Here is a 143,573-nt window from a genome sequence, read left to right on the forward strand (position 1 = left end):
CCCAAGCAGGAGGTGATCCTGGAGTTCATGGATCAAGTCCCACCTCTGGCTTCCTGCATGGAGCCTGCTTCTCCCTCTGCCTGTGGCTCTCTCTGTGTCTCTCATGAATAAATAAATCTTAAAAAAAAAAAAAAAAAAAGAATCCTCTATCCAGCATCCTGAATCTGTCTTTCAAAAGTGAGGGAGAAATCAAGACATCCCCAGATATATGAAGGTTGGGGGAATTCATTACCACTAGACCTGACCCACAGGAAATGCTCAAGGGAGTCCTTTAGGGTGAAATTACTAGTTACTATACAGTGAATCATGGGGATCCCTGGGTGGCGCAGAGGTTTAGCACCTGCCTTTGGCCCGGGGCGCGATCCTGGAGACCCGGGATCGAATCCCACGTCGGGCTCCCGGTGCATGGAGCCTGCTTCTCCCTCTGCCTGTGTCTCTGCCTCCCTCTCTCTGTGTGACTGTCATAAATAAATTAAAAAATATATATATACAGTGAATCAAAACCATATGGAGAACTAAAGATCTCAATAACAGTAAATACATGGGCAAATATCAAAGCTAGTATTATTGGAAATTTGAAACTCCAAATCTTATTTTATACATAATTTAAGAGACTGGGAATGCCTGAGTGGCTTAGTAGTTGAGATCTGCCTTTGGCTCAGGGGGTAATCCTGAGGTCCTGGGATCAAGTTCCACATGGGGCTCCCTGCAGGGAGCCTGCTTCTCCCTCTGCTTGTGTCTCTGCCTCTCTCTGTGTCTTTCATGAATAAATAAATAAAAATTTTTAAAAAAAGAAAGAAATATACATTAATATCAGAGATTATAAATAAAAAGTAAAATTATGTGTAATTCCATCACTTGGAGATAATAAGTTTTGTATATTTGTCTGCATTTTCTCATAGTTTTATTTCTGTTGAAATGTTTTGTTTTTTTTTAAAAGATTTTATTTATTTATTCATGAGAGACACAGAGAGAGGCAGAGACACAGGCAGAGGGAGAAGCAGGCTCCATGCAGGGAGCCCGACGTGGGACTCAGTCCCAGGTCTCCAGGATCACACCCTGGGCTGAAGGCGGCACTAAACTGCTAAGCCACCCGGGCTGCCCATGTTAAAATGTCTTGAGTATAAATAGACTTGTTCCTCATATATAATCACATCCTGAATTTTTTCACCTAATGTTAAATGAAAAGAATGTTTACACCTCACTATAATGTCTTCTTGAAGGCCACTTAGCGTGTTCATCTCATGTTCCCGAAGCACGGCCCCACCACCAAGGTGCACAGTCCCTGAGCGGTCAGCCAGCAGGTAAGTGTGAAGGCCCCGCTGCTGAAATACACTTTTCACACCGTTCTCACACAAACTCTTTCCAGTGCTGTTTTAGTGTTGAATGCTATTGTTGGGATTTTTTCTTGTGTGACCTATGGAAGTGTGCATCCTGTTTGCTGGATGCTGGTGCATGGCGCTCTTGCTGCATGTGCCCTGGAGCCCCGCTCCTCTCTAGTTGCAGCTCTTTCCTGCCTCTCACTCTTCTTTCTCCTGGTTGTTTTCTTCTGTCCCATCATGGCCTCCTGTCTCCTGACCACCCTCCAGGGCTAGACCCCTCCGACCCTTGCCCTCTTTGCACACCACTCCTCTGCTGCAGGTTCCTTCACACACCAAGTCTTTAGCCCTTGGCACGCACACACACACACAGACACACACGTGCACACACACACCCCTTAATGGCTCTGAGGTGGGAAGGCATCTTACAGTGTAAGGCATGGCATGGTTTTGCTGAAGGCAATCTCTCTTGGTGGCATATACAATGATGCATAGCAATCTGTTATCCATGAAACACTGCTATAAATGTTCTGACCCTGGTGAGGATGATGCTCAACTGTGCACCCTATTTTAACATCTCTCCCCACATCCACCCAGCCACTTACCTGAAATCTGTGCTCCACCATCCACCTCTGGCTCCTCCACTCATTATAGCCTATGGGAGCCAGCTTCCTCCTGTCCCCACCACCCTGCTGCCCTGCCTCTTGCCTTCACATCCCTCACCTGGACCCCTGCAGTGGGTTCCCAACAACACTCCATCCACTCCTGTTATCTTTAACCTGTTCTCCACCCTTTCTCTACAGTGGTTGTTTTGAAATGGAGAAATGTGCTTCACAGCCATTCTGTGGCTCCCCATTGCCCTCAAAGTATGTCAGAACTCCTAGAGCTGCACCTGGACCTCCAGAATCAGCCAGCCCCCTAGGTGCATCTGCTACCGGAGATGTCCTTCCTTAGCTTGCCTGCCCACTCACACATCCATAATTTCAGGGCTCTGTCCCAGCATCAATTCTGGCTGCTACCTCTTCCCATTGCCCTCAGGGAGCCCTGAGCATCCCCACACCTGTACCTCCAACACATTGACTACACTATGCTACATTTCCTCCTCTATACCTTCATTGTGTCTGCATGTCCTCTCCCCTACCGGGGCTGTGAGTTGCTGCTCATCTCTAAAGCCCAGCACCTCCCAAACCAGGACCTGGAGCAGGATGGGCTACCAAATGTTTGTCAAACAACTGAGCCAGAGTAAGCACTCCTTCTCTGGGAGCCCTTCCTGCTCTGTGGGAAGGAAGGCTCTCACAGGCTTTAACGCTGTCAGTATTTCAAGAAATATATGTGCTGTTTTTTTTTTTTTTTTTTTTTTTTTTTTAGTCTAATGGAGAAAAGAGAACAGAAACTCCACAGAGTGCAAAGAGAAAACAAAACCATTCTGGAAAGGACCACAAACCCAGAAACAACATCACACAGAGCCCAGAGGTGGCAGGAGCCTGGGACAGGCTGACAGATACCTGCACACTGGTGCAGCATGTCCTGGGAGACTGTAGACATGCACAGTGACAAGATGCCTGTGGTTTCTTGTTCATTTTAAATCCACAGTTATTTGAAATTTCCATTTGCCTCATTAGATTTATCATATATTTGGATTCATTGACGGGTTTAGGGCATTTTATTCTATTGTCTGTAAACATTTGCCAAATTAGGGTCATACTCTAATAATAGAAGACACTGAACAATGACTCAATGGATGAATTCATCCATTTCCTCACACACAAAAAATTATAAGGAGATGAAAATGAACTCAGCTGATTGATTTTAGGTTGAGGAAGAGAGATTTGGTGAAAAATAATAACAAGATAGTATCAATAAAATAGCACTAAGAAATCACGTGACAATCCTGAATTAGCTATAGCACACTGTGTCCAGAGAGGCAAAGAAAGTTAATAATTTGAAAAAGTTTCCCAGATAATTTAAAAGCTAAACTCTCTCTCATAATCTTATTCTTTTTTTTTTTAAGATTTTATTTATTTATCTATGAGAGACACAGAGAGAGAGAGAGAGAGAGAGAGAGAGAGAGCCAGAGGCACAGGCTGAGGGAGAAGCAGGCTCCATGCAAGAAGCCCGATGTGGGACTCGATCCCGGGACTCCAGGATCAGGCCCCGGGCCGAAGGCAGGCGCTAAACTGCTGAGCCACCCAGGGATCCCCTCAAATCTTTATTTTTAATTACAAAACGAATATTTGTTTATTGCAAAAAATAAAACGTCAAACAGTAGAGTGTGTAAGTAAAATGTGGGATTTCTCTTGGATTGAATTCCTTAGAAGCAATCACTGTTAACTTGCTGATGAGCATTGGCTTTTGTTCATTAAATACATATTTGTTTATTTAAATAAAAATTGGATCAAACTCTATTCAGTTTTCTGCAAATGGCTCATTTTATTCTATTATGTACAATGGAAAAATAATTTCATGTCAGTACACGAAGATATTTTCCATTTCTGCTTGGCAATTATAAAGTAATTTCTGTACAGATATGCCCTAATTCATTATTTCTGTGTTAGTTCTGTAACTTATGTGCCTAAAAGTAAAATGTTTCCATCAAAAGGTACACACATCTAATCTTTCAAGACTATCAAACTGACCTCCAAAATGCTCTAGCCACTTGCACCTACGTTGCAGTGGCTTCAAGTGCCTAATTCCTCATTGTCTCATCAACGCTCAGGATTTTATATATTTTAGAATTTCCTTCGATTCAACTTCTACGAATTAACCCTCTGTTCATTTTTTACTGGGTTGTCCCTTCTAGTTGTTACTATATAGTGACTATTTATTTATTTGTTTTTATCTATTTATTCATGAGAGATACACAGACAGAGAGGCAGAGACACAGGCAGAGGGAGAAGCAGGCTCCATGCAGGGAGCCTGACGTGGGACTCCAGATTCACATCCTGGGCCTGTGGAGGCCTAGAAAATTAAGGCCATTCCACTTTAAGTTCAGCGTTAGCACACGTCCAGCCATCCCAGGCCCCTGCGAAGAAGAGCTGAAATTTACATTACTTCAGTTGCAGGAAGAAAACAGCTTACAGCTTAAGGCCCTAGGAAGCCCCATATTAGAATAAGGACAGAGCTCAGTGCCCTTGAAAGCCCCATATCAAAATGTAAACAGAACTTGAGAAATTCCTCCGCCCCTTCTGGAGGTCCCCGAGACCAGCCCTTAAAACTAAGGAGCCTCGGTGTCCAGGAAAGACGAATGGATAAAGAAGCTGTGGTCTATGTATACAGTGGAATATTCCTCAGCCATTAGAAACGACAAATACCCACCATTTGCTTCAACGTGGATGGAACTGGAGGGTATTATGCTGAGTGAAGTAAGTCAATCGGAGAAGGACAAACATCATATGGTCTCATTCATCTGGGGAATATAAAAATTAGTGAAAGGGAATAAAGGGGAAAGGAGAAAAAATAGGTGGGAAATATCAGAAAGGGAGACAGAACATGAGAGACTCCTAACTCTGGGAAACGAACTAGGGGTGGTGGAGGGGGAGGTGGGCAGGGGGTGGGGGTGACTGGGTGACCGGCACTGAGGTGGGCACTTGATGGGATGAGCACTGGGTGTTACTCTATATGTTGGCAAATTGAACACCAATAAAAAATAAATTTATTAAAAAAAAAAAAAACTAAGCTGAAACCCACCTCGGGGTCCAAGTACCTGCTCCGCTGTGTCAGGTATACTTGGACCCAAGATCGAGCTTGTAAATAAACTCTCGTGTGTTTGCATCAGTGTTGACTCCTTGGTGGTTTCTCAGATTCGCAATCTCAGGCACAACAGGCCAAAGGCAGATGCTCAACCACTGAGCCACCTAGGGATCCCCGTGACTGTTTATATTATCAATATTTACTTCTTTCTATTGTCAATGTCACAAATAGTTTTTGCTACATTATTATCATTTCATGTAAATTTATTTTACCATAGCCAAATCAGCCACTATTTTCCTTTATAGGATCTGATTCTAGTGCCATACGTAGAAAGGACTCTCTCAGCTAAGATTGGAAAAATACTGTCCTATATTTTCTCCTAATACTTTTACAGTTTTCTTGATTCACTTAAATCTTTAATTAACATACAATTTAATAAATATAGAATTTTTGTATGTTGTATAAGTCAGAGATCAAAATTCGTTTTTTCCAAATTTATTGCAAGTTAAGAAAATCAGTTAAAATATTCACAATGTTCACACTCTTTCTATTTCACAGCTGCAGTGTGGAGGCTTCTGCTTCCCTCTGGTAAACAGCGAATTCCTGCCTCCTCCCTGCAGGAGGGAAAGAGGCAGGGACCCCTGCAGGAAGGCAGGGCTCGCCCCAGGCTCTGCATCCCAAGCCCTTTCTACCGCCCTTTTACTGGCGCCGCTGCCTCTGCTGCCTCCTGCAGTTAGTCTCCACAGGCTCATTTGTTCATAGACATCTGTGCCATTTTATTTCAGGTTTGTGCCCTCCAGCAGAATACTATAATTTCTCTTTTAACCCTAGTCCCAGAGGCTTTTCTTTTCAGTTTTATCCATTTATGTGTATTGATATTAGTCTCCTGTTTGCTCTAGTTTCGGCTTTTGTCTTTGCTTTGTTTCTTTTTCCTCCATTATATTGTTTTCTTTAGCAAATGTTGAGAAAATGCTTGGAACCTATGTTTCAAATCCATCCTTCATTTATTTACATTGACTCTCCTGAAATTCCTCTTTTACATAACAGGAAACAGATAAGGCCCTGGGGCAAAGGGAGATGTTGAGATAAAGTAAAACAAAGTGGGGGAAAACAGAAGGTCCTAGAAATAGGGTTTTCTGCAGCACAGCCCATAGACTGCACTTTGTTTTACTTGATCTCAACATCTCCCTTTGCCCCTGTGTCAGTTTGATGTCCCAGCTGAGGCCCGTGGGAAAGGGTGCCCCTCAGGGTCTGAGGAAGACGGGACACTAGGGAAGCAGGCCCCCTGGTGAGGCGGTCCCTGCCCTCCTGCCCTCCAAGGAGAGAGAAGCACGTTAGCTCAAGGAAACAACGCATTGCCTCTGGATCCCAGGTCAGAAAGAATTATGGTCTGAGTGTCTCAAATCAAAGATTGCTCTGTCGCAGGCAGCTTGCACACCCCCGGTGAAGTTCCCAGAGCCTTCAGCTTCCAGGAGGAAGAGAGTGACAGGCACAGAGGCCAAGGGAAGGAGGCCAGTCAGAAACCCCTTCCCTGCTCTTGGGCCTGATGGCTTTGAGGTGGAAGAACTTTCTCTGGGGGTGCGTTTGTTTTTCCCTGCTGAGCCCCTGCCTCCCAGCCTCAGCAATATCAGGGAATTAGCATGGAGGTGGGCTGGGGCTAAGGGGACACTTTATGGGAGGGGTTTTCCTTCAGAAAGAAAACCAGAATTAAGCTACTTGAAAACTGCAGTGTTAGGGAGAAGCAAGCTGTTTCATAGGACCAGAGGTCGGACACGGTCCCCAGATCCCCAGACCCGCAGTAGCTCCCCTTCCCCTGCTGTGTGGGCACCAGCACCCCTCCCCGAAGCCTGCCGGTCCACCGGGCCTGCAACTTGTGCTCATCTGGGACAGGCGGGGATACACCACAGTTTACCTTTAAAATTCCAGAAATATGGAATACCTGAGGGGCTCTGTCAGTGAAGCGTCTGCTCAAGTCTTGGTCTCAGGGCCCTGGAATCAAGTTCTGCATCGTGCTCCCTGCTCAGTGGGGAGTCTACTTCTCCCTCTCCCTACTCCTCCCCACTCCATTCTCTCTCTGTGTCTCTCCTCTCTCTCAAATAAATAAGATCTTTAAAAAATAAATAAAAATAAGATTCCAGAAATATGCCTCTCATTGACTTGGCAGAGAAAACTACTCTTCTCCCCGAGAGCCTGGCTCCTTCTCTTCAATCAGTGTCTCCTAAAGCAACACTTCCTTTCTTAATTTGCTGAATGGCTGCACTGCCAGCAATCCTGGATGCCTCAGCTTTTTTTTTTTTTTCTAGTTTAAATATTAACTTGCAATATATCAAAAATATTTTGAAGGAAGGATTTCAACTTTCATCCTCGTTTATCCCTAACTCCAAAGAGAAATTACTTAGCTAACTTGGTACCCGTTTTTACCCAGAGAATAAGATTTCTATAGAATCATCCCATAAAGCTCATTAGCCAAGAAACAGACTCTTAACTACAGAGAACATGCTGGTGAGTACCAGAGGAGATGGGGAAATAGGGATGGGGATGATGGAGGGCACCTGTCCTGATGAGCACCGGATACTGCATGCAAGTGTTAAATCTCTACATTGTGCATCTGAAACTAATATTACACTGTAATATTACACTGTTAACTAACTGGAATTAAAACCTTAAAAAACATTGTAAATCATTAGCCGATCTGAAATCTACAAGAACCTCAGTTAACTGAAAGTATATATCCCTCCAATCCAGTGCCCCAGCCTCAAATAACCACACACATGAGAAGGAAACACAAATGAGACTCAGCCAGGGAGCATTAGTCAAACGTTGATACAAGTTATGCAGAGGGGTGTGCAGCAAGCTTGCTCAGCCCAGTGAACCTCCCAGAAGAGGACTTGAACCACCTCCCAGAACTCAGGTCAGGAATAAAGGAGTAAAAATGACTATAGAAGTGCCTGACATTAACTTGGCAAGTAGTGAAATATTTCTTTCTTTCCTTCCTTACCATATGTATCTTCCACACAGAATAAAAACGTTAAATAAAAAAAAAACAAACAGTAACTTGAAAAATTATTACACCCCCCCCCCATGGTCAAGGCAGCATTATTCACAGTAGCCAATAAATGGAAACAGCCTGAGTGTCCATAAATAGGTGAATGGATGAATAAAATGTGAAAAACAAAGAAAAGAAAAGGTAGTATATACACACACACACATCCACAAATACATACACACACAGACATCCATACACACATCCACACACACATACGTATGCATGGACATACACACCCACATATACACACACATACATCCGTTAAACACATTCACACATATATATACACTCACAGACATCCATACACACATGCACACACATACATACACATGCATCCATACATACATGCTTCCATACACACACAGATGCACACATATACAACAGAATATTACTCAGCCACAAAAAAGAATGAAATCTTAACCATTTACAAGAACATGGATGGACGTCGGGGGCATTATGCTAAATGAGGTAAGTGAGACAGAAAAACAAACACCATCCAATCCTTCTCAGGCGTCAAATCTAAAAATAAAACAAACAAAAACAAGCTAATAGATACAGATAACAGACTGGCAGTTGCCAGGGTGACGGTGGTGGTCAATAGACAAAGGGCTCAAAAGGTGAAAAAAACCCAAAAACGTAAAGACAGCATTTAACATTTGTGGAAACCCTAAGTTCTGTTCATAGGAAATCATTCAAGGTAACATGAGATAGGCAAATAGTACCTTAAGTCATTGACTCATCTCAAGGATTTTATTTCAGTGTGTATGTATGTGAGTGTGCCTGTGTATGGATGTGTGTGTCTGTGTATGGATGTGTCTGTAGCTATGTGTGGATGTGTGTGTGTGTGTGTGTGTGTGTTGTAGAAATGCATATGGAAAGAAATGGGATGATGAAAAGTAGGTGTCTTGTTAAGTTTATTCAATTTTTATATGACAGTATCAAACCAGAGATAGGGGAACATTTTTACTTAGATAGTTGGAATCAGAATTTAATTATTGAAATATTTCTGCATCATCATTCAACAAGTGTTCCTTGAGAACCTGCAACATCAGGCATTCAGTAGAGCTCCCAATAGGGACTTATCATTTTTGGTTTGTGGTTAGAGCCAGAAGAGAATCCAATAGGTTCTTTTGAAAGGTATTAACCATTTACAATATTGGAAAAAAACCTTAATGTGGTTTATTTCAAACCATAGAAATATCTGTTACTGTGTTTATTGATATGGCTTTCAGCTTACCACTTGACCTAGTAGGTAGGTTTGGATAATATTTTGTGATCATCTTGGCCATCCTTTGATGGGTTCTTTGCCTGATTATATCTTAACTATATAATGAAAATAAACAAAACCGTAAGAATTCCACTCCTAGCATTTTAGACAATTTGTATACTGTAGCCCCACATACACCATGAAAGTCAGGTAACTGGACTATCTCAAGTGAAGAGGTGGCCTAATTCTCCCCTTTCTAAGTCCAGATGGTCCTATAACAGAGAAAGAAACCCCATTCCACCTCTTCTCTGAATGCCCTACCATCCAGATTTCTCCACAGATGATTTCCAGCACAGCTTTCATAGAAGGATGAGGGAAGCAAATGAAAAGAACCTGAGGTCGGTGGCATTCTGAAGACCCTGTACCACCCAAATCAGTGAGCCAATGGGTCTCAAAGTGCAATTGTAGAAGCACTGGTGTAAAAGTACTTCAGCACATTTTAGAAGGATATTCAACAACAAAATTAAAAGAATAAATGATCATCTATTATTTAAATAGACATTTCTTTTAAAAAGAAGCACAAATGAAAAAAAAAAAAAAGAAGCACTTTGTGGCCATCAAGCCCATGAAAAGATGTTCAGTATTATTACGGAAATGCACGTCAAAACCATAATGAGACCTCATTTCATACTCACTAGTTGACCAGAATCAAAAGACAGAACATAACCAGTGTTGGTGAGGGGTATGGGGAGCTTGAACTCCCCTCGTCTGCTGGCAGGTGTGTAAGTGCTCAATGGAGGAGCCAGGTCTGGCTGTTCAAAAATGTTAAGCATAAAGATACCATATAACCTATTAAGTCCACTGCTTAGTAAATACCCAAGAGAACTGAAAACACATGCCCACACAAAACTTGTACAAGGATATTCATAGCAACATTATTTATAATAGCCAAAAAGTAGAAACAACCCAAATGTCCATCAACTGACAGATAAGCAAGATGTGATATAACCATCCAAAGGAATATTATGTAATCATAATAAGAATAAAGCTCTGATACATACTTCTTTGTGTGGGTAGTCCTCGAGGACATTAGACTCTGTGAAAAAAACCAGATACAAAAGGCTGTGTATTGTATGATTTCATTTATATGAAATGTCCAGAATGCAAAAACCCACAGAGATGCAACGTGGATTATCAGTTCCAGGGGCTGTGGGAAGGGAATTAGGGAGGAGGAGCTAAGGAATACTGTTGGGTTTTTTTTGGCAGGGAAGGGTCTTCTAAAATTGGATTTGGTATGATCGTACAGCCCTGAATATACCAAAGCCACCTGAGTATATACCTTAAAAGGATAAACTTTATGGTATAACATCATGTCTTGATAAAGCTGCTATGTTAAAAAAAAAAGATTATATGATTGATTCTAAATGAAATTGAATTGTCAGTAAACTGAAATATACCATTTGTATGAAATTGAAATGCACCATTTCCTTTGCATTCTATAAATTGATATTTTACTGCCCTTGCCTAAGGAAAGTGTTTGTTTCCAATATGTAGTTTTGATCCCGTAGGAACTGAAACTATTTAGCAAGGCATATCCAAGCCTGAACCCAAAAAGTGAAGGGGGAGGGAAGGACTCAAGACACAAACTGGAAAACAAAGTCAAGTCTGAGAAGTGTGGCAGGGAAAATGACAAGGTGACCATGGGCTCCTCGAAGCCACACGCCCTGGTCCTCTGGGGTGCCAGCTTCTGAGGCCAGCCAGGCCCTCCCCACTGTCATCACACTCCACGTGCATGTGACAGCAGTCAAAACCATGCATGTTTACACAATATGCCTGACCTGATGATGCAGCAAAACTATTGTTTGTACTTCTTAAGTTGGTAATTGGAAACCAGTTACACAGAGGAGTAACATTGGGAGCTATAGGGTTTTGAATTAAATTTTTTTCTCTAGCCACTAATACTTGATTACCTTATTTAGTGCCGTTGGGTATTTGTTAATGATTCTCAGGTGGATTTGTATGTTACCTTAAAAACCTGTGATTGTAACTTGAACAAATATCTAAATAAAACAGATAAACACTCCTCCATGTGGAGAAACTACACCAGACTCCAGAGCACACAACCCTGAGACATAAAAGGAATCTGGGGTCTTGGTTGGACCAATTGAGTGTTAACAAAACTATCTCAGAAAATTCTTACTTTCTCTGTCACACCCAAAAGACCTCCCTTGTGCTGCTCTACAGCAATGAACATCTATTGTATAGGTAATGCCTCAAGAAAAAAATGATCAAAAGACTCATGCATACCTCCATTCATTTATTCAAAAATTAAATCTAAAACTGAATTTGGGGGCAACCCCGGGTGGCTCAGCGGTTTAGTGCCGCTGTTGGCTCAGGGCGTGATCCTGCAGACCCAGGATCGAGTCCCACGTCGGGCTCCCTGCATGGAGCCTGCTTCTCCCTCTGCCTATGTCTCTGCCTCTCTCTCTCTCTCTCTGTGTGTGTGTCTCTCATAAATAAATAAATAAAATCTAAAAAAACAAAATTCCCAACTTATAAAAAAAAATAATAAAACAGAATTTGGTAAAGATTGCACGACTCTGAAAATAACAAAACCACTCAAATATACACTTTAAAACGGTGATTTTTATTGTATAAAATTATGACTCAATGAAGCTACTATTATAAAAAAGATTATATGATTAAGTTGAGACAAAGTGCATGTGCCAGGCACTGGGTAGGCCCAGGATTCAAGATGAAGAGGACAGACATGACCCCTGCCTCACGGAGCTGGACTCCTTAGAATGTTGCAGAACCTAATCACTCCTCACTAGATTTAACTCATACTGTAGATGTAGGCTGAATTCTTTATTTAAAAACAAAAAAAAAAAAAAAAAAGAAAGAAAAAGAAAAAAGGAGTTAATTTCATTCCTTTATGCACAAACCCTTGAGAATATATTTGAGCTTCACTAGTTGAGTCTGCTTTCAGGTTTCTGTGTCCAAACAGTGTCATTCCAGGTCCTTCCCTGCAGCTTGCAGGCAGGACTTTTCTGACAGTGGTGTTTCAAACCATAGCTCTAGAGTCAGATGGACCAGGACATGCATTTTGCCTCCTCAACCGATTAGCTGAGTGGCATTGAGCAGATGACTCACCGTGTCCAAACCCCTCATCCACAGAGCAAGGCAGAGCCAGAACCTGGCTCGCAGCGGCCCATCAGGCCTTCTGTGTGCCATTGGTGTGATGTTCCTGTCCTGGAACCTCACATTGGGCACAGAGCTGTGTCGAGTCTAGCACTCAATTTGGTAGAAAAGTGGCATCTTGGCAGTGACAGCGTACTTGCCTTACAAGCCCTCATACCTGCATCTCCTTTTTAACTGTGGCAATTTAGAGGTCAATTAGTAGCCCTCCCTGACTGTATGGTCACTGTTTTTCATGTCTCGCTCCTCATCTCAATGACTACATTATTCTCAGAGTTGTATCTTATTAACCTACTCTCTTCAGCTGAAAAACCCCCCTTTGTGAAAGTTAAACAATCTATCACAGAGCTGGAGACTTTGCTATTTGGTCATAAAAACATTATTCCATTTTTCTACCTGCCACTTCCCAGGGAACCGACAGGTTCTAAAGGCTACCAAACCTGGTTGAGCCTTTACTTCACATGCTCAAGAAACAGCTCTCTGCCAGAAATGGCACAGGTCTCCCCATTACAGGGTGACTTTGGCCCTTACCTCTCTGAACTTTGCTCAGAGTCTTTAGTTGATGAATGGGTCTTATTTCACACATGACTCTTAGGGAGCTTTGATTTTATTTCATTTTTTAAAATATTTTATTTATTTATTCATGAGAGACACAGACTGAGAGAGAAAGGCAGAGATGCAGGCAGAGGGAGAAGCAGGCTCCACGCAGGGAGCCCGATGTGGGACTTGATCCCAGGACTCCAGGATCACACCCTGGACCAAAGGCAGGCACTAGACCACTGAGCCACCCAGGGATCTCCGGGAGCTTTTATTTTAAAGGCAACTTGAAAAAACAAGGTACCAGGTGTGTTTTTAGGTGAATAGATGTGTTTGTCCCATCACACTGTGCATCAAATTAGTTTAAATGTATAGGACATTGGAATACTTTAAAATCACTGTGACTGTAATGAATGAGGACAGCGATGGATGGGGTAGGATGGCGAGGGTGATGGGGAGGATGAGCAGGAGAAGAGGTGCTCATCTGTGCAGCAGGCAGAATCGAGGAGACACTCCCCTGGGGGACATCAGGGTCTGACTGTACTTGGGATCCTCATTCCCTCTCGATCCCTAGACCCCTCCTCTGTGTCACCCAGCCTCCAGAGACAGCTCCACAATGCAGTGGCCACTCTCTCTTTTGTCAAAGACAGTGAGACATGGGACTGCCAGAAATTTCAAAGTCTATTTTAGGACCAGAGTAAATTTTATAGAATTCATAAAATCTACTCATAAGTAGATTAGGGGTAACCACAAGCAGTACTAACCTTCCAAACAGTGGCTGAAACAGAAAGAACCCTAGGAGCTGTTAGGCTCGGAGTTCTGGACCTCATGATGACCTTCTGATGTCCTTAGCCTGATCAATCTCCTGTCAGGCCAGAGACTTGCACAGAAATGAAGTCCTGGACCAGCTATGGCCCCCTGAAACCCTTAGCGGAAAACCAATGGATGTGTGCAGAAGTGGTGGTCATTACTGGTGCTCCCTGGAACTGTGGCTCTAGCTCCTGAGCCAAGATGCCCACATGGGCAAGAGGCTCAAACCATGGGGCACTTCCAAATTGTCCAAGGACCTTCCTGTTAAGATCTTCTCTCTCTCTTCAAGTGTGATGATGCTGTTTATTTTCCCACACATCAGACCCACCTCCCCAGCAGAATGACTCCTGAGCACAGACAGTAGTTCCTGGTAAAGTTCCTGTCAAGTCCTATGGGCATGAGTTACCTTGATTCCCACTGACATGCATATGTGATGTGCACCCAATCATGTGCCCTAACTTTGACCAACTGAATAAAATAACAAATGAACCAATAGTATTCCATGATCGAAACGTGTTCAAACAACCATACTGCATACACTCAGCTGTTAGAGTGTCACAATGAACAAGTAATCAATTTCCCTGTGCTCAAGTGAGCACAGGTCCCAGAAGCAATCAGTCAGCAGTACTCTGAAGATTCTGAAATGATCATTTACCCTAAACTATTTCCCCCAGACCTTGCATTAACCGCACTTAGAGTCACTAGTGGACAAGACAACAGAAGTCATTGTTGTCCTTATATCCACCTTTTAGCTGTGGCTTTGTGGTGATTGGCACTGTGATCCTGAGCAGGCAAGTTACCCTTGCAAGGGTCTCACTTTCCATGAGAGCAGGTATCATGAGGCTGTACATTTATGAGCCAACATAAAATGTCAATTTAAGTTAACATTTATTTATCAAATATTATTTATCTATATGGAGATTAATTCAAATGATACTTATTAACCAAGAAGTTTTTGTTTTCTCCTCAGGAAAACAAAACTGGATTCTTGCATTATCACATGGAGCCTTCCTGGGGCCCTGGCATCTGGGCAGGTAGCACTCCAAACTACCACTGCCTAGCTCTGCTGGAGACACTGACAGCTCATCAGAGCTTACAAAGAGCCAGCTGACCAATGTCTAACCAGCTGTTTGGTGTAGATGCTTAGGAAGCCTGCAGCAAACCCAGCACGACACAGGAAAATGTTACCAGTAGGAGAGAATGGAGGTCTTGGTTCTTGGATTCCCCATGAAAGATTTGCATGACAATAGACATTGAAAAAAAAACCGGCCAGAAGGAAGGTAACAAGCTCAAAGCAGTTCATTAAGGACAGAACACTCAGGGTATGAGATCAGGCAGGCCCAGAGGTGGGGAATGCAGGGGGGTGTCTTTTCTTTTTCCATTTGCAGAGGTTATGGGTCATAGAAGGGGGGTGTCTCCGGCTAGGTTGTTTCCACCTCCTCCTACCAGTTGTGAGGTGAGTATTTGGCCCTACAAGCTTCTTGCTGAACTGTCAAGGCCGTCTGTCTGGGGGAGAATGGGTCAAAACCACAGTGCAAACATATGATAATGAAGCTGTAGGTCACCCTAGGTCAGAGGTGGAAGAGTAGAGCACTTGTTCTGCACCTGTGGCTCTCTGGCTACAGCCCTGGGGTGTTGGAAGCTCTAAGGCCAGAATGTGAAAAACCACAGAGTCAGGATGTTGTGTCATTTAAGATCTTCTAATATATCATCTACTTATCACCTTCTTTGCCTCTAGCAAATGTCTAACTAACTGCCTACTCTATCAAAAGCATAATGAGTGGAGACTTGAAGTTTGGTTAATTCCAAATTTGTACAATTGTCATGTCTGGGTGGCTCAGTGGTTGAGCAGCTGCTCTCAGCTCAGGGCGTCCTGGGGTCCTGGGATAGGGTCCCCGCATCGGGCTCCCTGCAGGGAGCCTGCTTCACCCTCTGCCTGTGTCTCTGCCTCTCTCTGTGTGTCTCTCGTGAATAAATAAATAAAATCTTCAAAAATATTGTCATGCAAAGTGACAAGAGAGATGTTTGCAAATCATTGGTGTTCTAATAAATTTATATCCTTTCAAAGCCTCAGTATTTTTCCAATTTCAGCCAATAAGAGTATACCAATTCTTAAATTACTCTCCTGTGGTAACAATGTCACACTTTTCAATCCAATGAATAAGACTATTGTTCTCTCTTTATTTCAGAGAATTTAAATTCTTGAGAAACTACTTGAGATATTTAATATTCTGGTCATACTGAAAATCCATGCCTTGAGTTCCTGACTGTATTCCATGGGCAGTTTAAGAAAGGAATCATAAAACAGAAACAAAAACAGCAAGACAGATTTATGCATATGAAATTTCACAAAATTTAGACTTGCATACAAATATCAATGTACAGCTGTTCCCCAGTATTTGGCTGACTTCAGACTAGTTAAGACACCAGAAAAAATCTTGGGTTAGGGGTTTAGAAACCCTTGAATGAAAATTTATTACTATCCAATATAACTTGTGACTTGATTGGTGACCTCAGTAACCTGTTCTCTTTCTATACATGACTCTTCATCTTCCCATTTTGAAGGCAGTGAGACTTACTCCTGTAGAAAAGCAGACTATTTGAGGGTAAGCCATCTTTCCCACTGCCCCATGTCACTCTGCTGGCCCTTGCAAACAGTCTCTGGCTGTTCCTTGGCCTTTACTATACCCTGAGACACCTGAGCAGTGACGCCTGACTGGTGCATTTAGGTCACGGGTATAGGTATGAGGGATAAAGTGGAGGGAAGATTGTGCCCAACACAAGCACATACCCTCCCTGGTTGTATATCTTTTTAAATTGCTGCTACCTAAAATAATGCAACTATCCCTGCATGTTCTGAGTCCAATGAGCACCATGGGTATTGGATACCATTTTACTTCACATCCTTGATTAGAACTGTGAAGATGAATAGGGTGGTTAGAAAGTCCACAGGTGGTGATCTGATGAAATGTGAAAGGCAGGGAAAACAAATTCAAATCCTGATTAAACTGTTATTCCAGAAAGAAAAAAGTACTGTTCCTTCTGTGGTAGGATTCCAATGTAGTCAAAGTGCCATGAAGTAGCTGACTAGGCCAAGGTACTCCAGGGCCCGTGAGGGCTCAGGATTACATGCCTGGCTATGAAGCAGTCGAGCATTAGGTGAGGGAAAGCCATGCCACCTTCTTACTAACACCGTGGAAGGAGAAGGAAGAGGAGAAGGAGGAGGAAGAAAAGGAGGGGAAGGGGAGGAGAGGAGGAGAGGAAGAAAAGGAATGAGAAGGGGAGGAGGAGGAAGAAGGAGGTAGAGAAGGAAGAGGGGGAAGAGGAAGAGGGAAGGAGAAGAAGAAGAAGGAGAAAAGGGGAGGAAGAAGGAGGAGAAGGAGGATGAGGAGGAAGGGGAAAGAGGAGAAGGAGGGGAAAAAGAAGAGGAGGAAGAAGGAGGAGAAGGAGGAATAATGGGAGAAGGGGGATGTATAATCCCTTGTATAGCTGACAAGTTCACCATCTGGCCAGATGCTCCTTGAGTTAGACCTTCCATCATTGTGTTTCCCCTCCTACACTTTCTAACTTGGTAAAGCCAGCTGATATGGCTTATAAATACTTCCAGCAACAATGTTTGAAATGAGAAATGATAGTAACTAGAACATTCTGAGACTCATAGTCATTTTACAATAGCAAGTACCCTGCCTGTGCCTCCTGGAGAATGTCCTGCAAGCTCAAAATTCAGAGTGAGCCAGTACCCTAGTGCCAAGTGCATCCAATCTCTGAGACTCAGAGCCCATTCTCCACGGTGAGGCTGATGCCCCACAACACAGGAAGCTGTGAGGGGAATAACATGCTACATGGGGAGGTACTTTGGAAATGGAGAAGCCTCCTATAGAAATTGGTTACTACTTAAAGATCTTGAGGACTTTGAAAAGACATGGTCCATGGTTCAGATTCTTCAGATAGTCAGATGTCTCAGCAATCCCCTGATTGAAAGTGGAGAGGACACTGGAGCTGCCCTCAAGAGCAGGAAAGAACAAGGTGGGGGAAAAAGGATAAACTGTACTTTCAAGGGTATGTGTGTACTCTATGAAGTCTCTTTGCAGCAAAGCTTTTAATACAAGAAGACAGTGGGAGAGCCTGGCTGTGCAGAATGGAATAAGATGTGTGCACTTCAACACATCGGGGAAACAGCAAAGTGATTTAGTTACTAAGGGCTTGTAACCCAAACTGAATTCACTATTTTGTCTTTTTAGAAATGAGTTTGATAGAGAGAAATTTTTAGATTGTATCTGTGATTTTGTTATTCATCTCAAATATGTAACTGGGACATATATATTAATAAAACATGTTCGGGATGCCTGGGTGGCTCAGCAGTTGGGTGCCTGCCTTTGGCCCAGGGCGTGATCCTGGAGTCCCAGGATCGAGTCCCACATCAGGCTCCCTGCATGAAGCCTGCTTTTCCCTCTGCCTGTGCTTCTGCCTCTTTCTCTCTGTGTCTCTCATGAATCAATAAAATCTTTCCAAAAAAATGTTCAATAAAGACTCTAAACTTGAAAAGTCACCTGGCCAGCCTTATCACAACAGAAAAACTCCAGACCGATCTGAGTTTGTTTGGCAGCTTGGTCACTACTTTTTAGCTGTTACATAGAGTGGAATAGCCCAGAAAGTAAACAAGAACTGTCATGGCTCAGAGACTTCAAATGACACGGGAGCAAAGTGTCCAATTTTGAGATGGATCTGGGAAATGGCCAAGATAAATTTCTATGCTGCTACTTTCTGTTCCTCAGACTTGCTTTCAAGACTACTACTACTCCCACTACTAATAATTGCCATTAAAAATGTAATGCAATGGAATGTAATGCCATATATATATATATATATTATAATTACAGTATGTTCAGCGAGATCCTAGCACTTTAAATTATCTCATTGAATCTTTATATGTATCCCTACAAAGTGTGAGCTGTTATCATCCCCATTTTACAAATGAAGAAATCGATGCACAGAGAGGTTGAGAAACGTACCCAAGATCTGAACCACCACATGGCTATCCTCCAGCAAGAAGTGGGTAAATTACTGGCTATGGTGTTGAAAAGAAGAGATGAGATGGTCCTTGGAGGGGTAGTCTACGTACTTTGAGTTGGTTTCAAGGAGGAAGGGTGGGTTTTCTCGGATCCACCCATATTTTCTTACTCTTGTAATAAAGGCATACCTTTCAGTTGGTGACTTGGTTAGGTAGGGTGGAGGGCAGAACAGCCCCAAAGATATTGAATTCCTGATCTAGTTAGTGTTACCTCAAATGGCAAAAAGACTGCAGAGGTGATTCAGGTAAGGTTGTTAAATAAAGCAAATATTCTGGGTTATTTGGGTAGGTGCAATGTGATCACAAGGATTATCATAAGTGAGACCAGGTCAGAGTCAGAGAGATTTAAAGATAGAAAAAGAAGCCATACAAAAAAAGAAAAAGAAAAAGAAGTCATGCAGGCAGCCTCTACAAGCTAGTAAAGCTGAGGAATTGAGTTCTTCCTTAGAGCCTCTAGAAGGAAAACAGCCCTGCCAACACCTTGACACTAGTCTGATAAGACTCATTTCAGGGACTAATTGAAGATTAGGAAACAAAATTAGAACTCTGCCAAATGTTTGAATACCCAAGTGTGGTTTGATTGAGGAAATTCTATTTTCCTCTCCTTACATTCTCCCACAGTACTTACCTTCAAGAACACAGATATGGAAAAATGAACAGGTAGTTACGATCGTGTTTCTCCGAGGAAAATACAGTGTTGGGATCCCTGGGTGGTGCGGCGGTTTGGCGCCTGCCTTTGGCCCAGGGCGCGATCCTGGAGACCCGGGATCGAATCCCACATCGGGCTCCCAGTGCATGGAGCCTGCTTCTCCCTCTGCCTATGTCTCTGCCTCTCTCTCTTTCTCTCTCTGTGACTATCATAAATAAATAAAAATTTTTTAAAAAAGGAAAATACAATGTTATAAAAAGTATAGGAGGGACACATAAGCCCAGCTTGGGGACCTCAAAGACTCCTTAACTGAAATGGCCATTGTATTGCTCTGAGTTTCCCCAAGAAACTGAACCAGTAGGAGAGAGGAGTGTGTGTGTTCACATATGCGATTTGTTATAAGGAATTGGTTCATGCAGTTACAGAGGCTGAGAAGTCCTGAGATTGGGAGTCGGCAAGCTGGAGACCTGAGAGGGTCAATGGTGTGAGTCCCAGTCTGAGTCTGATTCCCAAGGCAGATGATCAATGAATGTCTCCACTCAAACAGTTAGGTGGAGAGCAAATTCTCTCTTACTCTACCTTTTTGTCCTATTCTGGCCTTTAATGAATTAGATGAGGCCCACGTTAGGGTGGGCAATCTGCTTTACTCAGCCTACTGATTCAAATCTTAATTTTATAGAAAACACCTCACAAACCCAGGATCACATTTGACCAAAGATATGGGCATTCTATGCTCCAGTCAAATTGACATATAATCTTTTTTTTTTTTTTTTTAATTCATGAAAGACACACACAGAGGCAGCAACATAGGCAGAGGAAGAAGCAGGCTCCATGCAGGAAGTCCGATGTGGGACTCTATCCTGGGACTCCAGGATCATACCCTGAGCCAAAGGCAGACGCTCAACCACTGGGCCACCCAGGCATCCCAATGACACATAATCGTAACCAACACAGCCACTCAGGTGTGACTTGAAGGATTAGTTTGTATGGCATCATAACCCAGCCTGGTCTAATGAATATGACACAACACACTTTTTAGTTGTTGAAAAGAAAAAAGGAGGTCCCGACAGGGAAAGATCTCTAATGTATACCAGCGAACCAGGGAATTCTCAGAATAATTACATGTCATATCATCCCTTTTTTTTTTGTAGAAAAGCGATATTTGTACATTCAAAGTACAGAAAGTATGACAATAATTGACAGTATACAGCAATAATTGACAGTGATTATTTCTGGGAAGAGGTGAAGAGAAGGGAAAGATATAGAAATTTCAACATGTTACCAGTGTATGTGTATGCACAGAAAAGGACAAGGCAGATTACTCACAAAAGTGCTAAGAATTTTTGAGTTAAAGGGATGTTTTATAGGAAGTTTTATGCTGTTTTCATTTCTCTGCAATTTTTTTGGTGTTTTCTCTGCATTTTCTTTCTTTCTTAGGCTTTTATAACGATTGTATCTACCTTTAAAAGGTAATATATGTACATGGTCAGAAATTCTAGAGGCACAACAAGATATCTAGGGAAAATCCTCTCTCACAGTTCCTCACAGCTCCCAGTGCTCTGCACTGTAGCCAGGTTTCTAATTTGTCCTTCCAGGGATAAAGGATCTTCTTACTTATTCTTTGGTTAGTTTCCTATTTTACCCAAATGGATGCATATGAGAAACACTTTCCTAGGCCTTGCTTTGCCCCCCTTAGTATTTGTTGGAGATTGTTCCATATCCATACACAAAACTGCCTTGTTCATTATATATTTTGAAGTTTAAGTAATCTCTCTACCCAACATGGGCTTTAACTCATGACCTTGAGATCCGGAGTTCCATGCTCTTCTGACTGAGCCAGTCAGGCACCCATGCCTTGTTCTTATAAGCAGTTGCAGGGTATTCCACTATGTGAGTACATTGTGACTTCTTTAATGGGTTTCCTACCTGTCAGATTATTAAATCGTTCCTAACCTTCTGTTTTGACAGACAGCTCTATAATGGCTATCCTTACGAAGCAGATCATTCTACACATGTGAAAAATGTATCTCTAGGAGGTGTTTCCCAGAAGTGGAAGCATTAGAGCAGAGTGTACATATTTAGTTTTGGAAGACATTCGACTTGCTCACCACAGACAGTAGACCAACGTCACTTGAAAAAATCAATATGTGAGGGAGTCTGTTCCCTCACGCTCCAAGCAACAAAGCGTCACCAATATTTTGATCGTTGTCGTGTGAAAAGTGGCATCCTACTATGATTTTAATTCTTATTATTATGAAGCTAAGATTTCTTTCATTCATCTAGAATCCATCTGCATTTCTTTCCCTGTGAACTGTATTTTCAGCCATTTGCCTATTTCATTTCTTGAGCCTCCGGTCTTTTTATAGTGCGTTTGCATATAAAGGAAACTAACATCTTACGACAGGTTTCCAATTTATCTTCTGACTTCATGTGTGGTTCGTCCAATTACGTTAATCGTTACGAGGAGGAAAGGCTGTTCACGCCCCGTCCACGGTCCACGCTCGTCCGCGGCGGGTGGGAGCTCCTCGTGGTCCGCCCACCCTGCGGGTCGCGCTCCCCGGCGCCTGCTCCCTCCTCGCGCCCACGTGGGCTCCCCTGCAGGCGGCCGAAGATGTCCGTCCGTCCCAGGCAGGCCCAGGCGCACGTCGGCGGCCCCGTGGGGCAAGGCTCTCGGGCAGGACGCTCCCTCGGGAACTGCGTCCCACACGCGGCGAAGTTTCCTGTCCAGCTCCCGCTTCCGACTCCTTCGCTGGCCTGTCTCCAGCCTCGCGGCCGCCACACGGACCCGTCCCCACCCCTTCCCGAGGCCCAACCCCGACCTCGACCGCACCCCGGCCCCGGCTCCCACCCGCACCCCCGCCCGCCAACGCTCCACCGTCTCCGCGGGTTGCCTCCTTCGGGAACTTCGGGAACTTCGCTCCAATGGGTGAAGAACAAACCGCGGACGTGACGCCCCTGGAAGCCCGGCAAGGAGGGCCTCGCCCCGGGCCCCGAAAAGGCAACGAGCGGGGGCTCTGCCCCGACAGGCCTGGGGCCTCCAGGCGGCGCAAGGGGCGCAGGGACCGCAGAGGGCGCAGGGGCCGCGGGAGCAGCAGAGGCCGCAGGGGCCGCAGGAGTCGCAGAGGCCGCAGGGGGCGCAGGGGCCGCGGGAGCCGCAGAGGCCGCAGGGGGCGGAGCCGCAGAGGCGCAGGGGGCGCAGGGGCCGCAGGAGCAGCAGAGGCCGCAGAGGGCGCAGGGGGCGCAGGGGCCGCAGGAGCAGCAGAGGCCGCAGGGGGCGCAGGGGGCGGAGCCGCAGAGGCGCAGGGGGCGCAGGGGCCGCAGGAGCAGCAGAGGCCGCAGGGGGCGCAGGGGCCGCAGGAGCAGCAGAGGCCGCAGGGGGCGGAGCCGCAGAGGCGCAGGGGGCGCAGGGGCCGCAGGGGCCGCAGGAGCAGCAGAGGCCGCAGGGGGCGCAGGGGGCGGAGCCGCAGAGGCGCAGGGGGCGCAGGGGCCGCAGGGGCCGCAGGAGCAGCAGAGGCCGCAGGGGGCGCAGGGGCCGCAGGAGCAGCAGGGGCCGCAGGGGGCGCAGGGGCCGCAGGAGCAGCAGAGGCCGCAGGGGGCGCAGGGGCCGCAGGAGCAGCAGGGGCCGCAGGGGGCGCAGGGGCCGCAGGAGCAGCAGAGGCCGCAGGGGGCGCAGGGGCCGCAGGAGCAGCAGAGGCCGCAGGGGGAGCAGGGGCCGCAAAGGCCGCACAGCGTCTGCGGTCTTGGGGCCCCGGCACTGGTGGGCACCGCGTCCTCGCGGCCCGCGGGCGCCCCGGCACGACTCGCTCTCCGCTCCTGGACTCGGCCACAGCCCCGTCCCCCCGGGGTTCCGCCGCAGGACAGCGCGCCCGGGCTTAGCCCCGAACTCCGGCCACCTGGGGGCCGACGGGGCGCCTCGGAACCAACGGCTCGACGCCGGATTCCAGCGCTAGAGGGGACGCGAGTGCGGAGGACTTCCGGGGCGGGGTCCGGCTGGAGCGGAAGAGGCCTGGGGCTGCGCGGGGCCGGGCGGGGAGCGGGAAGGACGCCGTGGGTGCAGGGGCTCGGCCATGAACTTGGAGCGGCTGCGGAAGCGCGTCCGGCAGTACCTGGACCAGGTGGGCCGCCCGACCGGGAAGGGGGAGCCCGGGGGCTGGGGAGGCCAGTCGGCTCTGAGCCCTGGTCCGCGGGGGTGGCTGTCGTCGCGGTCTCGGCGGCGCCGGGTCCGACCCGGCCTGGGCCTTGGGCCCGGAGTAAAGCGCTCCACGGGAGGGGCGCAGCCCCCCAGCCCCGCAGGCCTCCAGCTCTTCAGCCCTGCGGGTTCCCAGCCCCCGCGACTCCTCACCCCAGCCCCTCAGCCCTCCAGCACCGCAGTCCCCCAGCCCCGAAACCCATCACCCCAACCCCGCATCACCGCAAGCCCCCAGCCCCCCAGGCCCGCAGCCCCCCAGGCCCCACAGCACTGCAGCCCCCAGCACCCCAGCCTCGCACCCCACAGCTCCCCAGCATCCCAGCCCCCCCCCCCCCCCCCCGCCTTGTGGATGAGGGACCGTCAGCCTCGCACGTGCTGTGTACTGCGAGAAGTTTAGTTGTAATCTTATTTGGCAGGACTTAAGTGAATAAAAATACAAATAAGTGTGTTTTGTGGGGTCAGCATTTTTAAAAATTCATGTTAACAATATCTGCATTCCCTGCACTGCCCGTGAATGAACAGCAGTGTTTAAGAAGTTGATTCCAGCACTTAGGTTTTGTCAAGTTTATGCCCTCCAAATAAGTTGGAAACCAAGAAGGGGAGGGAAAAGCATATTTGATATGGAATGTTTGGAGTGAATCTGAGATTATGCCGCCAGATGCCTGCCGTACATTGGAGGCTCTATTTTGGCAAGTCAGTTAAATGGAGCAAATGCCGCTGAGCACTTTCCCTTGGGCCCTGCAGACTGAATAGGAAGGAGCCTGCCTGGTTTCCACCCCTGGGGGCACTTACAGCGAGCAGAGCAGAGGCGTGACCATTCTGGAAGCATTCCTCTTCCCAGATTGACTGGCTACACAGTACCTAGTTGGCATTCAAGAACTGAGAACCGCTGCTAACGAGATACTGCAAAATAATTGTTTAAGTTTTCTAGTGTTTTAGGTACCTACTGATCTATTTTTCCAATGTATTACACTTCTACAAAGAAAAGAAATCCTACCTTCTTGAGCTATGATTATCAAAGATCTTACAGTAATGTTCTTATTGTACCACTGAACCAAAACTCACCTAGCTGCATGTAAAATGGAGATATGATTGGTAGACCCCTGGTACATGTAAACCATTTTTGTATTAAGATGTCAATTTATTATATAGCAGTCTAATATTAGATATCTGTTGAAAACTATTGAAATAACAGCAGTTACTTTTATTTTTTTAATATAGCAACAGTATCAAAGTGCTCTATTTTGGGCAGATAAAGTAGCTTCACTTTCTCATGGTAAGTGACAACTTTAAATTTTTTTTCCTGATTTCTGTATTTTAAAAGGCTTTATAGTTTTCCTTGTACCTCTGACCAATTAAGTGATTTTTTTCTTCCAGAGGAACCCCAGGACATTTATTGGTTGGCTCAGTGTCTTTACCTAACAGCACAGTATCATAGAGCAGCTCATGCACTTCGGTCACGAAAACTGGACAAAGTAAGTGTGTGGACTTTAAAGCTTCCCAAAGCTTTTCAAAGTTGTCAATAGATTCAATGTCAAAATTATTTTAAAGGCTTCAGTTTTTCTGATTGAATGAGAAATTTTCTCATTCCTAATCTCCCTTTTGTCCCTCCAGCCGAGTCACTTAGTTTTTAAAATTCTGTTTTCTAAATAACCCTGAAATGATGGATATTCCTTTCCGTTTCATTACTCCTCGTACTTGTCAGGTCTTTCGTCTGTTTTGTCTTAGCCTCTTGTCTCTCTAGTAACATCTTTCCCACTTCTACTTTCCCTCTCTTTTTAACTATCCTTTAAACTATCACAAGGGTGATCTTCCCAAAACAGAAACACAGTCCTGATTATAGCACTCACCATATCACTAAGTGATTTTCCATCATCTACAGGGTCAAATCAGATGCATTAATAGTCCTCTGTGATTTCTCTCCAGTCTGTGTTGAACCGGGTCATGCTGACTACTTGCAGTCCTTTAGACCTACCCACTTTTTTCTCCGTTTAATTGGCTAGTATTGCTCATGCCCTTCTTTCAGAGTTTATGTAGTTTATGTCTTCCTGCCAGAACCTCCTCGAGGGCAGATCCTTACTCCTTTTTGAATCCTAGGTGCTAGTGAGGAGTAGGTTCACCATGAGTATAGTATTAAAAAGACTGGATTTGGGTTTTCTGCAAAAGTAAAAGGACAAATTAGGAAGGTTGCTTTCTTCATTTTATGCTTATAGCTTTCTTTTAGAATGGGAGCATGTATTATCTTGATCTCTTTTTTAATAATTTCTTTCCTAGCTATATGAAGCATGTCGCTACCTTGCAGCTAGATGCCATGTAAGTGTGCCCTCAGTTTCAATTTTCTTTGGTAAGAGTTTAATTATGTGAATGTTATGCATTCCTTACATATGTGTAAGGATTCTGGTGATCGGGCTTGGCAGATTAGTAAAATACTTCATGAGGAAATGTTCTTTTCTTTAGTATTATTTGCTATAAAATATCCTCAGTTTACTAGAATCTGACATGCAAGAAGAAAATTGTTTTAGAATTTTAAAATTTAAATTCTACATTTTAAATTTAGGTAATGAGTTGGCATGATATATTATTAACTTTTGAAATATACACATAGTATCCATGTGTATATCTAGTGTTAGAAGTCATGGGTGATAAACAGTATTTCTGGTTTTTACACAGTATGCTGCAAAAGAGCATCAACAAGCTCTTGATATTCTTGATATGGAGGAGCCAATCAACAAAAGGTTGTTTGAGAAATGCTTAAAGGATGAAAGTGGCTTGAAAGACCCCTCTAGTGACTGGGAAATGTCACAGTCCTCAGTAAGTCACACTGTAGTAATAAGCATGCTTCAGTAACTTTGGTGAGAATTACCCACAGGACATGGCAAACAAAAACCACCTTCTTTTCTTTGAGTATCACCATGTTAAAACAGTTTGCTTTCCAACTTATTTGTCGCTGAAACACAAAAACATACTGAGGCATTTCTGAGTCCTTAGTTGGAAGCTGTAGTTATGTCCTCATATGCCTGAATCTGGAATAGGCTGACTTGGTATCTTTTTTCTCATACTTGATGCCTTAAGCTACTTGGGCAAGTGGACTAACCCTTCCCCTTCTTTTTTTTTTTTTTTTTAAAGATTTTATTTATTTATTCATGAGAGACCCAGAGAGAGACAGAGGGGCAGAGACAAAGGCAGAGGGAGAAGTAGGCTCCATGCAGGGAGCCTGATGTGGGACTCGAACCTGGGTTTCCAGGATCAGGCCCTGGGCTGAAGGCAGCGCTAAACCGCTGAGCCACCTGGGCTGCCCTAACCCTTCCCCTTCTTACTGTGTTGCAATGGCCTACCCGCAGCCTGCAGAAAACCTTGATTACCTTAGTTTGCTTCCTTCCAGGGAGTGGTCAGGTGTTACTATTTATGTTATATTGTATATTTTAGTTTGTAGACTTCATATCTGCCCGCAAATTCCTTGTTGACAGAGGTTATATAATGTAGCCTAATCAATAACGTTCACAGTCAGATTACTAATCTGGACTGTTATTCTTGTTTTCTTTCTTTCTTTTTTTTTCTTTCATTTTTTTTAACAGCCTTCTTGAGATAATCTATTTATGTGCTAAGAAGCACATTCATTTTTCTGTTAAGAAAGGTATTTTTGAGGGAGCTTGGTTATTACCATTATTATTTTTGGACTGCTTATCTGTTAATTTATCTAAGAAATGCATGGTTTGTTTGTAATGTGTTATTTATGAAATCACTTTTTTAAAAAAATTTTAACAAGTCGTAGGGTACTGAATAGGTCTAAGATTTGCTTGTTATATCCTCTGATATTTTTAGGTTTGGATTTTCTGATGAATCTTCTTTGCCCTTTACCAGTTTTAGCTGCTTATCTTTGGATCATCTATAAGTCTAGTTACATATTTCTTGAGGGTCACAGTCTGGAATATGGATTACCCTACCCTCTTGTTAATGGTAGTGCAGTGGCGACTGTGCCTACACCTTGATGTGTGCTTACACCTTCTGGTTCTCACAAGACCTTGTAAGTAACGTGAGGGAAGGAAACCTGTCTGGAGTCACTAGTAAGCCTCAGAGCTGGGATTGGAACTCAGGTCTGCCCAGTACTACAAGCCCATGACCATTGTGCTGTGTTGCTACATTAAGTTTCTTTCACTGAGATCTGCCTATCAAACTGAGTTTGATTTAATATTTGTATGCTCTTTGCTATCTCAATCATTACCCTCTCTGAGACAGGATAGGAACAAAGTAGCAGTGACATGTACTCTAGTTATAAAGATTGTTGAAGTGAGGAGAGCTTAAGATAGATAGATTAGTTTTACTTTGTTTTCCTGTTTTACTTTATACTAACAGTTGGGATGGAACAAATCCTTTTAAAGGTAAAGAAAAGTCTCAGCCTTCAGGTAATATATAATTCTTGATCAAAAATTAAGTTTAGAAGTATTGATTTAGTATGTGACTCCTCATTTTTCCAACAGATAAAGAGTTCTATTTGTCTCCTACGGGGGAAGATCTACGATGCCCTGGATAACCGAGCCCTAGCTACTTATAGCTACAAAGAAGCTTTGAAGCTCGATGCCTACTGTTTTGAAGCATTTGATCTTTTAACATCACATCACATGTTGACAGCCCAAGAAGGTTTGGAAACTCAAGTGTTTTTATGTTTAGCACAATTAATAGTGTTTGGATTTTTTTTTTTCCTCTGAAGTCTGTAGAATCGAGCAGACAATGTTGCAGGTTTAAATAGACCTCTTAACTTCCTTAGCATCTTCAAATGTGAAGCACATTACAAAGGACAGTTTTTTACAGTGTCCCCTTGCTGTCAGAGTCTTTAGGGGTTTTGATGTATAAGACCATCTTTTTGAGAAGTGACTTAAGGTAGTGTCAGCCGAGTTCTCAGCTTCTGATTCAGAGGTGCCCAACCCGGCTGCACCTCAAAGCCCTGAAGAACTTTAAAAACATCAGTGTGCAGGTCCCGACTCCAGGCAAGTGGAATGGAATCTCTGTTCTTGGGGCCCTGGGTCAGATGTTTTAAAGTTCTCAGATGACCCTGAGGTACAGGTAGGGCTGAGAACCATAGACCTAGTATGTGAGCAGTAATACGAAGGGAACATAACGCAAGAAATGGAGAGAAGGTGGAGATGTTGTATTAATGGGACTCAAGCACATTTTAGCCTAGGGCAGTGGTTTTGCCCTCTAGGGACATTCTTGATTTTTACAAATTGAGAATGGTAGTGGGAGGTTTGCTACTGGCATCTAGTGGGTAGAGGTGAGATCCCGCTAACCATTCTGTGGTGCTTAGGACAGCCAACATGACAGAATTGTTCACTCAGAGTGAGGCTGGGAAACCAGCCTGCTGGTCCTTGTATCTGGTGATGTGCAGCATCGCTTAAAAGGCTTCATGGCTCAGCCCTCCAGGTAGTTCTCACCACCTGGGTCTGGAACCACTGTCCTAGTTTTTCTAGTACATTTTGATCTTGTTATTTTCTCTTCTGAGTTTGATTTACTTAGACCAAGAACTATAGAAGAATATTTTTCATTGCTGATGTTTTTTTCCCCCATAAATATTGTGAGGATTTTTTTTTTTTTTAACATTTTTAAGAAAAAGAACTTCTTGAGTCACTACCTCTTAGCAAGCTCTGTACTGAAGAACAGGAATTGCTACGCTTTCTGTTTGAGAACAAATTAAAAAAGGTAAGTGAAAACACTGTATTTGCTTTATGTAAATGTTTTACTAAATTTGGCCTCTGTTCTTTTACTAGCTAAATTTTTAAAAGTTAATTTTTATTACTTTAGCACATTTGCAAGAATAGATTTAGATTGCTTAAATGATGATTCCTAAAAAAGCTTCCAAAAACGTGTCTTTCTCCTACGGACACATTCCTACCCTGGAATTCCGTGATAAAATTGAGAGGAGAGTTCAGCTAATTGAGAAGAGGACAAATGACCAGGAAGTTAAGAGCTTCTGAATCTCACACTTGCCCAGTGCACAGCCTTGAGCCCTCGAGCCAGATTGAGGCTGCCATTTGATTTGTGTCACTCATTGAGTTCATGTCTACCTTTCTCTGTTGCAGTATAATAAACCTAGTGAAACTGTCCTCCCCGAGTCTGTAGATGGTTTGCAAGAGAACCTGGATGTGGTAGTGTCTTTAGCTGAAAGACATTATTATAACTGTGATTTTAAAATGTGCTACAAGCTTACTTCTGTGTAAGTATATCCACTCGTTTCTGTGTAGGAACATAAGAGTTCTGTCCCGTTTTACCTAAGGAGTGTGTGGGACTGCTTTCTGAGTAATCTTGAAATGGGTGATAATTTAAGTTGCTTTTACCTTTTATAGGTTACTAGGGGGGGGTAATTGTTTCTTAAAAGAACAAATTACAGGTTTATGCATGCTTGTAGTTTTATTCTATTACTTTAGGAATAGACATGTCCCTCATCTCAGTCTTCTATAATTTGCAAGTTTGAAAATACCGTTCTGGCACATAGTCTTATAAAATCCATTCTTTGTTAAAGTAGGGACTTAGTAAAATCCTCTAGATACTGGGTATTCAGTCAGTCTCACTAACTAGCCAAGCCATCCCCTCATGCCAGTTTTCCAGTGCACCTGATTCAGACTTGTCTCTTAGCTACATTATATATGCTATTTTTACTATATGTGCTGTAGAAGTGAGCACACATATGCTATTTTGAATGAATCTTGAGGATTGCTTTAAATCCTTGATTTCACAAAAATTTTAAGTGACAAATACTTATCATCTGTTTAATATTTCGTATTGTTTTTAATCCTAAATAATTGGATTGTTCATTTTATGTTATAGTTTTAATGATTTAAAGTAAATATATGTGATAGTGTGTATTTTTATTCCTAACAAATAAACCAGAAATTTCTCTTTCACTTGTGAGATAATTAATCATTACCTTAACTGAATCAAGGTGAAGTAAGAAAGTAAAAAAGTATTGTACCCCACAGTATTTTACATAATGACTGTTTAGACATTGCTAATTTTAATGAGTTTTCTGTTACATACTGTTTCTGGCACAGTAAGTCTGTTGTTTTGACTTTCAGAGTAATGGAGAAAGATCCTTTCCATGCAAACTGTTTACCTGTACATATAGGTACACTTGTGGAGCTGAATAAAGCAAATGGTAAAAAATTTTTTTAAATGAAAATAATTATTGGGGTGCCTGGGTGGCTCAGTTGAGCATCTGACTCTTGATCTCAGCTCAGGTCTTGATCTCAGGGTCTTGAGTTCAGGCCCTGTGTTTGGCATCACGCAGGGTGTGGAGCCTACTTAAAACAAAATAATAATTGTTAAGACAAAAAATTTCTGTAACTCTTGAAATTTTGTCTCAAATCCTGGATATTTGAGATTGCAGGTGACAACATAATGGAGTTCTCCAATAAAAGTAGTAGGGTAAGAAAGGCTTATTAGGGCACCTGGGTGACTCACTGGTTGAACATCTGCCTTTGGCTCAGGTCTGTCTCGGGCTCTCTGCAGGAAGCCTGCTTCTCCAACTCTGTTTCTCTGCCCCTCTCTCTGTGTCTCTCATGAATAGATAAATAAAATCTTAAAAAAAAAATAAGAAAGGCTTATCAGAGTGACTGAGGATCAATTCTATTATGCAGCAGAATACTGTTTCTTTAATCTGTGCCTCCTTTTCTCAAATGTAGTTTGTGGTTTAGGTTATATAAGCTTTATAGTGTTGGGGCCAGTTTTTCCTTTTTTTTTGTAAATCTCTAAGAAAATTGATAAGATAGCAGGCAGTAACTGTTTAGAAACTGGAGGGGGACAGACTTTTTTTTGCTTGTGCTTTCCATATTTTAACATTTCAGAAACTTAGTTATATTTGGATGATATTTGCCCTTAAGTCTTTTAAGCTGAATAGTGGACTCTGTCAGGATTTTAAAAAGCCAGACACTCCCATTCCAGACCCCTGCTGCTCAAACCGTGGTTTGTGAACCAGCAGCATGACATTTCCCGGAGGTTTGTTATGGATGCAGTCACTGGCTATCTTAGTCTAATGCGTCCGAGTCTGCATGTGGGAAACATCAATGGCATGTTATGACTTACACATTCCTCAAGAAGAAATCATTGTGCTGATTTGATAAACTTGAAAGTTTGGTTACTCAGATTGATTGTGGATGATATGGATGCTCCATAAGGCCATAGGGTTAGAGACCTCAGTTTTTAAGATAGGTCAAAAGCTGTGAAACTACTTTTTAAGTACCATGACGTGCTCTCTCATGTGCCACTCCAGAAGCACTCAGCACCCACTTACTGGGTAAGGAATGGGAGTGAATGAAAAATCTGTAACAGCTGCCTTGTGCAGTTGGTATATCTCCTTACGTAGAAAGAAGGAAAAGTATAAAATTTTTGCTGTGAGAACAAAATCTGTGTGATTGTGAAGAGTTGTAACTGGAGGAAAGTCGTATCTTAAAATTCATTGGATCTATTTTTTTTCTTTTTCTCTAATGTAGAACTTTTCTATCTTTCTCATAAGTTGGTGGATCTATATCCTAGTAATCCTGTAAGTAAGTGTAAAACTTTTTTTATTATGGTATTTTTTATGTAATAGCTTATATTTAAGTTCAAGCAAATAATGTTTTATTTCAAGGTGTTGGAGGAGAACCTCCTAGTGCTACGATAATTAGAAGCAGCATTAGCTTTTTCAGTCCATGAGCTTTTTTATTTTTCTAAGTATCTTCAAACAAGAGCTTAAGACAAAAATCCTTTTTTCTGGTTATAGTAATTATATACACTTATTTTAAAATACTTGACATACAGAAAAAGAAAATATTGAAAGTGAAAGTCATACTCTCACCTCTTACTGAGTAATGCTAATGCGTTTTCACACTGCACATGTAAGATACCTTATTGAACAATGCAGTGATTGAAATCAGTGTCTCCACTGCTGTGGGTCACAACCACCCAGACATTGAAACTGGAATCAGGAACTAGGTCTTTAGAGACAGAAGTCAGGGATCAAGGCCTAAGGCTCTCATAAGAATCCATCCTCGGCCAGCATGAAAGTAATCTAGAAAGAGGCAAAACCAGTGCAAGAGAAGTCAGCTAATGAGGTTGATCCTGGTTAGTTCCTGCTTGGAGCCAGGGTCGAGCCAGGGAAGACATGACGCAGGCTGGCATTTGAACTCTGGGAGCCAGATCTTCTGTTGAACCCTACACAGACGTCATTGAAGGCACTTTGAGGAAGAATCTTTTCTTTTTTTATCTAGGACTTTTTTTTCATCTAGGACTTTTAATAGCCTGTCTCAGAGAAGTTTCTAACTTGAACTAGAGTAGCTTGAGCTAGAACATGTATGTGATGGAACATCTAGTCCATGCTCTGGCCTAATCTGTTAGAGATTTCCATTTCCAACGTAAGCATCTTTGGTTACAGTAAATTTTGAACTTTGTAGGTATCTTGGTTTGCGGTGGGATGCTACTATCTCATGGTTGGTCATAAAAACGAGCATGCCAGAAGATATCTCAGGTACGAATCTGTTGTCTTCCTCCCCCTGTAAGAAGCCCCTATAGGCTTCCTATAAAGTGATTTCTTGTTCATCCTTTTAATATAGTAATTAGTTAAGTAATTTAAAAGCAATATGAAAGAATGATTTGTTTAGCAGATTCAGTTCAGTTGTATCAATTATGTACCTTTTTATAGGATGTCATGAGGGGAGATTCAAGTCAGTGGTCATTGATCTTGTTCTCAAGGAACTTACAATACATTTAAATCATTATTTATAAACTTGAAGAAATATGAAACAATAATGTAATTTGAAACTTGTTTTTCATTTACAAAGATAATAAATATTATAACCTTTTACTTTTAGGACTTCTTTTGTTAACAGTTGTGAAATTATATGAAACCCTGTGAGATTAGGATCACTAAATGTGACTATAGAACAGAATTCTTGGGGGTGCCTGGGTTGCTCAGCGGTTGAGCATCTGCCTTTGGCTCAGGACGTGATCTCGGAGTTCCGGGGGGATTGAGTCCTGCATCAGTCTCCTGTATGGAGCCTGCTTCTCCTCCCTCTGCCTATGTCTCTGCCTCTCTCTGTGTCTCTCATGAATAAATAAAACCTTTAAAAAAAAAAAAAAAAAGAACAGAATTCTTGCCCTAGTGAACTGGTTTATATGAGGGTCTGTTGTGGTCTTACCTTCAGGAACTCCATGCAGCCAAGTGAAGCTAACCAGTATTATTCAATTATTCAAGTACAGAAAAATGGGAAAGTGTATGGACCTTGGACCCAGATTTGAATTCTAATGCAAGTCTTGCCACTTACTAGTTAGTTTCTCTGACCCTGTTTTCTTTAAAATGGAAATGATACAATACTTGTATCCCCGGCTTATTAGGAAAACTGGTAGGTGACACGTAAAGAAGGACCTTGCACAAGGAAGAAAATAGGGAGGAGTTCTCTGATCAGTTGAGTTTTGCATTTTAGAAGAACTTACTGTGTTTTTCGTGGAGTAGGAAGGTATGCTTCTCTGATTTAGTGGTGGACTCTCCATGAAACAAGGAATATTTGAGTAATAGAAAATAAAATGCTGGGAAATGAGAATCTCATCCTTTGTGTTTTCCATGTTTTGTGGTATGTGTCACCAGTATGTCTGCTGACTGAAGACTACTTAATAACTGTTTGAGACCATGCAATCCAGTCTGCAGAATCAGAGTGACTCTCTTACCACCATCCATGGGATGTCACTTAATGTTCCCAGGCTCAGTATCCTTATCTTTAAAATATAAATAATTGTGGGGATCCCTGGGTGGCTCAGTGGTTTAGCGCCTGCCTTTGGCCCAGGGCGCGATCCTGGAGTCCTGGGATCGAGTCCCACGTCGGGCTCCTAACATGGAGCCCGCTTCTCCCTCCTCTTGTGTCTCTGCCTCTTTCTCTGTCTCTGTCTCTCTCTCTCTATGTCTATCATAAATAAATAAGTCTTAAAAAATAAAATAAAATGAAATATAAATAATTACAAGTTATTAGGAGTAGGTGATGCATATAAGGCACCTAACATGGTGCCTCATTAAATGGTTGCTGCTACCACCATTAGTGAAACAAAGCTCCTAGATTAAGTAATATTTCGGTACCAGATGCCATTGGGTTCAACTATTTTAGCTAAAAAATAGTGGATCTCGGGCAGCCCCGGTGGCCCAGCAGTTTGGCGCCGCCTTCGGCCCAGAGTGTGATCCTGGAGACCCGGGGTCGAGTCCCATGTTGGGCTCCCTGCATGAAGCCTGCTTCTTTCCCTCTCCCTCTGCCTGTGTCTCTGCCTCTCTCTCTCTCTCTGTGTCTGCAATGAATAAATAAATAAAATATTAATAAATAAATAAATAAAAAATAGCGGATCTCTTAAAATTTTGCTTGTACTATTAAGCACTTTTATTTCAAATGAATTAACACAGTTGTTATGTGTTTAGTATGTTGAGAGCTCATTTATTTATTTAATTCTAATATCTTCGAAGCCATCAGCTTATATAAGGTTAACAATTTAAGAATGAATATATTACTAGAATGGCATCTCTCGTTTCAGCAAAGCAACAACACTTGAGAAGACTTACGGGCCTGCGTGGGTAGCATATGGACACTCATTTGCAGTTGAGAGTGAGCACGACCAAGCCATGGCTGCTTACTTTACAGCAGCACAGCTGATGAAAGGGTATGACAGAGCAGGTGGTAAAATCCATGAAGGATTGCTTTTGCTCACAGAATGAGAATTCCACTATTACTGCCACTCCCATTTAGTTACTGAATCAAATTATCTTACTTGTGTCTTGTTAGTAGCTTATGATTTAAAACAACTATTGGAAGTTGAGGGAAAGAGAGTCTGCTGTAGTGATTTTGCCTAGCAGTTCACCATAACCAATACAGAAGGGAAATAGGAAATAAAGCTGAGGGAAGAGGTGAGGATACAAGCTCCTTCTCACATGCTCATGCAAGAATGAAAGTATTCATGAGCAAATTGTTAATTTATAGTCTATTTAATTCCAAAAGGTATTTGCTCTGGGCTTAGTGGACTATATTTGCCAGTGTTCCAGATTTCTATTGATATATCAATATTAAGTATATTGATATTCCGTGATATAAGTGTGCCCTAAGAGTATCTTACTTTGGGGAGTGGAGTATTGCTGTTACTCCTATCAACTCTCTTTGGACTCCCCTCACCCGAGGCCTACCATATTCTTTTGTGTGGACTGCCTCCATCTCTGGAGAGGCAGTAGGAGTACAGCAGTTCAGAGGGCTGGTCTAGAGTCACCACCTGGTGATCTTGGCAAACTATGTACCCTCCTGAAAATAAGTGTAATCACAGTACTTATTTCTGGGAGTCATTGAGACAATAACAAAGACTTTGAACAACACCTGACATGCAGAACACACTCAGTAAAAGTTAGCTGCCTTCATTTGTTTGCTTGTATTATTCAGGAAGGGGATCATCTATTCATTTGCACTAAATGTCCTTTTGTTAGGTTTAACCCTTTTCAGGCTATCAGACTTATTTTGGCACCCAGTTCTGGATCTAATATTCATGATCCCCAGATTTTTTTCAATTCTGTTAGATTTGATGTATATGACTTTTATATCTAACTTGTCATCCCTGCACATATTGTAAAGGAAATAGCTCCCTAGTTGCGGTAGTCTCTTTAGCCTGCCTTAACAAAGTGCCAAAGACTGGGTAACTTAAAGAATGAAAACTTACGGGGATCCCTGGGTGGCGCAGCGGTTTGGCGCCTGCCTTTGGCCCAGGGCGCGATCCTGGAGACCCGGGATCGAGTCCCACGTCGGGCTCCTGGTGCATGGAGCCTGCTTCTCCCTCTGCCTGTGTCTCTGCCTCTCTCTCTCTCTGTGACTATCATAAATAAAAAAAATTAAAAAAAAAAAAAAAAGAATGAAAACTTACTTTCTCACAGCTCCAGAGACTGGGAAACGCTGGTCAGGGTGCTGTCCTGTTTGGTCTTCGTGAAGGCTCTTCCTGACTTGCAAATAGCCACTTTCTCACTGTCCTCATGCGGCGGGACAGAGCTTTGGCATTTTTTCTTTCACAGGGGCACCAGCCCTATTGTGTTAGGTCCCCATCCTTACGACATCATTTAACCTTTATTATTTCCTCACAGGCCTTCTCCAAATGTAGTCACATTGGGGTAGGGCTTAACATGAATTTGGTTGAGGTGGGGGATGTATAAATTGAGTCCTAATACCAGTGTACTAGAAACAGTCTTCCAGAGGTACCTGGATGGTTCAGTCCGTTAAGCATCTGCCTTCCATTTAGGTCATGATCTCCGGGTCCTGGGATCAAGTCCCACGTCAGGCTCCCTGCCCAGCGGGGAATCTGCTTCTCCCTTGGCCTGCCCCTCCCCTCCAATCAATCTATATCTATATCTATATATCTATATCTATATCTATTCTATATCTATCTTAAAAAAAATAACCCTCCAGGTTAAAATTGTTCAGCCCCTTATCGATTTACCTACATGGTCCTCAATAGTTAGCCCAAGATTCTCCTGTTTATCCACCAAGACATGTGACTTTTTCCAGTGCTTTGCTAAAGCTTGGCTCCCATATCTATGTAGACAGACCCTAACGAATGACAGATCTAATCTGTCAATCTGATAAATTGGCAGGAAAAAAAAAATCTCCATAATTTGCCGTGGGTTGTTTCTTAGGAGCACAGGCTAGAGTATGCTTGCTTTTTTTCCTGGATGCTCACAAACCCACAAGAGTTAGTTGTTTGTTAGTTCCTACCTAAAAATCAAAACCAGTGATACTTTCCCAGTTTAACAAACTTTATCCAAGTAAATTTTCAAATCAGCTCATCAAGATAAGCATTATTCTTTTTAGTTCTTCCTCATCAGAAAAACTTTGCATTCTCTTAACTTGCCCTGTGTTCAGATAAATGTTTGAAATTGTGTAAATATCTTAAGTTTCCTGTATGATTCCTTCTTTGAGCCACTGGTTATGTAGAATATGTTTAATTTCCACATATTTGTGAATTTCCCAAATTTCCTACTCAGGATTTTTCATTTAATTCCATTGTGGTTGGAGAACATACTGCATGTATTTCAATCCTTTCAAAGTTCTTGAGGCTTGTTTCATGATCTAACATGGTCTACCTAGAATGTTCTAGGTGCACTTAAGAATTCTGCTTTTTTCCAGTACAGTATTATCACTGTAATCTCTTGGGTCTGATTGCGTTTCCTTTTTTTATCCTCCATCCATTATTCTACCAGTTATGACAGATGGAGTATTGAAGCCTCCCAACTGTTACTGTTAAACTGCCTCTTTTCCCCTCCAATTCTGGCAGTTTTTGCTACATGTATTTTGGATCTCTATTGTTGAATTCTCGATGGATTGAGCCTTTTATTATGGAAGGTCATCCTTCATTGTCTCTGGTAACAGATTTTGTCTTTCAGTCTATTTTGTCCAATATTAGTATAATCACCTCAGTTCTCTTTGTTACTGTTTGCTTGGTCGGTCATTTCCCATCCTTTTACTTTTAACTTGTTTGTGTCTTGTTGTGAATCTGAAGTATGTCTCATAGATAAAATGTAGTTGGATTGTGGTTTTATTATCCATTCTGTGAATGTCTTGCCTTTTGATGGAATTTTATTCATTTATGTTTTATAAAATTACTGATAAGTTTAGAATTTATGTTTGCCATTTTGCTCTGTTTATGTCTTATGTCTCTTTTGTTCTTTCTTGTTACTGCCTTTTGTTTAGATATTTTGTAACATACATTTTAATTCCATGGTTTTTCCTTATAGTATGTTTTTTGAGCTCTTTTTTGTGGTTTTCTTGAAGATTATAGTTAACATCTTAAACCAGTCTAATTTGGATTAATACCAAAAATGGGACTTTCCAACACCAACAACCAGTTCTCTGATTCGCTGGACATGAGCTAAGTCCTATAAGTCAATTCAGTTATTTTTTATTTTTTATTTAAAATTTTTATTTAAATTCAATTAACATATAATTATTATTAATTTCAGAGATAGAAGTCAGTGATTCATACATCTTAAATAACACCCTGTTCTCATTGTATCATGTGCCCTCCTTAATGTCCATCACCCAGTGACCTCATCCCCCCACACTTCTCCTTCCAGCAACCCTCACTTTGTTTCCTATGGTTAAGAATGTTTATGGTTTGTCTCCGTCTCTGATTTTTTCTTTTTTCTTTTTCCATCTCTTCCCCTATGATCCTGTTTCTTAAATTCCATATATGAGATCATATAATTGTCTTTCTCTAATTGACTTATTTCACTCAGCATAATATCCTCTAACTCCATCCATATTGTTACAAGTGGCCAGATTTCATCCTTTCTGATGGCTGAGTAATATTCCGTTGTATATACAGACCATCTTCTTTATCCATTCATCTGTCGATGGACATCTGGGCTCCTCCCACAGATTGTTGCTCTAAACACTGGGGTGCAGATGCCCCTTTGGATTACTACTTTTGTATCTTTAGGGTAAATACCCAGTAGTGAATTGCTGGGTTGTAGGGTAGCTCTATTGTCAACTTCTTTTTTTTTTTTATTGTCAACTTCTTGAGGAACCTCCACACTTGTCCAGAGTGGCTGGTTCCTACCAACAGTGCATGAGGGTTCCCCTTTCTCTGCATCTTCACCAACCTCTGTCGTTTCCTGACTTGTTCATTTTAGCCATTCTGACAGGTATCAATGGTGGTTTTAATTTGTATTTCTCTGTAGCCGACTGTTGGCTCAGTTTAGTTCTGACATTAGCTGGACTTAGTGTAGACCTCACAGGTTAAGTGCTTGGCCCCACAGGACTGCCCCTCCCCACTTCAGATCCAGTGATAAGTCCCAGGCCACTTTTACTTCTGACTGTCTATGAATCAGAGGTTCCCGTTACCCTCTCCTGAGATTTGATGATTTGCTGGAATGACCTACCAAACTCAGGAAGGCATTTTACTTACATTTTCTGGCTTATTATAAAGGATACATTCAGGAATAGCCAGATGGAAGAGACACACACACGAGGCATGTGTGGCACACACGAGGTATGTGTGGAGGTGCGCGTGGTTTCTACTCCTCTTCAGGCATGCCACCCTTTCAGCACTGCTTTGTGCTCACCAATCCAGAAACTCTAGGGCTCATTGTTTGAAAGTTTTTTTGGAGTTCAGTTTCCAACCCTTCCCTTCCTGGGAGGTCAGTGGGTGGGAACAAAGGTTGCAACCCTCTCATCACGTAGTCCTTCTGGTGACCAGCTCCATCTCCAGGCTATTGCAGGGTCCTACCCTAAATCACCTGAATTAGCATAAACAGATATGATCAAAAGCGGTCATGAATCACAAAGAGACTCCACTCCCACCACTCAGGAAATTGTGAGGGTTTTAGGTGCTCTGTATGAAGAACACGGGAAGACCAAATATATTTCTCATTTTACCACAGCAACTTAATTCCAGTAATACATAAAAACTTCACCCCTATGCATCTCTGTTTCCTCCTCCCTCCTTTGTGCTGTTGTCTTATGCATTACATTTACACATTGTAAATCCCTTAACACGTATCTAATTGTTATGTTATCTATTAAATCAGACAAAAATACATTTGTATTCTTATGTCGGGGCACTTGGATGACTCAGCAGTTGGGTGTCTGCCTGCGGCTGGGTGTGATCCTGGGATCCCAGGATCGAGTCCCACATTGGGCTTCCTGCAGGGAGCCTGCTTCTCCCTCTGCCTGTGTCTCTTCCTTTGTCTCTGTCTCTCATGAATAAATAAATAAAATATTTTAAAAAATGCATTTATATTGTTTTATGTTTACCTATATGGTTACTTTTAGTAAGCTGTTTTTTTTTTTTTTTTAAATGTGAGATTTGAGTTACTGTCTAGTGTCCTTTTCATTTCAGCCCGAGGGAATGATTCTCTTCAGTGTTTCTTATAAGGTAAATCTGCAACAGGATTTCTCAGCTTTTTGTTGCCCTGAGAAATTTTTGATTTCACCTTCATTTTCAGGAATGGTTTTGTTGGATATAAAATCTTGGTTGGCACTCTTTCTTTCAGCGCTTTGAATGTCATCCATCTGCCTTCCTGGTCTCCAGGTATTGGATTAGAAGTCAGGTGTGAATCTTAATAGGAATCTCTTGTGTGTTATTGGTTGCAGTTTCTTTTCTTTCTTTCTTTTTTTTTCTTTTTTTTAATTTTATTTATTCATGAGAGAAACAGAGAGAGAGGCAGAGACACAGGCAGAGGGAGAAGCAGGCTCCATGCAGGAAGCCCGACGTGGGACTCGATCCCAGGTCTCCAGGATCAGGCCCTGGGCCGAAGGCAGCGCTAAACCGCTGGGCCACCCAGGCATCCCCCCTGGTTGCAGTTTCTTATTGCTTTAAAGGTTGAGGGGTGCTTTATCAGTAGTCTGTCTATGGTGTGTCCAGGTGTGGATCTCTGAGTATTCTATTTGGAGTTTTTTTTTTTTTTGTTTGTTTGTTTTTTTGAGCTCAGATACTATTTGGTTTATATTCTTCCTGCCCCTTCTGTCTCCCTTTGCCTTCTGGGGCTCTCATCATGCAGACTCTGGTGTGTGTGGTGGCATCCCATAGGTGTCTAAAGCTCTGTTCATTTTTGTTCACTCTTTTATCTTTCTGTTCCTTAGACTGGGTAATATCAGTTGACCTGTCGTCAGGTTCACTGATTCTTCAGCCTGTTCAAGCTGCTGGCAAACCCTTCTAGTGAATTTTTATTATTTTACTTTTCAACTCAGAATTTTCTATTTCTATTTTCATATTTAAAATAGCTTAAAGTGTCTAGAACATCCAACATCTGCCCTTTGTCACAGACAATTTCTCTTGACTGATTCCCTCCTTCACCCCTAGCCCCTAGATTGCTAATTGTTCCTTGTGTCTTTGCACACTTCAGCGGTTTTTCTAGAATAAACACCCCTCAGATCATTGGTGCCTTTGGTTAACTTCCAAGTTTTAAAAAGTTTCCTTTTGATAATTTAGCAGTGTTGTTGCTTTTTATTGAGTAGTTTGGCCATTTCAGATGGATTTTCTCTAAATGACCCTTTCTGTAAGTGATTGAGTCTTTATCTGAGTCATGGTTCTTGATTAAAACCAAAGCACATACTAACCAGTTGGTTACTATTTATAGACATTCTTAGATCTGTCTTCAAAGAAATACTATTATGTTTGTTTTGATGTAATTACTGGTCTGACAAGAGATGAAGATTCAGTTAAGAAGTGGTTAGTACTTTTTGCCTAGAACTCTCAGAGGATGTGAAAATGGGGTATATACGATATACTTCTGAACTGATAGTAATTGAGATGATAGGAATCCACACAAGGGAGGATCTAACCTAACATTTAGGTTAGAAAGTCAGAAGCATTTCACAAAGGGAAGTGGAACTTGAATACATCACGGTGTTGAATCAAAAGAAGAGAGGAGAGAGATTGTCCAAGCTAAGGGTGTGACATTAGCATCCTGGAAGAAAACAGGAAGCACACATCTGCCCTTCTGCTTCAGACAGTTCCAGTTTTGTTTTGTTTTGTTTTGTTTTGTTTTGTTTTTACTGTAGAATGATGAAAAATAAAGACAAATAGGTTGCTGATAGATTCTAGAAGTGGCAGCTGATCAGTCTAAAAATTATTAGACTGATTAAATATCAGTAAATGAAGTGTTAGAAAAAAAGGAAGTACCTTGTTTTTGGCTGTGTTATCTTGCAGACAGGATTTAAAGTTGGTAAATTTCTGCTGAATTGCCAAGTTTTAGGTGTTGAATATGTGAAATTTTCCAATATTTTTAGGTGTCATTTGCCAATGCTGTACATCGGATTAGAATATGGATTGACCAATAACTCAAAATTGGCTGAAAGATTCTTTGGCCAAGCACTAAGCATTGCCCCAGAAGACCCATTTGTGATGCACGAGGTTGGTGTGGTTGCATTTCAGAATGGAGAGTAAGTACTGAAAGGCCGGGAGCCCTTCCATTTTCCTTCTATAAATGAAGTTAAATCTCAGTCACTAGAGGTTTTACTCTCCTCAGTGATCTTTCATTAGATTTTTGTTTTTAAATATACCATTTTAGGAGAAGGAGGTGGGCAGTTAAAAAAAAAAAAAGAAAATACAAAGTGTTATCTTAGATTTGTTTAAAAATACTCAACAGGATTTGGTTTCCATGGACATGCGCTGCCACAAGCTAATAGTTCCAGGAGCAGGAAAATTGTTGCTGAAGGTGAAGGGTGGCCTTAGGGTTGCTTGGAGGCATGGCAGACCCCTTTGTCATCTTGTTGATTTGGGAGCTGGAGTCTTACATTGGAGAAGGATTTCCCACAATTGTGAAACAAAAATGCTCGTTTAGTTGCTAGTTAATCCAAAAATTAATCAGAATGGCTCAGTCTCAGAGTTTCCTGGTCATCTGAGGCAGTCCTGCATCCTTGAATATTTATAGAATAAGTAATTCAGCGTTATATTCTAAAGAGAAAAATATTTGAGTGCTTCGCACTAAATTATACATAAATTTAAAAACAATAAATCAGTACTACTGTAATGTTTTTTTATGGCACCTGTGTGTATTCTAAAAATTGGATTATCTGGTATATTTAAGAGCAAGTTTGAAGCTGTTTTAAAATAATATACAGGGCAGCCCGGGTGGCTCAGCGGTTTAGTGCCGCCTTTGGCCCAGGGCGTGATCCTGGAATCCCAGGATCGAGTCCCACATCAGGCTCCCTGCATGGAGCCTGCTTCTCCCTCTGCCTGTGTCTCTGCCTTTCTCTCTCTCTTTCTTTGTCTCCCATGAATAAAATAAATCTTAAAAAAAATAATATACATCATCATATATAATGATTTAATATGTAGTCCATTGATTTGTAAGCCAGAGTCAGCTCTCCTAGCACTTACACATTTGTAGACAGACGTATGTTCCTAGCTGAGGTCAGAGATGACATTCTGCCTTCCTATTTCTGCACCCATACTGTAAATGAGCATTTTTTTGTGCAGTCTATTATTTTGTGCTACATTTTCCACATTTGTATGCTTCCTGTTGATGATGTTACTATTATAAATGATCCCCAAGCCTGGTGTTGACGTGCTGTTTGTGGCCCTAATCATAGGAAGGCTGTGATGAGCCTGTAGAGAAAGTACCTGTGCCAGATGCGCTTCTTGGCTGGCCATGTTCAGTGTTAGCATGTGGAAAGCAGGTTATATGTTGGACAGTTGACCACAGGTTTGTAGGAACCTGACCCTATATTTCTGCCAGGAGCCATAGTTCAGTATTTGCTAGAACACTGTTTACAGTGACTTTATGGAATATAATTACCAGGAATCATGAGAATTAACTCTCTCTCTTAAAATCTTGATCTCTTACAATATTAATGCCATAAAACTATCTGACCTTTAAATTTGAATTTTAATAAACTGTTTATAGAAATTTACTTCATTTTCCTTTCATTTTTTAACCTCATTTTTTCTTACAATGTTTATACTTGCTAATTTGGAATAATCTGTAAACTTTCCCTTCTATTTTAGATGGAAAACGGCAGAAAAATGGTTTCTTGATGCTTTGGAAAAAATTAAAGCAATTGGAAATGAGGTATGCTATGTAATACCTGTAACTCAAGTATGTTTGCTGTTGAATGAGAATGTTAATATGGACAATCTGTTTTGCCTGGAAGACAATGGGCTAAAATTTATACTGGCAAATGGCTTGTTAATATTTGGATTTCAGGCACTTATTTTGCTACATGGTATAAAATGAGTGTGTTTCTAATTGAAAGGGTAGGTGTGGGCTCTTTGCTTTGTTAGAGGCTGTAGTTTTGATTTATGGGAATAATCAAAATGTATCTCATGGTTATTTGATATAGGGAATATGTGGTAGTGAACAGTGGTAGACACTGTACCATCTAACATAAGATGTCCTTCTCTGGACCTGAGGAGCCTCCTCTTTGATTAATGAGTAAATATATAGACCATGTATCACTTTGTTCAGACCTATCATGGCTTTTCCTTACCTTGTACTTAATACATATTTAGACCTCTCAGTGTTTGAAATATTTAACTAGGTCTTCCCATATGAGATGTATGCTCATAAATTAACTTTCCAGCTAGTTTGGATGTATATACATGGGTATTTTAAAATAATAATGATGTTAGATATTATCAATTTCTGTAGGTAAAGGATTTGCATATTGGTACTCTTCTGATTCTTGATTCTTTTTATTTACATCTATTTTATTTTATTCTGATTGCCACTTCCCATTTTCACTCTGTTCCTTTTCTTACTTATAGATCACATCTTCCTTGGCTGTCGGTTCCTTTTTACTGACACAGACACAGCTCTCTCTGGACCTGTGCCAGTTGACAGTCCACTTGCCCCTTTAAACACAGCTTTATCTATTTTGGTCTTTTATTTGTCCTGTGAATTTAAAACACCCTGTTTCTGTGTGTTGGTATGTGTATGCATGTAAAACAGGTTCTTGAACAGCTCAGTCTTGGGCAGCCTGGATAATGTCTTTTGTTAATATGGGATTGTCACATATCACCTTGCCAATTTTTAGAGTTGGATACCTTAAAACCTTGCTACTTTAACTAGACCAACTGCATCAGCTTCACCTGGGAGTTGGTTAGAAGTGCACAATCCCAGTTCCACTGAGTCACAGTCTGCAGTTTTAGCAGGATCCTGAGATGATATGCACAAAAGTTCAAGCCCCACTGTCACAAACCACACTTAGAGTTGGAACTGTGTTTTTTGATGATCTGAGGACACTGGATTCTTAAGAGAAATTTACAGTAATGGCTTTAAGTACAAATGCACAATACTATTAAACTGATAAAATGCCTATTAGAAAGTTACTTGAAAAGAGGGAGATATTGTTTGTCCTCAATTATTAACTACAGCAAATGTCAAAATAGCCACAGGGAAGCAATGGTTCGTAAGGATCAGAAAGAGTTTGTTTTTTGTTCCCATGGGCTGTACCTCCTAGAGTCAGGCTAGGGAGCTGGAGCGTGTGGCTGGAGTCCAAGCTGTTTCTGGCTAGCTTGGACTGACTGAGGTGTGTTGATTGTGTCCTAAGCTCTGAGTGAGATGTTGGGAGGCAATAGGAAACTAGTGAGATAATTCCTGCCTTTAGACCTGTTGGGGATTACAGATAAGTAAATTGCAATAATTATACAGTGCACAAAAAGGGCTGTGATTGAGCAAATAAAAGTGCCCATACAGAGGGGCCAGTAACCCAGACTTGAGGATGGACCAAGAAGGCCCCTTGGATATGGCATCTTAAACCTCCTAAAACAGGAGCAGACATCAGCCAGGCACAAGTGAAGAGAAAAGGTCATAGAAGGGATAGAGAATGGCATGTACTGAGTTGGAGTGAAGCCAGTACAGCTTGGAGTTTAAGTTCATAGAGAATATCGAGGAATGGAGCAGAAGGTTAAGTGTGGATCATTAAGGGCCTGGTATCTTATCCTGAGGTGGTGGAGTGCAGATAAGACTTGTCACATGGGGATTGGCGTCACACTGAGGTGTCCTAGGGGTTAAGGATGATGTGGACGCCAGGCATAAGAAAGCAGGCACTCAGAAGGGCTGGAGGTTGGGGAACAGGGATAGTAGGACAAGGGATAAAAGGTTAGGGGGTGACACACTGGATTTGCAGTGTTTGTGAGCTTTGTAAGTAGGAGTATTTAGTGGGCAGCTGGAAAGCTCTGGGCTAGAAATACAGAGGTTGAACTACTTTAGCATAGAGGGGCTCATTAACAAAGTGGTGTTAATAAAATAATAGCATCCTCAGGAAGTCTCTTTAAATAGGAAAGAAAGAGAATCCAAGAAATACTCTGCTTTGTGCTGTGTAGGCTCCGGGAAAGAGGGCAGCCTGCACAGGTGCGGGTGATGATCAGGTGGGTCTGGCTGAAAAATGCATCTGTGAGTCATGGCTTTGATGATGCTTTGTTTTAGGTAACAGTGGACAAATGGGAGCCTTTGTTGAACAACTTGGGGCATGTCTGCAGGAAGCTTAAGTAAGTAAAGTAGAACATTTTCAGAAATATTCTTTTTTACTAAGTTTATTTAATTTTGGGCAGCCTTGTCCATATCTTTTTTGTTTGTTTGTTTTTAGGATTTAAAATTTTTAAGTAATCTCTACACCCAATGTGGGGCTTGAGCTATGACCCCAAGATCAGGAGTTACATGGTACACTGACTGAGCCAGCCAGCCGCCCTTTAACTTATTTTTATTTTGAGATCTTCCAACTGTGTACTTTGCTGCTCAGATATAGCAAGCATCAAAATAATTATCTATAGTGGCTTTTGTTATTTCTTTATTTTTATATTCTGGTGGTACATTTATTCTAGGAATTTGAAGAATTATAATAACTTTTCTTTTATCAAAAAAATTGGTGTTCAAAGTTAATTTGGAAGAATTAGGATAGTAGGGTTTAGTTAAAACCCTACTTTTTTTCTCTAGATACCAGTTCTATGGTATGATAAGCAGCAGCATTTGAAAAATAACTCTTTGGTTAAATAAGTTTGAGGAACTCTAGGCTACTCAAAATAGAATAGGCTTTTCTGTTTCAATATATCTTGGAGTCTTTACTATTTATTAGGAGCTGCAGCATTTCCCAAAGTTTAGTGAACTTTTTTTTCACAAAAGATTTACAGGCAGGTATTCCAGGGAACTTTGGGAAATGCTGTCCCAAGTAACTTGTTTGGACCTTAAAGCAAAAATGTTTGGTTGCTTTTAACCACCTGTGGCGTGGGAGGTTTGTCTCGCCACAACGGAGGGCTTGCAGTATAGTGGGGTTCTGGCTCATCTTGGGTCCCTGCTGGAGTGGCCTTGGCTGGCTGGCTGACTGGTGGGTGTCCAAGTACGCAGTGCTGGATGTGAAGAACCATTACCAGTCTAAACTGTTACTCTGATGTCCCAAAGTCTTTCTGATGTTCTTACATGGATGACCTAACAACTGAATGCTTTCACTGTACCTACTAATTGTTTTTTCTTCCTTCCCGATCTCCCTGCTCCCAACTCAGTCTTTCATCTTCTCTTACAGAAAGTACACTGAGGCCTTGGATTATCACCGTCAGGCACTGGTGTTAATTCCCCAGAATGCGTCCACCTATTCTGCCATTGGGTATATCCATAGTCTGATGGGCAATTTTGAAAATGCTGTTGACTATTTCCACACAGTATGTCTAGTTAACATTTACCGCCTTTTAAAAATTTTTTAATTTTTTTACCGCCTTTTTTTTTTAAGATGTTTTCTAGGCAATATTGGGAGTGTTTGTTTTTTCTAGGCAGTGTTTATTTTGCCATCTTAAAGTTCTTCAGACGACCTTGTGCTTTCTTCTTTCCTTTCAGAGAAAAGCATGTGTGTGTTGTGCAATACTCATCCAACTGCAGATAAATGTGAGACTTGTCCTAAGTGTGCAGTGAGGCAGACATGTGTCTGTGCTATTTGTTGACCTAAGCAGGAGAAAAGAAATTTAGGATTTAGAATTAATTCCCTTAGTTACTTTGTTCAGTGAACGAAACAGTCTGTGTTCATCACAAGGAAAGAATTTCTCCTAAATTCACATGCTGTATCTCACCAAATATAAGACACCATTAATAAGCAAGTTGCTCCCCCCTCCCCCCACACACACATTCAGACAGACACAAATAAACCTTTCAACTTTTTTTTTTTTTAAACCTTTCAACTTTATGTAATTCTAATCTCTCAGTTTTTAGGTACTTAGAAAAAGTGCTCTTTTTGAACAAATGAGGACATAGATTTTCATCAGGAATCACTCTAGTATCTACATAAAAAAGAAAATATATGTGAAACAGATACTTATAGCACTCTATTCTTCACATTCAGAATTTGGTTCTTTTAAATCACTTTTGCACCAGGTGGTCAATGTCTCTGCTTTCCTGGTGCCAGTATACACACCCTGTTCTTTACTTGTGTTTCTCCCAAACAAAGACATTGGCTCTGCAAAGCTTATTCTGCCAGAAAATGTCAACAACAGGTTTTTAGACAAGAATGGCAGTTCCTGTATTTTTGAGTGTTCATATGGTTTGTGGTCTAGTCTATATCTTCATGGTTGCCACATCTAGGCTGCCCAAACAGGCCACCATCATCATGGCTGTGGCCAGCTGACAGCAGTAGTAAGAAACCACCAGATATTTAAGGCATCGAAGTTCAGAAATGTTAGAATTGGGGGGGGGGGGTGTTGTGTGTGTGTCTTAGAATCAATGAAATAATGGTATTTGAAAAGAAAGATAAAAATATGAGAAAACACATAGGGTTGGTTAAAGATTTTCAGGTGAGATCAAGTCCTAAAAGTGCCACTATGATAATGAGAATACTGAGCTAGTAAGAAGTGTGGACTAGCAGCTTTTCTGGTTTGTGTGATCTTTCAAATGTGTACGTTTGAAGATTGTATAATTTACCTCTGTTCTGTGATATAATTAATCCAGAAGGTTTAGAAGGCTCTATATTGAGATATGATTTTGAAAATCTTTTTTGGAGGAGTGTGATTTCAAACATAAAAGAGAATGGTGTAAAGACCCTCCACATGGCCTTCATCCAATTTTAGAAGACATCAATCAACTTGTGGCTACTCTTGTAGCCCTCCTCCCCTACTCCCCCTAATTCCTTGGAGTGTTTTGAATTGAGTCCTGCAGGAATATTTTTAAATGAAAGAGGAGATACATTTTCTTGTAATAACCATGCTGCATCTTTTCTGGCAGGCCCTTGGTCTTAGACGAGATGATACATTTTCTGTTACAATGCTTGGTCATTGCATTGAGATGTACATTGGTGATTCTGAAGCTTACATTGGTAAGATTATAATTATTCTAATTGACATTTTATTCAATTCTTTAGATTGTTGTATATCTCTGTTTAGTTTTCTCAAATCTCATGTAAGGTTCTCAGTTTATCTTTCTAACTATTTAACTATATTAATATCAAGAAACTCCATTTATATTGTTGGAATAATGCTGTAGGAATTAATGACTCATTAAGTATTTGTACAGTTTAAAATTGAATACTCGGGGGATCCCTGGGTGGCGCAGCGGTTTGGCGCCTGCCTTTGGCTCAGGGCGCGATCCTGGAGACCCGGGATCGAATCCCACATTGGCTCCCGGTGCATGGAGCCTGCTTCTCCCTCTGCCTGTGTCTCTGCCTCTCTCTCTCTCTCTGTGACTATCATAAATAAATAAAAAATTAAAAAAATAAAATAAAATTGAATACTCAGTATATGCAAAATACTATTACAGAGTACATGTAGAGTGCTGTTGTGATATAGGAGAAAAAAAATCTTGGAGACTTTTATTTTCGAATAATTTCTAATATATGAAAAGGCTCTGGCCTTAATACTTTGTAAAATGAGGCTTATAGCATATTAACTTTTAAACTTCAGTGGAATATTAAGTTGGCTTACGTTCACATTATAGTGCAATGTAATTTAAATAATTTTTTGGTAATAAGCAAGTCTTAAGATAAATCTGGATAGAATGCTGCACTTGGGCACTCACTTGGTTACAAATTTTGTAAGGTAACAAGGGTATGGTGAGGTTAAACCTTGAGACAATGTAAAACCATGAGAAAAAAATGTTAATTTAATTAGGCTTCAATAAAATGAACTTCTGTTCATTAAAAAGGCAGGTCATAGACTGGGAGAATTTATAATTTGTAGACTGTCAAAGAACTTGTGTTTAGAATACAAAAAATCCTATAGCACAATAAGAAAAAGTTAAATAAGAAATGGGTTCATATTATACTACATATTAACTAGAATTTGAATAAAAATTTGAAAAGGAAAAAAAAAGATCCAAAATGAGCAAAATATTTGAACAGGAGCTTCACCAAAGAGGATATCCACTGAAGCAAATGAATATGCTCAATATCGTTACATAATCATGGAAATGAAATTATAAAACCATTCTGAGATGTCACTGCATACCTGCCAAACTGGCTATAGATAGAAAATACTAATAATGACTAATGTTGGTAGTGATACGGAGCAGCTGGTACTCCTGTGTATTATTGGTTGTCGGTGGACTACATACAGGTAGAGCTACTTTGGAACACTGTTTAACATGTCTGCTAAAGTTAAATAGGCCAATTAAATCCATTATGTGTTGCTGCCTGATGAATCACTCCAACCGACAAGGATGTATTAGTTCTCACAGCTCTCTAGGTTGATTGGTGGTTCATTTGTTGGTCTCATTCATAAATGCAGCTGTGGTCAGCGGGCACTTGATGGGCTGACAGTCTAAGATGGCCTCATGCATAGATGGGGACCTCAGCTGACACTGAGAGCTGGGCCTCGTACAGGTCTTCTATGTCAGGCTTCTTCATAGTGTGGAGATCTCAGGGTTCTAAGGACAAGAATGAAAGCCTCAAGACCTTTTGAAAGCTGGAAGTGTCACAAAATCACTTCCATCACATTTTGTTCAGTGTAGGTCACGTGATTGAGTGCAATGTCATCACGGGTGGGGCTAGGAGGTGTGGTTCATTGGGGTGTTAGGGTGGCAACCTGCTACGCTGCTCTTAGGATGTAGTAATTCTCCCAGGTGTGTGCCCAGTGGTATAGGGGCCTCAGGAAGCCAATGCTCACACACAGGATTGTTTCCAGCATCTATGTTCGTAATCACACCTAACTGGAAATAACTGAATGTCTACACGTATGTAGCAGAGGAGAAAGGAATGCTAGCAAGCTTACCCAGTAGAGTACTACACACTTAAAAAGACCATTAAGTCATGTTGTAACATAGGTGAATCTCCTACATTTTGACAAAAAGAATATACGCCAATTATTTATTATTTATTTATTTTTTTAAATTTTATTTATTCATGAGAGACAGAGAGAGACACAGGCAGAGGGAGAAGCAGGCTCCATGCAGGGAGCCCGATGTGGGACTCGATCCCGGGTCTCCAGGATCAGGTCCTGGGCTGAAGGCAGCGCTAAACTGCTGAGCCACCTGGGCTGCCCTGAGCTGTGCAGTACACAGTTTTACTAAGTGGTGGAGGGAGTGCTGTGTAAACATGGAAATGATGGATAAATGATGGAGTGTCTTACTTTATTTTCCTTGTGGTGTTTCTTTTTAGGAGCAGACATTAAAGACAAATTAAAATGTTATGACTTTGATGTGCATACAATGAAGACACTAAAAAACATTATTTCACCTCCGTGGGATTTCAGGGAATTTGAAGTAGAAAAACAGACTGCAGAAGAGACAGGGCTTGTGCCCCTGGAAACCTCACGGAAAACCCCAGATCCCAGACCTTCTTTGGAAGAAACCTTCGAAATTGAAATGAATGAAAGTGACATGATGCTGGAGACCTCAATGTCAGACCACAGCACATGACTGCAGACAGGTCTCAGTTCCATTTTGTCCAGGGGGAGGTCACGGTTTCCTCATATCCTTGTCCCATCTTCAGAAATCCCCACTTGTTAACACAAATGCAGACGGCACTTCTCCACTGAAGAGTGGAGACATGCCAAGAGGCTGGACCATACACCTTTGGAGCAGATATTTTCTCGTCCCAAAAAGCAGTTTTGTGTAGAGGAATAAAGAGGTAAATTGTGTATTATGTCTTTTTTTTCATTTTTCAACAGTGTTTCTTTTGGACTGATTTTAGGTTTTTGAAAAAGCTACAAAAGGTTTCTCCCTGTTCACGTCTTATGTGACCGAAGAATCTTGTCATAAAAAAGAAATGAATGTTGGGGATCCCTGGGTGGATCAGTGGTTTGGCGCCTGCCTTTGGCTCAGGGCTTGATCCCAGGTTCCTAGGGTCCTGCATTGGCTCCCTGCGTGGAGCCTGCTTCTCCCTCTGCCTCTCTCTCTGTGTCTCTCATGAATAAATAAAATCTTTAAAAACAAAAAACCAAATGCATGCCTATACTCCACAAGTAAAGCCACTCCAGGCTTAACTTGGATTTCACTTTTTGTCCATTAATGTCCTCTCAGCTGTGACCATATCCCAGGCTGCTCTGGTCTTTCATGACCTAGATGGATTGCAGAGGACTGGTTAGTTATTTTGTAGAATGTCTCTTGATTTGAGTTTGTTTGATGTATTTGTCATATTGGACTAGGGTTCTTGGTTTTGGGAAAAAAGTACCACAGATGTGGACAAGGTACCTTTCTTACCACATGTCAGGGGTCACAATATCAACATGACTTATCACACATGTTGTTAATATTGATTACTTGGTTGCAGTGGTGTCTACCATTGGTTTTTCCACTATAAAGTTACAGTTTTTCCCTGTCTGTAATGCATGGTTTAGAAGCAAATTATGAAGTAGTTTTTGTTTTTAGGACCAAGAGGTTTAAGCTCCACCCTCTGGAGGGGAGATATTTATACATATTATTTTGGAATTCTTGTGTAATGCAAATTTGTGTCTCCTATTTATTCAACCATCTGTGTGGACTCATGAATATATATTTTTACATTTTAGGTTATGATCCTATACAATATTATTTTAGGGCTTCAGTTGTTTCGGCATTGCCCATTGGGAACTCCTTCAGGTTGGCTCCTATCTCCTTGTGATATACCCCCATCCATTTTTCTTTTTTTGTTTTTCTTCTGGTAAAATATACATAACATGAACTATGGACTTCAGTTAATAATAATGCATCACTAATGATACAAATACACCAGTGCAAGGTGTGGATACAGGTGTGGGTGGGGAGTACTTGGGAATTGTGCCTTTTGTAATCCTAAACTTCTCTAAGAAATAAAGCATGTGAGTATGTGTTTACAGATGGACAATGATAGCCATCTTAACCATTTTTTTTTCAAAGATTTTATTTATTTATTCATGAGAGACACACACAGAGAGAGAGAGAGGCAGAGATACAGGCAGAGGGAGAAGCAGGCTCCATGCAGGGAGCCTGACGCGGGACTCGATCCCGGGTCTCCAGGATCAAATCCCGGGCCGAAGGCGGCGCAAACCGTTGCCCCACCGGGGCTGCCCTGTCTTAACCATTTTTAAGTGTACAATTCAGTGGCATTTATTTCCAGTTTTTTTCATCATCGCACATTTTGTACCTGGTAAGCATTAACTCCATACTCATCCCTCCTGCTAGTCCCAGATAACCTCTAATCTACATTATGTCTGAATTTGCTTATCTAGACCATTTCATATAAGTGGAATCAGACAATATCTGTCCTTTTGTGTCAACCTTACCTAGCGTTTTTTTTTTTTTTTTTTTTTTTAGATTTTATTTCTTTATTCGAGATAGAGTGTGATTAGAGACAGCATAAGCACAGTGGAGGGGCAGAAGGAGAGGGAGAAGCAGACTCTCCACTGAGCAGGGAGCCTGACATGGGGCTCATCGCAGGACCCTGAGATCATGATGAGAGCCGAAGGCAGACACTTCACTGATCCACCAGGGGCCCCTATGTAGCATATTTTTAAGGTTCATTCCTGTTGTAGCTTTTACCAGAATTTTATTCCTTTTTATGGCTGAGTAATATTCCACAACATCAATCACGTATATCGGATTCATCTGTGGATGGACATTTGGGTTGTTTCCACATTTTGGCTATTGAGAATAACATTGCTGAAAACAGGAGTGTATAAATACCTGAGTCCCTATTTTCAGTTCCTTTGGTATATGCCTAGGAGTGGTATTGTTGGCTCCTGCGCGAAGTTGTACTTAATTTTTTGAGGAACTGACAGACTTCCTACAGTAACTGCCCGTTTTACATTCGCACCACCAGTGCATGATGATCCACTTTCTCTGCATCCTTACCAGAGCTTTTTACTCCTTTGTTATTATAATCATTCTAGTGGGTTGGAAGTAGTAGCTCTTTTGGTTTGATTCCTATTTCCCTGATAACTAGTGATGTTGAACATCTTACCCTGTACATTTGCCATTTGTATGTCGTCTTTGGAGAAATGTGTTCATATCTTGTGACCACTTTTAAATTGGGCTGTTTATCTTTTTGTTGTTGAGCTGTTGGAGTCCTTTACCAATTCTGGATATTCTCAGGGATGCCTGGGTGGCTCGGTGATTGAACGTTTGCCTTTGGCTCAGGGTGTGATCCCAGGGCCTGGCATAAAGCCCCACATCAGGCTCCCTGCTTCTCCCTCTGCCTGTCTCAGCCTCTGTGAGTCTCACGAATAAATAAATAAATCTTTAAAAAAAATTGATATTCTCAGATATGTGGATTTGCACATATCTTCTATTATTTGCATTCTTCTCATTCTCTTGATAGTGTCCTTTGATGCACAAATTTTTAATTTTATGAAGTTTATTTTGTTTACTATGCTTTTGGTATTATATTTACAAAAGTGTTGCCAAATCCAAAGTTACACAGATTTTCACTATTTTCCTCTAAGATTTCTTTTTTAATTTTTCTTTTTTTTCTTTTAATTTTTATTTATTTAGGATAGTCACACACAGAGAGAGAGAGGCAGAGACACAGGCAGAGGGAGAAGCAGGCTCCAGGCACCAGGAGCCCGACGTGGAATTCGATCCCGGGTCTCCAGGATCGCGCCCTGGGCCAAAGGCAGGCGCTAAACCACTGCGCCATCCAGGGATCCCCCCCCCCTTTTTTTTTTTAAGATTTTATTTATTTATTCATGAGAGACAGAGAGAGAGAGGCAGAGACACAGGCAGAGGGAGAAGCAGGCTCCATGCTGGGAGCCTGATGTGGGCCTCGATCCCTGGACTCCAGGATCATGCCCTGGGCTGTAGGCAGGCGCTAAACAGCTGAGCCACCCAGGGATCCCCCCTTCCCCCCTATCTGAATATTGCTATTGTTACATTCATTGTTTTTATTCATTGTTCCCATTGATTTATAATTATTGTTTTAATCATTTGCCTTTTAAATTATACAAGAAAAAAAAGAGTTACAAACCAAGAGTACACTAATACTGGCTTTTATATTTGCCTATATAGTTATCATTACCATTGTTCTTTATTTATTGATAGGATTCCATATTAGTGTTTAGCATTCTTTCATTTCAGGCTGAACAGCTCCCTTTGGTATTTTTTGAAGGGCACTTGGACCCTTCAGTGACAAACTCCCTTAACTTCTATTTATGGGGGATGTCTTAAATTTCTCCTTCCTTCTTAAAGAATATTTTTGCCAGATAAGAAATTTTTGGTTGACAGTATTTCTTATTCAGAGCTTTATGTCATCTAATAAAGAGGATTATATGCTTCATTTGTTGAAATCCTCGCAGGTCCTCATCCTGATATTGGAAGGTACAGTATCCTACTTTTTGACGGTTCCTGAGACATTTATTCAGAGTATGATTAATGTATTGTACAGAAATGAATTTTCTGGGGGTGTCTGGGTGGCTTAGTTGGTTGGTTATGCCTCCAACTCTTGATCTCAGCTCAGGTCTTGATCTCAGGGTCATGAGTTCAAGCCCCATATACTGGGAATTGAGCCCACTTAAGAAAAAATAATTTTCCTGACATCTGAAATGCTGTCTTAAACACCAAAACTTTATCTTCACCAAAAGTATTCCATATATTCCATATATATCTACCTTAAGGTAAGGCAAAAAAAAAAAAAAAAAAAAAAGGCTGTCATCCCTTGAGGTTACTGAGTGCTAACTCCAGGAGGTCTTTGTAAGGCTCTCTACATTTGAGGAATCTGAATGCACCTCTCATGCTTCCAGGGCCCAGCATCTGGACTGTTCTGTTTCAGCTCTCTCCACAGTGACTGTCAGCTTAATGTAGTAATGCATTTGGATCCTGAGTTCCCTACTGTTTTTTAGACTCAAATAGTGAGGTTTGAGTTTTCATTTTTCTATTCAATGGCTTTTCTCTATCTCCTCTGCCAGTATCACATGTGCCTATTTTTATGCCTTCTGTCTTTAGCTGGGGCTAGAAAATCAAGTGACTAAACTTAAAATAGTTTTCAAATAGGTAAAATGAAGGTATTAATACTGTTTTTACATTTTTTTGCCTTCCAGACCAAAATATTGCTTCACGTAATTTCTTCATTGATCATGTGGTGTGATTTTTTTTTTCTTTCAGGTTTCTGAAAAAGCAGACTCCTGATAAAGGAGCCATTTCCATATTGACAGTGAGTGCTTTAAGAAATAAAAGGCAAAATCCAAGCTGTTTTTCAGATCAGCAGTTAATACCAATGTTTAGGCTTCAGAGTATCAAAGAAAGGTAATGTGTAGTTGTACTGTCAAGTATTTTTCTATTACTACCTAATTTTTACTCTTATAGTTTCCTAAAAAGGCATCCTTTTTGACAACTTCAAAGTGACCATACTGTCATTTTCAGAGGAATATGGGAATGTTATGGTCACTGCTGCTTTAAACCACTGCCATTACCAATTAGATGTGTTTCCAAGTAAGATACAGCCTTTCCTGTAGCCAGCATTTACCCCAGGACCACATTCATGTGTGGCAAAGCACAGTTACCTACTTTACTCTGACATTTGGAGATTATTTTGCTTTTTTTTTTTTTGTCTATAGTGTATGTAAAACAAACGTAAAAACATTTTAACAGGCTTGGTGATATCTAGGAAGCTAGATTTTGTGATGTAATTTTTTATATAAAATCTTAAGCTATTTTACAAGTATATTTCATTTACTAGATCTTGAAATTTGTAAGATTTTTTGTTTACCATTTCTTAGAATCTTGTTAATAACAAGTAAAGAGGGGCACCTGGGTGGCTCTGTCAGTTGGGCATCTGCTTTCGGCTTGGGTCATGATCTCAGGGTCCTGGGATCAAGTTCCGTGTTGGGCTCCCTGCTCAGTGGGGAGTCTGCTCCCCACCCCAGCCCCGGCTCTTACGTGTACTCTTCTCTCTCAAAGAAATAAATAAAATCTTAAAAAAATAGCAGAAACTAAAGAGTCAGAGGGGTCTTTAAAAATGAACAGTGGTGGCTGTTAGCTGGGGAAAAAACATTTGGGTATTTTGCTGGCTAGGTTACAAGAAATACACATCTAGCAAACATGGGAGTGCCTGTAGATGTCAGATGCAGGCCTGGGCTGGGCATACAGAGTTGAATAGAAACCTAGTTCCTGCGTAAGTGGAGTCCCACTTCTCAGTTGGTAGGGAGTCTTCAGCACTGAAACTGTAGAAACTAGTAAGTGGAGATGTGCTCAAGGTTCTGAGGATCTCCAGTGAAGCACCTTGACTGGGATGGTGTTGGGTTGGGGTGAGAAGGTTCAGGAAGGTGGACAGGTCATTATAAGCCAAGGCCACAGTACAAACCATGGCTTCATTGAGGGGGCAAAGTATGGACACAGGAATGTCACAAAGCACTGCGCATGACTGGACCCAATGAGAAGCTGAGGACAGGAGTTCTGTTCTCCATTTGTCAATTTTGGTTTTTGGCTGAGTGATAAAAGAGTGCTGCATTAAGAACAGATGTGAGGTCTAGAATAATTAAAGAGCTGAAATTTTGTACTCTTATAATGAGTTTCCTAAAAAGGCATCCTTTTTGACAACTTCTAAGTGACCATACTGTCATTTCCAGAGGAATATGGGAATGTTATGGTCACTGCTGCTTTAAACCACATGAAGCATGTCCCTAATTTCCCGCGGGCTGGCTAACTGGGCCGATACTTAAGAGGACTGTCAACCAGGAAATAAGAGTGTGTATTTGGGAGCAAAGAATTGCAGTTTCAGGAGCAAAGATCCAGGCGGGGTGGAAGGAAGGGAGGTGCAGTTACAGGAGTTAGGAAAATTTTCTGGGCAGCCCGGGTGGCTCAGCGGTTTAGTGCCACCTTCAGGCCCAGGGCCTGATCCTGGAGACCAGGGATCAAGTCCCATGTTGGGCTCCCTGCATGGAGCTTGTGTCTCCCTCTGCCTGTGTCTGCCCCTCTCTCTGTCTCTCTCATGAATAAACAAATACAGTCTTTAAAAAAAATAAAAAAGAATTTTCTATGCGTGTTAATATATATTGACTGACTACTAATAGTATCTTTAGAAAGTTCACAACTACCAGACTTGTCATCAGGTTGTTCTGCAGACTTCTCAAACACTTGCTTAAAACTGCCATTTTGCCCAGTCCAAAGGCAGAGAAGGTGGTTTCTTTCCAATAGCTGTTCAAACTCGACTTTAAAATCGCTCCAGGGCAGCCCTGGTGGCCCAGCGGTTTAGCGCCACCTTCAGCCCAGGGCGTGATCCTGAAGTCCCGGGATCAAGTCCCACGTCGGGCTCCCTGCATGGAGCCTGCTTCTCCCTCTGCCTGTGTGTCTCTCATGAATAAATAAAATTCTTTAAAAAGGGGAAAAAATAAAATCGATCCAGTAGGGATGCCTGGGTGGCACAGCGGTTTAGTGCCTGCCTTTGGCCCAGGGCATGATCCTGGAGACCAGGGATCGAGTCCCACATCGGGATTCCTGCACAGAGCCTGCTTCTCCCTCTGTGTCTTTGCCTCTCTCTGTCTCTCATGAATAAATAAGTAAATCTTAAAAAAATAAAATCGCTCCAGTCACATCAATCTTTCATTCGTTTAGTCTGAATAAAGTTTAAAAATCAGAGAGTAAAGACCTGCAGATAGGTTGAGAGCGGTATTCTAAAAGATAGTCCAAGTAGGCTCTGTATTTAAAAACTATGGAAACATTCGTGTTTGAATGAACGGTTTCCACATTCTTCACCATTAGCCGCTTCTGCACCTACTTCCTATTCTTACTGCACATTGAAATATTCTATCTGGCAACGATACTTTCCTTTTTACCACCAGAGTTTGTTTTGAGAGCGCGCACAGGCGTGGGGCGGGAAGAGGCAGCATCTGAAGCAGATCCCACACGGGGCTCCAACCTTACACCAGGAGATCGTGAGCTCCCCAAAATCCAGTCCCAAGACTGATTAGCTGAGCCACCGAGGCGCCCCCCATCCCAACTTTTTTGATCAACATCCCTATTCTCTGTATGGAGCTAATTGGAGACAAAAAAAATAAAAAAAAATAACGGCGGGGAGGTACCCGGGCAGCTGACCCGGTGAAGCGGCTGCCTTCAGCTCAAATGAGGACGTCGGGGTCCTGCTGGGCGGGGGGGCGGGGCGGCGGGGGGCGGGGCGCTGCTCCTCCCTCTCCCCCCGCCCCCCCTTGCTTGCGCTAGCGCGCGCGCTCTGACCAGTAAAATCTCAGAAACCAATGGAAGTCGCGGATCCCCTGTGAGCGACCTTATCGCACGTCTCCAGGAGGACCCCTAGGAGCTGCGGACAACCCGCCGCCCTGCGGCGCACCCAGGGTCGCAGCCGTTGGAGGGCTGAGCACTCCGGGCCGCAGTCGTTCCGTCGGGCGTCCCTGCTGGCACCCGCAGGGCCTGGGAGAAAGGCAGCGTCATGGCAGGAGACGCGAGCAGCCGCGGCACCGCTGTGTCGTGCGCCGAGGAGAGCGCGCGCGCGCCGGGCCCGAGGTGGTCCAGCCCGGTGCCGGGCCGTGCTGCTCGCCGACCGCGGACCTCCCCGGCAAGCACCTGCTGGTCCTCAGGCCACAGCCCAGCGCTCCTCGGGAATCGGTAAGTGGCCGTGAATGCTCTACGAGGCGCGCTCCTAGTTTCCCGCGGGCCGGCTAGCGGGCCGGCTAACCGGGCCGGCTAACCGGGCGAAGCCTCGGGACCCCTCGCCGCCGCCGGGGGCAGGGGCAGGCGGTGCCGGACGCGGACGGTCACGGGCCGGGGGGAGGGGCGGCGGAGACCCAGTTCTCGCGACGTTTGGCGCCGGGCGGGAGGCGCCGGTGGCTTCGCGGCGGGTGCGAGATGCGCTCAGAGAAGGAGGGGGTCGGAGGCCCTGGCGCGGCAGTTCCTGGGCGGGGCCCGGGCGGGAGGGAGAAGCGGTCCGCTGTGGAAGTCCAGTTCCGCCGGGAGTCGCCGTGGCGAGGAGGAGAGGCACGCCCAGGCTTGTCCTTCGGCGGTGGGGTCGGTACGGGCAAACCTCGCGAGGAGAAGACGGTTCTGAGCAAGGTGGGGAAGGGGCGGGGAGTGCAAACCTCGCGAGAGGAGGAGGTCGTCAACCGCTGAGACGAGGGCGGGGGGGGGGCGTGCTTGCAAATGTCGCGAGAAGAGGGATGGTCTGGAACGGGGTGGGGGCGGAGCCGACGGGGCGTGTTCCGGAAGCAGGTGGGCGGGGCCGGGCAGGCCAGCCTTGCGGGATGCGGGGTGGTCCTGAGCAAACCAAGGGTGGGCTCAGGGTTCGGGGTGCGGCAAAGGGATGGGGGCCGCCGGCGGTGTGGCCAAGGGGGCGCGGCTGGGGCGGGGCCGGGGCCCCTCGGCACCGCGGCCAGCGGCCAGACCGTGGCCGTTTCCGCTCGGCCGGACGCGGCCTTTCCCCGCGTGCGTGCGGAGGAAGGACAGCGCCTGGAGCCCGTGTGATCCCGGTGGGGGCTGACGCGCGGAGACGCCGGGCCCCGGGCCGGGGCGGTGCCGGGGCGGTGCCGGGGCGGGGCGGTCGGGCGGGGCTGCCCCGCCGGGGGTGAGGGCCGCAGGCTCGCTCGCGCCCTGCGTGCAGGGAAGTTTTCTTTCTCCTCTCGGACGCCGGCAGCGCGGGTCCCGCCTGCAGCCGTCGGGTTCCCCCGGGAAGGGCCTGTTTTATGCGCGCCCCTTTGTGGCCGCACTGAGCCTTCCAGGCGAACGCGTGGGTTTCTTGGCCTTCCCAAGACCGCGTGTTAGATCTGCCTGGGGCGTCAGGTGATGGAAGCGCGGGAAGGACCAGCGCACCGGCACCCTTTCCGCAGGTGGTCATCCGGCGGCTTCCTCCCAGCCTCACCAAGGAGCAGCTGGAAGAGCAGCTGCACCCACTGCCCGCGCACGATTACTTCGAGCTCTTCGCCGCCGACTGCAGGTGAAGATCCGGGAGCGTCGGTCCCTTGGTGGGAAGTTGTTTTCCCCCGCACGTGCCCAGAATCCGTGCAGGGCTCGCTTGGGGTGATGTCCGAGTAGGCAGGTCATTCAGTTCCTCTAAAGCAGGTTGGAACGTTGCCTCTGCTGGCACCACCGTGGCCTAAGAAGAAAAACAAACACCGAAGGTAGAAACGTATTCCAGCCCCTGGAAACCCTGCGCTCCTCCCACCGCTGCCACCCTACCCCCACCCCACACCTACCAGGTTATTCCTTTTTTTATTCCCTTTTACAGCTTGGTGGAAGGGTGACTCTGAGGACGCTTTAACACTTTCAGATCTCCTTCTATTCGCGAAGAGAAAACCCAGCCAGATTGTGTGATTTTCACTGTGTTTACGACACCTTTTATAATCATTGTTATCCTTTTTATCTCTAGTGTGTGAGTTTGCATTTGTGATAGCCATATAAGGCCTCCTGAGTAAATACCTTTACGTAAAAACTTAAGTCAGCCTATTCAAAGAAAAATATCACTAACAGTGAAATACAAATTTGATCTTAAAAAATAATAGGTGATTTTCAAATGACTAAAGTTGAAGAAAACTGGTACAGTTAAAGGACAGGCCCTGGACTCAGAGTGATTCGGTTGGAATCCCAGTCCCACCTTTTAACTTGCTGCACCTTTTGCACATACTGAATTTCTATGAGCCTCAGTGTTCTCATCTCTGAAATGGATTGAAAGTTCCTCCTAGGAAGGATGTTGGTAGTTGTGAAATACTAACTACCAAATTACCAATAGGAGAAAGGCTTAGTTCTTCTGTAGTCCCCATACCATGTGCTGTAGTTAATAGTCCCTCTAAAGTACATAAATGTGTTCTCTAAGTCAGTGAAGAAGCTCTTACAGGATAGAACTTTTCATTATGAATAAATCATGACTAGGTGGTGTTGGGTCTTGATGTGTGCTAAGGACTAACCTTTGAATAAGCTTTCCTTTGACTTTTCAACCTTGGAAGACCAGTATTTTAACTCTGGTTCTGTGTAGTAGAGATACTGACCTTACATGTCTTTTCCAAGTTATTAAAAAGATTTCCAGTAATGTTTATTTTTCCTTTTTTGCTAAAAAATACCCGGATTGGAATATAAATAATAGTGAAAGGGAATATAAGGGAAGGGAGAAGAAATGTGTGGGAAATATCAGAAAGGGAGACAGAACATAAAGACTCCTAACTCTGGGAAACGAACTAGGGGTGGTGGAAGGGGAGGAGGGCGGGGGCGGGGGGTGGGGGTGAATGGGTGACGGGCACTGAGGGGGGCACTTGACGAGATGAGCACTGGGTGTTACTCTGTATGTTGGTAAATTGAACACCAATAAAAAATAAATTTATTATAAAAAAAAAGAATACTCAGATTGTTGTATTTAGCTGAGAAGTGATTCTTTGGCATATAGGTTTTATCTGAAATAGTTTCTTGTGCCCAGAAAAGAAAAAAAAAAAGCAAAATTAAAGAAGTCTTGCAGTTTTTACAATTTTCATTGTTATCTTTTATTTCAGTCTTTATCCTCATCTCTACTCAAGAGCATACATTAATTTTAGAAATCCTGAGGACATCCTTCTTTTTAGAGATCGTTTTGATGGCTATATCTTCATTGACAGCAAAGGTTGTATCATTGGCTTTTTAGACTCTTTATTATCATCTCAAAGCATGTTAATAAAGTTTTGCTGGAATGTTTGTGAATTATAAGTTTTCAGATACCAACCTTTTTTTTTTTTATTTTATTTGACAGAGTGAGTGTGCGTACACACATACACAAGCAGGGGGAGAGGCAGAGACAGAGGGAGAAGCAGGCTTCCTGCTGAGCAGGGAGCCCAGTGTTGGACTTGATCCCAGGACCCTGAGATCATGACCTTAGCCGAAGGCAGACACTTAACTGATTGAATCACCTCAGATGGTGCCCTCTCAGATACCAATCTAAAACAAGTTCATAAATTTCGATTGTGTTACTGTGCTTGTATGCTTATGTTGAAAATTAAAATTATACCTAAACCAAAGAACTCTAGCAATTCTTTGTAACAGTGACAACCTAATTATCATTGGAATGATGTTTTTCACATAAATGAGTTTTCTAGATAAGTGATCTTCACTTATGTACCCAAACTAAATCACTTTCCTCATGTTCAATAGAAATTTTCTAGGATATGTTATTCATGTACATCTATGTCCTTTTAAACAGTACTCTTGGGGCACCTGGGTGGCTCACTCAGTTAAGCATCTGATCTTGATTTCATAATCTCAGGTCATGATTTCAGGGTTGTGGGATCGAGTCCCATGTCTGTACTGGGGTTCTGTACTGGGTGTGGAGCCTGCTTAAGATTCTTTCCCTCTCCTTCTGTCCCTCCCCACCTCCATCCCCCCCCCCAAGAAAAAAGAAAAACCTAAATCATTATTTTCCAAAATGAATATAGTGGAATTTTAGAATGGCTTTTGCAATTTCTTTTCTGCTAAAGGCCTAGAATATCCTGCAGTGGTAGAATTTGCCCCATTCCAGAAGATAGCCAAAAAGAAGCTAAAGAAAAAAGATGCCAAAACTGGAAGCATTGAAGACGGTGAGTCCCTTTATAAAGACTGGCTTGTGAAACTGCCAAATTAAATATAGTGATCAAATATAATTTCTCTCTCATGTGGGGAGGAACGCGTTTCTTTTTTTCTTTTTTAATTTATAGATCCAGAATATAAGAAGTTTTTGGAAACTTACTGTGTGGAGGAAGAGAAACCTAATGCAAATCCTGAAACTCTTCTGGGAGACATAGAGGCAAAGACAAGAGAACTTATTGGTCTGTTTATTCTTCTCTTCTTCTCTTTACCTTATTGAGATATATATTTATTTCCTTTCCAATTACTTTAAAATTCACACTCATGACAGGTTTACCAGGGATTTAGAGTTTTTTCCAGTTGTAACAAAAATATGGCAACCTGGGAAAATATTTCTGAGCATCAGTTGAAGGAGAGTGCCAGAGCTTTCAGTTACAGAGCTTCCAAAAGAGCAGTGGAGAAGACGTGTGAGTGGCACATGGCCATGGCTTCATACGTGTTGGATTGTGGATGCCCTGAGCAGACATTAGGCTTCCAATGGGAAGGCTTTGCTCCAGCCCAGGGTGGACTGCTTGCACTAGCTGGCAGAGTCCATGTATGCTCTGGCCAGTTGGGTGTGGGAAGAAAGGGACAGAAGGAATCCAGACTTCAAGGAGTATGACTGGAATAGATCAGTGGATGGAAGCAGCATCATTGATGTGGGACAGACTGGGGGAGAAACATTACTGGGAGGAATGCAAGATCTCACTATAGAGCCCGTTAAGTTTAAGAGCTAAAAAAAAAAATTAGAAATTCTAGGACTCTCCACCCTTCTTCCTTTTCCACTTTGCTGTAAATGCCCTTGTATAGAATAGCCACAGAGAAGAACCAGAGTCTTCTACTTATGGGCAGTTTTGAGGCAGTCCTTGGTGGCCAGACACACACACCATCCAGCTCCCATCCCCAGCCCAGCTCCTGGTACACAGTAGGTTTCATAGCATTTTACAGAATGAGTAAGTGTGATTCACAATCTACTAGTCCAAGATGAGGCTAGGGAGCTTTGATCCTGTTTCTGCCTATCCAAGTTTGGATCTTAAGCAATTCAAGGCAGTTTGCCTTTTTCTTTTCTTAGATTTTGGCCTTTAGTGGATTCTTATGATCTAATCTGAGGAGTGAGGGTTAAATGGAAATAGGAATCCCCTCGGAAGTTGCAGGTTAGTGCGGTGTCCTAGCAGGGGCCACAGAGCAGACAGATCTGGGCTCAGTGTCCTGTTCCCTCCCAGGTGGTTGTGACAGTGCCCAGTAGCTCTCTAAGTGCTAACAGTTAGACTGTTGGTTAAATTAGTGTTCTGTTACACAGCCATGCAACAACCTTCTGTTGAACAAATGATACACTTCTGTGGTTTGTAAAGCACTTTCATAAAGTGCTTATGTATTTATGTGTTTACCCTTCACATTGATCTTTTGGGGTAACAAGGCAGGTATTTTCTTCGGAGAAGGGGGAAGGCGGGTGGGGTCTTGGCATCAGCCCCTCCACCCACCCAGTCTTGGTCCTGCTCTTTGCTGATAAATCCAGAACTCCCACGGCGCAGAGCAAGAGTCCTCCTCAATTTAAAGCAGGCTGCCTATTACAGAGGCTGTGCTCATCCTGGGTCAGAGCTCATGGTTAACACAGGAGCCACCCAGGGAGGGAATGGGCTCTTCTTGTCTTGACCCCTGTACCTGGGATGAAATGTGGGCATTTTCACAGCCCTATATCTGGGGCAGAGCTTTCCTGGCAGAAGCCATTTGATACATTGTGTTGAGGTGTTCAGGAGTTCTTAATTCCCTGCCCAAAGTCTCTCTTACAGAATTCCTGATTAGTTCCTGATCTAAGAATTTGAGAAATGTCATGGCCAGTCTCCAAGTTGTTTCTAGGGAATTTTCCTTCCCCCATTTAATCTTAGGTCTTGAAAGAGCTGTAGAATAGACCCAGTCTTCCACCTTCCACCTGTATCCTCAGCTACTGCTATAGGGAACACATTTCTCAGAACCAGTCCCTCTGAGAGGCTATGCCTTGAAGCCCACCATATTTGGGTGCCCCATTCCAGGTTAGGTCAGACACATCTGGGGCCTGAAAGCTGATGATGGAGTTTGAGTTTACAGAGAGGTTCATTCCTGGGTGGTTAGTGCTGCTTAGATGAAGTGCCATGTGAGATCACTGTCTAAACTTTCACATCTGGTTTATTTTGGTTTATGGAGCATATATGATAAGAATCCACATTGCTTAAAATCATTGTCAAGAGAGTAGAAAAGGAAGAAATTTCCAGAATATGTTCTGAATCAAAGTGAATCTATAATGTTATGTAATGTTTAAAATATCTGCAAACATGTGAAGATACTTATAACAATTGGAAAGTTTTTTTTTAATTTATTTTTATTTTTATTTATTTTTTTCGATTGGAAAGTTTAATGCGTTGTACTCATTTTTCTTTTTTTGCTTGTATAGTCTCTTTGTGTTTTTGTTTTTGTGTTTGTGTGTTTTTTTTTTTTTGTATAGTCTCTTTGTAAGTAATATGAAGAGTCCTTGAGAATCAGGAATTTGTTGCTTACTGTTTATAGAGTTGTCAGTACCTCCAAATAACTTGACTTTATAGTGATGGAATAGGAACTCCCTATTACTAATAGGGGATATTAGTATTCCCTATTATTATCCCTATTATTATTAGGGATAATAGTATTCCCCTATTCCTAATAGGGGAATACTCTCTATTCCTAATAGGAACTCCGAGATATAATATATGCTCATCTAAATTTTATGTATATATGTATGTAGTTATTCATTCATTTATTTATTAGATTTAATTTTTAAGCAATCTCTACACCCAACATGGGGCTCGAATTTACAAGCTGGAGATGAGGAGTTACATGCTCTTCTAACTGAGCCATGCTAATTTATTTAAACATTAAATTGAAAACAAGTATTTAAAATGAAGGAAAAATAAATCTTATTTTAGAGTTAAATCTTGCATAACAATTTTTGTGTTTTAGCTAGAAGAACTACACCTCTTTTGGAATATATTAGAAATAGAAAATTAGAGAAGCAGGTAGGTCTGCCCTCTTACCTGATGAGTATCCTTCCTGTCTCTGCCGCGTCCACACAGATCATTTATACACATGCTTTCCCACGTCTCTAGAGGATTCGAGAAGAGAAGCGAGAAGAGCGAAGGAGGAGGGAACTGGAGAAGAAGCGTTTACGGGAAGAAGAAAAGAGGAAGAAGAGAGAAGAGGAGAGTTGTAAGAGGAAAGAGGCAGACAGAGAGAAGAGAGCTGCTGAGAGACAAGTAAGGATTAAGGTAATTTTAAGGAGATAGCTCATTTCTTTTTTCTAAAGCCAGTTCTGCTACAGTTATGCCTTTTAGGTATTTAGCTCTTCCAGCTTGTTTTTTTTTTTTTTAATATTTTATTTATTTATTCATGAGAGACACACAGAGAGAGGCAGAGACACAGGCAGAGGGAGAAGCAGGCTCCTTGCAAGGAGCCTGATGCGGGACTCAATCCCAGGACTCTGGGGTCATGCCCTGAACCAAAGGCAGATGCTCAACCACTGAGCCACCCAGGCATCCTGCTCTTCCGACTTATAAGGATATTTCCAGTTAGCCCTTTTGTTATTATGGTACTGTTTCTCTGGAGTACAACATTGGTTCTCAAACTGTGTTCCCTGTGCCCTGGGGGTTCCTTGGCCATACTGTAGGGGAGGGGGCCCGGCCTCCTGGGTGTGAATGATAGCACTTCACCCAGAGGAACCCCACACTTACTTGTCATGGATTGGGTTTCTGCTTACATTTTCCTTTAGAGAAAAGACTCCCTCACTAAAATGTACACATTTGGAAACCACTGGCTTGGTGTGTACACTGGCTTTTCTAGACAAAGGCTCACTCCTGGAACTGGTTTTTATTGTTTCTTTTACAGTAGTAGCAGTGGTTTCTACACCTCTTGCCCAGTTTCTCCTTTGACGGATATGTTCATTTAGAAGGGTGGGTTAGTGCATAGAAGTTGTTCTTCCCCTGTGTAAAATATGTTGTTCCAGTGTGAGTCAGTCCTTCTTTGTTAGTATTCTGCTCAGATGACCTTATTAAACCTAGATTTCGACCTGATGTGCATCTTCCCTCATTCCATAAACCATAAAGGGTTTGAACTGCTCTTAGGGATTCTTTGAAATTGTATCATAAAAAGAAAGAAAATAAAAGATCAGGACTTTGGGGGAAGATAGAGTAGAAAGGGAGAAGATGGGGAAGAGGTCAGAGTTGCCATAGATTAGTTTCTTTTTTTAAATATATGTATATTACATATATTTTTAACTTCAATTAATTAACATATAACAACATATTACTAGTGCTGATCCATACCACGTGCCCTCCTTCATGTCCATCACCCAGTTACCCCGTCCCCCGACTCTCCTCCCATCCAGCTACCCTCAGTTTGTTTCCTGTGATTAAGAGCCTCTCATGGTTTGTCTTACGCTCTGATTCTGTCTTGTTTTATTTTTCCTTCCCTTCCCCCATGATCCTTTGTTTTGTTTCTTAAATTCCACAGATGAGTGAGATCATACAATAATTGTCTCTCTGATTGATTTATTTCACTCAGCATAATATCCTGGAGTTCTATCCACATCATTGCAAATGGCAAGATTTGATTCTTTTTGATGGCTGAGTAATAGTCCATTATATATGTAGACTACATCCATCATAGATTAGTTTCTGATATGCTTGATCAGAAACATAGTTTCATTATACGTGAGGAGAAAACATGTCATTTCTTCAAGGGAGGCAAAGCTTTTTCTAGGCCTTTGCTTCTAAGTCACTTTCTCCTGAAGGTGGTCATATGGGACTCACTAGCTGGAGGGAACAATTTCTTAACAAAATTCCTACGAAAACACACAAGAATGTGACTGGGTTTTCTGCAGTAACAGCCTCACAGCTCACTGTTTCACGTAACTGGATCTGTTGTTGGTATTTCTTGGCCATTGTATGCTGCTCACTATTGCCATCTGGTGACCCAACAATGGAGGCTCCACCATGGCGCTTGCTTCCGCAGTCCCTTATGATGGGGAAGGGAATGTTTAACACAGCAGATTGTACCCTGGTTCTTAAATCACATGGAAGAGACACAGCTCTTCTGCCCACATGGCATTGGCCATAGCAAGCCACCTGGTGGCACCTAATCTCAGATCGGGAGGCATATTCAAGAAGCGAGCCAGGAAGAGAACCAGAAATATCTGATGAACACACTAATGAATAATTTCTGAAGACTATTTCTGGAAATGCTTCTCTTTAAGTTTAAAGACATTGCCGAACATTCTTGATAAGAGGTCACATCCCTTGACCACATCCCTTGCTGTGAAGACAAATCCTAGATGTGCAAGATGTCCCACAAAAAGTATTTCATAATCTGATGATAACTGATGAGATTGAGGAACCCAACCAAGACTATCAAATAAAGGATGATCCATTCCCCATTGGCAAGAACATGGCAAAACCAGGGTATTCCTCAGGGAAATAACTCTGAGGGGGTGTTTTCTGTTTGTCCATGTGGTTTAGGACCCACAGAACTCTCCCAAGAAAATTATAGCAGCTCAACTTCCTATAACTTGTCATTTCCAGTATAATAAAAATGTTAATATAGGGAAATCTTTAACATTAATTGTGGTTGGGGGACACCTGGGTGGCTCAGCGGTTGAGTGTCTGCCTTTGGCTCAGGGTGTGATCCTGGAGTCCTGGGATCGAGTCCCACATTGGGCTCCCTACATGGAGCCTGCTTCTCCCTCTGCCTATGTCCCTGCCTCTCTCTCTCTGTGTCTTTCATGAATAAATGAATAGATCTTTAAAACAAAACAAAAAAACATTAATTGTGGTTGGAATTCAGCTCTGTCATGTCCAGGCATAGAGTAGTATTTGCATTTAATGCAGATTTTATGGTCACAGATGGAAGCATTTTCTGACCTTCTCTTTGACCTTTCTAAACACATAATGACTAATCTAGTGCCTAATCTTTACACTCTCAAAAGCACTTTTTTCAGTAGCTTTGAGAGTTTTTCAGGAATAATGTTTGAAACTTGTAGCTTATAATTTCAATTATAATTTTAAGACAGAAAATTTTGGAGTATAGCATTTTACTTCTATATTTTATATTATGAAATTAGAGTCCAAAAAAATAAGCCAAAGGAATAAAAAATTAAGTCAGTTAAAATAAACATACACTCCTTCATATAGAAAAAAAAATAAGTCAAAACATAGAGGAAGAGAAAAGGGTATTCTTTTTTTTTTAATATTTTATTTATTTATGAGAGAGAGAGAGAGGGAGGGGCTCCATGCAGGGAGCCCGACGTGGGACCCGATCCCGGGTCCCCAGGATCACGCCCTGGGCCAAAGGCAGACGCTCAACCGCTGAGCCATCCAGGTGTCCCGAGAAAAGGTTATTCTTATCCAAGTCTGGTAAATAAAATCTTAGTGGCAGACCCCAATGACATGAGTAATCAACAGCCTCTGTCTGTGGAGTGTCTGGTATCCTGACATGACAGCACTCACCTGAGCCCAAAGTTTGCCCTTAGTAATCATCTGGGGTCATTGTAGGAATGTCTGATTTACAAATAATTTGGAAAAGTAGGTTTTTTTTTTTTTACCTGAAAAATAAAATTAATGAAGAAATACTAAAAGAGTTTGTATTCATATCACAAAAATACAAATGCAGAGAGAGATCTTCAGGTCTATTTTTTAAAATAAACTGATTCAAGCTGTTTTTATTTTCCTCTGAGGATTCTTTTTTTTTTATTATTAGTTTTTAGCATATAGATCCTTTACCTCTTTGGTTAGGTTTATTCCTAGGTATCTTATGCTTTTGGGTGCAATTGTAAATGGGATTGACTCCTTAATTTCTCTTTCTTCAGTCTCATTGTTAGTGTATAGGAATGCCACTGATTTCTGGACATTGATTTTGTATCCTGCCACATTGCTGAATTGCTGTATGAGTTCTAGCAATCTTGGGGTGGAGTCTTTTGGGTTTTTTATGTACAGTATTATGTCATCTGTGAAGAGGGAGAGTTTGAATTCTTCTTTGTGAATTTGAATGCCTTTTATTTCTTTTTGTTGTCTGATTGATGAGGCTAGGATTTCTAGTACTATGTTGAATAGAAGTGAGAGTGGACAACCCTATTTTGTTCCTGATCTTAGGGGAAAAGCTTCCAGTATTTCCCCATTGAGAATGATATTTGCTGTGGGCTTTTCATAGATGGCTTTTAATGTGCTGAGGAATGTTCCCTCTATCCAGTGCTGGATAATTTCTGAAGAGTTTTGATCAGGAATGGATGCTGTATTTTGTCAAATGCTTTCTCTGCATCTAATGAGAGGATCATATATGGTTTTTGTTTTTTCTCTTGTTGATGTGATCTATCACATTGATTTTTTTTTTTTTTTTACGAGTGTTGAACCAACCTTGCATCCCGGGAATAAATCCCATTTATCATGGTCATGGTGAATAATCTTCTTAATTGGAGAATATTGGATCCTATTGGCTAGTATCTTGTTGGATCCTATTGGCTAGTATCTTGTTGAGAATTTTTGTATCTGTGTTCATCAGGGATATTGGTCTATAATTCTCCTTTTTGGTGGGGTCTTTGTCTGGTATTGGAATCAAGGTGATGCTGGCCTCATAGAACGAGTTTGGAAGTATTCCAAGTATACAGTTCCAAGTATTCGGAGCAGCTTTAGTAGAATAGGTATTGTTTCTTCTTTAAACATTTGATAGAATTCCCCCTGGGAAGCCATCTGGCCCTGGATTTTTGTGTCTTGGGATGTTTTTGATGACTGCTTCAATTTTCTCCCTGGTTTTTGGCCTGTTCAGGTTTTCTATTTCTTCCTGTTCCAGTTTTGGTAGTTTGTGGTTTTCCAGAAATGCGTCCATTTCTTCTAGATCACCTAATTTATTGGCATACAGATGCTCATAATACGTTTTTAAAAATCATTTGTATTTCGTTGTATTGGTTGTGATCTCTCTTCTTTCGTTCATGATTTTTATTAATTTGAGTCTTTTTCTTTTTAATAAGGCTGGCTAATGGTTTATTTATCTTATTAATTCTTTCAAAGAACCAACTCCTGGTTTTGTTGATCTGTTCTACAGTTCTTCTGGTCTCTATTTCATTGAGTTCTGCTCGAGTCTTTATTATCTCTCCTTTTCTGCTTAGTGTAGGTTTTATTTGCTGTTCTTTCTCCAATTCCTTTAGGTACGAGGTTAGCTTGTGTATTTTGAGTTTTTTCCAATTTTTTGAGGGATGCTTGTATTGCGATGTATTTCCATCTTAGGATTGCTTTGGCTGTATCCTGAAGATTCTGAATGCTTGTATCTTCATTTTCATTAGTTTCCATGAATCTTTTTAATTCTTTTCTAATTTCCTGTTTGGCCCATTCATCTTTTAGTAGGATGCTCTTTAACCTCCATATGTTTGAGTTTCTTCCAAATTTCGTCTTGTGATTGAATTCTACTTTCAAAGCATTGTGGTCTGAAAATATGCAGGGGACAATCCCAGTCTTTTGGTATCGGTTGAGACCTGATTTGTGACCCAGCATGTGGTCTATTCTGGAGAAAGTTCCATGTGAGAAAAATGGAACTCCACTTGAGAAAAATGTATTCAGTTGCGTTTGGATGGGAAAGTTCTGTAAATACCTGTGAAATCTATCTGGCCCAGTGTATCATTTAAAGCCCTTGTTTCTTTTGTGATATTGTGCTTATAAAATCTGTCATTTGCAGAAAGTGCCATGTTGAAGTCTCCTACTATTAGGGTATTATGTAAGTATGCCTTTACTTATCTTTTTAATTGATTGATACACTTGCCAGCTCCCACATTAGGGGCATAAATATTCATGATTGTTAGGTCTTCTTGTTGGATAGACCCTTTAAGTATGATATGGTGTCCTTCTTCATCTCTTACTACAGTCTTTGGGATAAACTTTAATTTATCTGATATGAGGGTGCTACCCCAGCTTTCTTTTGAGGACCATTAGAATGGTAGGTAAATGGTTCTCCACCCTTTCACTTTCAGGCTGTAGGTGTCCTTAGGTCTAAAATGAGTCTCTTGGGGCAGCCTGGGTGGCTCAGCGGTTTAGCCCCACCTTCAGCCCAGGACGTGATCCTGGAGACCCGGGATCGAGTCCCATGTCGGGCTCCCTGCATGGAACCTGCTTCTCCCTCTGCCTGTGTCTCTGCGTCTCTCTTTCCCCCTCTCTCTCATGAATAAATAAATAAAATCTTTAAAAAAAATAAAATAAGTCTCTTGTAGACAGCAAATAGATGGGTCTTGCTTTTTTATCCAGTCCAAAACCTGTGTCTTTTGATGGGATCATTTAGCCCACTCATGTTCCAAGTAACTATTGAAAGATATGAGTTTAGTGTCATTGTAATACCTATTCAGTCCCTGTTTTCATGGATTATTTCTTTGGGCTTTGTTATTCTTTTACAAGATCCCCCTTAATATTTCTTGCAGAACTGGTTTGGAGGTCATATATTCTTTCATTTCTGCCTATCTTGGAAGCTCTTTATCTCTCCTTCTATTCTGAATGAGAGCCTTGTTGGATAAAATATTCTTGGCTGCATGTTCTTCTCATTTAGTACCCTGAATATATCCTGCCAGCCCTTTCTGGCCTGCCAGGTCTCTGTGGAGAGGTCTGCTGTTAATCTGATATTTCTTCCCATATAAGTTAAAAAATCTCTTGTCTTGAGCTGCTTTAAAGATTTTCTCTTTATCTTGGGAATAGCAAATTTGACTATTAAATGTCGAGGTGTTGAACAGTGTTTATTGATTGTGGGGGGGCATCCTCTCTATCTCTTGAATCTGAATGCCTGTTTTCCTCCCCAAATTAGGGAAGTTCTCAGCTATGATTTGTGCAGATATACTTTCTGGCCCTTTGTCCCTCTTGGCATTTTCTGGAACCCCAATTATATGTAGATTCTTCCTTCTGAGGCTGTCATTTATTTCCCTTAACCTTTACTCATGGTCTCTTCATTGTTTTTCTCTTTTTCACTCAGCTTCCTTCCTTGCTGTCAACTTGTCTTCTATGTCACTCACTCTTTCCTCCACCTCATTAACCCGTGTCATTAGGATCTCCAGTTTGGATTGCATCTCAGTTAATTGATTTATAACTTCGGCCTGATTAGATCTAAATTCTGCAGTCATGAATTCTCTAGAGTCCTTTATACAATTTTCTGGAGCCACCAGTAGCTTTAAAATTGTGCTTCTGAATTGGCTTTCTGACATCAAATTGTAATCCATATTCTGTAACTCGATGGAAGAGAGTACTGTTTCTGCTTCTTTATTTTGTGGTGAATTTTCCTTCTAGTCATTTTGCTCAGTGCAGAGTGCCTGTATGAGCAGGCTGAGTCAAGAATATCAACCACAGCAATGCCGGGGTGGCTTGGCAGTTAAGTGCCTGCTTTTGGCCCAGGACGTAATCCTGGGGTCCGGGGATTGAGTCCCACATTGGGCTCCCTGCATGGAGCCTGCTTCTCTCTCTCTGCCTGTCTCTGCCTCTCTCTGTGTCTCATGAATGAATGGATAAAAATCTTTTTTTTTTTTTTTTTTTGAGTAGTTAAGATCCTTTTATTGGGGTGGACACAGAGTACGCACTAGTCCATGATAAAATGACTTAAGAGGGATCCCTGGGTGGCGCAGCGGTTTGGCGCCTGCCTTTGGCCCAGGGCGCGATCCTGGAGACCCAGGATCGAATCCCACATCAGGCTCCCAGTGCATGGAGCCTGCTTCTCCCTCTGCCTATGTCTCTGCGTCTCTCTCTCTCTGTGACTATCATAAATAAATAAAAATTAAAAAAAAAATAAAATGACTTAAGAGAAAGATCCGGAAATGCCGACTTCTCCCCCTGGCACACATTCAGAGCAAAGCCTGGGCACAGAATAGGTCCCAGCCAAATCTTTAAGGCCCGGACTGGAGAGCAGGAGCAGGGAGAAAGGCTCCCACCCATGCTGCTGGGCCACAGCAGGGCCCTGGCTCTAGACCCTTGCAGACACGCTCTGTTTTTCCGGAGGAGAACTGGAGGGGGTGGGGGAGTAAAAGGGAGTTCTGGGTAGTGGGGTTTGTGAATAACAATGTTTTTTAAAAAGCATCTACCAACATCACACTACTGGATCTGACATCCCCTTTAACCATCGCTTGGTACATTTTACAGCATAAATAAAAACTCAAGGAAAATAAATACATCGGCTCCTATGAGGTTGGAAGTGGTATGGATGGTCAGGTGTGGGTGGGCTGGTAGGGGCAGGGCAGGGGGCGCTTACACAAGGCGGGCAGGCGAGGAGCAGACAAGACAGGAGGCGCCTGTGGGGGAGTGAGAGTCTTAAGTGTCTTCATGCATGTCCGGGCTATCAGTCGGTGCAACCTTGCGGAGGGGTGCAGAGCTCTCACCCTCAAGGTCCACTTGCTCCTGGTCTCTCTTCTTTGCGGCATTCTTTTTGTCCCATTGCTTATGTAGGTAGAGCAAAAGGATGTTTGTCTTTTCTGTCACAATGATCTGTTCAGATGGGTACTCCCAGGTGGGCAGGTAGACTGAAGGACGCCGGTTCGAAGCTTTGCACACAGAGTCAGCATGAAATCGACTAAAATTGCTTTTGTTGTAGACAGGCAGTCCTTTCAAAAAATCTGCCATTTTCTGTTTCCTCCGTTGCTGCCTCAGCCACCGCCTCAGCCGCCGCCGCCACCACCACAGCCGCCTTCTTAGCCGCCGCCGCACAGTAACCAGATACCATTCTTTAAACAAAAGAATATCAACCACGACCTAAGTAAATTTCACCCTAGATGATTCTGACAAGGTCAGAGACCAGAAAAATGAAAGCAAAGATCCGAAAAAAATAAAACAAAAGGACCACTAGAGTGAAAAATTTTAAAACAAAGTAGTAAAAAATAAAAGGCCAAAAATCCCAAAGAAGAAAAAGAATAAAAAGAAAGAGAAAAAACTAAAGTGGAAAAAGAAAAAACAAGAGAAGAAAGAAAAAAAAGGAGGGGATTGGGAGATGGTGGTGGTGAAGAAGTTGTAGTGGAGAGAGAATGTAGTCCACCTAAGGTGTCCTAGAGGGTGATCCTCTTGGTTCTGAGTGTATTAAGTTCTGTATGTTAGAGGATGCTCAGTCCCAAATTTATATAAACCAGCGATACTTGTAGAAAGCCCCAACATTGACCACCAAAACATAAACTAGATAAAAGAAGGGGGCAGAATGAGAATGAAGAGAGAATATACTCTCACAGAATGAACCAGCATGGTATTCCACTTGGTTCTGGGTGCATGCTGGTCATGTTTTAGAAGGTATTAACTTCCACCATTGTAGAACAAACTGAGGCAGAGAAAAAACAAAAAAGCCCATATCTCATATATCTCCCAAAATTAAATTGAGTATGTTGAAGGGAATTCAGAAGTGGAAAGTAGAAAATATATCTAGGACCTGTAATTGTAGAAATATGAAAGTCAGAAAGGAAGAAACCTAAAAATGAAGAGGTGGTAGAATATTGTAGTTAAGGTGGGAAAAGAGAAAAAATATTGGAAATTCTTAGTCTGATATAAAAACGAGTTGTACTGGAAAAAGGGGGGGGGGAGGGTACCCTCTAGTTCTATATACTGTAAATCCCTCAGCTTCCCCTGGAGCTTTCCAGTGCTGCTTGGTCAAGAGCTTGCTCTTCCCCTGTCCTTACAAGCTGCTCTTCTGGTGGAGGGGCTGCTGTGCTGATTCTCAGGTGTGTGCACCTGGGGGAGCTGCTCTGCCCCCTGCTGATGCTGGGCTCAGTGGGAGCTGTTTATCCCGTGAGGCCCCCGTTCCCTGGCCTGCCCCCCCCCCCCCAGGCACAAGGTGACACAAGGAGGAACAACACCACTGGCGGGGGCCAGGTCTCCAGCTCTGGAGTCAACTCCCTCAATAACCACCTGCAGCTCCCAGTCTGCACTGGTCCAGGTGCTCCTGGGGCAGAGTTGGCGCTGTAGTGCACAGCTTGGGGGCACCCAGTTGCAGGAGAGTCCTCACTGTCCTGTGCCCTCCCCACCTGCCTCTGCCAGTCCCAGGGGGAGTGCAGGATTGGGGGCTGTGTCTCCTGTGCCCTGGAATCTGGGCCCTGTGCTGCTGGAATCGGGTTCCCGGGGCGTGGCTCCCAAAGGCACCAAGGCACAAGACCCCTCAGCCTGGAGCCCCACCCGACCCACCAGCTTCTCCCGAGGTCCTGCTGGGTGCGTGCTCCAGCCCTTTACTGAGATCGGCTGTGGTGTGTGGTGAGCTCTCCCCCAGGCATTCCTCCTCTCCTAGTGAAGCCAGGAATCTTTTTTTTTTTTTTAATAATAAATGTATTTTTTATTGGCATTCAATTTGCCAGCATACAGAATAACACCCAGTGCTCATCCCGTCAAGTGCCCCCCTCAGTGCCCGTTACCCATTCACCCCCACCCCCCGCCCTCCTCCCCTTCCACCACCCCTAGTTCGTTTCCCAGAGTTAGGAGTCTTTATGTTCTGTGTCCCTTTCTGATATTTCCCACACATTTCTTCTCCCTTCCCTTATATTCCCTTTCACTATTATTCATATTCACCAAACGAATGAGAACATATAATGTTTGTCCTTCTCCGACTGACTTACTTCACTCAGCATAATACCCTCCAGTTCCATCCACGTTGAAGCAAATGGTGGGTATTTTTCGTTTCTAATGGCTGAGGAATATTCCATTGTATGCATAGACCACGTCTTCTTTATCCATTCATCTTTCGATGGACACCGAGGCTCCTTCCACAGTTTGGCTATTGGGGACATGGCTGCTAGAAACATCGGGGTGCAGGTGTCTTGGCGTTTCATTGCATCTGTATCTTTGGGGTAAATCCCCAATAGTTGAAGCCAGGAATCTGAAGGCTTCACCGCACTCTTGTGCTTCTGCCCCATTTCCCTGCTAAGCGCCTTTCAGTCTGGGAAGAATCCGGCACGGGTTTTTCAAGTTCCTGCTCCTCTAGGGCTGGGCTTTCCTGTCTTGGAGGCTCTTGCCGAGGGCCTTAGCCTGGCTCCTCTCAGGGTCCCTCCCCTGCTTGATTCCTTTTGTTATTTTTTTTCTGCCTTCTTACCTTGTTAGAAGCAAAAACCCTTTTCTCTGCAGCATTCTAGCTGCTCTGTCTTTAAATCTCAGGTTGAATTCATAGGGGTTCAGGATGATTTGAAAGTTACCTCGTTAACTTGGTGGGGCCAGGTGAGGTGAGGACCCTGCTCCTCTGCCATGTGGCCCGCCCCCCTCCTCTGAGGATTCTTAAGTTGGAGTAGGAAGTTACAAATAAAATTCCTGAATATACAGATTATAGGCAATAGATTATATTAACGAAGTTGTGTTATCTTTTTTCACAAAGCTTATTAAAAACAAATGCCGGCTGGAGGGAAGCATAGAAGATCTGCAACTGCTTTGACCTCCTATGCTGGGCTCCTCTTCCTCCTCTTCTTTCTCCCTTCCCCATTCGCCTTCTTCTCTCCTCCCTCTCTCTCCTCCTCCCTTTGCCAATCTGATTTACATCAGGCCTCTGCTTGCTTCTCTCCACAGGGAGCTTTCTCCCAAGACTTATGGCTTCTCAGAAGTGTTTCCTCATTATCTGGTCTCCATTCATGTCTTACCTCCACGGAGAGGCCCTTGAACTCCTTGAGAAGCCATCCCCTCTCACACCACACCTCTCTGTCCTTCTTTCTGTTTATTAGATGTTTGTAGCATTTCATGACTCCAAAGGTTATCTGGTCCACTTTTTCTGTGTATACCTTTCTTCCCCTCCCTCCAGGGCCACCATTCTACTGCTGTAGAATGTCCTGTGAATTCCTATAATGGTCACTTTTCTCTTACTCACAACTGTATTCCTAGCACCAAATATAGGGTCTTTTTCTCCGGTTCCCAGCACATAGCTCATAAAATCCTTGTAATCTCTGGGGTGATGAGTGTCTTCTATATGCCAGTGAGATGACAGGTGACTGAAGCCCTGGGTAGCTTCAGGCATCTGAAATGGGGACAGTTTTGTCCAATCTGACATTAATTCCAGCTAGCTAGTGTCAAACTGAATGGAATTGTAGGACACCCAGTCTGTGTTGGAGGGTTGGAGAAGTGGTATTGGAAAAGACACCACACATTTGGTTTCAGAAACAAGTAAAACAATTCATAGGTATACAAGATTATTTGTTGGAGAGATGGGTGGAAACAAACTATTATACCTATGGTTTGCTTTTATTACCAGCGTATATTACCATTTTAATTAAAATATATGTCAGTAGGGATGCCTGGGTGGCTCAGTCAGTTAAGCCTCTACTTTCAGCTCAGGTTACGATCAGGGTTCTGGGATTGAGCCCCACATCGGGCTCCCTGCTCAGTGGGGAGTCTGCTTCTCGCTCTCCCCTGCCTCTCTCCCTGCTTGTGTTCTCTTTCTCTTTCTCTCTCTCAAATAAATAAAACTTTTTTTAAAAAAGTCAATAGATATCTGAAAGGAAATGTTTACATTCACAGATCCCACAGGCAGATTAAGAGCATATAAGGTGACATAGTACACACCTGTGATGAGAAGCAGCTTTTCGTCCTTGGCTTTAACATTTTACCTGTTTCATTCTTTTTTTTTTATTTTTTATTTATTTATTTATGATGAGAGAGAGAGAGAAAGAGAGAGAGAGAGAGAGAGGCAGAGACATAGGCAGAGGGAGAAGCAGGCTCCATGCACCGGGAGCCCGACGTGGGATTCGATCCCGGGTCTCCAGGATCGCGCCCTGGGCCAAAGGCAGGCGCTAAACCGCTGCGCCACCCAGGGATCCCTACCTGTTTCATTCTTAAATGAACTTATGTAGTTGAAATTTATCTGTGTATGATTTTGGTATAGTACAATTTAAAATATGTTCACTTTTATAAGTTAGAAAAAAATTCTCAGAAGTATACCTTCTACTTTTGTTTTATGAACTGATTTACCTGTGGCACTTGAATGTCAAAGATCAAACTACTCAGGAAATTGGGGGTGGGGAGTTCCAAATTCAAAGACAGCAACCTGCTCAGGCTGATTGGAGAAAGAGTAAGAAGTGTTTTCAGAAAGTTTATTCTAAAAGCCATCAATATAAAGCAGCAGTTTATTTTTACATATTATAAAAGCAGTGCATATTCATTTTAGAAGAAACTAGAACTTGTTGACCAAAGGAAGAAAGATCGGGACGCCTGGGTGGCTCAGCGGTTGAGCATCTGCCTTTGGCTCAGGGCGTGATCCCGGGGTCCTGGGATCAAGTCCCACATTGGGCTGCCTGCAGGGAGCCTGCTTCTCCCTCTGCCTGTGTCTCTGCCTTTTACTGTGTCTCTCATGAATAAATAAAATGTTTTTTTTTTTTAAATAAAATCTTAAAAAAAAAAAAGATCATTTCAGTTCCACCACCTCACAGTAATCACTATTAACACGAGAGTTGCTAGCCTTTTAGATATTTTTGTGTGTGTATAAACATATAAATAGAGACCAGGTCATTATTCATCAGCAAGAACCCCTTCTCATCACATCAGCTGTCCTAAATTGTCGTTCATAGCTATAATGTTTCATTGACTGAAGGTTCCCCTAAGTACTTAACCAAAAACCTGGTTGCTGTAACTTTAGCTTACATTTTTTGCTATCCAAACATTTGTGCTCAACTATGTTGTTTTATATTTTTAATTTATTATTAAACAACTTCATTTATAAAATACTCCAAAAGTGATATTTTACTGACATTATAATTTCTTAGCTTCTTAAGAAACCAGAAAAGGGGGAGGAACCAACTGAGAAGCCAAAGGAAAGAGGAGAGGAAGTGGATGTAGGAGATGGGAAGCAGGAGATGAGTCTTAGCTATGCTGTCCTGAAGCCCATGCCCTTGGAGAGCTCGCTGGAGAAGCCCAGGAAAAAGTAAGCCCAAGTTTTTGTTGCTTTGACCACATTAAAGATCACAGACTGTAGCTGAGTCAGAGACACATGTCCTTTTTCGGTACAAGTGCTTGTATTTCATACTGCTTGTGGAATTCAGGGATTTTACCAGGATATGCTTGTCCACGTCTTTATTCCTCCTTGATCATGCCAGGAACTCGGTAAACTCATTTCGTCAGCAGCCTCAAGTCTGTCTTCAAAGCAGGGACATGTCCTGCTGGTTCCTTAGCTGTGCCTGTCCTGGCCTCTTCCTTCGGATTCCTGTTCTCCCCGTTTAGGTCTTCAGGATCTCCTTCCCAGTCTCCTCTCCAAGTGCTAGGCTTCCTTTGTTGGCATTAGTGTCCTTGTGGCCCTTCCATAGACTTTGTCCAGCCGCTGTGGATTCTACTGTTCCACCAGCCCTGCCTGCCTCAGGCTAGAGGTCCTTGGTCATGGACTCCTCTGCCGGCTTGTGACATGCTGCTCATGAAAGGAGCTTGAGCAGGGCTTCTGTGGGAATGGGACAGACACAGTCTCTGCACGGGGGCCAGAGAGGCCCTTCAGAATCTTGTCAGGTGGGAGTACCTCCCTCCTGTCCGCAAGCCTCATTGCGGTTTGGTCACCTCCCCACAACCAATGGGGGGCCATGTGTGTCTAGGCTTCTTGTTCCCCTGGCCCAGGGCTCCTACCTGTGCACGGCATCAGGACACCCCTGGGGCTTCCTGGAGCCCAGGGCTGCTTTGCTTCTGAGGTGTCTGAAAGTAAAGTTATGTTTGCAGGCAAGACAGCAGGGTCATAGAATTAGGCTGCCGTTTGCCCAGAAAACCAACAATCTGAATAACTTCTTACAGTCTTTATTACATACAGAGTTGTGATTAAAAAAAAAAAAATTTCCCCTCTTTTTGGGGGTTCTGATTTATTGGTTTGTTTATAAAATTAATTTATACATGATTATGAAATCTATGATAGCACTGTTTCTGTTGGAGGTATTTCTATTATTGCTTATGATATAGCAGTGCTTTTTGTCATGTTTCTGGTGTGAATTCACACTTTGCTTATAGATCTTTTTCTCCCCACCAGTCCTGTTGCTTCTGTTTTGTGGGGAAGACACAGACAATGTGTGAGGACTTTTACCAGTGTGTGGGCTTTTTTTTCCTTTTACCTGTGGATTGTGGAGGGAAAGACTTTAAGAACCAAGGGAGCTAAGCAGCCACTAATTTATATAGTATGCATTTATCAGTTTGATATATGTATAAAAATCAGTAAATTTCAATTAATTTTAGCTTCACTTGAGGCAGAAACCAAGCCATCAGTGTCAGCTCTGTGTCATAATGGAGGTGGACCTGGGCCACTTTCCTAGTCAGATGAGCACTTTGGTCTCCTGTACTTTATCTATAAAGGGGGACTTATATTTACTTTGGGAGGTTCCCTGAGAATTAGAAAACTAAATATATTTGCCTATTACTTATGGCATTCATATTTTTTTATAATAAATTTATTTTTTATTGGTGTTTAACTTGCCAACATACAGAATAACACCCAGTGCTCATCCTGTCTGGCATTCATATTTAACATTAGGTAGTGTCGTTACTATTGTTGATTCATCTTTCAGCAATTTTGTCTTAAGATTATTTATTTATTTATTTATTTATTTATTTATTTATTTATTTATGACAGACTCACAGAGAGAGAGAGAGAGAGGCAGAGACACAGGCAGAGGGAGAAGCAGGCTGCATGCAGGGAGCCCGATGTAGGACTCGATCCCTGGTCTCCAGGATCACACCCCGGGCTGAAGGCAGTGCTAAATCTCTGGGCCACCAGGGCTGCCCAGCAATTTTGTCTTAAATGCCTGTTTTGTGCCCATTATGTGCACACCTGCTGACGTGCTGATGAGCAGACTTAGGTATTCCCTGCCTCTTCTAGAACTTGCAGTCTGAATGGGAAGACAGGTAATGGACAAGCAGTATACCTAAGGTTCCTGAGAATTTGTATTGAATCACAGGTCACAGAATGATAGTGACATGGAGCAAAGAGAGATGGAGAGAAGACTTCGAGCAAAGGAGCCTGCGACACAAAGATGCCACATGGATGGCAGCATGCACAGAGTGCACTGTGAGTTTAACAGGTTTGCAAGGAGAAACGAAGAAGAGCCGAGATGGGGGAAAGGAGTCCCCCCAGTCCGAGGGAAGAAGGGGAACCAGGACAGTAGCATCCCTGTGGAGGCAGCAGAGTGGCCTGGGAGAGAACACAAGAGTGAAGGTGGCCTAGCACCCAGCATGGAGCACCCAGGAAACAAGGTCTCCTCTTTGTTTGGGATAATCTTTCATTCATCAGTCCTAAAAGTATAAGCTACACGTTTGCATGCTTACACCTGCTTTGCTAAACAGAAGTTCTTTTATTTAGCCAAAAGTGAAAAATCTATAGTAGGCTCACATACTCTGTCATGGGAAGTCCACCCCCACTGGGTATTGTGCTCATAGGGAGTGCACCACCCGGAGAGTTTGCTTTTCATGACACTTTGTGGAGCTTTCCCTTACGTTGTTAAAAATGTACTGATTATTAGTAGATAGTGGCTCATAAATACTCACGAGTTAATAGTCTGTGCAGTTGACACAGGATTGGAATTACCCACTTAGAGCAACAAATGGCTTTTTTCCCCCAAGAGTTTGAGGTTAATTTTTATTCAGATTACATTGTTGCAGAGAAGCACTGTTAACTGGGTCCCCTCCCTTCCAGGGCCCAGCCCCACAGTGCCAGTCAGTCCCCTATACAGCCCAGCCAACCAGTGACTAAGGGGACTGAGGCTGCCCGAGCTGCAGGCCATGCCTCCCACCCTGTCCCAGCCTCAGCAGGCACACTGTCCTCTGCATGATTTTATCATTTCAGGGATGCTATATAAGTGGAGATACAGTGTGTGACCTGAGATTGGCTTTCTCACTCAGCGTAATTCCCTTCAGATCTACCCAAGGTGTTGTTGGTATCAGTGATGTTGATTTGTAAAATGTTTCCAGCAAAGGCAAGGGCAGAGCTATAGGCAAGAAGGGAGCCTTCTTATCTGCACCCTTGCCTAATCACGTCTGTATCACTCAAAAGGTTTATGTGGTTACCTTAACGTCAGGTAACCTACCTTAACAGCAGGGCCCCATGGGTCTTTTTGGTGGGGCTTGTTCACATAAACACTTAAGTTTCAGCTGTCTGTTTATATAGCAGCACTGAGTGATCTGTGTTTGCACAGCTTTAGATGTTGGGACTCCTCTCACTTAACTGTGATGCTCTGTTGGTAATAAGGTGCCTTGTGCATAGTGACTCATTTCTTAGGAGGCCTTGCGAGTTACACAGTCCTTTCACCATCTCTGCACACCCATGTTGCCCTGGTGAAAAGCAGGACTCTACATGTCAGCCTCGGGCAGGAGGTGACATGGAAACCCTGCACATCTGTGTGCACAGGGATTCAGATCCATGAGGCCTGCCTTGCCCTTTCCCACTCTCTCCATTGGCTGGGCTTTTTTTTCCTTAGTGGAAGGCACTGAGGTGTGCTTGTAAGTCTCCACCTCTCCACCTGGGAGGAGAATACCATGATTCTGCTGGCCCCAGGGGTGTTCTGGGCTTAAGCAATAACATTTTCCCAGACTAATTTTACCTTACTTCGAGTTATTTTAAGTATTAACTGTCGTCATGGCTTTTTTTTTTTTTTTTTTTTTTGTCTTTAAAATGCCTGGTTTTTGAGATAGTGCGGTGAAAAAAAGGCAGATTTTTTTTTAGCTGTAAGACTGATTGCTTTAGATGATTAGGATCATCAGACCCTGGAAATAGAGATGTTTTGCTCCCTCCTGTGTTGCCAACCTTTGGAAGAGTAACCCATTCCTCTGTCCTAGCAGGATTTGCTGGCCTTGCAGCTGTACCAACCAGAAGCTCACATCCGAGCACAAGAAAGTGGTGGGGGAATCTCTGTTGAGGGCCGTGATGGGAGCAGGGGCGAGGCTGAAGATTTGGCACTGGCTGGTTCCCAGAAGAGTGAAGAGGCAGGGTGAGTCAGCATGCACATTTGACGGGGACATCCCATTCAGTGTTCTGTGGGTTAGAGAGGGCATTCCAGAAATGTATCAACCAGTGTCAAGTATAACCTGCAAGGTGAATTTACTCTTTATAAAGAAATCAGAAACTAGAAATATACATCTAGAAACCATTCTTAAGAAAAAAGCGCTTTTAAAAAATTGAAAAGTTGTCATAGATGTTACTGTTTCTAGTACAAACTAGTATATACTGTTTAGCCAAAACAGAACAAATAATATCCTTTGGAAATTAGAAATGTATGATTAAAACAGGGAAGAAATTAGTATTGTACCAGTGTGGACTCTGAAGCACTTTGAAACATGTAGGAATAACATGTACTTTGAATTCTGCACATTTATAAGTAAGTGATCTGTGTCAGGATCCGGATCGCATGTGTGTGAGCTGTACTTTATAAAAGGGAAGGGAGCAGCTCTTAGGCCTTTGTAACCTGGTGATCCAGCCCCTGATGCCAACTGTGTGCCATTGCCCTGAAGCCAGGAACCTTACCCCTGGGTAAAGTCTGACCACTTTAAGTATTGCCCCTATAACAATTTGGCTGGTATTTTCACAGTCTAATGATGGATGTGCTGCTCACGGTTTATAACCACTTATGTAAAGGCTGCTGAGATAGCATAAGGGCATTATTTGGGTACAGCGATAACTTAGGTACAGCATCTGGCGTTTTCCTTTTTGCAGACTGAGACAGTTTTATTTTGAAAGAACATAATGGAGTTTTCTGCAATTAAGTATTCACAGTATTTTCTAATGTTAGTGAAATTTTTAAACATTAATGTATTTTTGGCACTATGCTTTAGAAAACTAATTTTAGTTGCTATGGATTTGAAGTCCAGTTGTGGTACTTTTCCTACATCAAATTTTACATAATAAAATATTTTCAAAATGTAGCTTTAATTACCTGAGCACTTTGTTGATTATTCCTTACTAAATATGAAATGTTTATCAAAAAATGGAGAATTACTCATTTATCATTAAAGACGTTTGACTGTGGGACATACAGTCCGTCCCTTGGCATTGCTATGCTTTTGCTCTTGACTCTGGAGCTCCAAGAATTTGGTGGAGGAGGAGTAAGAAGGACTTGCTGTGATTTAATGAGGTCCAAGTGACCCAGCATGGCCAGCTGTGGTGGAAAAGGGGTAGGTAGTAACTATTGTAGACTTTGCCAGCTCTCTGGTCTCTGTTACAGCTTGTAAACTCTGCCATTAAGCAATACATAATGAATGGGCAGGGGTGTGTTTCAATAACATTTTATTTATAAAAATAGGCAGCAGGCCATATTTGGCCTATGGATCATAGTTTGTTGACTTCAACTTAGAGTATGGATCAGGCTGGATCTCCTGATGAGTGAGCCACTGTATTCTCACTATTTGTTTGGGCTTTGATCTGGAAACAGAAGTGCAGCTCAAAATGGACTGAAGATTGGAACATAAGACACAGAACCATAAAATTCCCGGAAGGAACTCCTTGTCACCATTCTTGGTGATAATTTTTTGTATTTGACATGAAAAGCAAAGGCAATAAGAGTAAAACTAAACAAATGGAACTACATTGAACTAAAAAGCTTCACGTGAAAGGAACTCATTTGTAAAATGAAAACACAACCCATGGAGAGAGAAAATATCTCCACACAACACACCTAATAAGTGTAAATATCCTAACCCAAAATATATGAGGAACTCATACAACTCAATAGCAGAAAACCAAATTACCCAATTTAAAAAGGGGGCAAAAGACCCAAATAGACATTTTTCCACAGAAAACATCCCAGATAGCCAACAGGTACAGGAGAAGATGCTCAACACCACTACTCATTAGAGAAAAACAAATCAAAACCTCAAGGAGATATCACCTCACACCCGTCAGAGTGGCTAAAACCAGAAAGACAAGAGAGCAAGGCTTGGCAATGATGTGAAGGAAGGGGAACTCTTGTGCACTGTTGGTGGGAATGCCATTTGGTAGAACCACTACAGTATGCCATTATGGAAGTTCATCAAGAAATTAGAAATAGAGCTACCATACTATTTACCTGTTCCACTGTGGCCTAGGTCCAAAGGGAGCAGAATCACTATCTTGAAAAGATAGCTGTTCACATGTTTTTCACTGTTATTCACAGTAGCCAAGGATGGAAACAACCTTAGTGTCCACTATGGATGGGTGGATAAAGGAAATGGAACATTATGCGGCCTCATAGAAGGAAGCCCTGCCATTTTCAGCAACATGGGTAAACTTTGGAGTTATACCTCAGTAGAGCTGGAAAATAAGTAAAAATTAGTTACATGCTCTGAAAGTTTCCTGTGATGTGTCCCCAGGGCTTCCCAGAAGTCACTTTGAGATTACTGATTTAAAACAATAACACAGGGATCCCTGGGTGGCTCGGCAGTTTAAGCGCCTGCTTTCATCCTAGGGCATGTCCTGGAGACCCGTGATCGAGTCCCATGTCAGGCTCCTTGCGTGGAGCCTGCTTCTCCCTCTGCCTCTCTCTGTCTCTCATGAATAAATAAATAAAATCTTTAAAAAATAAATAAATTAAACAATAACACATTTGGATAATGAGTTACTTTGGTATAAAACATTTCCATATTTACTTCCCAGTTTTGGCTTAGACTCACTTTAGAATTGGTTGGGCAGGACATACATGATGTCCCTGTAAGTTTAGATATCTGGCACCTGTTGCTGGCAAAGTCAAGCTGCCTTCATATTTGTAGAATTTTTATTACTAATAACCCTAAGAAAAAGTTTCTGAGTTTATCACCTGTCTAAGAAATGGTAGAAATGTTAAGAAAGAATATTCTTCACACGCATGGGAGTTGGACTGCAGTGCTCAGTGTGACCGAGGGGTGGCGTGAGGCTGGCCACCTGTTGGTTTGCCTTCTAATTGGCTTTGCAAAACTTTCTTTTTCCTATTGTTTCTCATTTTAGATGCCAGTCTGGTTTTATTCAGCTACCTAATAATTTTAATAATTTAAATGTGAACATAGCAAAGCAGAACATTAGCTATCAGTATTTTAATGGATCTCAGTCTTGTTAGTAAATTATAAACACTAGCTGACTGAGGTAATTCCTCAAATCTGACATGAAATAGGCACCTTAAAGAATCTCATATCTTTGGAAACAGGTTTTCACTTGCTTGATAATAGTCCTCACCAAGTCATCGTCTCCCACTTCCTGAGTCAAATGACAGTGAGACCCTTGGGGGAAAGTGAGGCAGCTCATGAGGCGGCATGTTCTCTGTACAGAGTGCAAGGCCATGGCCGGGTGGCCCTTCTGGCCACCATCTTTCTGCATATGTAGAGGACCCTAGATGGTGAAGGGTGTGAGCTTTTTCACATCACACCCTGAGGAAGGATCTTTTATTTTCACATCTATCATGAACTCTCATTTGTGTCTGTCTTCTCAAGAGGGTTTTTTTTTTTTTTTAAAGCAAATTAGCCCACTTAAATCCACCTGGTAATTCCTCAGTCCAGTCCCAACTATAGCAAGATCTAAGGGGATAGTAATTGTTATATGAAAATTCAGTTTTAAATCTTTATTTTAAAACTTTTGTCACTTCAATGAAGTTTAGAAAAATGCTGTCTGCTCTGTGTGAGCTTCTGTTGGCTGCATTTTGGTGGAGAGCTAACAGCGTCTTGTAAGTGCTCCTCCTTATCTTTGTATCAGAAGCATGTTTATCAATCACTGTTTTAAATTTCTCCCCAAATTCTTTACTGTGACAAGTCTAAAAGAAAAATAAGTACATTAGTTACTCTGTATCACAAAAGCAATAAAAGATGACCTGGCAGACTTAAACACAAGCAGTCTCTCTTATAGAGGAATGGCATTTTTCAATGATAATAGCATTTTTAGTAGAAGAAATCATTGTCTTGGTAGAAATGTCAAGGTGCCAAACTGAGAGATGTGTGCCTACATATAATTACCCAGTTACACACACCATGTAGCCATTTCCTACATCACTGGGACCATACTTTTCTGAACCAAAAAGTGGAACAACTGATTTGACAAAGGTTTCTTGTGCCACTCTGGGGTGTGAGGGACAGTCTAGGAGATGTTTGGGTGCCAAACTGCTGGCATTTCTTGGATGTCTTAACAGATGGTAGAAACCATGATATTCAGACTCAAGCCTTGTTAGGGACTGAACTCCCCAACTCCTTCACATGTTGAAGCCCTAACCCCCCACTGTGTGGCCTATATCTGGAGCGAAGAAGTAGTCAGTGTTTATGGGGTCATGAGGATGGTGCCCTGATCTGATAGAATTAGCATTATTGTAAGAGGAGACACCAAAAGGTGCCCACCTGCAAGCCAGGAAGGCCTTATCAGGGACCAGAATAAGTGGCACTATGATCTTGGACTTTAAACCTCTAGAACTGTGAGAAGTAAGATGTGTGTCTGAAGCTGCCCAACTGTAGTATTTTGTTAACAGTGGCTGGAGCTGACTGAGACAGGCCTGTTTCAGGGAACCTGAGGACTCAGAGGGTGCAGAATATCAGGAAGGAACCCAGTGGTGGTTCCCCTCTCCTGGATCATTCCAATAAGATTTGGTCATTCCTATGTTACAAAGAAAATTCTTCAGGCAAAATTGCCATATCGAGACATAAAATGGAAATATCCTCACACCCAGCATGTGAACTCCTAACTAAACATACATCCTACAGACAGACTCGCACAAGTACAGACAGTAAGCATGCCAGCTGTCCCTATGCCCTGTCCTAACCAGAGAAATGGAGACTGCCCACTGCTCAGCAGCAGTGGCTGGCTGGCAGAAAACTGACACTGAAATGTCCACAGTGTGTTAAAAATTTAGAAGTGCAAGATTTGCTTTAAGTAGTTTATAGACACATAGGATATTTGTGCTAGAAAATGTCTGCAAAGATGTGTACCACTGTAGAAGTATATGGTCAGTTAATCTACAACAAAGGAAGCAAGAATACATGATGGAGAAAAGATAGTCTCCCCAATGAATGGTGCTGGGTTCTGGATAGCTGTAGGCAGAAGAATGAAACCAGGTCATTTTCTTACACCACGCACAGAAATAAACTACAAACAGATTAAAGACCTAAATGTGAGTCCTGAAACCATAAAACTCCTAAAGGAAAACATAGGCAGCAATCTTGTGGTCATCAGCCTTAGCAACATATCTGTGGATATATCTCAGGCAAAGGAAACAAAAGCAAAAATAAACTCTTGGGACTACACCAAAATGAAAAACTTCTGCCCAGCAAAAGAAACTACCAAGAAAACAAAAAGGCAACCTACAGAACAGGAGAAAATATTTGCAAATGACATAAATGACATATCTGATAATGGGTTAATATCCAAGATATATAAAGATTATGTAAATCAATTCTGGAAGAACAATCTGATTAATAAGTGGTCAGAAGACCTGAAGAGACATTTCTCCAAAGACACAGATGGTCAAAAGACACATGAAAAGATGCAGAACATCACTAATCAGTGACATGCAAATTAAAACCACAATGAGAAATTACTTCATCCTGTTCAGAATGGCTAGTATCAAAAAGACAGATAACAAGTGTTGGAGAGGATATGGAGAAGAGGGAACCCTTGTTCACCGTTGGTGGGAGTGTTAATTGGTTGTAGCCACTATGGAAAATGGCACAGAAGTTACTGAAAATATTAAAAATGGAAATCCCATGTGATTCAGTAATTCTGCTGTTTATTTTCCCAAGGGAAATCAAAACACTAATTTGAAAAAATGCATGCGTGTTTTTTGTAGCACTATTTATAATAGTAGAGATATAGAAGCAGCCCAATGTCCATCCATGAATGGACGTGGTATGTATATAAATGGAATATTAGTCACAAAAAGGAATGAGATCTTGTTATTTGTGAAAACATGGATGGAAAAAGCAATACAAATTATTTCACTTTTATATAGAATCTAAAAAAATAAAACAAATGAAACAGACTCCTAAGTAAGAGAACAAACCAGTGATTGCCAGAGGAGAGGGGGGGAATGGGGGGATGGGCAAAATGGGTGAAAGGGATTGTGTTTTACAAACACAAAAATACTCAATCTTTTAGGAAAAATACAGGACATATACTACAATTTAATAGCAATTGGAGGTAGGATTAAGATGATTTTTAGTTTTCTAATTTTTAAATAATAACTGTGTACAAAAATAGATTTTCATTGCTTCTCATTCCAAATGAGTTCAAAACTTGTTACCAAATATTTATAAATGCCTGAAATAATACATGTGAAATGAGGAATTTGAAAACATTCTTTCCCCAGGGGTCTTTGCTAATCTGCCAAGTTTCTCATTGAAGGACACTAGTGAAACCAGCATTTAGGAGCTTCCATACAGTTTCTTTTTCTGTTTCTAGTATTTGCTTAAGTTCAGCTAGAAGCTATAATAGTACTATTTTTAACATTTTCCTTAAATATGTGTGTTAATACCCTTTACTTTGACATGCAGCATGATGAATTTCCTTTTGCAAGAATAGGTTTGTCTACAACACTTACTGACCTTATGTTTTACAAATGACCACCTTATCATTCTCTCTGATGTGCCACTTTTTTGCCTCTTGAGCAGTAACCTAACCAGTTTCTTAGGCTGTAAGTAAAACCTATTTTGTCATTGCCCAAATCCAGGGTTTGTCATCACATGAAGTTAGGGTTTTCTGAATCATGCTCCTTCTCTTTGGAATTCTGTATAATATTTACCAGTATAAAAATACATCTATTTATTTTTTAAGGCCTTACCTTTTGGAATTTTTTGCAGGTTTCAACAGCTGCCCAGTGTCATCCAAATCAAAAAAAGAGAAGATCTGTAGGACTGTGTTGTCAGGCATGTGAACTAACAAATCAAATTTTCCCCGACACAGATTCAAAGAAGAATCCTCCTTGAGGAATAGGAGGATTCTTTCCCAAGCACTTTCCACACCTGACCTAAATATCAGCGAGAGAACAAGACAGCCATGGGCAGAGACAGGACAGGTTATGACAGGCCAACTCAATCCCACCCACTGTCTAAAGAAGTCACTTGATTTTAAAAGTACTGTGCTTCTTCACAAAGGGAATAAAGCCTTATTCCCACTGAAAAGATGGTCCTCATTAAGAAATAACAACTGCTTCAGTGAAATGATGGAATCTCACCATTAGGACGTTCCTCACATTTCGTCTGACAACAGCTCTTTGAAGAGGCAATTTCGTCACTCTAGGATGTCCATTCATTTACTCATTCATCACATTTGCAGTGAACGCCTCTGTGGGAGGCGGCACTTTTGTAGGCATCAAGCCTGCAGCAGTGAGCAAAGACCAGCCTCTGACTTTTTGGGGCTCATAGCCTTCACAAAAGGAGGAGAAATACCTAAAAGGGAGGGTCTTCGTCACATCCTCTTGAGTCATAAATGGCAGAACTGAGTCCTCTAGATCAGGAATCCTTAACCTGAAATCCACATTGCATGCTGTTTTGACGCTGCTGTTCTTGTGGCCATCCACGGGCTCCCTAATTAACCTCACCATATTATGAATAAGAAGATCAAACATTTTTTTTCGTCTGGTCTGGTCTATATTAAGCTTTTGTCAGACCCTCAAAGGAACAACTTTAAAAAGTTAAAAGTCTCCTACATTAGACTGTCTGTAATCCAGTGCTAAATGGTTTCCACAGGCCTCTTGCCATAAACATAACATGGAGCAACTGAGCATTCTAAGCAAAAACTGTCACCTAAAGTCACAGACACTTCACTGCCAAGTAGGCTTATGATCCCTCTTGCCTGCTTTCTTCTGACCAGAGCCCCTAGCAGCCTGCCCCTGTCTGATCAGTGCTGTCCCCAGATGCAACCAATCTGCTCTGGACCTGTGTGGGGCAGCTGTCCCTGGTCGGGTGGTGGGTTCATGGCCTCTGTGAGTGCAGGGAGCTCATCTCCTGTGGACTCCTGGGTGAGAGGGGGTATCCTTGTTTAAGCTGTTTGAGTGACTGTGTCCATTACTTGCAGTCAAATCTGATCCTGACAGGTTTTGTTTTGTTTTAATGTATATGAAAGCTTTCACCCTGAGGAAATCCACTGCCTGCAAAACAGTGCGCGGTACCCCACCCCCAGCAGCTCCTGGGGGACTTACTTGAAATAAGCATTCCCAAGTGCTGCCTAAGAACTTCTGATAATTTTGGGCCCAGCTCTCATCCTCCATGTGGTTCTGAAGCCTCCAGAGACCCTCTTCATCCCACCATGCTTTCTGTAAGAACCAGAGGCCACACCAGTGCACAGCCATGACCTCCATTTACAAATGGATGCAAAGAAACAACCCAAAGGCCTGAGGTTGTAATGTGATAAAGCTATGGTTCCTCTAGCAACTCTTGCTAATTAAATATTTAGGGGCGCCTTGGTGGTTCGGTCAGTTAAGTGTCCAACTCTTGATTTTGGCTCAGGTCATGATCTCAGGGTCCTGGGATTGAACCCCACACTGGGCTCTGCTCTCAGTGAAGAGTACTTGTCCCTCTCCTTTTGCCTCTCCTTCTGCTTGTGCATGCAGTTGCTCTCCCAAAAAAAAAAAAAAAATCTTTTTTTTTATTTTTATTTTTATTTATTTTATGATAGTCACACAGAGAGAGAGAGAGAGAGAGGCAGAGACAGAGGCAGAGGGAGAAGCAGGCTCCATGCACCGGGAGCCCGACGTGGGATTCGATCCGGGGTCTCCAGAATCGCGCCCCGGGCCAAAGGCAGGCGCCAAACCGCTGCGCCACCCAGGGATCCCAAAAAAAAAAAAAAAAAAAACTTAAAAAAAAAAAAACAGACAAGAGGAATACGAAGTCCTCCAAATTTTTCCTGGAACTTAAGCATTTCCATTTTATACACATTTCCATAATCCTCTTATGCTGCTTCTAAGAGGTGAATTACAAGTTCTGCCCTCTAGGAATAAGGGACAGGGCTGCATCTTCTCCCACAGCACAACCCTTCACCTACCATGGGCAGCCCCACAGCCTACACCCCTCTACTTCATTGCTTCAGTGAAGATACACTGGTGTGGGTGTCTATGTCGTACCAGGGACAGATGCTGTGTGCTCAGGTTACAAAGCACAAGAGTTTTGCTGACAATGAGCTCTGTTTGCCAGGGAAATCCACATAAGTAGATGAAGAGACAATTATGGTTCACTGACATAAGGGCTGAAGTGTACACAGGAAATACAGGTGCTTCCTGACTTTTTAAAGTCATCTTCCCAGGGACACTGATCTATTTGGGAGTAATAAAATTTGGGATCCCTTGCCCCTGGCAACAGGAAGCCGAAGCTCAACACCCCATGACCCTGGTTTGGGAATGATGCAGAGGTGAGGCACAATGTGGAGCCACTGAAGGCAGCAGCATATGGTGGCACTGGTGATAATGGCACCCAGTGGCAGGGCCCGGTGCAGCTTCCTGCACTCCACCCTGTCCATTGGTTCTGAGCCTCATCTCATTCTCCAGGCTTCACGTTCATTCTCTGAGCTACTTATGATCCTTCCAATAATTTCTCTTTTCTGCTTAAGTCAGCTAGGATCAATTATCTGTTACTTAAAACCAAGAACTCCACAGGAAAACAGATAAATAGGGAGGGAGTTAGAGGCAACAGTAACAAGGAAATCTGGGGGAAGAAGTTACACTGGCTTGAGTACAAGTACCATTAGTATCCAGGAATAAGAATCTGGCAGCCTATACCCTATGGTGGTAATCATCTGTGGTCACCTGGAATCAACTATCCACTGGTTCAGGTTTGTGGAAATCACATTGCTACCACCATGGAACAATGTAAAAGGCAAAAGGAGTGCAAGATATGGTATGGGGTGGCGATTTCTAGCAGCACTGAATTGGAATGTAAACCAAACAAAACCTCTAAATTCTTAAAACCTAGAAACTGGGAGTTGCTATGCAAGTGGTAAAATTGTTGTATGGTCACATGGTGAAAATAGCCACAAAATATGAAAGCTGGTTCAATAATATAGAAAGAGTGGCCTCTGTGCCAGAATAGAGGTATTTAGGAGTCTTTGACAGACCGGCAACACACCAGGCTGTCCCAACACCCACACCCCACTGATGCTCTCATGCCCTTCCCTCCCCAGGAAAGCAGATTCTCTCAGGCTCCTCCCAACCCACCAATGTTATCAGACCTGAAATACAGGTCGATGCTGGGAAGACTCGGCTTCCACAAAAGAACACAGTCCTTTACCTGTCAGCAAAGATGAAGGGAAAAAATGGAGGAATAGGTTCTGAGTGTAGGAGTCTAGAGAATAAAATAGGCTGATTTTATGAATAATGTATTGGTTTAAACAAAGGGGAGGTTCTACTTGTTGATACAACTGGTTGGTAGGAGCCTATATTCAGTAGTGGCCAAATGAGATTGAAATATCCAAAATTCTTACCACACTTGAAGTGAGCTCTGGATTGGGCTGGGAAACAGCCCTAGGAGGTGGCCACATCCTAGTCTTTGGAGCCTGTGAAGGTTACCCTATGTGGGGAGGTAAAGGGTTTTGTAGACATGATTCAATTCATTAAAATCAGGGTCTGACATGGGGAGATTCTCCTGGGATGTGCAGGTAAAGGAAACAGGGAAGGGTTTCACCCCCAGTGAAAAAAATGAATAAATTCTCATGAGTAAATAAAATTTCATATTTTGTGTTCAGAAGAGAAGGTGACATGCAGACACCATCACAAGCCAAGGAAGCCTGCGGCCCCCAGGAGCTGGAGGAGGCCAAAAACAGATGGTTCCCCAGGGTGTCCTGTGGGAGCAAACCTTGCGGACACTGTGGCCTCCGTAATTGTAACAAGAGTAAATTTCTGTGCTTTTAAGCCACTAAACTTGTGGTCATTTGTCACAGCAGCCATAGGAAACTACCGTAGGCACCCTGGGTTTAATGGGAAAGGAGGACCCAGGAGTTTAGTGGCAAAGCCGAGAGAAGCTGACTGTAGCAGGCAGAAGGGCCAGGTGGCAATCAGAATGGCCTTCCTCCGGATGACTCGGGGTGACTGATTACCAAGTGCCTGGGGCAGGAAAGGGTAAACTGTCTGCTAGATTCCTGCCTGCCTGGCATAATCAAACCCTACATCAGGTCCTGTAAATATAGGCCTGATTTGAGCAGCGCTAAGAGATACCTGGCCCTTCAACCAGTTTCTAGACTAGAATGGTTTCACAGACCAGAGATCCTCAGCTGTCCAGGAGGATAGCTACACTCAAGGAACCCTGTGGGAACAAGTCTATTCTGTGACTTTTTCTGTAGGCATCTACTGCAGGTTGGCAAAGACCCACAAGCTCGACAGTTGGCAAGACTGCGCGTTTGTCAGGGTATGGAACCTGCAAGACTCCAGCTCACTGACGCTCTGTGAGCAACTGTGGAGTTGACAGTCTCAAGTGGAGGACACGGGACCAGCATGGGTGTCAGCAGTGCGGGGTGGTTTAGGGATGGCACTGCTGTGACCCTGAGTCATCTGAGATGACCCATGCTTTGGGACCATCCAAGCTTTCCTGGGTGCTCCTTTCTGTGTCCAGCCCCTGCATGCTGCCTCCACTGCCATCTGCTTGTGCCCTTGTATCCTACTAATGTGCCTCTCCCCTACATCCCTACTTGTTGGAGGGTACAGCATCTCCAGCCCCATGCAGGCCTTCTGACCCCACAAGGCTCCCAGGCTCCACCCTCACCTCAGGCTGTGAGCCAGCTGCTCTAGACCAGTCTTCTCAGTGCCCTGACTGCCCGGGCCTCCCTGAGAAACTCACTCTTCATTTGAGAACAACTTAGTGTTCCCTCAGCTCTCTATTACCACTCTCTGCCTTTGAATACCACAGAAGCTGGCTGCTATATTCATTTCCTATCCCCGAACCTAGAGCTGGTTCTGACACACAGTGAGCACTTTCAAAGGAGTGAACAAATCCATGCATCCTTCATTGGTTCCACTTTGGGACCCTCCTAGGATAGAGCAAGAAATGTCTGACCGAGCCCCCAGACAGGAGGTCACGTGACTGCATCACAGTTCTGCTGGGGGCTGGTGCAAACCTACAGCTTGTAGGAGTTCAGCCAAGTGGGGCAGCCCCTGGGCTCCCTCACATCCACCAGCCAGGCCTCTAGAGCCAGGAATACGGGCTTTCTTTAAAGAGTGAGGAAAGAGCAGCCATGGGAGCCTGAGACAACACCCCCAGAGTGTTCCCCCGCCACTGCTACCACACTTGCCCTGCTGCTACTTACTCAGCTGGAAATCTGTGTGGATGTTCCTCACCTCTCTTGGGAGAGTTGTTCTAGGTGGAGAGAAAACTGTCTGTGACTTCCAGATAAGCTGTCCAGAGAAGCAGACACATGCATGCATTCTGGCACAGTAGTTTCCCACTGTGGGGGCCCATCACTGGTAGTCTGCTACAGCACCTGAATTGACAATATCCCTCTGTGAATTAAAAACCGCAGCATATTCACAAGCTGGTTGAAGCTGGTAAGGATCTATTTCACTACTCTCTCCACTTTTATGAATGTTTAAAATTTTTAGTAATAAAGTGTTTAAAAATCATCTCAGATGGGGATTTTTTCCCACTTGGTTCATATGCTGACAGATTAATTGAATGAATTATTTGTACTGATACAATAAGATGATGCTGGACAGTTCTTTTTTTTTTTTTTTTAAAGATATATTTTTTATTTATTTATGATAGTCACAGAGAGAGAGAGAGGCAGAGACACAGGCAGAGGGAGAAGCAGGCTCCATGTACCGGGAGCCCGATGTGGGATTCGATCCCGGGCTCCAGGATTGCGCCCTGAGCCAAAGGCAGACGCCAAACCGCTGCGCCACCCAGGGATCCCGATGCTGGACAGTTCTATACCAGTGTTTCATTTTCATTGTTCTAATTGCTGAGATCATGTTGATGTAGTAGGGACCAGAGGGGTCTTGTAATAGAAATACTACCTAATTCTTTAAGTTTCTTTCAAATTATAGGCCAAGTGTTCAACTTATCTATAATCAAATATTACTTGTAAGGGTTTTATCATTTGAGAACTCTTTCAATCTTACTGAAAACAAAGACCCAACTTTTAAAAGGGTTTGCTATTCAGTTGGACTCATTCATCTTCTGTCTCTGGGAAGCAGACACAAAAGGCTCGCAACTCATTGTCATGAAGAGGTAGGCCAGGGCACCTGGGTGGCTCAGTGATTGAGCATCTGCCTCTGGCTCAGGTCATGGTCCCAGGGTCCCAGGACTGAGTCCCACATCGGGCTCCCCACAGGGACCCTGCTTCTCTTTCTGCCTGTGTCTCTCACGAATAAATAAAATCTTAAAAAAAAAGAAAAAAAGAAGAGGTAGGCCATAAAATCTTAATCTTTCACTATTACTTGCCCCACCAGTGGTCAAAATTCTCATTAGCACGGTTCAATCAGAGCATGAGGTAACAATGACATCCAGTATTTATGAATTACATTCAGTGTGCCAGTAACTTTACTAAGTGCTGTCTTACTCCACAAAAACCTTATGAGGTAAGTCCTACAAGTAAGCCCCATTTTGCACATGAGGATAATAGCTTGTTCAGTCACATTCAGGCATGCACACACATACACACTCAACAAGGGAGGCAGGTACAAATGTGGGTTTGACTTCACAGCCCAAGCTCTCAACCACTGTGCTCATCATCCCCGGTAGGAAAGTAGGTGTGTGCTCATCAAGCATTAAAGTTGTAATGTCCAAGAAGGTGGGTCCTTAGCTTTGCCGGTGCCTCACCTCACTTTTGGTGATGGCCAGGTGGTGGAAGTCCTTGCATGGAGAGGGAGCCTGTCTTCTAGTCTTATACAGATCATAGGGTAGGAGAGAGGAGGTCATGAGCTCCTTCTGGAGTTCCACAACCACAAATAGTATGCATGGCCAGGGTGGTTTCTGTGCTCACCACTCTTGCTTTTTTTCTCACCAGCTTTTTTTCTCCCAGCATCCTGTTCCAAGCAAAGTGCTCTCTGCCCCAAGCCTCACAGGAGCAAACAAGACTGTATGGAAGAGGGTTGACTTTCCATTGTCACTTACATTCCATAAAGGAACTCGGCTGGCCAGCGTCACGTTCCTGGTAGCCTGTGCATGTTTGTGGAAAGACCATTCACTCATGTAATCAGCCAGTGTGTACTGAGTGCCTACAATGTGCTGAGCACTCTGGAGCCAGGAGACCATGTTAGTTCCCACCTGCCACCCTCTGCTGGCTGTGAACCTTCGGTGGTCATTCAGCAGAGCCAACTCTGCCTGGCAGAAGAGAAAAGCCCCCTTTCCACCAGCATAGCCTTCTGGGGGCCTGGGCTGCCCCTCCTTCTCCCTCTTATAAGGGGGGCTCATGGTCCTCAGGCCACAGCTATTCATCCAGTTCTTTTTTGCTAAGGTGGGAAGTCTCCATCTCATCCACTAGATGAGACATTCTGCTATTTGTTTTGTATATGCCCTGTAGCTTATAGGGCATACGGAATGTATTTTTTTCCTCATTCCTGTATTTGTTTCTTTTGCATGTAGTTGATTTTTTTTAAGTGAAATGTTTGAATTCCTTAATTCCCTTTTGCCTGTAATCTCTGGCAATTTTGTGATTACCATGGGGATCAACATCCTAAAGTTATTCTAATTTGAATTTATAGAAGCACAACTTCTATAGCAGAAAAACTCTCCTTCACAACTCCATCCATCCCCTCGCCCCTTTGGGTTGTTGATGCCACAGAATTACATCTTTATACCTGTGTGTCCCAAAACATAAACTAATAATTTTTAAAAATGTGTTAGTTTCAAGAAGCCTGGTGGCTCAGTGGGTTAAGTGTCTGCCTTCGACTCAGGTCATGATCTCAAGGTTCTGGGATTGAGTCCTGCATTGGGCTCCCTGCTGAGCCCTGCTTCTCTCTCTGCCTGCTGCTCCCCTCATTTGTGCTCTCTCTCTGACAAATAAATGAAACATTAAAAAAAAAACAAATAAATGCATTAGTCTCCTAAGTAATGTAGAAAACAAATTTTGGAGTTAAAAGCCAAGTTACAAATACTAGTTTTATAGTAGTCATTTTTTCCTTTATATGTGTTAATCTTTTAAGTCACTTAGCTAGGGACGCCTGGGTGGCTCAGTGGTTGACCATCTGCCTTTGGCTCAGGTCATGATCCTGGGGTCCTGGGATTGAGTTCCATGTCAGGCTTCCTGCAGGAAGCCTCCTTCTCCCTCTGCCTCTGTCTGCTTCTGTGTGTGTGTGTGTCTCATGAATAAATACAATCTTTTAAAAAAATCACTTAGCTAAGTACAGTTACAAACCATAGTTACAATAATACTAGCTTTTATAAATGCCCATATATTTACCTTTATGAAGATATTCATTTCTCCATATTGGCTTTGAGGTAATGTCTAGTGTCTATTCATGTCCCCCTACAGGACTCCATTGAGCATTTACTGAGGGGGTACAACTGGAGGTCACAGAATCACTCAGCTTTTTATTCTGGAAATGTCTTGATTTCTCCCTCACTTTTGAAGGACAGTTTTGCCAGATATTGAATTCTTGGTTGACAGGGTTTTGGTTTTTTTTTCTTTTAGTACTCTTAATGCATTGATCCAGTGTCTTCTGACCTACAAATTTTGATAAGAAATCTGCACATATTCTCATGGAGGATCCCTTGTATGTGATAATTTTCTTCTGTTATTGCTTTCAAGATTTGTTCTTTGGCTTTTAAATGTTTGATTATAATGTGTCTCAGGGTGGGTCTCTTGAGTTCATACTACTTGGAGTTTGTTGAACTTCTTGGATATTTATATTCATGTATTTCCTCAAGTTTGCAAAGTTTTCAGCCATTTTTTTCTTCAAGATATTCACTCCTCCCCTTTCTCTCTTCCTTCTCTGGGATGCCCACAATGTGTATGTTGGTCTATTTGGTAATGTCCTACATGTCTCAGGTTCTGCTCACTATTCTTCAATCCTTTTTCTTTCTGTTCCTCAATCTGGATAATTTCCATTGTCCTATCTTCAAATTCATGAATTCCTCTCTGCCTCTGAATCCCCCTGGTGAATTTTTCATTTAGTTGTGGTATTTTCAGCTCCAGAAGGTTTTAGGTTTTCAGTATCCTTGTTAGTATTTCCATTTTGTCCATACATCCTTTTCTTGACTTTCTCCACCTCTCTTTAGTCCTTTGAGCATCTTTAGGACCACTGTTTTAGAGTCTTTGTCTAGTATATCTGCCATTAAATCTTTCTCACAGATTCTGCTGAAATTTTTTCCTTTGAATGGGTCTTTGTCTTGTAATATTTTGTGAAACACTGGACATTTGAATCTAAAATGTGTAACTGGAAATCAGTCTCCTCCTTCCCCAGGTTTTGCTATTTTTTGTTGTTTTCATTTTATTATTGTAGGTTCTGTGCTGAGATCAGCCTGAGGTATAAACAATGTCTTATGTCTCTTCTGAGACTTTCCTTTGGCATTCATAGCCACTTTCTAATTTTCCCTGTACATGCAGCTGTTTTTTAATGTCCTAATATCTGGCTTCCCAGAGGAAAAGCAAAACTGAGGCTGGGGTGGGGGTAGGGTAGTAGTGGTGGTGGTGGTGGTGGTGGTGGTGGGAGTCCTGCCCTTTAAATCTCCTGAAAGTCATTTCAGCTGGAGGGAGAAGGGATTGCAACAATGAGGGAGATGCAACCAGAATGGCTGCTTGCCTCTTTGATCAAAATTAGGAATCAGCAAAGTGCGGATCCCTAACATTTGGAAGACAGGGTCCTTTTTACCCACCCTAGCTCCTGCAAGTTGTGCGCAAGATGCTCACATGGCCGAGGGTGGGGATGGGTGCCACTGTGTGAAGAGCTAACAGTTACTGTCCAAGCCTTCCCCTGCGAGTTGCAAGCTTTCAAGAGACTGAAGTTCCAAGGTTACATCAGAGAGGTTCTCCAGTGCAACTGTTGTCTACCTGGGGAACAGATTCCTGGTGCTTCCTACTCTTATCTTCCCAGAATTCTCACTTCTTGACTGCCTTTGATTTGCTATTTTCCTAGGTAGAGGCTAGTGGCTTTCAGTTAGTCTTTTCCACTGTAATAGCTCTTACCCCACAGGCCAGGGAACCCATGTGGGGATACTGCCAGTTATGGAACATAGCTACTATAATTATATACTTTCCAAGCTGGGGCAATAGCCACAGGACGGTTTATGGGCCCACAGAGCCAGCTGAGACAGCCCTGAGCTGACACTGTGGAAACCTGATCTGCATGAGCCCCTGCTTGGAATGGAGGGGCCACAGGGACACTTGGGGTCTCCTGAGATCACTCCAGTCCAGTCCATGTCCAGGTATCCCTGAGGGTCTATTTCCTCTCCTCAGCTCACAGTTGTCCTGCTCCAAAGCCATCAGTCCCTTGGGTGAAGGTTAGGAGAAAGGCTAACTATAAAGTTTTGGCAGTGTACTTGGGTCCTTGCTCAAGGGGACCAGGACTCCCCTGCATCCAAAGGGTTCTGGGTTTGTACACTAGCTCAAGTCTGGGAACTGACTGAAGGGCCAGGGTTCTCTGTTTTTTATTCAAATACAATTTTTGTTCACTTGACTTACAACTAACTCTTCCAATTATACAAATCAAGAATTTACTAGGCTTCTATGTATTTCATCTAGTCTTCTTATTGGTCCATGACAAGCATTTGCAAGAGATCAGCTAGTGATAGAAGCAAGTTAATTAACATGATGCTCAAGCCAACTAAGCCACTAATTGGTCAGGATCAAAAGTGTTGAAATGTATTTATTATTCTATCCCAACTTTTTTTCAGTTTTAGTCTGGAGAACTTGTAAACATAGCATTCCTGCACTGAGTCAACAGTAAAAGAGGCCCAATTCATTTGTATAGGGTTTTCTCTTCTTTCTCCAATTCACTTAAAAATTTTTTAAAAAGATTTTATTTATCATAAGAGATACACAGAGAGACATAGGCAGAAGACACAGACTCCCTGCAAGGAGCCTGCTGTGGGGACTTGATCCCAGAACCCCAGGATCATGACCTGAGCCAAAGGCAGATGCTCAACCACTAAGCCACCCAGATGCCCCATTCTTTCTTGTTCATAAAAAAGTTTGGGAAGAGTAGCCCTAGGTGGAGAGAATTGTGCTAAGCTTGCTTAGTGAGTAGCAGTTGTATGTGTGTTTTTAAAACTTGTCTATTTGAATGCTGTATGTTGGCAAATTGAACTCAAAAAAAAAAAAAAAAAGACTTGTCTATTTGAGACAGAGAGAGAGATTCAGCAGAGGGGAGGGGCACAGGGAGAGGGAGAAGCAGACTCCGACTTCCCCAGAGCAGGAAGCCCAATGCAGGACTTGATTCCAGGATCCTGAGATCATGACCTGAGCTGAAAGCTGAGGCTTAACCAACTGAGCCACCCAGGCATCCCAGGGTGGCAGTTTAATAGGAAACAGGGAGCATTTTCTTGGGGAAAGAAAAAACAATGAGCAGAGTGGGGTTTGAAGGTTGCTTGAGTAAGGTCTGGTTTGTCAACAGAAGACCTTAGTAACTGGACCTTAAGTGTGCAACATAAAATCAGTCTTGTGGAGACCTTATTTCAGTGTGTAAAGGGTGAATGGGAATTGACACTGAGTTCCCACACTATAAGCAGTCTACTGTACTAATAGATTTACACAGTGATGAGGGCCTAGACCAGTAAGGTGGCAACAGATGTATTGCTGAAGAAACCTGTCTTGCAATAAGCCAAGCAGAGGAACCAAAACCCCAAATTTCAAGCCCAGGTGTGGTCCCAATTGTCAGGCCTTATGACTGTGGCAGTTTAAATGGCAAAGGAGATTTAGGATTGCTAATCAGCGGACTTTACAATAGGAAAATCATCTTAGATTATCTGGGTGGCCTAGTGTAAACACATGGAAGATGCTAGGTGCTAGGAAGGGCACCATGAGCCGATAGAAAATGCAAAGCAAAGGGAATGGATGCTCTTCTAGTGCCTCCCTGCTGACACCCTGGCTTTGGCCCAGTGAACTATAGAAATTTAAGAAAACAAATTTATGTTCTAAGCATCTGAATTTCATGTAACTTGTTGCTTGCTTAGATCCAACATGGTAAGCATCCTTCTATGTCTTCATCTAAGACAAAACTATAGAATCCACAACCAAGCATCCTTCTATGTCTTCAGACAAAATAGAATCCACAACACTCTAATCTCATCTAAGACAAAACTATAGAATCCACAACCAATATTAGGGATCCCTGGGTGGCGCAGTGGTTTGGCACCTGCCTTTGGCCCGGGGCGCGATCCTGGAGACCCAGGATCGAATCCCACATCGGGCTCCTGGTGCATGGAGCCTGCTTCTCCCTCTGCCTGTGTCTCTGCCTCTCTCTCTCTCTCTGTGACTATCATAAATAAAATTAAAAAAAATAAAAAAAAAAGCATTGTGGTGTCTGGTTGGCTCAACTGGCAGAGCATGTGACTCTTGAATGTAGATTCTACATAAATGTAGATTCAAGCCCATGGGGTATAGTAATTACTTAAAAAAAAATCTTAAAAAACAAAACAAGCAGTATCTGCTAAAGACATCCCAGTTCACAAGAGGTAGTAGAAGGGGAAATGGAGGGGGATGGGGTGACTGGGTGACGGGCACTGAGGAGGGCACTTGACAGGATGAGCACTGGGTGTTATACTGTATGTTGGCAAATTGGACTTCAATAAAAAAAAAAGAAAAAAAGAAAAAAAAAGACATCCCAGTTCAGGTAAGAGTCCAATTAATGAAAAGGAAGTAGGACACCTAAAATATAGTGGTTATCAGGTCCATGAATGTTGAGTGAAAGATGATACATATTTCTTACAATTTTCTAATTTTCTATTTATAGAATTTCTCATATTATAGAAAATCATTGGACTGAGTTTATTTAAAATAGTTATAATTACATAGGAAAGTAAGAAAATGAAAATGTAGACAGGGTCACAATGACTAGAGGCATGTGACTGTACAGGAAGCAAATTGCCAAGGTTTAAAAAAAAAAAAAAAGTATTAGATTATCCTGATCTGAGACGTAAAAGAAAAAAAAAAGTAGAAAGCCACAAATGAAGTGAGGCCAAGAACACAGTGGCTTAACCAAAGGCCAAAACTATTTGTGCATCTTCAGCATCATATCCTCTGTATTATGAAAAAACCCACGAGATAGCAAGTCAGGGGATGTAGTTGGCTCCACCTTGAAAAGGTCTAGGAAGGGTTCTGTGAGAAGTGTGCACCAAAAGTGTAAAGTCCTAAGTAAATGTCACACATAACACAGCTGGTTTGAGACTGCAGGCTTCAAAACGGTTTTTGCATGCTCAACACCTTTGTATGTTCGTCATAATTTTAATCAAGCCAGCATTGATGAGAACAGGACTGTCTTATCCAAGGAACCCTACCTGTCCTACTTGCTGGCCTAGAAGGAAATGCCAGTACTGGAAGCTTGTTCTGAAGGGACCCAATATAAACGGACGACAGTTTAACTACTCACCCAGGAGGTGAGACCTGGAGCCTGTAAGTTCTTCCCAGTATTCTATAAACACTAAGTCTTCTCAATTGGCATATTACTTTGGAGGCTATGAAAAAAAGTGCTCACTGTTCAAAAATGTCTAGGAACAGCTTAAATAAACGTAGTCTCTCAACCCTTGGGTGCACAGGAGAATCCTTATGGCACTAAATGCTTCACACTGTTTACACAAGTCCACCAGGTTGTGGATCTTCCACAAGGAACACTGCCAAGTGTGGCATTTCCTTCACTTACCTGACCACAGAACTGAGAAAACCTAGCTTTAGGAAATGCTGCTCCAGATAGGAAAATTAGCATGCTGAGAACGGGGAGAACAAGAAATAATGGAATCTGGGTGTCATACAATGAAAATTACACAAAAGAATACACACACATGAGGATGCTGCTGACATGATAGCCTTTGCTTTTAATTTGGTTGATACACATTTGACAAAATAGTTTAGAACAAAAATAATCAACAAACAGGCACAAAGTATTTACAGGTAACAACTGTGGAAAACATACAACTGACATACTCTCAAACAGAAATGTCTACTTAAAAAATTTTCTACTGTGAATCTGGAAGACTCTCAGTTCCTACTCATCACCAGGTCTGAAACCCCACAGGTGACGTGTGAGGCGCAGGAGCAGCAAGTGCAGTTCTAACACATTTGGCGGTTAAGGATCATCTATAGGTGTGGGCTCACAGGGAAGAGAAGAACCAGACCTGGGGGTGGGGTGGGGAAGGCGATGTAGAATGGAAGACTCCTCAGAAGGAAACAACTAAGGACAAGACCTAAGTCACACTCATCTTTCCCAGTTTCCTAAAGGAAGCTGCAAACCTTTTAAAACTTACTCTACATCTTTTAGCAGAAAATCAGCAACCCTGAGACTCTAATTTTCCATGACGTAAAAGTTAATAAACATCTAGAACTGCTCAAGATTTATAAATAACTTCATATGATCAAATAGGGACTTCAAAATAACTTTTATGATCTGAAAATACATTTAAGAGAAAATTTCTGAAATTTTTCATACCTAATTCTTAAACATTCCAACTAATAATTTCCATTGTCTGGAGTTAGTTCCACAAAAAAAAGATACAGACACTTTGATTAGATGTTTCAAATTGAGTACAACTTGCTATTGATTGTTAAGTGGACCACCTACATTTTCATATTATTCAAATATATTTAAAAGGAATTAGAGAAATTTTATACATCTGGAATACAGTTATGAATTTATTGACTTACAAGATAGTCACATAAACAGAGACCATGAAAAAAAGAACCAAATGCTTATTCTCTGTAACACTACTGAGACAATTAAACACAATACACCATACACATCAACATCTACTGATCCAACTATGCTATTAACTATGCTTTACAGTTTCAACAAACTTTGTAGATCACATATCCACACCATGTAAAAATCAAATTTGCTGCTCCTCCAGTGGCTGTTCAAGAGCTTCCATTAGCTTTTTATTTGCTTCTTCATTATGCCGGCTTTGACAGTGAGTTAAATGTTTTTTAAAGCCTCTTGGGAAATTTGATTCAAAATTACAACGTGGACATTTAAGTAAACTCTGCCCATGGGCTGCTACATGATTTTTAAGGAGAGATTCCAAAAGAAAAGCCTTTCCACAAATTGTACATTTGTAAGGGCTATGAACATTATGTTTATTAACCAAATGATGCAAAACTGCACCTTTTTTCATAGCTCGACAGCAACAAATTTTGCAATAATACTTTCCTTTTCCACGCTTCATATACTTTGCAATCTCTTCTTCAGAGATAAAAGCCTCTTTCTCTTCAGTAAATTGTAACACATTTTTGGACTGCTCTGGATTAGTCATATCCATTTTGTTCTCTTTACTGAAATCAATAGATTCCACATCTACCTGCTCTTGATCACTGCTTGATTCTTGGCCCTTGCTGTCTATCACATCTAAATCTGCTTTTATATACTCACTGCTACTAAGCTCAGCATCTGAGTTCTCTTGGTTGTCTTTCTTGAGTTTTTTTGAGGAAGGAAATAAAGTGTCTTCTAAGAGTTTTTTAGGTGTAGCTAGTAGTTCTTCTTGAACCAAAATATCACACTTTTGATCATCTATGGCATCTGTCTGTAGTTCATCACCAAGCTCAACTGCCTTCTGAGACTCTGAGAAGATAGCAGATTTAGGAAGTTCAGGGAAAAGGGCATGTTTCCGGGGCTCTGGAAAAAGAGCACGTTTTCGTGGTTCAGGAGAAGCTGGAGGGGCTGTTTTGGTGGGCTCAGAAAACAAGACCGGTTTTCTAGGTTCAGTATCAAGAGAGAGAACAGGCTTCCAGATATCGGAACCTGCTTTAGGGGACTCAGATGGTCCAGAAGGTTTCCGGGTCTCAGGGAAGACAGGTTTTTGAGGTTCAATAAAAAAGGAAGACTTCCAAAGGTCTGGGGAACCACCACGGGAACTCTTCTGGGACTCGGAAAAATCAAGTGAAGCAGGAGAAGTTTTTCGCTGATCAGAAGAAAGCTTCCAAAGCTCTGGAGACCCTGAAGGTTTTCTGAGCTCTGGAGATCCTGCTGGACTGCGGATCTCTGGGGACAATGGTGGGCCTGGTTTGCGAAGTTCAGGAGACAAGGGAGGTCCTGCTTTACGAAGCTCAGGGGACACTGAGGGAACTGTCTTCCAATGTTCAGGTGACAAGGTGGGAGCTGTCTTTCGGAGTTCTGGTGGGCCAGACTTCCACGCCTCAGGAGACGCAGGGGGAGACTTCCAGGAACCAGGTGAAACCGATGAAGACTTCCAGGATGCGGGGGACACAGAGGAAGTTGGTTTCCATGGTCCAGGTGAGATAGAAGGAATTGGCTTCCAAGGACCAGGAGACACAGATGGAGCAGGTTTAGCTGGCTTCCAAGGTCCCGATGATGCTGAAGGACTAGATTTCCAAGACCTCGGGGACCCAGGTGGCCCTGGCTTCCAAGAACCTGGTGACACAGCTGGGGCTGGTCTCCTGGGCTCTGGAGAGACAGCAGGGAATGGCTTCCAAGGTTCAGGAGATTCCGATGGGGATGGCTTCCTTGGCTCAGGGGAGATAGTCCGGGCTGGCTTCCGAGACTCTGGAGATGCAGTTGGGGATGGACCCCAAGGTTCTGGAGAAGCAGCTAAAACTGGTGACTCTGGAGATGAGCCTGAAGGTGGCCCCAATGTTTCTGTGAAATGGGAGTGTTTTTGAGGTTTAGGATTAACAAGAGTGGCCTTTACTGGCTCAGGAGATATAGGACCAAGTTTCTGCGGTTCTGGAGAAGGAACAGGGACTGGTTTCTGAGATTCAGAAACAAGAGGGACTGGTTTTGGAAGTTCAGGAGAAGAAACAGAGGCAGATTTTGGAGCCTCAGGAGAAGGAAGAGAGGGTGTCTGTGGCTCAGGAGAAACAACAGGGCCAGGCTTCTGAGGCTCTAGGGAAGTGAGAGGTGTAGGTTTTGGTGATTCTGGAGACAAAATCGGGCCAAGTTTCTGTGTTTCTATGGAAAGAGCAGGTATAGGTTTGGGGAGTTCTGCTGAATTTGAGGACATTTTCTGGTGCTCAGGAAGAGGAGGGCTTTTCCCAGGATCTGTTTCTTTGCTTACTGGATTTTTTGGTTTCTCATTCCACTTCTCTGGGCCTGCATGTTTGGATGTAATGTGATAGTACACATTAGAGTACATCTTGCTGGTGAAGAAGCACTTATGGCAGTGAAACAGCTTTGCACTTTTCTGGTAAAAAATCATTTTACCTAACCCACCAGCATCCATTTCATCACAAAATTCTGGATGGATGGTACCCATGTGGATTTGCACATTTTCATAATCTGTGCCTCGAAAACTGCAGTGGTCACACTCCAAACGTGATGATGGTTTACGGACTTCCTGGAATACTTCCATTTCTCTCTCTGTCACAACACACACGATTATATTCTTTAAAAACTTTCAACAGTGCTGCAACAAAGTAGAAATTAATTATTTTCAGGGAACCTAATTTTGAATAAAGTGCTGTTCTCTGTCCATTCTAAACCTGCATAATTTTAAGTCTCATATGGCATGTACATTTATCAGATAATACCTTAATAGAGATTTTAAAGAGAAAAGAGAGAATGAACTAATTTTTAATCTTCCTAACACTATGACTCAGTATTACTTTTATTTGCAGATGAAGAAATAGGTTCAGAGGTGCCTTACCCCAGTAATAGGACTGCCAGTGACCCAAGCTTGATCCCAGAATCACCTAGCACATGCCTTACAGCCTGACTGTGAAATCTGGAATGAACAAGCTGTCAACATATAAAGCTGAGCCAACATCAAAATTAAAGCTAGGCAGTTTAGATCCACTTCAGAAATACTTTAACTAAAATTATGAAAAGGTGGCTTTTAAAAAATATCAAATTATTCTGTAATGTTTTATCCCACCTAATATAAAGTATTTCATTCATTCATTTCATAAATGAATTATTTTTTGTGCCCTGCTTTTCTAGGGTTTAAAGGGTGTCTTAAAAAAAAAAAGAGGTGTCTTGTACTATGGTGGTTACATTAGGTGCAAAACCAACTGTGAACGTAGAGAAGGCTGTCAAGGAAAGATGCTCAGGCATTGATTCTGAATGATGTAAAGGAGTTTGCCTAGCAAAGGGCAATTCAGAGAGATGACTAACCCTTAAGGCAGGAACTTGTCAGTAATTATGACTTTTTAAAAGTTTAAGCAAGTCTTCTAGGGTGGTAAAAAGTAACAGGAGCTTATAGCTAAAAATGGGATATTAAACACACTGCTCTGCAACTTGTTTTCATTTAGGGAAGAGAAGATGCTTCAGGAGAAAGAAGACCAGCTCCTGAGGCTTCACGGTGAGAAGTGGAGTTTCAGTGATTCTAGAAACCAAAGAAGGCCAAGTTTCTGTGTTTCTACCTAGAGTTCTGTTTCTACTTATACAGAGAGCAAGCACTAAATCTTCTTGTGCATATCTTGAGTATGAGGGTATTTCTGAAGAGAAAATTCCTAGAAGTGAATTACCGAGCCAAAGGTGATTTACATTTATAATTGACAGATTTCACAGAAGTCTCGAAAAGTTACAATACTATTATGTACCAATCAACAAGTGTATATACCGTGGACAATTCCCCAACTCCCTCACCAATACTGAGAATTATTAAACTTCTAATCTTTGCCACTTCTTGGGTGAAAATTGGAGTCTCAGCATTGTTTTAAGGTACTTTACTTTAATATGAAAGAGAGAAAATTTCCCTTGTTAGCCCTGTGTATTTCTTTTGTAGGATGTGCCTTCTCCTTTTAATTATTTGTAAACAGTATGCATAAAAGAAATCAGCTCTTTTATTGAAAATATTTTCATAGTTTATCATGTCTCTTGACTTATGGTACGTATATGTATATATATGTGCGCTTTTTCACACACAACTGGTTTATGGAAAAATTAAAAACTTAAAGGTGTCTTCCTTACGATTGTTATAAATTATGCTTTCCTATTCTGATACTTTTTAAAGCAGTCAATACTTTTTTACTATGATTTTGAGGATTTCATTCTTCTTACATTTGTACTTTTTTGAGGGAGGGAAAGGGACAGAGGGAAAGAGAGAACCTTAAGCAGGCTCCATGCCCAGGGTGAGACAGCCCAACATGGGGCTCTATCTCACAACCTTGGGATCATGACCTGAGCGAAAACCAAGAGTCAGACACTTAACCGACTGAGCCACCCAGGCACCCCCTTACATTTATATTTTTACTTTATCTGGTAAAAGGAGGGAGATAGGGATTCAGCCTATTTTTTCATCCCAAACGACAATTCAGTGGTCTCTGCAACCCTTTTCCTCACTGATATGTAATGTTCCATTTTGCATTTACTCAATTTTGTGTTGTTAAATCCATTCTGGATTCTAGTCTTTCTTTTTAAAATTTTTTTTTAGGCAATCTCTATCTTCAAAACAGGGCTCGAACTCACAACCCTGAAATCAAGAATCACATGCTCTTCCAACTGAGCCAGCCAGGCACCCCTGGACTCTTCTATTCTCTACCATTTCCATCTTGTATGCTCTTCTCAGCATGTGAACTCAACAGCTGCCAAAACAGATTCTGTAACACAGCTGATGAGTTTATCCAAGTGGATCACAAAGTCTTTTCTCATTAAATTATGTCCTATCCTTCTTTTTTTTTTTTTTTTAAGGAAGGCGAGATTTGCATTTGTGTCCAGGAAGTCAGAAGCCCCTTTGCACTTCCTTTTTTTTTTTTTTAAAGATTTTATTTATTTATTCATGAGACAGGGGGTGGGGGGGTGGGGGGAGGGCAGCAGGGAGCAGACACAGGCAGAGGGAGAAGCAGGCTCCATACAGGGAGCCTGATGTGGAACTTGATCCCAGAACCCTGTAAAGGATCTATACTTTAAAAATGATAGAACTCTTCTGAAAGAAATTGAGGAAGACACAAAGAGATGGAAAAATATTCCATGCTCATGGACTGGAAGAATGAATATTGTGAAAATGTCAATGTTACCCAGGGCAATTTATACGTTTAATGCAATCCCTATCAAAATACCATGGACTTTCTTCAGAGAGTTAGAACAAACTATTTTAAGATTTGTGTGGAATCAGAAAAGACCCCAAACAGCCAGGGGAATTTTAAAAAAGAAAACCATATCTGGGGCATCACAATGCCAGATTTCAGGTTGTACTACAAAGCTGTGTTCATCAAGACAGTGTGGTACTGGCACAAAAACAGACACATAGATCAATGGAACAGAATAGAGAACCCAGAAGTGGACCCTGAACTTTATGGTCAACTAATATACGATAAAGGAGGAAAGACGATCCACTGGAAGAAAGACAGTCTCTTCAATAAATGGTGCTGGGAAAATTGGGCATCCACATGCAGAAGAATGAAACTAGACCACTCTCTTGCACCATACACAAAGATAAACTCAAAATGGATGAAAGATCTATAAATGTGAGACAAGAGTCCATCAAAATCCTAGAGGAGAGCACAGGCAACACCCTTTTTGAACTTGGCCACAGTAACTTCTTGCAAGATACATCCACGAAGGCAAAAGAAAAAGCAAAAATGAACTATTGGGACTTCATCAAGGTAAGAAGCTTTCGCACAGCAAAGGATACAGTCAACAGAACTAAAAGACAACCTACAGAATGGGAGAAGATAATTTGCAAATAACATCAGATAAAGGGCTAGTTTCCAAGATCTAGAAAGAACTTATTAAACTCAACACCAAAGAAACAAACAATCCAATCATGAAATGGGCAAAAGACATGAAGAGAAATCTCACAGAGGAAGACATAGACATGGCCAACATGCACATGGGAAAATGCTCTGCATCACTTGCCATCAGGGAAATACAAATCAAAACCACAATGAGATACCACCTCACACCAGTGAGAATGGGGAAAATTAACAAAGCAGGAAGCCACAAATGTTGGAGAGGATGCGGAGAAAAGGGAACCCTCTTACACTGTTGGTGGGAATGTGAACTGGTGCAGCCACTCTGGAAAACTGTGTGGAGGTTCCTCAGAGTTAAAAATAGACCTGCCCTACGACCCAGCAATTGCACTGCTGGGGATTTACCCCAAAGATTCAGATGCAATGAAATGCCGGGACACCTGCACCCCGATGTTTCTAGCAGCAATGTCCACAGTAGCCAAACTGTGGAAGGAGCCTCGGTGTCCATCGAAAGATGAATGGATAAAGAAGATGTGGTTTATGTATACAATGGAATATTCCTCAGCCATTAGAAATGACAAATACCCACCATTTCTTCGACGTGGATGGAACTGGAGGGTATTATGCTGAGTGAAGTAAGTCAATCGAAGAAGGACAAATATTATATGGTCTCATTCATTTGGGGAATATAAATAATAGTGAAAGGGAATAGAGGGAAGGGAGAAGAAATGGGTAGGAAATATCAGAAAGGGAGACAGAACATGGAAGATCCTAACTCTGGGAAATGAACTAGGGGTGGTGGAAGGGGAGGAGGGCGGGGGGTGGGGGTTACTGGGTGGCGGGCACTGAGGGGGGCACTTGACGGGATGAGCACTGGGTGTTATTCTGTATGTTGGCAAATTGAACACCAATAAAAAATAAATTTATTATTACAAAAAAAATAAAGATTTTATTTATTTATTCATAAGAGACGGGGGGAGGGGGCAGCGGGGAGCAGACACAGGCAGAGGGAGAAGCAGGCTCCATACAGGGAGCCTGATGTGGAACTTGATCCTAGAACCCTGGGAGCATGTCCTGGGCATGAAGGCAGGTGCTAAACCGCTGAGCCACCCTGGCGTCCCTGTCCTATCCTTCACCAGAAGTATCAGCTACCACCAAGAGCATTTAATGTGCTCTGTGCTAACAGTAATTACAGGGTCAAAATGTATTCCTTCCAGGTTACTGCTCCTCAAACTACAATACAGATTAGAGATACTTATTTATATTAAGAGGATCCCCTTTAATAATTTCAGAAACAATAACTTAAAAAACTGGACAATATTTCTAATTTTGAGAACTTGTCTTGAAGATGTTATTGCCTACAACACTGTTTTCTATCACCTATATTACTGGTTTATTATTTGCGTTTGGGGGGAGCAGTTTAAATATAAAAAGGTGACAAGACAGTTGAGGAAACAAACGAGTGCTTTTCAGAAAGTATTAGCTCCTTCAGGAATTCTGAAAGAATTAGCTCCTGCAACTATCCTGGCTTTCAGAAAATCGTTTCAGAAAGTCAGCTCTATGGGCTGACTAAAAAAAGAATATAGTCACTGAATACTGAATAAAAAAATCTCTGAAACTTGCAAACATAATGAAGATAACATGTAGAAAGAATGTGTAGGTTAACGATCCACCTAAAACCCAGTGTCTCATAAAAGTATAAGAATGTTTTAAGAAAAGGCAGCGATTTCTCAATAACCGCATCTGGCCTAAATGGCCACAATCAACAGTCAAGGGATGTTCATAAGGGGGACATTACATATTAAAAGCCATCATTATAGTATAATAAACCCTAAGTTGCATATATATGACACAGAGGTTAAGACCTCAGGCTTGTCGGGTTTGAGTGAGTCCTGGTTCCAGTATATGGCTTTTGTTAGGTTGCTGAACTTATGTTTCAGGTTCCTGGACTCTACATCGGATGTTAATATTTTGTAGCATATTTAGAACAGTATCTCATGGTGAACCCTCGGTGTCAGCTATGATTATTATACTAGAAACTACAAGGGCATCCTCTAACCAATAGTTCAGTTTCTGGTAAGTAAATATTGCCCAATGACCTTGCTAAAGTTATGGCTGACCAGCACGCAGTATCTCATCTGAAATATACTCAAGTCCTATTTATGATAGGAAGATAGACTTTGTACTTTCACAACTTGAGTTTCTTAAACTGAAACTTTTCCCATCTTCTCAAGAAACTAGTGGAGTAGGAGAAAGTATCTTACCAGTAACCTCTCTATTGTCTTTGCCTAATGTACAGTCCTGTCAACAACTTTCTTCATTTCCTGTATGTTAACTCATCAACTTTTTACCAATACTAGTTCATAAAATAGAGGTTATCAATAAGCCTAATAAGTGTATAATGCAGGAATCAGATTATGAACTGTAAGAATAAAGCATTTTGTTCTCTTCCTACAGAAATTACTGAGCACACTATTCTGTCATCAGGAAAGTTTTTAAAAAATGCTTCCATGGCATGCCTGGGTGGCTCAGTTGGTTAAGAGCCCACCTTTGGCTCAGGTTGTTATCCCAGTGTCCTAGGATGGAGCCCTATACCGGCTTCCTGCTCAGTGGGGGAGTCTACTTCTCCCTCTGCCCTCCCCACTCATGCTCTCACTCTCTTGCTAATAAATAAATCTAAGGGAAAAAAATGCTTCTGGCAAACTTACCAAATGAAAAAGAAAATAAAACCACATCTCATAAATTGACATCTCTAACATTAGTGCAACAACTGGAGAACCACACCCCCTGTTCCCACTCCTATGAAAGAATTGTGGTTCCTTTCCTTTTTTTAAAAAAAAGATTTTATTTATTTATGAGAGACACAGAGAGTGAGTGAGAGGCAGAGACACAGGCAGAGGAAGAAGCAGGCTCCAGGCAAGGAGCCTGATGTGGGACTTGATCCCAAGACTCCAGGATCACACCCTGGGCCAAAGGCAGGCACTAAACCGCTGAGCCACCCAGGGATTCCCCTTGTGGTTGCTTTCTATAGGCAAAACTCTACCACTATTTCTGCTTACTTCTACTTTCCATTGGCTGTATCTCTGTTTCTTGCCTCTCTGGAAATTTTACACTAACCCTACATTTTGTTGCTGCTTCTGTAAATTAGTTTATCTTTCTTTTTTTAAAGATTTATTTATTTATTTATTTATTTATTTATTTATTTATTTATTTATTTATGAATGATAGACACACACACACAAAGAGAGAGAGAGAGAGAGAGAGAGAGAGAGAGAGAGAGAGAGAGAGGCAGAGACACAGGAGGAGGGAGAAGCAGGCTCCATGCCTGGAGCCTGACCTGGTCTCGGGACTCCAGGATCGTGCCCTGGGCCAAACGCAGGCGCTAAACCACTGTGCCACCCAGGGATCCCCAATTAGTTTTCTTTGATGAATACCACTTGCCCTAATTCCTGCTGCTTTTGCCTCCAAGTGGCCCCCAGCCACCTCAGCTTGGATTCCTTTTGTCCTTAACTGCTGCATGTTAAATCATCAGCTCTCTCACCCTCCATGGAGTGCCAATCAGTTCCTCACAGATCCTGCTCCCTCTCAATCTGTGTTAAATCCGATGGCTCCTTAGACTTGGGTGTTTCCCATCTCCCTCACCTGCCCCTCCCTATTTCCTCTTCTTACCATCAACTCTTCTGGCCAGTCTCAAAGTGTCTATTTCCCAGCCTCATTATCAGACCCTAGTAACCCCTTACTCAAAAAAATTTTTTAAAGAACTGTTTAAAATTCACTTCTCAAACCCCAAACTCTGTCATATATATGCATACCTGTCACATCTTCATGCATCATTATGTATGCACATATATGCTTTTGTAGATTTTCCTTAGGTGTAAGCACTTCACATCTTAAACATACTCTCCTAATTGTTATAAAGCAAACAAAAACAATATGCAAAGTAAAGCTGGTAAAATAACACTATAAATCCAGGCCAATTCCCCTTAGAGCAGGGAAGAAATAAAGACCAACAATACTTCCTCTGGTAGACTTACCAGTTTATCTTCCTAGAAGCCTTGAAAGTATGTCTTCAAAGGGCAAGCAAGTCTACATGGCTTCTGAGTTAATTATAGAAAATAGTTTGTAGTACGTGAAGAACAAGGATGAGAAGATGGACCTGGAAAAAAAGAATAAAGGAACCGTAATCAAAACTACATTTCTGTGATAATCTATGCAAAAGAACTCTGCCTATTTCTCTTGCTGACCTGCTCCCTGCCAACAGTGACAGGGGTCAATCCACTTGCTTTAATGAAATAATACCAAAGATATCCATGGATACTACCAATGACACCACCCACATCTTATTCCACTTTAAAATCCAGGACCGAATCCTGAACCCTGGTCTATAACCACAGCACTCAGATTCATCGTCTCACTTCAGCTGCCGAGACCACAGGATACAGGAGCAGCTGATGTTTTGTCCGTTATCCACCACACTACACTGCAGAGCAGTAAAGTAACAGGTAGTGAGGAAGGGACAAGATTGTCCACAGGACCAAGGGGCAAAGAAGGAAGAGGCATCAGAGGATAAGGAAGGACAGTGGTGCTCCAGTGACTGCACAGCCTCTTCAAACATGGATTTCAGAGAATGTGTCAGGGTCCGGGTAAGCTGTTGACTTGAATAGCAAGAACAAAACTGGCCACGAACAAGCCAGGCGATAGTGTACAGCACACCACTCTACCCATGGTCAAGCTGTAATGTGGATAGCTGTGCTGTCTGTGCCTCTCTAGCCTTACTTCCTCGCCATCCAATCGCCATACTGTTTCCAGTCATCTTCCAAATACAACCTAATGCCATTGGCCTGCTCACAGTTCCTCAAAATATCCCCAACACCTACAGAAGACAAAACCACGGTATATATAGCCCTTCACAATCTGTCCCCTGACTGGACTTCATTTCTTTAAATACAAACCTAGCCTCTGGACTTTCACACAGGCATTTCCTCTACTTTATACTCCCTGGCATGGTAAGTTTACACACTCGGCCATCGGGCAAGTTTCTCCATCCTTTAGGAAGAATTACTTCCTAAAAAACAATGGCCAACACCCTCCCCAACTCTCTTTGTGTGCACACCTTCCATGTAGCCATTACTCTCCGGCACTACAAGTCTGGCTCTCAGAGGGCAGGGAGTACCTGTTCACCCCTGTAACCCTTGCACATTCTTGGCACATGGTATATGCTCAGAAAGTATCTGTTCGTTACCTCTAAACATCCCATCATGAAGACTAGAGACTTGATCTTAGATTCATAGGACTTTAAAACTAGAAGAGACCTGTGCTACCATCTAGTTTACAAATCACTGTGATTCAGAGCAGAAAGACCTCAGGGATCATCTACTTTGAAACTTCAATTTATGGCTGAGAAATTCAAACCTAGACATTAAGTAATTTACTCAAGATGAAGCAAGTAATCAGCATCTCACAAAGGACGAGATTAATGTTCTGTCATCTACCTAGGTTCTTTCTAATATATCTTGACTAAACTAATACACTAGAACCTAGAAGATCTTGACAAGCTAGTGTAATGGACAAAATCAGTAATACGAATCGACAGAGAACTGCACTCCATCATCTACGTCAGACAGAATGTCCCAGTGGATCACTGTCTCCAGCTCTGGGCAGGAAGGATGAGTTCAGAATACTAGGCAACATGCAAAAGAAAGCAACCAGGATGGCAGGTAGTCTTTAAAAACATGTCTTTTCTGAGTACAGAAAATGACTAATTTCAAGTGGAAGAATTATGGGTAATATGTAAGGTATCCTAGAAGCAACAAGTGGAAGCCAGCAGGTAAACAGATTCCAGCTTAAGAAAAAGTTTTACAAACTACTCAATCATGGACTAGAATGAGTTGCTTTCCCAGGTTAAGAGCCCTCCATAACCACAAGCCAATGGTCAGTATAGGACTGAAAGGATCGTCAGACGACTTGAGTCTAAACTCTCCACTTTAGAATTGAGAAAACTGATGCTGATGGAGAAAAGTGCTTGGGATCACAACAGTTAGGAAGGTCAGAGGATGCCTGATTCTGGACCTTTGCTGAAATACCATGAGGTCTTTCCCATCAGCATGCTGCAGAATTCAGCTCCTGGGTAGACGCCGGACACTGAGATTCCTTCCAGCTTTAAGATTCTAGCCATTTCCCACCCTAAATTTCAGAGCTCCTAAGCCTAACTAAGAAAGTAACTCTACAGTGTCCACACTAACAAGTTTCTCTCATCCTACTTCCTGCCTCTACAGACTACATGCTGTTCCTAAGAAAGGTTCTAAGTAGTTTGTGGGTCCACCACATCACACCTATCTCCTATCCAACAGAAAAAATCCAAAGTTCCCTACTTCAAAAAAATTCTTTTTTTTTAAAAAGGGAAAGTTCTCTACTTTCATTTACTTCTTTCCTCTTGTGCACACAACTTCTATTACTAACATACTGTATTAGTATACTTGTTAGTACTGAAGAAGGAATGCTGAAAAATTTACTAAAGTGAAGTTTAGTTAGAGGTCACCTAACCTGTTGTCCTGGCCTACGGGTTTCCACAAACAGTGTCACATACCCAGCATTACAGAATGGAACAGAATAATTTCACAGCTGTAACAGTTCCTTGTGCTCCTCATAACCACTGCTCTTGTTACTGTCTCTGTGGTTTTGCCTTTTCTCAGACTTTTGGGTTTTTTTTTTTCTTCTTCTTCTTCTTCTTCTTCTTCTTCTTCTTCTTCTTCAGATTTTATGTATTTACTTGAGAGAAAAGGACAGGGACAAGCAGACTCTGTACTGGGCAGAGAGCACTACTGCAGGACCCAAGATACCATGGCCTGAGCCTACACCAAGGGTGGGCGACTCAACGGATCGCACCACCCAGGTGCCCCCCCCCATGCATTTAAAAAATTATGGTAAAATGCAACAAAACTTACCATTCTAATTTTCAAAAGCACAATTCAGTGGCATTAAGTACATCACAAGGCTGTACAGCCATCCTCATTACCCGTTTCCATGACTTTTCAAGAGCACAAACAGTGACCGGTAATCCCCCGCCTCCCCCACCCCCACTAGCCCCCGGTAATCTCTATTCCGTTTTCGGGCCCCGTGAGGGCACTCACACGTGTGTCCTTTTGTGTCTGGCTGACTTCGCTCCCCACGTCTACGCCACAGCAGGTACTGGAATCGTGTTTATTCTCGACTCCGAATCGCATTCCACCGCAAAAGCCACGACCGACTTTCTGTGCACCTCTCGATGGATACTCGGGGGACTTCCCCCTTTGGCTACTCTGAACGAAGCTGCCTGCTGTGGTCCCTGTTTCGGCTCTTCGGCTCGCGGCTGGCTCGGCGCCCCCCCCCCCCGGCGGAGCCGCCCCGTGGCAGTGCGGCGGCACACGCTCGGGTCTGCGTCCCCCAACCGCCGGCGGACGCGCACCCCGAGAGGTGCTCCCGGGCCGTCCCCGCGCTTCCTCCGAGCGGACCGACGTCCCGCGGCCGCGTGCAAGCCGGGCTCTCGCGTCGCCGAGGGGCCGCTCTCCGCGCACACTGTGGGCACCAGCCCCGGCCGGCTCCCGTCGGGGCTGCCCGGCTCGCGTCCCGGCAGCAACAAGGACAAAAGCCCGCGCCGACCGGGGGCAGCGAGAGCGCGTCCTGAATCGAAGTGGGGCGCGTGCCTCCTCCGCGGGGCGGGGCGGGCCGGGCCGGGCCTCCCCGAGGGGTCTCGCGCTGCGCTTCCCGCCACCCGCCGACGCCGCGGGGCTCGCCTCCCAGCCCGAGGCCCACCTCGCCGGCGGGCTCGGCGCAGGCCGCTCCTCGGCGCACGCCCCGGGCGGGCCTCTTCAGAAGGACCCGAGCCGGCGAGGGCGTCCCAGCCCGGACGACACCCCGGCCCGCCCGCCCGCCCGCCCCGCTCCTCACCGGTGGGCCGCGGCGACGTCCACACCCGAGGAGGACTGGGCGAGCCGGGCTGCTCGCAGTCCCGGGCTGCTCCGCGAGGCCCTGCGGCGCGGCGGCCTCCCGAATGGCGGCTGGCTCGGCGCAGGCGCGGGCTGCGAGCGCGCGGACGTGCGCGCCGCCGCGGGAGGAGCGGCGGGGGCTGATGGGAAGCGAGCTGGGCGCCCCGCGGCCTCCGGCGCGGCCCAGTGCGGCCGCCGATCGCCGGGCGCCGCTAGGCCGGGAGTACGCAGGCGCGCGGCGCAGTCCGCCCCGCCCCCGGAAGTGACGCGCCCGGCCCGCCCCCCACGGTGCCTGGTCCTCGGACTGGCTGTCGGGTGCGGCTGGGCCTCCGGAGCGGCCGGGGCTCTTTCTGACGCCCAGCGCCCTGCTTCTTGCTTCTGCTGAGCGCTGGGACGGGGCTGGGCCCGCAGGCCCCGCGCGGCCGGCCGAGGCGCCTGCGCGCCTGCAGCCGCCTCGGCTCCCGTCGGCGCGGGCCTCCGCGTCGGGCCGCCCTCCTGCCCGATCGCCCTTCCGCGGAGGGTGGAGGCCGTGCTTTGGGGCTTGGCTGGTTCCTACAGCGTTTACGGAGTCACGGGCGCATTTTAGGGCATTTCCGGAGTTTTGCTTGTGTGGCAGAGCCGTCGAAATCTAAATGTGATTAGACTTAATAGCTTCAGAAGAAAACTCTCCCCAAAATCAAAGATGGAAAAGCTTTGAGTCGTGTTTTTCGGCGGTGCTCCGCGGGCGGCTGGAGGCGCCTGCCCGGGCGTGACGGCGGTGTGGCGGGGGCGACCGGGGCGACCGGGGCGCCCGCGACCCGGGGCCGGGGCCGGGCCTCTGGCGAGGTGGAGGGAACGGACGTTTTGGAAGCTCTTTACGAAGAGAATTTTATTCGAGTCCAAATGAGGACAGCTGCGCGGGGTGGGGTCTTCCCTAGGGGGCCGTGCCCCGCCGGGGGACGACGCGTGGTGTAGGGTCACAGACGTGACACCGAAAGTGACGAGTTAGTAGACATTTCAGGAAGTTGCAGACTTTACGCTTCTAGTACAGGCAGGGCTGTATGACCTTGATCTTAACGGGAACCCAAGAAGTATCTTACTTATCTTTTCTGGTCAGAATGGCCCTTTTTGGTCATTTTCTGTAAACGAAGCAGAGGTACAGTGTGTGCTGGGGCAGAAATAGAGCCCCTGCCCTGAGGGTTTCGCAGGTCATGTTGACCTTGGGAAATGTCAGGTTCAGCTTCCCCGAAGGCCCAGAAGGAGGTCCCCACACATTAAAACTGTGTGGAGGTTCCTCAAAGAGTCAAAAATAGACCTGCCCTACGACCCAGGACCCAGCAATTGCACTGTTAGGGATTTACCCCAAAGATTCAGATGCAATGAAACGCCGGGACACCTGCACCCCGATGTTTCTAGCAGCCATGTCCACAATAGCCAAACTGTGGAAGGAGCCTCGGTGCCCATCGAAAGACGAATGGATAAAGAAGATGTGGTTTATGTATACAATGGAATATTCCTCAGCCATTAGAAACGACAAATACCCACCATTTGCTTCAACGTGGATGGACCTGGAGGGTATTATGCTGAGTGAAGTAAGTCAATCGGAGAAGGACAAATATTATATGGTCTCATTCATTTGGGGAATATAAATAATAGTGAAAGGGAATAGAGGGGAAGGGAGAAGAAATGTGTGGGAAATATCAGAAAGGGAGACAGAACATAAAGACTCCTAACTCTGGGAAACGAACCGGGGGTGGTGGAGGGGAGGAGGACGGGGGGTGGGGGTGACTGGGTGACGGGCACTGAGGTGGGCACTTGACGGGATGAGCACTGGGTGTTATTCTGTATGTTGGCAAATTGAACACCAATAAAAAATAGATTTATTAAAAAAAATAAAATTTGAAAATGCCCTTGTCACTCTATCTAGGCCAACACCTCCCATTTTCCCCAGTCCCGACTGTGGTATGAACAGTTAGTTCACAGTTGTTTGTTATCTCCCAACATAACAAAACTTTCTTCAGGGAAAAAGGACAATGAACACTTCATTAAATACACAAGGAAAAGACAAACAGCTTGTTCCCCAGAGAAGAGACAGAGATGTCCAATCAACAGTGATAGAAATTCAATCTACACGTTTTAAGCTATGGATTTTAAATGTAGAAAAATGAGAGACTTTTCTCTGATCATTAAGTTTTGCATACGCACTTTCAAGATTGTTACCTGCAACAGGAAGTTATGTTGTCAAATTCAGTATGGACATACATGTAGTGCTGTAGGTCCCTACTTGAACAGTCTCCTAATAATTACAAGTGTTGCTGCTGTGTCAGTATTACAAAGTAACTTTCTTTGTTACCCCGAAGGTCCCCTCCTAGAAGTCATGTAATTTGTCATTCACATCACACAATTGCTAAAGAACCGGTGCAAAGACCTGACACTTGGCTAGATACCAGTGTCTGATTTCTTCAGTTGCTGAAGAGCCGTTGGCAGACACACACTTGTTCTGAGCTCTGCTGTCTGCAGCCAGGAGTCCCTGGGATCTGGAGGTGGTTGCCAAGTGCATGGATGCCTCTGGGCCACTGGAGTTCTGGGTTTCTGTTCTTTCGGAAGCTTCTTTGGAGCTTTTTACGTTTGTTTTGAAGTCCAATTTCAGAAACAAGGTTCATGGTGGCTGCAGGCAAGAATTTGAACAGCTGATGTACTGTTTTTCTTCAAGTGTTAGACTGAGTTGATTATTTCAACAGAACTGTGAACAAATCAACGTCTAGCATAGGGCAACTCTTGGAAGCCAAATATAGATCGTGACAGGGCAGTAATTGAGTCTGTTATATTGAGGGTTTCTTGATAAATAAACAACAAAATAACAGCAAAATACTCTCTGCCATTATTTTGGATTGAAATTATGTAAAAAGAGCTGTTATAGGGTATATGAATAATTCAAGATGAATGCTTCAAAGGGCACCTGGGGGGCTCCATCAGTGAAATGTCTGCCTTCAGCTCAGATCATGATTTTGGGATCCTGGGATCAAGTCCTGTGTCAGGCTCCCCACTCAGCAAGGAGTTGCTCCTCTCTTCCTCTGCCCCTCTCCTCTGTTTGTGCTTTCTCTTTTTCATATAAAAATATTTTTTAAAAAGGATGAATGAATCAGATGAACTCCCATTTATTGAAATCTTGGTCTTTTAGAGTCTGTCAGTATATTGGCCTAAAGTTGAAGTAACCCAAGAAATTAGCCTCCTAAAACCCTAGGCCTTACAGACTTTTAAAGTCCAGGTTAACCCTCCTATTTAGTGCATACTTCTTAAATTACTTGGGTGTTTTCTCAACTCATACTAGATTCCAGGGCCCAAGCTTCAAGTACAGAATAGGGGGAGGCAGGTGAGCTAAAATCGCAGCACAAAGTGATCACCTCAGGAGGAGTCCAGCACACCTGAAATGGCTTTGGGCATTGTCATCTGTTACATGTTTCTAAAAACTAATGATGTTAAAAAAAAAAAAAAAACTAATGATGTTGAGCCTGTGTGCATACTCAAAGCATACACAGAATCACAATCGCAAGCAGTGCAGTTTGTCAATTGAAGGTCTAAAATCATACAGTTTTTGTCAGAAAAAGGCAGATTTAAATTTTAATTCACGCTAGAGCATTAAGGTACATCTCAGGAACATCATAAAAATGACTGAGAAATGAATATAGACACTTACACATGGTAACTGTGGTGTTGTTTCCCAGTATGTAATTCCTGAGAATGGCTCTCTACATGCGTGTGTGTTTAGCCCTCTTGAGGTCACATCTGGTCCTTTGATTCATTCCAGCAACAGGGCTGCTGAGTTATAGGTCTCTCTGGTTTTCTGTCTTTCCCATAGAATATGGAAGTTACTAATACTAGTATTGTTATAAAAGGATGGTAGCAGGGATCCCTGGGTGGCTCAGCAGTTTAGCGCCTGCCTTCGGCCCAGGGCGTGATCCTGGAGTCCTGGGACAGAATCGAGTTGTGCATCAGGCTCCCTGCATGGAGCCTGCTTCTCCCTCTGCCTGTGTCTCTGTCTCTCTCTGTCTCTGTCTCTCTCTCATGAATGAATAAATAAAATCTTAAAAAAAAAAAAAGAATGGTAGCTTGTTCTTGGGGTAATTAGGAATAAGCATTGCTCAATTTCAAAACAAGAAATTCAGATATCCCTAGTTCTCACATTTCTCTTAGATGCACAAGGAAGCAACTGTAGAAGCCCACAGTAATCTGGGATAGAATTGCGTCTCATCTTTTGCAAGGATGCCATGGGGGGATAGAGCAAACTGGGGACACTCCTGCCTTTCTATGCCTTTCATTTTGACTAGCTGGGAAGCTCTCCAGTCACCATATGAGAGTGGATTTTAGGTGAACAAGTGCCTGGAGTAGCTAGAAGGCCACCCTTCTCTGTCTTCAGGCTAGGCCCTGGGCCTTTTGGAGAGATTAGTGTGTGAAAATGGTAGAATCCATTTACCCTTGCAAATGCATTGTACTTCCTGCTTTATTTTCGGTTTGCCATCCAACTCTGTGATAGCACTGGTCTTACCAACATTAAAGGTAACTTTTCTTTTTGTTGTTGTTGTTGTTTTTTAATTTAAAGGCGTTATTTATTCATTAGAGACACAGAGAGAGGGAGGCAAAGACATAGGAGAAGCAGGCTCCCTGCCGGGAGCCCGATTTGGGACTTGATCCCAGGACTCCGGGATCACGACCTGAGCCAAAGGCAGGTGCTCAACCACTGAGTCACCCAGGTGCCCCAAAAGATAACTTTTTTTATTGTCCCATGAATGGTTGGAGGCAAGCGGAAATTTCAGAAGTCCAGAAAAAGGCCTAAGGGAGATGGATGTGTGTTCTGCCACAGAAACCAGATAGCTGTCTTTACTAAGGCTACCAACTTCTTTTCAAATCTAAAATTCAGAAAATGCCACAAAACCAGACACTACAGGGACCAAACTTTGCAACTTTTGCCTAGACTGACAGGTGATGATTCACTGCTTTTTTCGTACTCCACAGGAAGCAAGGCTTACAGACTGTGGGGGCTCCTTGAGGCATGTCATGGATGATTGGGGACCCCAGAGTCATCCTTGCTGCCACAGGATTTGTCCAGTGACCACATGCTTGCTATTTGCCAAGGAATAAAGCTCCCCATTGAAAAAGCTTACGAAATTCAGAAGGTTTGAAATGCTATGGAGAAGAGGGAAACATGGAACTTGGAAATTAGCTGAATTGTAGCTGTTTATAAACAGCTGAAGCTCTGGCGGGTATTTTCTTGTTTGAGATGGATCTATCCTTGCTTCTAGAAGGAAGCAGAGGAGGGGAAAGCTCCTGGAAATATTTTCAGGGACCTCTTTTTGACTGGTTTGCTGAAAAAGAGGTACGATGATGCATTTTAATAATATCTAAATTGATTTTAAAAAATAAAAAATGCAAAGAGTGTGAGAAGCATGAGTGCCACAGAATTTACTGCTTTCGAACATCTTGGACTGTTTGGCACCAATTAAATCAAAGTTCTTTAATTATGAGAAGGTATATTCTAGTTAATTACTGTGGCTAACAAAGAGTAAACATACACTCAAACACATACACATTCACACCTCCATTTCTGAACATCATTGCCATGTAAACTTCAGTGAATTCCCAAACTGCAGCTGATCATCTGATTTAATGAATCAGACAGCACTTTTAAAATCACCTGGGCCCTCCACGGTCATTTAATTAATACTACTTCCATTGGGTTGCAGACATGGATGTGCCATTGCAAGGTAAGTTAGAGTTGAAATACCACTGAAAACCTTTTTCTGGAGAGCTGGCAGGAAAATCTGGGAGCAGCATTCCTCCTTTGCATAGAGTGTGCCTCTAGAGGGCTATGTTCCCACGTGTCCAAAGCAGAGGAACCTTTGCTGGTGAGGATGGTGTGGGGATGCCTGGAGGGTGATGAAACAATTAATTTATAGTATTGAGTAGGTCCCAAGTGATGGCTTAGTATTAAGTATTCTACAGAGTATAATGGCTGAGAATGAGCAAAGTGTAAACTGGTTTGGACCACACAAGGGAAGGGAGTGTAGGGAGTAGGAGGTGGGGATTGCAGTGCTGGCCAACCTGGGTCTCCAGCTTACTTAGGTTCAGAAGGTACAAGGGTTCAGTGTCATTTCACTGTCAATAATTTCACAGATGAAAAAAAAATAATTTCACAGATGAAGGATATGCCTCTTGTGTGGAGTGTGGCCAGACTTGTTGCAAGTATTTTCGAGTTAGTACTGAAGTAGGAGAGAGCAACAGTCTCCATTTGCTCGGACATTTCCATAAGAGGCTGAGTGCTCTCAAGGTGTCTGGCTTCCTCAGGGCTCGCTTTGAGCCTGCACATGGGACTGACGAGGACAGATATAGGTACTGTTCTAAGGATGGAGCATTGGAAGAATGTGGTGTACCTTGTAATCCTGGGAAGAGAACAGATCTGGAGTTCACTGTGGAGTTACTTGGTGAGAGTGGTGGTGATCTGCAATATCCAGATGATGATTTGTCTGTTGTGGGTGTGGTTTCTGTGACTTTGTCCTAAAGGCTAGAATTTCCAAGGAGTGGGATTTTAAGATATCTGTCCCTGTAAGAATTGGTTCCTGGGGAGAGGGCCAGTCCCGTTTTTTTGCTGAGAAGTGTGTCTCTGCGGTTGGAGTGTGCATTATAAGTCTCTAGGTAAATGGTGGGGGTGGTTACAGAGGTCAGCAGGCTCTTGTCATTGATGATTCTAATCAATGGATTCCTTATGGTGAGATGTTAGGTCTTATGGACAGGTATCCTCATAATGTGCCCATAAACGGTGCTTTTGTTAAGTTTAATAGTAGATGTATTTTTATTGCTTCCATTAGCCCTCCTTGTACTTGGTATTCCAATGAGCAGTGTGTTAACATTGCTGGCATTGTATATATTTGCATATTGAAGATGTTGATGACACGTTACAGATTGTAACCTGGCATCCATTTAGTTATTAATAGAATTTTATTTTTGACAATGAAATAAGTATCCTTCTGTGATTCTTAGTTGAAGTCTGGGGTAGGAGGCCCTTTTTTGGTATCAGTACTGAGTAATGATAAAGGAAATTTTCCTTTTTAATGTTTGTGGGCCTTGCCCAGGGAACCTACACTTTAATATTTGCCAAGGTCAAAATGACTTGGCAGAAACTCAGAGTATGGGCTCTGTTTCTGCCCTGAGCACACATTGTATGTCTGCTTCATTAAACAGACAAACAAAAAACCAAAAAGGAGCATTCTGAGCACAAGATAAGAAAAAGAAAGAAATTCCCTGGTTCCTGTAAGATTAAAGTCACACAGCCTGGCATGTACTAGAAACGTAAAATAAAGATAAAACTTTCTGGAATGTCCTTCATCATGATGATTTTTAACTTTCACGTAAAAAAACATATGTAACACTACACCAAATGTTCCTTCTCCTGAGTGCTTTCTTCTTTGCGAAGATTGTGTATGCTTGCCAGCTGTCCCAACTTGGGCTCAAATGAAACTTTTTTCCTTTCTTTTTAATGAATTTTAAAGCGTTTCTTCATTTTGCATCAATAATACCATAGTCCTTCCTAGGGAACATTAGCAGATTTTATGGGAGCCAAACTTGGTCTTTGTCGTTATGGAAGAGTAAGGATTCCATGAATTGTTTGTCTCCCGTTTCATATTCCACGAGTCCTGGTTTTGGTTTCACACCTTCCTGAATCACGCAATGATCCCAAATTTAGTATTGACTCATCCCTCTGCAAAGGGTGTGTTTGAGAGAAGGGAGCATCTCACAGACTAGCATCACAACACTTTGGGTAGGGAGTTCCTGGGACCCTAACTCTGAACCTGCTCATGACACCCAGAGTAAATATATTTCAGATTTAAATCCTTTGGGAAGAAATTTTGTATCATTGATGACAACCTGAAGGAAATTTGTAACCTCTAACCTTTACCCTAGCCCTTAACTTGAATCCTGAACCCTGGACCAAACCCCAATCTGAACCCCTAGCCTTGAACTTTGAACTGCAAACCAAAACCCCTAATGCCAACACTGAGCCTGAAACCTGAACCTGAAACCTAAGCCCTGAACCTGGAACCGCTAACCCCTAGCAATGTTAATAATAACCCAAATGTAGAAAGTATGCAAATGTCCACCAGTGGTGAATGTGCAAACAAAACGTGGTTAAGGTTTAGGGTTAGGATTTTATTATTAGAAGCATGGTTTGGGGTCAGGTTCAGGCTTGAGATAACTTAGTAAAACTGCTTTCTCTAACCCCCTCCATCTCTCTGGCCCCCTGGGCTGAGCAGGACTCACCCAGGGTCACACGTGCATCAGATGTTGAGCAGGAGCATTAGTTTTAGGCCTTTCAGTCCTGGATACTAACAGAAGAAGAGTGAGATGTCTGTCTGGTCACTGACTGCTTCAGATCCCACTCCACCCCAGTCAAGGGTGTGAAGGGCCTTAGAGGTCCACCCACCTGGGAAGGGTGCTGTGGGCTGCACTCTGCCTGGGCAGCCTCAGGTTTCAACACATCCCTGACCCACGAGGGCACTCAGTAGACACATATGGACTTATATAGGACTGGCTGCAGTGGCCTACCTGCCCCCACATGCAGCCGTCTTGTGGGCTGATGGTCACTGGCTGGATCCTCTGTACCATCCGTGCAATCAGCAATAGACAGTCAGGTCTTACACAGGACAGCCTTTGGCCTCTGACCATCCAGACAGGCATCTGTGGTTCTCCAATTCAGGTCCTGACAACCCCCATGGCCAATACTGAGCATACTGTGCTCCTGGCAATGTAACAGTTCCATGGGCAGTGTAGACAGCCCCTTGGGATGTTTCCATTCCCAACGTCTGTCTGTATGGTTGAGACAGGAAACTCCTTTCGCAGCCTGGCCCTGCAGTCCTTTGGCCTATGGTTATTATTATTTTTTTATTTATTTATGATAGTCACACAGAGAGAGAGAGAGAGAGAGAGAGAGAGAGAGAGAGAGGCAGAGACACAGGCAGAGGGAGAAGCAGGCTCCATGCACCGGGAGCCCGACGTGGGATTCGATCCCGGGTCTCCAGGATCGCGCCCTGGGCCAAAGGCAGGCGCCAAACCGCCGCGCCACCCGGGGATCCCTGGCCTATGGTTATAATGTAAATACTGAACATGCATGCTTGTTAACAATCAAGGATACAGGCGTACTTGTGTCTCTCAGTGGGCAGTTTCTCGTTGAGGCTGCATGGTCTCAGAGAGCTGCATGCATGACCCAGGGTCTGTGGCCTTTGAAATGCCTGCCAAGTGTGGATTCCGTGCTGTGGAATAATCTTGAGCCTCCCACTGCTTCACTGAGCAGTAATTTCCTAGCCATCCTTGCATTTGGCCTCTGCTTTTTGTAAAGGAGAGAGAAGAGAGTGGAAAAAGGAGTCAGTCTGTTCTTTGGGGATGGGTGATTAATGTGGTGGAGGCGAGGGCACTGGAGTGACTCCTGGACTCTCTCCTCCCAGGGACACAAGTGAGGTCTGCGTGGCTCCAGTCTCTGAGACATGAGGATCTGATGCCGGAGGCAGGAGCCTTGAGTTCCCTACCAACAGCAAAGTTACTTTTTGAGCAAGTGGAAGAGCATCTTGCCATCTTGCATCTCATGGGAGGACAGTAAGAGCACTGGATGGGCAGCTGTAGCCCCTGATCTTAAGTGAACCTCTTCCTTTTCTTGAGATTCAGATTCCACAGCTGCACATTCAGCCACCAGTGATGCAGAATCTGCTGCTTTCCCAGGCTGGCATTTGTTCTCACGTCCACATCCAGCACCTCGGCTTGCCTTTGGGAACCACAACTCACCTGCCTCCCATCCAAACAGTTCCAGAAGGCAGACCCCACATTCCACCCATCTCAAAGATGGGCATAGGATATAAGTCCACACAACTCCTTGCTCCATCCTTTGAGTGCTTTGATTGCTTCAAAGAGGAGCATGTGACCAAAACCAATCGGTCACTTTTTTTTTAATTGGTCACTTAAAGGTATGGCTTTTTTGTGAAACCCAAAAGAAAGAAAAACCCTTTCTTTCTTCTTCTTCTTCTTCTTCTTCTTCTTCTTCTTCTTCTTCTTCTTCTTCTTCTTCTTCTTCTTCTTTCTTCTTCTTTTTATATTTTATTTATTTATTTATTCATGAGAGACACAGTGAGAGAGGCACCAGCAGAGGGAGAAGCTGACTCCATGCAGGGAGCCTGACATGGGACTCAATCCCGGGACTCCAGGACTGAAGGTGGAGCTAAGGGAGAAGAAATGTGTGGTAAATATCAGAAAGGGAGACAGAACATAAAGACTTCTAACTCTGGGAAATGAACTAGGGGTGGTGGAGGGGGAGGAGGGCGGGGAGTGGGGGTGAATGGGTGACGGGCACTGAGGGGGACACTTGTCGGGATGAACACTGGGTGTTATTCTGTATGTTGGTAAATTGAACACCAATAAAAATTAATTTATTAAAAAAATAAAATAAAATAAAATAAAATTCCCCTGGCTATTCGGGGTCTTTTCTGATTCCACACAAAGAGAAAAACCAAGAACTACATGATCCTCTCATTAGATGCAGAGAAAGCATTTGACAAAATACAGCATCCATTCCTGATCAAAACTCTTCAGAGTGTAGGGATAGAGGGAACTTTCCTCAACATCTTAAAAGCCATCTACGAAAAGCCCACAGCAAATATCATTCTCAATGGGGAAGCACTGGGAGCCTTTCCCCTAAGATCAGGAACAAGACAGGGATGTCCACTCTCACCACGCTATTCAACATAGTACTGGAAGTCCTAGCCTCGGCAATCAGGCAACAAAAAGACATAAAAGGCATTCAAATTGGCAAAGAAGAAGTCAAACTCTCCCTCTTCGCCGATGACATGATACTCTACATAGAAAACCCAAAAGCCTCCACCCCAAGATTGCTAGAACTCATACAGCAATTTGGCAGCATTGCAGGATACAAAATCAATGCCCAGAAATCAGTGGCATTTCTATACACTAACAATGAGACTGAAGAAAGAGAAATTAAGGAGTCAATCCCATTGACAATTGCACCCAAAAGTAGAAGATACCTAGGAATAAACCTAACCAAAGAGGTAAAGGATCTATACCCTAAAAACTATAGAACACTTCTGAAAGATATTGAGGAAGACACAAAGAGATGGAAAAATATTCCATGCTCATGGATTGGCAGCATTAATATTGTAAAAATGTCAATGTGACTCAGGGCAATTTACACGTTTAATGCAATCAAAATACCAAGGACTTTCTTCAGAGAGTTAGAACAAATTATTTTAAGATTTGTGTGGAATCAGAAAAGACCCCGAATCGCCAGCGGAATTTAAAAAAAGAAAACAATACCTGGGGGCATCAAAATGACAGATGTTGTACTATAAAGCTGTGGTCATCAAGACAGTGTGCTATTGGCAAAAAAAAAAAAACAGACACATAGGTCAATGGAACAGAATAGAGAATCCAGAAGTGGACCCATAACTTTATGGTGAATTAATATTTGACAAAGGGGGAAAGACTATCCACTGGAAGAAAGACAGTCCCTTTATTCAATAAATGGTGCTGGGAAAATTGGACAGCCACGTGCAGAAGAATGAAACTAGACCCCTCTCTTGCCCCATACACAAAGATACACTCAAAATGGATGAAAGATCTAAATGTGAGACAAGATTCCATCAAAGTCCTAGAGGAGAACACAGGCAACACCCTTTTTGAACTCGGCCATGGTAACTTCTTGCAAGATCCATCCACGAAGGCAAAAGAAACAAAAGCAAAAATGAACTATTGGGACTTCATCAAGATAAGAAGCTTTTGCACAGCAAAGGATACAGTCAACAAAACTAAAAGACAACCTACAGAATGGGAGAAGGTATTTGCAAAGGACGTATCAGATAAAGGGCTAGTTTCCAAGATCTTTAAAGAACTTATTAAACTCAACACCAAAGAAACAAACAATCCAGTCACGAAATGGGCAAAAGACATGAACAGAAATCTCACAGAGGAAGACAGACATGGCCAACATGCACATGAGAAAATGCTCCACATCACTTGCCATCAGGGAAATGGAAATCAAAACCACAATGAGATACCACCTCACACCAGTGAGAATGGGGAAAATTAGCAAATCAGGAAACCACAAATGTTGGAGAGGATGCGGAGAAAAGGGAACCCTTCTGCACTGTTAGTGGGAATGTGAACTGGTGCAGCCACTCTGGAAAACTGTGTGGAGGTTCCTCAAAGAGTTAAAAATAGACCTGCCCTACGACCCAGCAATTGCACTGCTGGGGATTTACCCCAAAGATACAGATGCAGTGAAATGCAGGACACCTGCGCCCCGATGTCTCTAGCAGCAATGTCAACAATAGCCAAACTGTGGAAGGAGCCTCGGTTTCCATCGAAAGATGAATGGACAAAGAAGATGTGGAATACATATACAATGGAATATTCCTCAGCCATTAGAAACGACAAATACCCACCATTTTCTTCAACATGGATGGAACTGGAGGGTATTATGCTGAGTGAAGTAAGTCAATCGGAGAAGGACAAACATTATATGGTCTCATTCATTTGGGGAATATAAAAAATAGTGAAAGGGAATAAAGGGGAAAGGAGAAAAAATGAGTGGGAAATATCAGAAAGGGAGACAGAACATGGAAGACTCCTAACTCTGGGAAACGAACTAGGGGTGGTGAAAGGGGAGGAGGGCTTGGGTGCAGGTGAGTTGGTGGCGAGCACTGAGGTGGGCACTTGACAGGATGAACACTGGGTGTTATTCTTTATGTTGGCAAATTGAACATCAATAAAAAATAAATTAATAATAAAAAAGAAAATAAATGCAGAGAGAAAAAAGACATTTAATGAGAAGAGCAACATTGTCTTACAACTCTTTTTAAATTAGTTTTAACAGAAAAATAGATTCTCATTTCTGAGTGTTTGTTTTCTGGGCATATTTTAGCTGAAGTATGTGAAGAAAATCTGGCTACTTGCAGCTATATAGCTGAGAAGGGGAGGAGTATTTTAATAGCCTTTCAGAAAATTGTAAATATTCTTGGATACCACACCACGACTTGATAAATGGTATTTTCTTTAAGATGAGTTGCTATGTGAAATCCAAAACCACATCAGTGTACATTTCCTATTATCTTACAGTAAAATCCAGTGGTTTACCTTTGATGTTGAATTGATGTTTTACCCTTGCGTGATACCATATTGGGCATTTGGAGAATGCCGGTTCATTGTGCTACAAAGATATTCTAAGTGCTGACATTTCATTATACAGCATCCCCAAATCACATTTCTATAAATATCACAGCGGATCTCATTAGAAAATTCCTTTAAGCATTGGGAAACTGTCAACCTCACCGTGGCAGGTATCAAGTTTTCTAAAACTCTAATTTTATCTTGAAAGCTTGAGTTTTATCAGTTCATTTTCCTTGAAGTGATAGGCTTACTTTGTTCATTTTCAAGAAAAGGTTTGCCATGTACCCAAACCTGAGGAACCACAGTCTCTTAGTCTTTCTTTCTGGTGAACATGTTTCATGAGTCAATAAGCTAGTTTGGCTTGCAACTCAAACAACCGAGCAAGTGCTCTTTCTGGAGACCATCACCATTCTTGTGTATGCACTATGGATGCTTTGTATCTGTTCCCCCATCTCATTCAGGGAATGTTAGATAGACTCAATGGTTAAGATTGAATACAATTAAGATTTAATACAAGCCTTTTTCAGGCTTCACCAATGACATTTTTAAGTGAGATGGGTCTATTTTATTCTTTTTCTCTTCTGCCCTCAGTGTGTAGTGGTAAATGGTACTAGCACCAGTTGGTGCTCCACCTTGATTCAGCAACCCTTTACTTACCACTTGCTCTGTCATCCATGCAGATATCAACACAGTCAAAAGGGCAAATCACATTTCATTTCAGTAGTTTAATGAAAGTAGTTTTGACCATGTGGAATCCCTGAAAGAGCCTGCGGGACCATGCTTTGAGAACCACTGCCCTTGACAAGTGTGGTGCCAGCCTTGTCAGCTGTCTGTTCACTGTCGGCTTTGCCCCTTTGTATTTATGCACTTCATGGCCTGGTGTTGTGGCCTGAGATTTTTTTAAAGGGTTGATCATTCCCCCTTCACCTGTAATTTTATCTCCTCTAACATCATAGTGAGTGTGCAAGGTATGATGAACGTCTTCACTTTAAGAAAAAACAGATCAAACCCCCCCCTCTCCACACACACACACACACACACACACACACACACACACACAGCTAGCTTGGCTTGTTGCAGATGAACAAATAAAACAGTCCATTATGGTTTCACAAATTAGAATATCACAGACTCTCTTCCTATTTAATGCCCCTGTGTTAAAATGTTAATAAGACAGTGAATGAATCAAATAACCGCGTTGTATTTTAAGAGCATGGAGTGTTCAGCTGTGGCACATCAGCCACCCAGGCAGGCTGTTGGAAAGACCGGCTCTGAGTTCTAATGAAAACACGGTGCGCCTGGTGGGGCCTTCTTTCCTACTTCTTTTCACTTCTTTTCACTGAGTGGGGACAATAGTTGTTCTTTCTAACTGCAGATGAAGCTGATTAGCCATCTTCGTAGGAGAGTTGGAGGTTTTCATTATCTCTGGCAGCCTGAGAAGAGGTGATAAGCAACACAGCCATCAACACTTCAACAACACGTGTCGGCACTGATTAGCATGGCTGGTTAGAGCAAGTACTAATGAGGCCGAGGTCACGGATGCGGCCTGGCAGCCCAGGTAGCCCGGCCACCCTCCAAACTGCAGCCCCTGCCCAGGCAGCTGCCTTGCAGATGCTCATGTCCTTCTGGAAGGGGGTCAGGGAGCCACCAGCCAGCAGTCAGCACGGACTCCTTTTGTTTAAAAACCAAACAAAATAAAAAACAGGTTATCTAATGTACCATCCCCTGTGATCCCTCTATAAGAATACCAGACCCAATTATTCAAATTTAATTTGTCAGCCATTTTGTGGTTAATTTTCAAAAAACCTAATGATTTATTAGCATTTTTATAACAAGCAACATTTAATATCTATTAATGAGAGTTCAAATGGATCAACTATTTAATTTCTTAATGAAATGAATCAGAAAAGTATTACTTGGAAGAAACTCCATACTGTGAGCATGTTCTCAGCATGTTTTGTGACCTCGATTCCTTGGAGGAGTCCGAAATGGAGGGGAGCAGGGAGCGGATTCAGGGGCCCCACCCCACCTCCCCTGGGGGAAAACACTGGCTTCTGAGAGGGAAGCAGGGGCTGGGGAAGGGCATGGTGCAGATCCCACAGTCCGATGCCCAGGTCTCCATGTCGGATCACCTCCCTGTACCACATCCCCAGGATGCTGACTGTGGCAGGCTGGCCCCACGTCACACCCAGGGCAGGTGGAAGGTCCAGTCTGCCTTCCAGCAAAGTGCCATGCAGAAGTACACATGTGCATGAATCCAGCCCTGTGCTGCCTGGCATAAACATTGGTCTCCCCTGGCATATTTTGATGGAGCCACTACTAATATATTTTTAAGCTTTTATTTATTTATTCATGAGAGATACAGAGAGAGAGGCAGAGGAAGAAGCAGGCTCCCCGTTGGGAGCCCAATGCGGGACTCGATCCCAGGACCCCGGCATTACGCCCTGAGCCAAGGCAGATGCTCAACCACCCAGGTGTCCCGGGCTCTTTATCAAACCCAGGGACACCCTGATTTCAGAGCAGCCCAGGGCGTTCTCATTGGGTGTTAGAGGAGTGGCTACAGGAAGGACTGGCTGTGGGGCAGGCCTCCCCCAGCACGGGACACTCGAGTTAAGCTGGTCCCCTGCAGTGTAGGTAGGGGTGTGCAGGGTGCCCAGGCCAAGCAGGTGAAAGCCTGGGATCCCCAGGTTTGCAGTCTGGATGTGGGTCTCGAGGCCAGAGCAGATGAGAAGCGTGGGAGCCCAGCTTAACTGAGGAAAGGATTAGTTGTTTCAGCCCCAGTGGTGGTGCCAGCAAACTGGGTGCTTTGGGCCCTCAAGGTGCTGCAGCCGGTTAGGGAGTCAGCTGGAACCTCGGGTGCAGGCAGCCACATTCCCTGCCATCTGATGTACTGCCAACTTGCTTTAGAGCCATCACTCCGCTCAACTGGGGTGATGTTTCCATTTAGAGCCCTGCTCAGTCAGGACTCTGAAGAGGCTCATTGTCTGGGAGTGGGCATCCTGCCTGTCCTCTCTTGGACACTAGGGTGACACCGCTTACCGGCCAAGTGAGTTGTTAGTGTCCCTGGACTAGGGTTGGCAGGGTTCCACTGTCTCAGGAATGGCAGCAGGGTTTGCACGGAAGACCCTGGGCTCTTGAAATGCAAGCTCGGCGCCTTCACATCAGGAGCCCAGGTGCTGTTTGTGAGTCTGCATTGGTGGGTGGGCAGCATAGTGCACCCGACCCTGGAGAATGTTAGAGCCCCCGGAGAATGTTAGAGACCACAGAGAATGTTAGAGCCCCCGGAGAATGTTAGAGACCACAGAAAATGTTAGAGACCACAGAAAATGTTAGAGACCCCAGAGAATGTTAGAGTTTACAGTCAGCTGGTCTTGTGCTTTTTCTCTGTGGATGAGGGGTGTGCAGTTAAAGGGCTTACCCAGGCTTCCACAGCCTGAAAGGTAGAACTGGGACCAGAACACAGGCTTCCCGCCTCGGAGGCCTCTTCCCCGATGGGGATACAGGGCTAAGTACTGTGGGGTGAAGCTGGGTCTGCAGCTTGAGCGGGCATGAGGACACCACACTGTGGCTTTCCACCACGGGTGAGATCCAGCCTCCTCTCTGTAACCTCCTGTTCTGGATGCTCCAACCTTGCTATTTCATTTCTTTTTCTTTTCTGTTTTTTAAAAGATTTTATTTAATTGAGAGTGAAAGTGAGAGCACACAGTGGTGGAGGAGAGGCAGAGGGAGAGGGAGAAGCAGAACCTTGCTGTGGGACTCCATCCCAGGAACCCGGGGTCATGACCTGAGCCAAAGGCACCGACTGAGCCACCAGACCTCCCAGCTGCTTTGTTTCTTGAGCACTTTTCCTCAGGTAGGTCAAGGCTACTGCACTTGCTATTTCTCCTTCCTGGGCGGGAGCTCCCTCCCCGGTCCTCCCCCATCTCCACACTTCTCTAGATCCTCCTCCTCCGAGAGGCCTACCTTGACTCCCTGCCCTCCCAGCAGGCCCTAGGCCACGGTCTCTATTAGGACACCCAGTTGCCTTCCATTGTCACTATACTGTTTATTTTTTTGTTTTGTTTTCTCCTTGTCTCCCCCCAACATGGGAGCCAAGTCTCTCTTATGCTCTGTTGACTCCCTAGTGCTGAGAACAGGGCCTGGGTGGGGAGTAGTTCTGAATAGGTATTACATGACTAATGGAGTGAAGGGATGAACTTGCTCTCTGGAAGTCTTGGTCAGACCTGCTCTCTGTAATTCAGGCAGACTCTCTTTTCCACCTGTAAGGGCTGAGGGGAGAAGCCACAGTGGGAGGGGTGGTGTAAATGGATTCTGCTTGTCACACACAGTGTGTTTCCCAGAGAGGCATTTGTGATTCCACCCTCGGTGGCTGCTTGGCATCCACTTGGCGTCGTGCAGCTCCTGGGAGCACCGTCCTATGGTTTCTCTATGAAGGATGCCCCTGCCGTGTTCCTCAGAGGCTTTCTTATCTTAGAACAGGACTGATTGTGGTCAGGCCCATTACAGCAAAGCCAGACTGAAGTTCTGGACACTGGCCTGTGATCCTGTCCTGAAGTGGGACAGCTGAGGATGGTAGGTGGTGGTGGGGGGACAAGTCAGCTACAGCTGTGGAGACAGGGCCAGCCCCAGAGTCAGAATCAAGTAGTAAGTGAGGGCTCCCAGTCATTGGATTTCAGTAATGATGGATGGGAGGGAGAGCCATGGTAACATGATCACCAGGACTGGGAGTGGGCAGGGTAAACCCCCAACTTGTTGGGGCCCAGAGCTGGGTCTGGTCCCAATATAGCGGGGTAGAGACACCTTCCAGGGTGTCATGGAGCTGCCGCTCAGGGGAAAGAAACCAGCAGGGCTTGGACTCGGGACCCAGGAAGTCCCAGGAAGGCACGGGGAGAGCTGATCAGGACTGAGAACTGTACAGAGAAAACACAACAAAACAAAAATCAGATCATCTAGTAACTTAAATACAATCATTTCCCACTTAATGAACATTTATTTCCTTACATTGTTTTGGAACAGTGTGTCAGAAGAAGACATGCCCCCTCTTTTTTTTGCAATTAAAAATCTTTTTGCACAATGACACAGAAGAAAGGCTTTGTAAGTCAGCTCTCTGCTCCAGTCTCCTGGTGTGTGGCCTCTCAGGCAGAACTAGAGTTCACTTCATCCTATCAATGCTCCTTCTCTTCCTTCGGATTTAAGCAAGGACACACGAGGCCAAACAATATCATTTAATTATTTAAAAAGTTCTCATTATTCTTTTCATTTATTTAAATGTTCACATACTTTCACATCTTCTTCACTTATATCATTTCACAGCTTATATGTAAGCTCCCCTCCCATTAATTATCCCATAGGCCATCATGTAATTACTCCATAGCACCTACTCAAAGCTCTGCATCTAGTATTTGTGGAAAATCTATATAGCAAAGGAGAATGAATGTTGCAGAAAGTCTAAGAGATTTGAACTTTAGCTCATCTTATGCTACATTAAACATTTAAGTTATTGGGCAATCCACTCAAATTCTTGGGGTCACATGAAGATAAAATGGAAAGGACCGAAATAAAAATTCTCTACTTGCTAAAAGGTCTGGGTCAGAACAAAAAAGGTTTTCAGTGCTCTCTTCCAGATGTGAAGATGTAGGAATCTAGGAGGTATAAATTCTTATTATTTTGTGATTTGATATATGAATCACATCTTTAGAACTTCTAAGTGACAGAAATGTGAAACTTCAGTTCTGTGAGAAAGTAATGGAAGTGCTCAAGATATATGCAGACATCCTGAAAAATCAAAGATTTAAAAAAAATCAAAGATTTTAAGGGCACCTGGCTAGCTCAGTCAGTAGAACATATGACTCTTCATCTTGGGGTTCAAGCCCCATCTTGTATGTAGAGATAACTTTAAAAATAAAATCCTGAGAGGGTGGGGCAAGATGGAAGAGGCGGGCAAGATGGTGGGAGAGTAGAGGTTCTCAACTCACCTGGTCCCCCCAACTTACCTGGATAATTTTCAACCATCCTGAACACCTATGAATTCGACCTGAGATTTAAAGAGAGAACAGCCAGATGCTGCAGAGAGAAGGGATGGTCAATGGTGGGGCTTTATAGAAGCATTGCTGGTTTATATAAATTTGGGACTGAGCATCTTCTAGCATACAGAACTTAATACACTCAGAACCAAGACAATCACCCTCTAGCATCCCTCAGGTAGACTACATTCTCCCTCCATACAGCATCTTCACCACCACCATTTCACAGTCTGTCCTCCCCCTCCCTTTTTTTCTTTTTCTTTTTCCTCTTTACTAAGTTTTTTTCTCTTCCTTTTTTTTTCCTTCTTTGGGCTTTTTGGTCTTTTATTTTTTACTGTTTTATTTTTTTTCACTTTAGTGGTTCTTTTGTTTTATTTTGTTTTAATATTTATTTTCATTTTATGGCCTCCGACCTCATCAGAGTCATCTAGAGTGAACTTTACTTTGGTTGTGATTGAAATTTGTGACTTAGCCTGCTCATAGAGCCACTCTGCACTGAGCAAAATGAGTACAAGGAAGAACTCAGCAGAAAAAAATCAGAAACTACCCTCTCCCACAGAGTTACAAAATATAGATTACAATTCGATGTCAGAAAGCTTTAGAAGCTACTGAAATTATAAAGCTACTGGTGGCTCTGGAAAAAAGCATAAGGGACTCTAGAGACTTTGTCACTGCAGATTTAGATCTAATCAGGCCGAAATTAAAAATAAATGAGACGCAATCCAAACCGGAGGTCCTAACGATGAGGGTTAATGAGGTGGAAGAAAGAGAGAGCAACACAGAAGACAAGTTCATGGCAAGGAAGGAAGCTGAGGAAAAAAGGAGAAAAACAATTAAGAGATCATCTGGAAAGGTTAAAGGAAATAAATGACAGCCTCAGAAGGAAGAATCTACATATAATTGGGGTTCCAGAAAATGCCGAGAGAACAGAGGGTCAGAAAGCATATTAGAACAAATCATAGCTGAGTACTTCCCTAATTTGGGGAGGGAAAGAGGCATTCAGATCCAGGAGATAGAGAGGTCTCCTCCCCAAATGAATAAAAAGCATTCAACACTTCGACATTTAATAGCAAACTTGCAAATTCCAAAGATAAAGAGAAAATCCTTAAAGCAACAAGAGACACGAGATTCTTAAGAGGAGAAATATCAGATTAACAGCAGACCTCTCCACAGAGACCTGGCAGGCCAGAAAAGGCTGGCAGGATATATTCAGGGTCCTACATGAAGAGAAATCTCACAGAGGAAGACATAGACATGGCCAACATGCACATGAGAAAATGCTCTGCATCACTTGCCATCAGGGAAATACAAATCAAAACCACAATGAGATACCACCTCACACCAGTGAGAATGGGGAAAATTAACAAGGCAGGAAACCACAAATGTTGGAGAGGATGCGGAGAAAAGGGAACCCTCTTACACTGTTGGTGGGAATGTGAACTGGTGCAGCCACTCTGGAAAACTGTGTGGAGGTTCCTCAAAGAGTTAAAATAGACCTGCCCTACGACCCAGCAATTGCACTGTTGGGGATTTACCCCAAAGATTCAGATGCAATGAAACGCCGGGACACCTGCACCCCGATGTTTCTAGCAGCCATGTCCACAATAGCCAAACTGTGGAAGGAGCCTCGGTGTCCATCGAAAGATGAATGGATAAAGAAGATGTGGTTTATGTATACAATGGAATATTACTCAGTCATTAGAAACGACAAATACCCACCATTTGCTTCAACGTGGATGGAACTGGAGGGTATTATGCTGAGTGAAGGAAGTCAATCGGAGAAGGACAAACAGTGTATGTTCTCATTCATTTGGGGAATATGAATAATAGTGAAGGGGAATATAAGGGAAGGGAGAAGAAATGTGTGGGAAATATCAGAAAGGGACACAGAACATAAAGACTCCTAACTCTGGGAAACGAACTAGGGGTGGTGGAAGGGGAGGAGGGCGGGGGGTGGGGGTGAATGGGTGACGGGCACTGAGGGGACACTTGACGGGATGAGCACTGGGTGTTATTCTGTATGTTGGTAAATTGAACACCAATAAAAATTAATTTATTTAAAAAAAAGGATATATTCAGGGTCCTAAATGAGAAGAACATGCAGCCAAGAATACTCTATCCAGCAAGGCTCTCATTCAGAATAGGAGAAAGGGGCACCCTGGGTGGCTCAGCGGTTTAGCGCCACCTTCAGTCCAGGGCCTGGTCCTAGAGACCCAGATCGAGTCGCTCATTGAGCTCCCTGCATGGAGTCAGCTTGTCCCTCTGCCTGTGTCTCTCATGAATAAATAAATATATAATCTTTTTTAAAAAAAGACAAAAAGAGGGATCCCTGGGTGGCGCAGCGGTTTGGCGCCTGCCTTTGGCCCAGGGCGCGATCCTGGGGACCCGGGATCGAGTCCCACATCGGGCTCCCGGTGCATGGAGCCTGCTTCTCCCTCTGCCTGTGTCTCTGCCTCTCTCTCTCTCTCTCTCTCTCTCTCACTATCATAAATAAATAAATAAATAAATAAATAAATAAATAAAGACAAAAAGAATAGAAGGAGTGATAAAGAGCTTCCAAGATAGGCAGAAACTGAAAGAATCTGTGACCACCAAACCAGCTCTGCAAAAAATATTAAGGGGGACCCTGTAAAAGAAAGAGGGAGCGCAAAGAAATAATCCACAAAAACAGCGACTGAATAGGTATTACGATGACACTAAATTCCTATCTTTCAATAGTTACTCTGAATGTGAATGGGCTAAATGATCCCATCGAAGGCACAGGGTTTCGGACTGGATAAAAAAGCAAGACCCATCTACATGCTGTCTGCAAGAGACTCCGTTTAGACCTAAGGACACCTCCAGCCTCAAAATGAAAGGATGGAGAACCATTTACCATTCAAATGGTCTTCAAAAGAAAGCTGGGGTAGCAATCCTCATATCAGATAAAGTTTATCCCAAAGACAGTAGTAAGAGATGAAGAGGGACACTATATCATACATAAAGGGTCTATCCAACAAGAAGACCTAACGATCATGAATATTTATGCCCCTAATGTGGGAGCTGCCAAGTATATCAATCAATTAATAACCAAAGTAAAGAACTAGTTAGATAATAATACACTAATACTGGGAGACTTCCACACGGCACTTTCTGCAAATGATAGATCTTCTAAGCACATCACCAAAGAAAGAAGGGCCTTAAATGATACACTGGACCAGATGGATTTCACAGATATATGCAGAACATTGCATCTGAATGCAACTGAATACACATTCTTCTCAAGTGCACATGGAACTTTCTCCAGAATAGACCACATATTGGGTCACAAACCAGGTCTGAAATGATACCAAAAGACTGTGATTGTCTGCTGCATATTTTCAGACCATAATGCTTTGACTAGAACTCAATCACAAGAAGAAATTTGGAAGAAACTCAAACACGTGGAGGATAAAGAGCATCCTACGAAAAGATGAATGAGTCAACCAGGAAATTAGAGAAGAATTAAGAAGATTCATGGAAACTAATGAAAATGAAGATACAATGGTTCAAAATCTTTGGGATACAGTAAAAGCAGTCCTAAGAGGGAAATACATCACAATACAAGCCTCCCTCAAAAATTGTAAAAAACAAATATGCAAGCTAACCTTGCACCTAAAGGGACTGGAGAAAGAACAGCAAGTAAAACCTACATCAAGCAGAAAAAGAGAGATAATAAAGATTCAAGTAGAACTCAATGAAATAGAGACCAGAAGAACTGCAGAACACATCAACAAAATCAGGAGTGTGTTCTTGGAAAGAATTAATAAGATAGATAAACCCCTAGCCAGCCTTATTAA

At 43.0% G+C, this 143,573-nt stretch overlaps 4 protein-coding genes across 16 annotated transcripts; 2 read left to right on the forward strand and 2 right to left on the reverse strand.

Moving 5' to 3' along the window:
- Positions 1–23,216: 23,216 nt before the first annotated feature.
- On the forward strand, positions 23,217–58,555 carry CDC16 (cell division cycle 16). Of its 3 annotated transcripts, XR_008665757.1 has the most exons (19): positions 23,219–23,642; positions 24,938–24,992; positions 25,094–25,191; positions 25,991–26,029; positions 26,387–26,527; positions 28,195–28,354; positions 29,319–29,410; positions 29,791–29,924; positions 30,784–30,863; positions 32,197–32,246; positions 33,136–33,209; positions 35,252–35,377; positions 42,475–42,627; positions 44,195–44,258; positions 46,617–46,678; positions 47,707–47,842; positions 49,389–49,479; positions 51,754–52,224; positions 56,649–58,555. XR_008665757.1 is itself a non-coding variant. In XM_055335815.1 (18 exons), the coding sequence occupies exons 1-18, from the start codon at positions 23,595–23,597 to the stop codon at positions 52,011–52,013; spliced, it is 1,863 nt and encodes a 620-aa protein (XP_055191790.1). In that variant the 5' UTR covers positions 23,219–23,594; the 3' UTR covers positions 52,014–52,234. The 3 variants fall into 3 exon arrangements, 2 of the variants coding, with proteins under 2 accessions (XP_055191791.1, XP_055191790.1); XM_055335815.1 differs by lacking the exon at positions 56,649–58,555 and having other exon boundaries at positions 51,754–52,234; XM_055335816.1 differs by lacking the exons at positions 35,252–35,377; positions 56,649–58,555 and having other exon boundaries at positions 23,217–23,642; positions 51,754–52,234.
- A 1,152-nt stretch (positions 58,556–59,707) lies between these two features.
- On the forward strand, positions 59,708–111,619 carry UPF3A (UPF3A regulator of nonsense mediated mRNA decay). Of its 10 annotated transcripts, none has more exons than XM_055336074.1 (11): positions 60,110–60,545; positions 61,316–61,422; positions 62,966–63,072; positions 63,920–64,018; positions 64,136–64,246; positions 67,014–67,069; positions 67,160–67,318; positions 80,755–80,912; positions 82,912–83,206; positions 84,788–84,936; positions 110,190–111,619. In XM_055336074.1, the coding sequence occupies exons 1-11, from the start codon at positions 60,342–60,344 to the stop codon at positions 110,302–110,304; spliced, it is 1,560 nt and encodes a 519-aa protein (XP_055192049.1). In that variant the 5' UTR covers positions 60,110–60,341; the 3' UTR covers positions 110,305–111,619. The 10 variants fall into 10 exon arrangements, 8 of the variants coding, with proteins under 8 accessions (XP_055192053.1, XP_055192049.1, XP_055192050.1 ...); XM_055336075.1 differs by having other exon boundaries at positions 67,160–67,306; XM_055336076.1 differs by lacking the exon at positions 110,190–111,619 and adding an exon at positions 91,721–93,288.
- On the reverse strand, positions 75,167–75,971 carry LOC129516585 (DET1- and DDB1-associated protein 1-like). The gene has a single exon (XM_055336083.1). The coding sequence runs from the start codon at positions 75,668–75,670 to the stop codon at positions 75,362–75,364; it is 309 nt and encodes a 102-aa protein (XP_055192058.1). The 5' UTR covers positions 75,671–75,971; the 3' UTR covers positions 75,167–75,361.
- Positions 104,489–120,636, reverse strand: CHAMP1 (chromosome alignment maintaining phosphoprotein 1). 2 transcript variants are annotated; one of them, XM_055336072.1, is made up of 3 exons: positions 120,498–120,636; positions 116,606–116,727; positions 104,489–109,345 (listed from the first exon to the last, which is right to left on the reverse strand). In XM_055336072.1, the coding sequence occupies exon 3, from the start codon at positions 109,289–109,291 to the stop codon at positions 106,817–106,819; it is 2,475 nt and encodes an 824-aa protein (XP_055192047.1). In that variant the 5' UTR covers positions 109,292–109,345; positions 116,606–116,727; positions 120,498–120,636; the 3' UTR covers positions 104,489–106,816. The 2 variants fall into 2 exon arrangements, with proteins under 2 accessions (XP_055192047.1, XP_055192048.1); XM_055336073.1 differs by lacking the exon at positions 120,498–120,636 and adding an exon at positions 119,702–119,861 and having other exon boundaries at positions 105,790–109,345.
- Between the last annotated feature and the right edge of the window lie 22,937 nt (positions 120,637–143,573).

Source organism: Nyctereutes procyonoides, unplaced genomic scaffold (genome assembly GCF_905146905.1).
Source record: "Nyctereutes procyonoides isolate TBG_1078 unplaced genomic scaffold, NYPRO_anot_genome, whole genome shotgun sequence".
Classification (NCBI taxonomy): domain Eukaryota; kingdom Metazoa; phylum Chordata; class Mammalia; order Carnivora; family Canidae; genus Nyctereutes; species Nyctereutes procyonoides.

Excerpts from the sequence above, each read along its gene's own strand:
- CDC16 (XM_055335815.1), top strand. The coding sequence starts at position 23,595 with ATGAACTTGGAGCGGCTGCGGAAGCGCGTCCGGCAGTACCTGGACCAG. Across the intron at positions 29,411-29,790 it reads TTGAGAACAAATTAAAAAAG|TATAATAAACCTAGTGAAAC; the intron begins GTAAGTGAAAAC and ends TCTCTGTTGCAG. Across the intron at positions 46,679-47,706 it reads CATGTCTGCAGGAAGCTTAA|AAAGTACACTGAGGCCTTGG; the intron begins GTAAGTAAAGTA and ends CTTCTCTTACAG.
- CHAMP1 (XM_055336072.1), bottom strand. The coding sequence starts at position 109,291 with ATGGAAGTATTCCAGGAAGTCCGTAAACCATCATCACGTTTGGAGTGT.
- UPF3A (XM_055336074.1), top strand. The coding sequence starts at position 60,342 with ATGCGCTCAGAGAAGGAGGGGGTCGGAGGCCCTGGCGCGGCAGTTCCT. Across the intron at positions 60,546-61,315 it reads AGAAGACGGTTCTGAGCAAG|GTGGTCATCCGGCGGCTTCC; the intron begins GTGGGGAAGGGG and ends CCCTTTCCGCAG. Across the intron at positions 84,937-110,189 it reads CAGAAGAGTGAAGAGGCAGG|GGAAGAGAAGATGCTTCAGG; the intron begins GTGAGTCAGCAT and ends GTTTTCATTTAG.
- LOC129516585 (XM_055336083.1), bottom strand. The coding sequence starts at position 75,670 with ATGGCAGATTTTTTGAAAGGACTGCCTGTCTACAACAAAAGCAATTTT.